This window comes from Nannobrachium achirus, assembly GCF_963921795.1.
Source record: "Nannobrachium achirus genome assembly, chromosome: 21".
NCBI classification, from domain to species: Eukaryota; Metazoa; Chordata; class Actinopteri; order Myctophiformes; family Myctophidae; genus Nannobrachium; species Nannobrachium achirus.
Window position 1 is genome coordinate 42,423,548 of NC_137828.1, and position 143,876 is coordinate 42,567,423.

Here is a 143,876-nt window from a genome sequence, read left to right on the forward strand (position 1 = left end):
ACACATTTTTGGACACTGCTCCTACAGATTTTGCCCTAAAATCACGAAAATCACAACACAGTATGTCTACACTCATGTCATCAACATGGATCAGGAACATTTTGGAAAAACACATTTTTGCCCTATTTGTGGATTAGGGAGTCTTACTGGTACTAGTTATTATTAAATACAGAACAGATTGTGTTTTAGAAACATAGTACATAGTATAATGATGGAGCTAGTGTAGGGTGACCAGACGTCCCGTTAAGTCCCGTTTTCAAGCTACGTGTCCCGGTGTCCCGACAAATATCTCTAAAACACTAATATGTCCCGGTTTTCAACATTCACTACAAAATTGTCCCGGTTTTCGCCAGAATTAAAATAATAGTAGCTGTTTTCAGTGGTTGCATAGACATTTATCATGTTCTTTTCATGAAAACAACAGCTCACCTAACCAATCAGAAAAAAGGAAGAAATTCATTGCGTGTCTGAATTCAACACTGAGCCTGTTTGTCAATCACTCACTGCCTGTTTGCAACCCTGTGGTGCGTGTGCGCGCGTGCACGAACGTTAGAGAATGGGCACGCGCGTGCGCGGTAACGTGCGCATTGCTTTTAGGGTCCCAGTTTTAGGCAACAGTGTTTTGCGTCCCGGTTTGAGTGGCTGAAAATATGGTCACCCTAAGCTAGTGTTATTCTTATTCAATAGACCTACATACTATAGGGTCTCATTTCAGTAAGAGAGACAGACATTCTGAGATGGGGCTACAAACAGTAGGTCGTTCAAGTAAGAGATCTTTGAATGTTTTGTTATTAAATAACGCAGTGTTATTAAATAACACACTTTTAGCAACTAGTGTTGCTAAAAGTGGGATTTGATCTAACTTTGTTTTATTTTAAAGATGTACAATAGTTGCAGCAGTAGGCCTAGAGTAGTTGTTACATTGAGGACCAGTATGAATATCGATTTAATAGTTCAATCTACTTGTAATAAATAAATTAATTTACTTTTAAATAAAAGGTCAGGTGATAAAATCTCATCAGGAATGGCTCAATAACAACTATAATTGTCTAAACCTAATTATTTCATTCAGCTAAATGGCTGGATCCTCATCACTGACATTTTAATAGTGGAAGATGGTAAAGTCATTACTTTGGTTAAATGTAACATTATGGGTGTGACAGTATTATTATTATTAACAATACATTACACATAAGTCTCATTAATAAGCACTTAAACACAACCAAGGTCCCACAAGGATGTATACAAGGTCTGCTACTATTTCACTCTACACCAAATCTCTTTGTATAGGCCTATATAGCAGATCTACAAACTCACAACATGTCACATTGCGTTGTGAGCTTGTAGAGCTGCTATTTTTGCCAAATGTTTGCCAAAGAATAGGTATACTATCACTATTTTTAAACTGTGGACACTGATTATAAATTCACTTATATTACGAATTTAAAATGAATTTGTTTTTCTTTGCCTATGTTGGGAATATAATGCTTATTCAATCTTAATTTTAGTTATGTTTGCTAAACATACTTACTTAGTATATAAACATACTTATAGTATTTTAGTATAATTAACAAATGTATTATATATTAGCATATAAACATACTTACCCCCCAGTTCCTGCACTTGTCTCTCAGCAGCACCCAGCCTGGTTTCTATGGTAGACAGCCGAGAAAGATGGGCTGAAATCAGAACAACATTAGCATTAAGTCACTCATACAGAAAATACATGTTGAGTAAGTAGCTTTCCATGTGGATTATATGAATCAACTATATGCAGTAATTATCAAAATCTATTTTCTGTGATCAATTAAAGTAATTAAAGGAGTAGTTCACCCAAAAAAATACTTAATTGCACACCCTCTGAAGCCTTGAATTCATGGATTTCTTTTGTTTCAGGGATGCGACAAAAATGAAAGAAATTTCCATTAATTCAAGGTTTCATGGGATGTGTAATTGATAGAAAATAAGTCACTTTGTGGGTGAACTACTCCTTTAACCCTGAAGTAAGTCCCCTTTCAACACTACTTTTGTACTTGCATTCGCTGAACTGTTCAAATTACCTTCACTTTCTTCCTTCAAGTCTTCCACCTGGGATTCACCGGTACTCATTCTGGTTTGGAAGCCTTCGACTTGACTCTCGCTAGCACTTAGTCTAGTCTGTAGAACTTCAACATGGCTCTCGCTGGTGCCGAGTCTGGCCTGGAGGTCTTTCACTTGGCTTTCACTGGTACTCAATTTGGCAGCCATTTCTGAAAGATATCACAGAGAAACATAATGTTACACTATGAAACACAAGCTCCATTGTGACCTTACTAACCTGTGATTAGCATCCCCTGCTTCTTGGCCTCTTCCTCGCTGATTGCCAGCCTGTCCTCTGTGTTGCTCAGCGTACCACTCTGCAGCACCACGGTGGCTCCCAGTTTGTGCACCATGTCTCTCAGCTTCATCAGCTCCTCCCAGAGGTCTGGTGTTAAGATGGTACCTGGTTCACCATTGCTCTGTCTCTCATTGACCAGTCCATTGTGACCCTGAGCCTCAGTCCCAGACAGACAGAACAGCAACACCAGCAAAGCCTCACAGCCCTTCATCCTGAAGCTACGCTGCAGCTGCCTTTTATCCTCTCCTTCCTCATAATCCAACACTGGATACGTCATTGTACCCTGTGGAAAGTTAGTGTACTGGACACTAAATAGTGTCAAGGACCACCTGAGAACTCAAACATGTGTTTTGATAAGAATCTGGCAAGGATGAATGTCCTGACTCTGAAAGGAGTGGGTGTGAATATATTTCATTTAATCAGCTGTTGTTTTATATTGTAATGTGCTTCACTGAGTTTAAAATGTGCCTTTAGAAGTAATATAACTGAAAAGATCAATTCAAAACAGATTATGACTTCAACAGATAATTCACATTATATATTCACACATGATGTTCATATACTGTAGGCTGCATCTTGTCTGTCTAAAGGTGTTTGTGTGGAGACCAGTGCGCCGTCCATGCGTGTGTGTGTGTGTGTGTGTGTGTGTGTGTGTGTGTGTGCGTGCGTGCGCGTGTGTGTGCGTGCGTGCGTGTGTACGTGCGTGCGTGGGTGCGAGAGAGAGAGAGAGAGAGAGAGAGAGAGAGAGAGAGAGAGAGAGAGAGAGAGAGAGAGAGAGAGAGAGAGAGAGAGAGAGAGAGAGAGAGAGAGAGAGAGAGAGAGACCATATCAGTTTATTGGAAATCATCAATGGCCTAGTTAAATGAATGCTTCAGGAAGGAAAGTCATTAGTGGTAGGCCTATGTATATTTATATTGTATTTCAAACCCACTGTAAGCTTTACTGTAAAAAGACATTGTCCCAGTATATGATCTTGCATGCATTGCCCCTACCCCTAAAGCGGGTCCTCCCCCAGAACATTTTTTAACATAGTAGATTTAATCTCCTGTGTTCTGGTGAATTTTGTGCATGTTTGATACTTTTATCAGGCTTGCTTTACTAGCATGGGTACTTGCTAAGGTAATTTCAGCCTTAAAATGCCAAATGTTGGTGTACAGATTTTATGACTGAAGCAAAAGGACATCTTTAATAGTGATTTCTCATCTTTAAGTCATTAATTAAGTGAATATCTGTATGATCTTTATTGCATGCATTGCCCCCACCCCTAAACGGGGGGTCTGGGGGTCCTCCCACAGAAACATTTTAACATAGATGTCATTTCCTGTGTTCTGGTGAATTTTGGGAGTTTGATACAAAATCCAGGAGAAATCCAGGAGATTTGCCAATCCAGGAGACTCCCAGGAGAGGGGTTCAAAATCCAGGAGACTCCTGGGAAATCCAGGAGAGTTGACAAGCCTGCTTCATTATCAGTACACTACACCACCTTAGTAAGCATGTACTCAACTACCGGTCGGTGGACTTCAAAGTAAGAGCAACTTTAAGGATAGGCCTACAGAAATATGAGTGGTTTTCCCATTTTTCATTTTTCCTGGCTCACAGAGGATTATTATACTTTAGTACCCTGAATTGACCAACTAATAATGGGGTCTTTTCAGGCCAAGGACCCCTTAGCTGAGAGAGAGATAATGGACCCCCACTATATTGTATAGAATTGTGTGGCAGTTCCATACATAGCTTCATAGACTTGTTTTGACATAGATTATGATTTCTGTTAATATGTTGGATTCATGGTAATGTGTATTTTCAGATGTTCATATTTACCGTAATTGCCGGACTATAAGCCGCTGCTTTTTTCCCATGTTTTGAACCCTGCGGCTTATAGTCTACAGTGGTGTGGCTTATATACAGATTTTTGAGCGGTGGTCACACCGTCTCCTATACGTGGCCGTGTGTGCGGGTATGTATGTATGCGTCCGTCCGTGTCTGTATGTAGCCTGCAGTACCTTTTCTGACCACACATGTTAAGGGAGGGGCGCTGTTGTTCAGACTCACATTCACACACATTAGAAGTTTGCATAGGAAAAGGTACAGTTTCATGACGGTACAGTTCACTGGTACAAGGTCTACTAAAAGGAGATCCATGAAAAGACTAAGCTTATTTCCACAGGAAACCATTTAAGTATCTCATATAACATTGAATGACAGACGAATAGAACACAGTACTATGCAGTAGATATGTAAAGAAAAGAAAATGAGAGAACAAAAAAAAGAAAACAGTAAGTCTAAACAAACAGTAAGTATATACAAAGAAGGGGCAGGGGAGGGTAGGGTTGGGCTAGGTTAGTTTTTTTTACCAGTTGCGAACGGCTGCTGCCTGTAAGTGGAAAGTGATCTGTGGTGCGGCCTCTGGTGTTGTAATTATGGACATCCTTAATGTTTATAAAGTATTTTGACAGGTACTTGGGTATCATAGTGGTGTAGTGTGTATCTTGTACACCAGGCCCATTGCAAGTTGCTGTACTCTGTCATCTATTCTGAGCCACCCCACTCTTAACTGGTGAGTATAGCGGTGAGGTGAGTTGGATAGGGAAGGTTAAGGGGGTTCCACACTAGCCGCGGTCACCGCCTCCTAGCAATTCATTTTCAATGAGAGGCGGGCGGCTTTTTCAGCCGCGCAGCGAAGTTTTGGGGCGGCGAGGAGAGCGGGCGCGGTCCCGTGAAATCCCCCGCGAGCGTGCTCGTTTGTGCATGAGTACGCGGGCGGTGAGAGATGGATTGTGTTCATCTTTGTGAAATACCGCGCGGCGTTTACTCACTGAATGAGTGTGTTTGTGTTTCACCGCGGTGCGGCCACCGCTGATCCTAGCGGCAGCCCCGACGGCAACCGCCTGTATAGTCTGGTCAGTTTGGGGCAGATATGGGGTCAAGGCTGCAAATCATGATGAACATTTGAGCCAATGTTTTTCTGTTCATTTAGGGCCTGAAAAACAAAAAAATGGAAGGAGCCCCAAAAAATACCTAGGCGAAGTGCCTGAAACGGCCACGCCCACTTTTAAGCCTGGGAATGTTGTATCTTGGCTCCTAGAGGTCGCATAGAGTCAACTTAGGACTCAAAAGATGCGGAAACACCACATTTATATTAGTGTTCTAAACAAACATATGCCCTAAACCTTTACTTTTCGAGATATTTATGAAAAACATGTTTTTTAATCACTGAGTTGATCAGTGCCCAAGCCAAATCTGCTCATTAAGGCCCTGCAGTTCCAGATCTACTCATGGGGCATACTGGTCTTTGAGTTGAGGCTTTGTTATAAGATGAGCACCTTAACAACCACCTAAGAAACAAAGCAAACCAAAGTCCAAAAAAAAAACTTTATTTGAACACATCACACGGGATTCAAACACTTGCTTAGGCACTTGCAATAAATGAGACATTTCATCCCCCTGCCAGCACAAGAACATGAGGTGCACTTATGGGGCTTTTAAGCCGTGACATCATTTTGTAGGCAGAGGAAAATCTGCCCCCAGAGCATTTTCTGTCCCTCGCTATTTTCAACAGATCCGAGACAAAAATAACGACTAAAGTATAATTCTAACACTTTCCTTTCAACAACAAAGAGAAGAAAAATGTGTAAATGGTAAAAATAGTAAAAAGATTCATGGAAACTGGGGGCAGAAATTGTCCTCTGCCTACAAAATGATGTCATACTTAACAGCCCCATTAGATCTGCAGCTACACACCCCTGTTACCTGAGACAATGTGTCTCCTGCGGAAATTGTGCTCCACCTGACGAAGAGTTCCTCCCCATCGGTGGTCCATCCCCATTCAACAACCGGGGGACAAGGGAGTTGTAGAATGCTGTTCCCCCACAGCCATCCTGCCTGGAATGCAGCTCTCAACAGATGCTGTAGAAGTGCATCCTGACTTGGGGGCAGGTCTCGCAGATCATCTTTAACTGAGTGCTTGAACAACTGGAATCTGAGTCCATCTATACTGGCACAGTCGTACAGTCCAGCCTTGTTGTACCAGCTCATTACCCAGGGCTCAATAACTTCCATGCTGTTCTTAACAGTCTCCATATTAGGGCTGCAACTAAGTCCTCTCAATGCAGCAGTGAGCTCTGCCAACTTACTGTGGTTCATCCAGGCTTTGAATTGGGCATTTTTTGAGTGGCCAAAGAAGGCACTCACAGAATCACAGCCACTGAAAGAATGGAACGCAGGCATGGCATCAGCCACATCGCCACCAAGCTTCTTGTGTGCTTCTGTGATTGAGTAGAACTTGTGTTTGTCTGGAACAGCAAAGTCGACGATAAGTTGCAAATCACAACATACTGACAGGAACTTTGTTGTGAATCCTAGCAGGATGACAACTACATCAGAGTCGACTGTTCTAACTGTAACTGACTTGATCCCCTTGTTTAGCATGTCCATCTCATGGACAACGATGCGGTTGTCAGCCTCCTCAAGCATCTCTATGCGGTCATAAAGCTGGATCTCAAAATCTTCGCCAAAGTTTGCAAGGATCTTCCTGCCGTAGGTGATGCAGAACTCCTTGCTCCAGTTCCATGCCTGTTCCTTAGCAATCCTGGCAAACATTAAGTTCAGGGCTGCTTTGTTATCTTGATTAGACAGAAAACCTTCAAAGAATTGCTTAGATTCCGGCACGGTGTCATTCTCGCTGAAGGCCATCTGTGAACTACCTGCTGACCCCCGATTCTTCCTAGTCGCAGTCTTAATGCTCATAGTCTGGTAGAGGTCAGCCACAATATCAATACGATTGGCTCCCTTCTCATGACCAATCTTGGCAATGCTGTTCAAGACCTTGATGACAAAGTCCCGGAATGTCATGCCTTTGGTGAGAGACTTCGCCAGGATTCTTACTTGAACAGATAAATCTATCACAAGTCCCTCTGAGGCTGTAGATTGAACTTGTACACCAATATCCTTCAGGATTTGAGACTTTTGGCTGTGATAAATATCTCCATCCTTTGTTGACAGGGCTTCTGGTAAACCTGTAATTGAAATGAATAGTTTAACCAAAACTAAATTACTGCTGTCAAATCAATTCACTTATAAAATGAATCATTGAACGTCACTGTATCGAGAATCTGGTAAAATGAAAGGTGCCTGAATCTAAAATATTGAATGACTTTGAATCAACTAGATTTACCTGTGAATTCACCACCAAAGAGCCTCCTTGTCTCTTCTTCTCTCGATCTGCAGGCCTCCTTCAGCTTTGCAATGGTTCCTTTAGGTGGCTTGATTGCAGGGCTAGCAAGTTGGACTTTGCCACTTGAACTTGGAAGTTTCAGGACATTTCGTGAGATGTTCGCATTGACATCCTTCTGAGCATATAATCTCTCCTGCACAAACTGGTCATGCTGTGTTTTGCCAACTGTAAAAACAAGGCTGGCATCTTTACTTATGACATCTGGGAAGGGAATGGATGAGTTCAACCTCATGAACTGAGCTTGGTTGAATGGGTTGGTAAGATGGGTCATCTAAGAGGTCAGGAACAAACTCACTGAAGGCCAGAAGAGACATGAATATCACATTTTGGCAAATGTTTGCAGGAAATTACCTTTACTGAAATACTTGCTCTGCATCTTCAATTCCTGTGGAGTCATCCAGTTGAAATACAAACAGCGCCAATCTGTCATTCATTCTGTAGTTGTGGTCAGAGGCGGAATTACATCCCTTGATAAGAACAACCACAGACAACTCAGCTTTTTCTAAGCAGACTTAAGATTAGTGTGTGTTTTTAGTACTTCATAACATAGATGTGAAATGAGATTCATGCCAAATATAACTCTTTATAACCTTCAGCAGCTGATACATGAAATGTGGCCTGCACACCATGTGAAAACTAGTTTTTCACAAATATCTAAAAAAGTAAAGGCTTTAGAGCATATGTTTGTTCATAACACTAATATAAATGTGGTGTTTCCTCATCTTTTGAGCCCAAAGTCAACTCTGTGCGACCTCTAGGAGCCGAGATACAACATTCCCAGGCTTAAAAGTAGGCGTGGCCGTTTCAGGCACTTCGCCTAGGTATTTTTTGGGGCTCCTTGCATTTTTTTGTTTTTCAGGCCCTAAATGAACAGAAAAACATTGGCTCAAATGTTCATCATTTTTTACAGCCATTTTGCCTATACTGACCAGACTAGTAGTGTGTAGGGCACCTACAGGACCCTAATTAGTTTATTTTGGGCTGTTTGGAGATTCGTTTTTAGGGCTTGTGGGGCGTCACGATACCATACGTGGACTCCGTAGTCAAAGAGGGTCTGGATTATTGCACCAGCTATGGTCTTCAGTGTGTTGAAATTGACCGTTGGGGCGATCCTCTGTAGGAAACGAGTTTGTTGGTTGATTTTATTTATTACTTTAGAAGTCATCTTTTCGCTGGAAAGATTAGCTTCAAGGATACATCCTAAGTAAGAGATTTCGTTTTTTCGTGTTATGACCTTGTCACCCACTTTGATTGTGAAGTTATCGACTTTTTTGAGGTTATGATTTGATCCGATGGACTCAGTTTTTCCCAGGTGAATTGATAATTTGTTGTCGTTAAGCCATATGTGCAGATCTTACTTAGTTCAGAGTTAAGTGTCTTTTCAACCTGCAAGTGGTCCTTGCCCGAGACTAGGAGAGCCGAGTCATCCGCGGACAGGAACAGGTTGCAGTCACAAGCAGATGCCATGTCGTTCACGTATATTAGGAACAACAGAGGTCCCAGTATGCTACACACACACACACGCACGCACGCACGCACGCACGCACGCACGCACACACATACACGCAGCCTCCACCGCTCAGTTCACACAAGTGTGATTTTTACAGCTAACGGCCAGTTAGTTAGTTTTACAATGGTCTTTAACAAGGGTTTGATATAGATTTTTACAGCTAACGGCCACCAGGGGCGCTCTATCGGGAAGCAGGAAGGACACCTGCGGCTTATATTCAGGTGTGGCTTATAGTCCAGCAATTACGGTAGTCAACTTGACCGTCGGCTCTGTACTTGGTCTGCTTTTTCCCCTCTACTACACCAACTCATCTAAGGCGTTGTGAGCTTGTAGATCTGATATTTTTGGCTAATGTTTCCTATCACACAAAGATATGGCGGACCCCTTGTAGTTACTCTGATGGCCCCCTATATGGTCCCCCCCGGACTACATAACACATACTGTAATTGCAGTTGTTATATTATGATTAAGGGCACTGTAGACTGCACTCTGTTGAAGTGCCATGTGATCGGTGCTGTTCGGTGCTGTCTGTATGTATGTGGGTGGGCAAGTTGGCACTCTGCAGAGTCTTGTTATTTATATCAGGTCGCACTTGTTGGTGATATCATCATGTTGGCACCCTGTGTCTTTTCAAGGGTTTTCCCATTTAATGGGAAAACCCTTTAAAAAACATGTGTTTACTTCAACCAATGGGAAAACCCTTAAAACACATGTGTTTCTGTATGTGGCGGTGTCCTGTATGTGTTATACGTCATCCAATGGGAAAACTCTTGAAAAAACACAAGTGTTTCTGTATGTGACAGTGTCTGTCTGTGTTTACGTAATCCAATGGGAAAACCCTTGAAAAAAACACATGTTTACGTGTATCCAATTGTGTTTTAAGGGTTTTCCCATTGGTTGAAGTAAATACATGTTTTTTCAAGGGTTATTCCCATTGGATGACAAACACAGACACCGCCACATATAGAAACACCGAACGTAGTACTTGCGCCCTCTGTTGGTGCAAGTAATTACATGGAAGAGTTAGAGTAGCACTTGTCTTTGTTAACTCAATAAGGCAGGTGTGCCAACAGCAAGGCCATGAGTCCTGTGAGGCCGGCCCAGAGTACCACCATGCAATACCTACTTGAGGGGTCATTGCCAAATTGGCTTGTAGTGGACATTTTTGGCAAAAATGTTGCCACGGACTTACAAAATGACAATACTATTAACAGAAACACATAAAGAGATAGCCCTGAATGACCCTTACAGGTCTGTAACTCTGAGAGTGTACAAATGGACCCCTATTTGGTTCCATGTTTACACTGTCAGAGTCACAGACCTGTAATGGTCATTCAGGGCTAATGTAACAAATGGAACCAAATGGAACCAAATGGACGGTTACAGATCCCATTTTGGTTCCATTTCTACACTCTCAGAGCTATAGGGGGTCCTGGCAAATAAGAAGTGGACTCATAAGTGCATAGTGTCATAGTAAATCAATGTCATACATATTCTGAAGAGAACTGGCATTCACTGGGTCTTGTGATCAAAATAAGAACATTCAAATCGTGTGTAAAACAGAAAATCTAAAATCTGCCACAGACAAGGCCAAATCTGTCAGTAGAGGGTGAGAGGTCAGACAAATAATTGTTCTTAAATGGCCAGGTTTAATAGTGCCCCATTTTAATGCTCAGAAAGCTAATGCCGTTTATGGCACAGTGAATATGTCTGACAGCTTCTGGGCCAATAGATTTAAGTCATTTAATTAATCAATCAATTCATTCATTCATTCGTAGACTTGGAGCTCAGGCTACAGTATTGTTTGCTAGCAGTGCCATCTAGTGTTCTATAGTCTCAATGTAACGTACTTACATCAATCTACTCCCCATATATAAACGCCTAATGGGAGGGGGAAATAAATACATAAACAATAATAATAAGATTCATAACCAAGATGTGTAAAGCCCATTTTCACGAGTGTGAATAATTTGCAGTAGCCTAGGGAGCTTATAATAATTTGTAATAAATAAGTTGTTGCATGTGTTTACAGGGTTTATTGCGGTTAATGGAATGATTCGTGTTGAGCACGCACAGCACAACTTGCCCGATCTCATCTTATTTTTTACAGGAAATAGTTATAATACTTGCACACGTACGCTCCCAACATTCTTTAATGACACATCCTTAATTTACAGTTATTATACCACGTGTTTACAGTAAGTGTCTTTTGTGTTTATGTTCAGGAATTATATGGACATAAGCAATGCGAAACATGATGTTGGTCGTATCTCACGACCGTCATGGATACACTTCAACCTTGTGTTGAGCAGAGCAGTTTAGCCAATTTGCCGCTGGTCTACACACAAACGTTCACATTTCAAAAATAAAATGCTTAATGAAGGCTCACGGATGTTACAATATGTTACGCTCAAGCAGAATCTTCTATCTTCTTATTGTTTAATTAATAAGAAGCATTTTAATCCGATCTACGGTCATTTTCTCGGATTGTTCTCAACGAGACCCCATCGGTCGGAAGGTGTACTGCACTCTGATACATTACCACCTTTTTATTTTAATGGCGAACAATCGGATCGAAATGCTTCTTATTAAACAATACGCGCGATACGGGAAATTCTGCTTGAACGTACCATATTGTGACATCTGTGAGCCTTCAGTAAGCACTTTATTTTTGAAACCTGAACGTTTGTGTAGACGTCCATGGCAAATTGGCTACACTGCTCAACACCAGGTTGAGGTGGTTCCATAACTGTCATGATATGACATTTATGTTTCAGGGCTGACACATTAGAGAAACAACATTTTTCATTGAAAGAAATAGGCCTAAATACGAAGCAAAGTAATAACGGAGCGGATTTTTTCCCACAGAAATGAGGGGGAGGAAGTAGACCTTCTTCAAGTTCTTCAGAAAAAATATGAATCATCATGATCGCCATCATCATCATCATCATCATCATCATCGTCGTCACGATCACGAGCGACGCAGGCGCAACAACTCAAGTGTAGGAAGAAGCGTTCGTCAGATCAGACCCACGGCGGTACAGCGGTGTGGCAGGCAGAACCTCACGGTCACCACACACAGTCATTCAGGGGGAGAACTGACCGAAGAAGCAGCCAGGTCATTCACCGAGTCCCCGCCGGGTAAGTCAAATAAATACTATTAACTTTACACAGTGTTTGGCGTTCAGAAGTGGCGTTTTGTTTCACACTCCGTTATTCCCCGACAAGTATAGTCTTAATATTATTGTTGCTGTTTTTTCTTCCCCTCAAGCGGCGCTAGAGTGTCACTGTTTCACCGGTTTGCCCCCGACAGTTACACGGCATGTGTCCATGCATGGAATATTATATTATATTACGCGTTGAGTGACAAAGCGTTAGTGTTCGTCGCCCTTGTTACCCAGGTGACAGCAACTGAATAACGACGATTATAGCCTTGGACCAAGACTATCTAAAGTTATTCTTTTTTTATACGAAAAAATCAGACTCGATTAAAAAAATACATCTTTGATAGTCTTTCTTGATCCAAGGCTGCGATGATGACACACAGACAGACATGACATTGGCAGTAAAGCTCTCGCCGGGGGTTAAAAGTAAGCTTGAAAGGCTAGTTCTATACATTTGCCATGGAGTTTGATCTGTATGATGAAACATTACTCCTCCACTGTGACAGACTGACATAGTTGAGTCTCATGCATGCGATGGTGGTCAGATAGAGCAGAACAGCCACTGGTTCAGTCTCTCAGGTGATGATCTTCTGAATCTGGTTTAATAGCCACCACTGCTTCAATCTCATGTGATCGGATTGAACAGCTACAGCTTGTCCAGTCTCATGTGCTGTGAAGTGATGATCAGACACCGGGTTCAGTCTAATTTAAGGCTAGTTGCCATATAGAGTTGAGCTGCATGATGAAACATTACTCCTGTATCCTCCACAGTGACAGAGTGTTGAGTCTCATCATGTGATGGTCAGGTTGAGGTTCAGTCTTGGGTGATGATCATCAGATTGAACAGCTACAGTGAAGAGATGGATTGATTGATTGATTGAATGAGTTTATTAGCAGTTTGCAATAGAAACAAGTACAGTTTCATGACAGCAGACAGCACACATCACTGGTACAAGGTCAACTAAAAGCCAAAAGTAAGCTTTATGGCTGTGATCAGATTGAACAGACACACTGGTACTGCATACCTACAAGGAGGCTTTGGCGCTAAGAAGCTCAGCTCTGTTTAATTTGTATGTTGAATAAATGGAAATCTTGATGTTTTTTGCGTGTCAGGCACTCATTGATTAATCTCTGGCATGAGTGCAGTGTTGTCAAATCTGTTTGAACACAAGAAAGCAAAACAAGCTTTTGTATGACACACTCTGTTTCAAACTGTTCTCAGAGGTGTTATACATAAGAGTGATAAGACTGTTTTGCTTTGTTGCGTTCAAACATATTAGACACCCGCAGGGAATTCTTATTTATTCCACTATGCATTATTAACATGGATATAGTCCTGTGCTGTTGATATCCGGACGAATTCCCAGGATTACGATGCCTCTCCTGGGGATAATGGATCTCAGGAGACGTTATGGTGGGACGAATGTAGGATGTGCCTTCTGCTGAAAACTAGCACGCACGCACACGCACGCACGCACGCACACACACACACACACACACACACACACACACACACACACACACACACACACAATCACAGGCCCCAAGCTTTGTTTAGCAAATTAATGCAATAGAGAGATGGGTTCTTAGACAGGGAAATGTACAGCAGGGAGCAGGCTATAGTATATATATATATTATGCTTATTTTTTCCATATGTAGATTATGTACAGACACAAGGGTTAAGGACTTAACACCCATTATAACAAGAATACAAACAAAGTAACGTGATGAATCTCTACAATAGCTTTTATGTTATATGAAATAAAATATTCTAGAGTTGTCAGATTCTGTGATGAATTGTGGAAACAGCGTGACGACCTTGACAAGTTATTCCCAATGGTCCAGGCCACCACCGACGACTTTGACAACCTATCTCTGGATGCCACTGTTCGCTAGCTTATGGGTTGCCAGTTATTTCCTGGGTAACCGGACGACATAAGTCGAAAAACAATGTCGGCACTCAATGTGTTGTTAAAAACATCCAAACTAAAATGTCAAACTAGCCTGGCTGCAAATGTCATTTAGTGTTTCTGTACGCACTACGCACACATCAGTAAGGCTTGGTTAGTGCCTGTCTGATCTTTTCCATCTCAGTCACCACTTGGTGTTTGTTTTCAAGTAGCTTCACTGGAGAACTCAACAGTTGTGAACTGATCTCATTCTCTATAGGGGTTTTCAACAGTGAGTCCACTACAGGGGGGCTGCCAATTCTTTGTGTGATAGAGACTTTGTTTTGTGTACTTTTACATTAACCACTTGAAACTTGGTATCCCTATTCTGGGGGAAACATTAGCCGAAAATATAGCTAATCTGTATACAGTAGCTGAAGCTCACAACATGCCACAAGCTTGTAGATCCGTTATTTTTGTGTGCTATGTAACTCTGACTGAGATGAGGTTCCTCGGCATCAGCTGCCCAAATGTGAGTTTTCCGGCGATAGTTTACATGATTCTTACCTTGCTTTTTGAAACAAATGTTTAAATCGCTGTTTTTGTCAGCCAGTGGCCAGTTTTTCCCAATGAAATCTTATGAAAGCAGTAATGCGCATGTGTGACCACTAATCTAAAACATGGAACTGGCTGACAAAACAAGCAATATAAAGCTATTGTTTCAACCTATCGCTTAGATTTTCTCCACCGCTCAAAAAGTTTACATCTGAGTGACGGGAAAGCGACCTTTACCTTTTGGATACGATGTGCGGTAAAGGTAAGAATCGTGTATCTCCGGAAAAATCTAATTTGGGCAGCTGATGCAGAGGAACCTCATCTTGGAGCTATATATATGCATTTCTTTTTTTTTTAAGATTTGTTTTTGGGCGTTTTATGCCTTTATTGATAGGACAGTAGACTGACAGGAAATGGGGAGAGAGATGGGGAATGACATGTGGCAAAGGTCGTCCGGATCGGGAATCGAACCGGCGACACCAGCAGGCATCATAGCCTAGTATGTGGTATGCGCCTTGACCACCAGGCCAGCGGGCGCCCCTATATATGCATTTCTGGTCCACATTACACTGCTAAGAACCTAGATGCGCGTGCAGGTCGGTACCAAATGAGCCAATGAAACCAGCGCTTCCCAAAACAACACATTTGGGGATTGTTGGGAATTGATTACACTAGAAGCCAGCGTCTAGTCGGCGACCTGGCCAACTCGGTAACGATGTAAATAGGGAATGAATCCCCCGCCCTTTAATGCAAACCCCATTATACCTGTTGTCATAGAACCCGTTTTGACCATCTGTTTGCCTGTGTCCATTTATGCCCATATATGGAGATATCTGTATCTGTCTGTCTGTCGGCGTCCATTTTATGTCCATATATGGAGATCACTGCAGATATAGTTCTGGGTCCATTTTATGCCCATATGCCCATATATGGAGATATCTGTCTATTTGTGTCCATTTTATGCCCATATATGGAGATCTCTGTATCTGTCCGTCTGTGTCCCTTTATGCCCGTATATGGAGATATCTGTTTATCTGCGTCCATTTTATGCCCATATATGAGATCTCTGTCGCTTTTTGTTTGTTTCTTCTTTAAGCAGAATACACAGCCTGCTTAAATCTGCATCATTCAAGTCATCCTCCCAGTCCCACGCTTTGTCGCTTGTCTTATGTTTGTTTTTGTCTCTTTTATTTTCTTTTTTGGAGCGGACCCCATGAATGCCCCATCCTTTAATGCAAACCCCAATATACCTGTTGTCATAGGACCCGTTTTGACCATCTGTTAGCCTTTGTCCCCACCCTTTAATGCAAACCCCAATATACCTGTTGTCATAGGACCCGTTTTGACCATCTGTTTGCCTTTGTCCCCTTATGCCCATATATGGAGATCTCTGCACACACAGTACCGGTTGCGGAAAACTCTGATGTCAGACATCAGCTCCGCATTCGGGGATTCATTTTATGCCTATATCTGGAGAAAGCGTGTGCCGGTGGGAAGAACGGTTCTCGAGATTCACATACATACATACACATTCACAGAGATTTTTTGTTGACTCATGTGGCGTACGTGATGTCACAGCCTTTTATGAAGTGATGTCACAATGAGTCAGCGCTTGCGCCGATTTCCTCCGGAACAGCCTGATGTCAACAATCAGCTCCGCATAAGGAGATTCCGAACGTTTTGCGCCGGTTTCGGAAAACCGCGAGTCGGGTCGGGTCGAGGCCCTGCACTGCACTCCGCGCAGCGGCGGGGAACGCGCGTGCCGAATCTGAAGCCGGTGGGACGAACGGTTCTCGAGATACGTGGATTACAAACAAACAAACAGACAGACAGAGATTTGTCGCATTTATAGATAGATGATACAGTCACCTGTGCATTTAGTCTCAATGTTTGTAAACAAGAAATGGGTCTATTGAGTGGAGGGAGAGGTTCTGAAAGGAGCTAACATTTAACATGAATCCAATAAGTAGTGCCCCCCACTCCATACTACATCCCTGCTTTATCTCTCTCTCAGCTAATAGTCGGAGACGTTAGGGAGATGACATGGTAATGTCGTGCTAATTAGTCTAAAAGCGCCAAATTTTGTACAGATGTAGCCCAGGGTATGCTCTAATGATTTAGCTAGGGCGCCCAAGTCTGCGACATTCGGGGTCGCCACAGCGGCCAAATCAAGTTGGGCTCCCATCGACTTTCAATACAGGAGGAAAATACCCAGAAAAACACTTTTTTTCTGGGTATTTAAGTAGGATGTGAGGGGTCTAACTAGGGGTTTGTCATGATGCTGAATCCATTGCAAGCATTTGTTTTGCACAAAAAACATTCCTTGGGCTAGAAATGGCCTCAGAAAATGATGCATATATGGGTGAGCATTCATGTTAGTCGGAGGCCTTAGGGTTTTTTTTCTCGTGCTAATCAGTCTAAAAGCGCCAAATTTTGCATAGATGTAGCCCAGGGCATGCTCTAATGATTTAGCTAGGGTGCCCTAGTCGGCGACCTTCGGGGTCGCCACAGCTCCAGAAAACACCTACAAAACTCTGAAAAGTGATGACTCATCACTTTTCATCACTAAACCATCGTTTTATGGGACCCCGAAGGTCGCCGACTACATCTGTGCAAAATTTGGCGCTTTTAGACTGATTAGCACGAGAAAAAAAAACCTAAGGCCTCCGACTAACATGAATGCTCACCCATATATGCATCGTTCTCTGAGGCCATTTCTAGCCCAAGGAATGTTTTTTGTGCAAAACAAATGCTTGCAGTGGATTCAGCATCATGACAAACCCCTAGCTAGACCCCTCACATCCTACTTAAATACCCAGAAAAAAAGTGTTTTTCTGGGTATTTTCCTCCTGTATTGAAAGTCGATGGGAGCCCAACTTGATTTGGCCGCTGTGGCGACCCCGAAGGTCGCCGACTCGGGCGCCCTAGCTAAATCATTAGAGCATGCCCTGAGCTACATCTGTGCAAAATTTCGCGCTTTTAGACTGATTAGCGCGAGATATCCTTAAGGTCTCCGACTATAAGGGGTTCTCCTTGCTGAACAACATTGAAGACCTGTGCTGTACGAACACCTCACTCAGCAAGGCTTAGTGCCTGTCTCATCTTTGCCATCTCAGTCACCACTTGGTGTTTGTTTTCATTCGCTTCACTGGAGGACTCAAGAGGTTGTGATCTGTGAACTAATCTCTATAAAGGTATCTTGGTATAAATAAATGCATGAATAAATAGATATGTGGATGCACTAATAAACAGCTGAATGTACTGGCTCAGGTTCTCGTCCTGAAGTGCTTATGCAGAACAAGGCAAAGGAAGGACAAGAGGAAGATAACAGCCACCCGTTAAGCTTTCTTATCGTGGCCTCTTGTAACTCTCTGTTTATTTTACCTTGCAGTTTCCCCCTGCAAATGAACAGACTCAGCATTGTATCCATCATCATGACAAATCTGAGTTTACTTTGCAAGAACGAAAAGTAAAGGTTCAAGATAAGTTTTAAGATCGGTGTTTTTTTTTGTTTTGTTTTTTGGAAAATCATTCAATTAATTGAATTTGCACACTCAGTTGCATCTTTTGTTTCCATTTTGTCAAGCATTTTGCTACCTAAGGATACCCTTTTCAATTAGACAAGGGTCTAATCTGTGTGTTAGATTTTAAGATGTATTGTCTGAACAACATTGGCATCCTCAGAGCTACACTACTTTGTGTGTTAAATGCTGATAACTGATAAATATGTTAAAGTGCCTCGCTGATAAAACTTGGTATGTGCCAGCAATTAGCATTACTACTACTACGCCTTAGCAAATGGTTGTGGAAAGATGCAACTCATTGTCCGCTTTTGCAGTGTTTGATAGCTGGCTAATGGCTATGCCTTTCTAGGGAACAGCAATCTAAGTGGTGTTTAATTACCGTCAGCACTCTTGTCAGAAGTGGAACACATTGCATGACCTACTCTTCAGGCTGCGGTTGTCACACACTAACCCCATTAAACGGCATACATGCCTTCTGATTGGTACATCTACTCGTAATTATAGTGACTGACCCACACAGTGCATTGTTGTTTGTACCAGCTGATCTCTCTCCATCTCTCCCCCCTTCTTGTATAAACCCCCCTGAGACTTCCCTCTTTTCCTTTCACATTCTGTGAATGCCGATAACTGGACTGGGTTTGGGCCTAAAATCACGTTCCACTGAGTCCAAGTCGATATCACTTCTCTCTACACCCATTGTGTTTCTTCATCTGTTTTGAAGATCAATGTTGGAACCAAATATGGAAGGTTTAGTCACATAGCATTCTTTATAGCATTCTTGTAAAAAAAATAATAATAATAATAAGCTACATTTCAACTTTGCAAATCTAAAGCTTGCACGTCTGGAAAACAGACTGCATTTTTGGCCAGTCATAGCCTGTCGGAACGTTTCCCTGCGAATTGAACTTGAAATTCATGGCAGATTTAATTCATACATTTTCTCATCATGGATGGAATGACATTGAGCTGTTCCCTAAGGTAGGGCTCAGTCTACCACGCCACAATGACAGTGCATTATTTGCAAGGAAATGGATAAATGACCCGTTTGTATCTGAGCCTGGTGTTGGATTTCAGGCCTATTGTGCAGGTTCTGAGGGACCAGGGTTTAACAGGGATGTGTTTTTTCCCACCCCTGTCTAGACTTCCTCACACTGGAACAAACCTTCGTATTTACCATATTTTGTGAGAGTTTGCTCGTACCCTTTGTGCTGCTGGTGCAACCTAAGCTGCCTGGGCTGTAGTGTTGACCAAAAGTAACACGCCTTACTTCCCACGCAGGATATCATACAGGTAAATGGACCACATGTTTTTGCCTACTCCAAGCTAGTCTTATATTCATATTATCCAGTGAGTGTTTTTTTTTTTTAAACAATATGTTTATTTTTGTTTTTCATTTTTTAAAGAGACATACAAAACAACATATACAGGACAATACTATGCTACATACAGATGAGACAAGCAAAAAAGAAAATACAACAACATACAGAGAAAAAAAAAACAACCCAAAAAACCTAACACAACACATAATAGTATTAAATAATTATTATATAAAGAGCACATATACTATTTACACTATTTACACCCAGAGTCCTATGCCATATGGCCAGACAAATGACTGCAGAGGAAATGCAGCTACCCCACATCTGGTTCCTCCATTAAATAAGATAGATCATTGCCCTTGACATACTGGATAAAGTTTCCCCATATTTTCTCAAAAATCTCTTGTTTGTTTTTGAGAGTGTATGTGATTCTCTCTAAGTTAATGGAAGGCACAAAGACAGTGTTTTTTAACAGTTTTAACACCTGGCATCCCTATTTTCGGCATGTCATTATAGGCAAAGGGCATTACAAATATATAAATAAAACATTTAGATGGGCTTTTTTATTTTATTTCTTTGTTTTTGTTTTTGTTTTTATTTATTTAAAATAATGTGTGTGTGTGTGTGTGTGTGTGTGTGTGTGTGTGTGTGTGTGTGTGTGTGTGTGTGTGTGTGTGTGTGTGTGTGTGTGTGTGTGTGTGTGTGTGTGTGTGTGTGTGTGTGTGTGTGTGTGTGTGTGTGTGTGTGTGTGTGTGTGTGTGTGCGTGCGTGCGTGCGTGCGCGCGCTTGAGAGGTGTGTTCATGCTGCCATACTGTAGTGATGATGGTTATGTGTGAACTGCACAGGCCACTAAAATCTACAGACATTTTTAAAAGTGTATTTTTTTTTACTTGGGACAAATTATTTACTGCCTTAGGCCAAAAAAGGGATAAAAGTCAGTTTTAATCATAATTAATCATCTTATGTTATATAACTGACAGTGTTCTTTTTAGAGCGGTGAAGCTGCTTCCTACATTTGACTTACTGTCTCCCGTGTCTGTTTTTGTCCCTATCAGCACCAACAGCTGCAATACCGCTGGGTGACCAGAAGTGGCACTGTTGCACAGCCTAGACACACACACACACACACACACAGGTTTTTTTTTTTTTTTTCTTTTTTAGAATAAATATGTTGGTCATTAGTTTAAGGTGACATTATGAAATGTGTGTGATGTAGGTCAGTATATTTGAATAATTGTTATTAATAGAATTATAGTAATCAAATTTCATTTTGGTCACTTTTACACATCCCTAGTGTGATGAACCCCTTCATGAAATAATAATTACTGTATGTTGTTTCACTTTTACAGCTGCCTAGACTTCTGTTTGATTGATAGATTATTGTTCCAGCCCATTTGGGAATTAACAAAAAAAGCCTTTGGACTGCCCCAGAATTGAGTTAAAAGGATTTTAATCCATTATTCTTTTAAGGCCTCTGGATTTTGGTCTTATAAGCAAACAAACCAATGGCAAGGCAGGCAAGCATTTACCTTTGTCTGCTAGAGCCTCACTGAATGCAAGGATTAAGACAGAACGCAGACAGTGAGCCAATGTTTTGAAAGCTTATTGAATTGCCTACTGTAGAGACATGTCTGTCTAGGATGACTAAATATCTTATTTATAGACTTATTTTCCTGAAGTAGAAGGGTTGAAGGTACTAGTCATTATGAAAATATAGCCTATTTTATGAATAGTGCTTAAAAGGTAGTGAAGTGATTTTCTTTGGTTAAAATAAGTGTTAATTAGCTCTATTCATAGACGATTCTATAGGGGGGGCAAAGAGTGCACTAACTGCACCTCCACATGCCAATTTGGCCCTCCAGACAAAATCATTCATTCATTCAGAATTCATAAAAATATAGAACTAAAGCACGTAGAAAGTATAGATCTAGAACACAGAATGTATAGATCTAGAACACAGATTTCATAGCTCTAGAACACATAGAACAAAAATTCACCGCTTCACTTCGAACCGAGGATTGATTTTTTTGCTCTGGTGTCGAATTAGGTGGTGAACTAAAGCCCTCTCTCTCTCTCTCTCTCTCTCTCTCAGTATCAAAGCAAGCTAACTACCCAATTTAAAGAGAGAGAGAGAACATGGTCGAGTGACGAGCCGTGTCTCCTGTGTGTGCTCTGTGCAACTGGTATTCTTGTGCACAGCTGCCTGCCTGCTGCTGCCAGTGGTGGAAAAAATACTCGAATTTCTTACCGTAAAAGTATGGTTTTATGGTTTATTTATGTTTTATAATAAATGTATATCTGCAAAGTAAGTAGTAACAGTTACAGTACAGTTTTAAAGGTGATACACCATGAAATTTCACTTTTCCTATTTTAAAACCTTTTTTTGGGGTCCCACTAGCACCTTCTATCCTCACAAAGTCCCATTTCTGACCGTTGTATCTATCTCTGGTTTTGAGAAGGCGAAGGTTAAAAGTATCCCACGGGTTCTCAAAACAGGCTATCCAGATTTGCTGCCGATTGTGACGTCATCTGCCGATTGTGACGTCATCAAAAAGTGGCGCAGTTCAGGCCAAAGGTGGTACTGCAGCTGAAATGCTCTGAGAGCCATTCAAAAATGAGAGAGGCTCTCTATTCAGGAGGGGTAATTTAGCCTCAAACCTTTTGAAAAACGTTTTTGGGACATAAACAATATGACATAAATACTTTTTAAATGCATGGTGTATCACCTTTAAAATAAATAGTTAGTGAAGTACAATATTTGGATCTGAGATGTAGTGGAGTAGATGGTAAAAGCACTGGAAATTGGACATACTCAAGTAAAGTACAAATGCCTACAAGTGCAAGTAAGTAAATGTACTTTACACACAAGTTGTTGCAAAATAAGTAAATAAGTCATATAGACATATGCTCATGCACCTTTTGATTCACTGTTGTTTACTTTGAGTTGCTATGATGCCCCCCACCCGATAAATAACTAACCCCCCCCCCCCCCCCCATAAATAGCATTTCCTTGCATACTGTATCTGCACAGCAAATAGAAATCTATCATTCAATAGTGTAGGCTGCAAACCTTTCAATAGTCTACTCTTCCGTATGTGCCTCTTTGAGGTATAGAATGCCAAAGTGGTGATTGCGTTTGCCTTTTCTGGATGAGAGTACAATGGGCAAGCATTATTTAAGCTGCCAGGACTTCATGGTCCTTGGTTGCCCTTTATATCCCTCTGGCCTCTGCACCCCAAAAAACAGGTGCTGCCTGAATAGTTGCAGCCAGAGTGGAATAACCGTCCGCTGCTGTCCAAAGCCTTCAAGGACGCGAGAGATGGATGAATACATAGAAAGAGGGAGAGGGAGGGATGGGCATATCTACGTTGACTGCAGCTGTTGGCTTTGTGACGCTGGAAGCGTTCCAGTAACCATGTGTACAAAACTTAACACAGTCATGCTGAAGTCCTGGCCGCTAGCCAACTGCCCCTTCCCCTAATAGTGAATAGCTGTGAAAAGGCGAGGAGGGGACACCCGGCCCCTCCTCGCCTCTTGCTGGCTGGACAGACGTCTCTGCACGCCGAAAGTTTCAGGTCCTGGCACCATAACTGGCACAGGGCAACTTCCAAACTACGGGGCTTATACAAAAAAAGACCTGTCGACAGAGACGGGACTACCAACACGCACTCACAGCCAGTTATCTGTAGAGATCAGCTGCTCTTAGCTGATCTACACACAGCAGGGGTGATCAGGCCTCAGGAGGAGACTGTGGGGACAACCACTGTGATCAAGGCTGTGGTGAGTTTCTGACATCTGAGTGCTTGGCAGAGTATGGAATGTTGGTATGCTAGCAATGCAGCAACAATTGTGGCTTAAATAAAAAATAATCTTTTATTTATGAATTTATTTGCCACAGTTATTTGTCTTGATTTACAAAGAATTACAACAATATATATATATCTTTTATTATTGCACTTTAGCACTGTTATCTTTTGTAACCACTATGTCAGCTGTAACTTGACATTTAATTGTTAGACATGAGAGATATAGGAGCACTGCGTCGGTCCTTATTATAGCCAACTGAGATCAGGTGCTCTTTGGAGTGTTATCAAATGGCTAACAGATTTTAAGTTCCTTTCCTCTGTGGAGACGGTGTAGGTGAGAAATTCAGATGAACTTAAAAAGAGTCAAAGAAGGGGGAACACTGTTAAAGCTGCACTATGTAACTCTCCTCTTCTATCCCAGATTTGAACCCTGTTTCTGAGCAAGTGATTATTTTTTTACCATTGAGCTAATGGAGCCCGCTTGCTCATGGGAAGAATTGAATCTTGAGCATCAGGTCAAAATTCGTGTCAGATCCTGTGTCCAGCAAGCCTAGGTGAGACATGATGACATTTGACTTTTACATGATCTAAATGTCTCATTAGAAGAGCAGGGAGACGAACATACAACCACCCCAATTGTAAAAGTTATATTGTATTTACATACTCTACCATACAGATTGGACAAAATGAAAATGTATTCATCTTTAAGTTGAAATAGTTTAAAAAGCATTTACTGCAGCATGGTTTGGTGAAAAAAACACAGGTGCAAACGTGTTTTGGCTCACAGAGGGTCCACTGAAGATTAAAGTGAATACCTTTTGGCAATATGAAAGTATGTTATCATTGCAGAACCATACTTTGTGGATGTATTATCATAATAAGATAAGATAAGAACTTTATTAATGCCGCAGGGGCATCATACAGTATGTTACCTGATGCATTTTCTACTGAGTTTGTTTGAAAAGCACTCGGTTTCTCTGTTTGCTTCAGGCATTCTCTCAAGAGTCTGATAGCTTACGCTACTGAAAAGGAAGAGGGACAAACCGAGTTGCGTTCCCTTTTCTTTGACGATGGCTAGCCAGATTGTGCTTCAGGTGACTGTATTTTCCTTGCTGTTTACTCAAGAAATTTGGTAGAAGATGTTATTGTCCCCCCCCCCACCCCCCACTGATTTCAATTATTTATTGTCTCCACCAGCCGAAGGCAAGGGGGAGAGTATGTTTTCCCCTCTGTCCGTCTGTGCGTGCGTCCGTCCGTCCGTCCGTCCCTCCAGTTTGTTACCATCTCCGGCCCGGTCGTTGCCAAAATGAGCACACACACTCCCTCTGCCCCACATTTTTCAAATGGCCCTGTTCTAGCGCCACCTAGTGGCCGATGTTTGCAAAACACATTTCTGTACACTACCCTTGTCCACAAATCCTACAAATCGGTAGACAGTATCTCTACAGTCATGTGATCAACATGGATCTGTCCGATTTTCCATATTCCATCCTGATTGGCTACAATTGGACAAAATGCCTCAAATCATGAACACAGCGTGCAATCTTGGTGAGATTGGGCGCGCACATTCCCACTAGGCCGAGGAAGAAATGCCACTTCAAATTTCTCAAATCAGCCTCATGGTGGCACTATAACAGGGCAATTTGTGTTTTTACCTTTAACTCCACCGATAAGTGGAAAACTTTGTATGCGCACTCCCTACAGGCTAAGGATAAACCTTTGCCCTGCATTTTTCACATTTGCCTTTTATACCGCCACCATGAGGACAACTTATGTAAAACACATTCTTTGCTATTACTTCATCAGATTTTCTCCAACAATCATGCAAATCAGTACACAGTATCTCTGTCATGTGATCAAGTCTGATCCGTCCGATTTCATATTCCATCCTAATAATTGGCTAATATTGGCTTCCAAAGTTTGCAGGATTGCTCCGTTTTTGAACAAAATGCCTCAAATCATCAACGCAGCTTGCGAATACTGTGAAATGCCACACATATTCCCACTACGTTAAAGTGATCCCTGATTTGTAAGCCATGTAGGCCTTAATATGTTATAATAACCCTCTTTAACCGAAATATACCTTTTAAAACACTTGGAATATATTCCTTTGAGAGAAAAAAAGTTATATGTTCAACCCCTGGGGGGAGCCATTGCACTGTTCGTCGCATGCAGTGATGACATAGGCAATGCTTTTTGGCTGGTCGGGCCCATTTAAAATGGCGGTGTAAACAGGTTTTAGATGTTGAATTAAACACTTACAGGCACGGCAAAACATCCTACTTGATATGAACAGAACAGAAAAGCACCACACTACTAACTACAGTTAATCTGAGCTTCAAGACAATGTTTTAAATATTGTAAAGAGAACGTTGTTTTGACGTTCCATATTAACCCTATGGGCCCGACCAGCTAAAATGCATTGCCTACGTCATCACTGCATGCGACGAACAGTGCAATGGCTCCCCCCAGGGGTTGAACATATAACTTTTTTTCTCTCAAAGGAATATATTCCAAGTGTTTTAAAAGGTATATTTCGGTTAAAGAGGGTTATTATAACATATTAAGGCCTACATGGCTTACAAATCAGGGATCACTTTAAGGAACAAATACTACCCTTTTCACATTGGCCTGTTATAGCGCCACCAGCAGGTAGACTTTAGCAAAACACACTTTTGGAACACAATGTCTCAAATCATGCATGCAGCATCCGACTGCCTTGAAAGGTCTAAGATTGGCGAAGAACAAATGCCACCCTTTTTACATTGGCCTATTCTAGCACCACCAGGACGCCTGGCCTGGTGGAGACCTGTGCTCGGAAGGAAGAGCACTGCTTCTAGTTCACTTTCTTTTCGCACGTATATTGTGAAATCGTATTTTGATCTGTATACTTATGTTAGTCTGGGTTGAATGCACAGGATACTTCAGTTACACCCCCAAAAAAACTGAAAAAGGAAGTCCACAATCCACATGCAAACAGGCAAGTGCTAGCCTGGAAATGGTCAGTGTTGCCATGTCTGCTTATTATACTTATCGGTATACGTAAAAATGTAATACATTTCATTTTTTTCTAAATATTCTTTGAAATTGCAGATCTACGACCTCACAACGTGTCGCGAATCCTCGCCATGTGACACGTTTTGAGCTTGTAGATTTTCAAATACCCGATGTAAAGTGGTAAAACTTAGCCTGGTTGCTTCTTTTGGGCTTGTTTTCATGGACCTGGCCGCTTGCTAAACCTGTGACCAGGCTCTGACTCTCTGACCTAATTTAATTAGAGACCATAGAGGAAAGAGAGTGGTGTAGAGTAACTTCTTCTCAAGTACTGTACTTTAAGTACAAATTTGAGGTACTTTACTTTTACTTCAACTCCACTACATCTCAGAGACAAATATACTTTTACGCCACAACAATTATTTGAAACCGTTCTTTACTAGTTACTTAGTAGATTTCGATTATTGTGACAAAACATATATTAATTACTTCAGCCCATTTCGGCCCTTTGAAAATAGCCTATCTACAAGCTCACAACGTGCAGAGATTGTAGATCTGCTGGTTTCAAAAGATTTTAATATATTTTATACATTTATTTTAAAAACTTGAAATGGGACATTCTGCCTAATGAGTAGGCCTACTTTTGGTACTTTACATTCATTTTGATACTTTTTGTACTTTTACTCATGTACATTTTTAATTCTGGATTTTAACTTGTAAGTATTTCTATATTGCAGTATTGATACTTTTACTTAAGTAAAAACATTTGAGTACTTTATCCGCCACTGGGGAAAAGATGAGCAAACGTTTCCATGTTGTGTGCGTGACGCTATAATATGCAATAGGCGTGCTGTCTGTTGGTCATAGTTCAAAAAAGAAATAACCCCCAAGATCCTCCTTCGCCCGTTAATTCTTTTTATAGTAGGTGACACTGACTGGGGCCATGGGGTATTTCTATTATCAGAGCATATTAGCTGTTAGGATAACATTGGCACAAGAGGACCCCCCCCCCCCCCCCCCTCCCCCCCAAGCTTTGTAGTGGTGGGAGTATAGTTTTAGCTCCTTGTGGCTTTGGCGATGTGTCTATTACCCCGCAAGACTTGCATGTGACTCTGTCGTGTGCACGCACACACCCCCCAGTGATAAACAACACACATGCCCCTCACTCACCACCACAGTCATTTCTTTAGCTGTAAAGAATGCTATAAGCCGATTTGGAATGCTTGATTATTTGGCCTTTAGATTGACATTTAGATCACGGGACCACTTTTTTGTTTGAGCGAAAACACAATTAATCCGAGGGCTTTGATGACTTTGTGTTGGTGCTGAACAATTCTGATCCCTGCATGACTGATAAGACTTCAAGTGTTGACACGATTCAGCCTGGTCAAAGAGACCAGGAAACCATGGCAGTTCATCTTTTTAAATGGAATATTAATAAATGTGTTATAATAAATATTAAATCCACATATCTCAAGAGACATAATTTTTACTTTAATAATAATTATTAAATTATAATAGTTAATCTTGGGCGGAGAGGGAGGAGAGAGAGAACCCGAGCAGAACCCGTGAGGGACCCTCTCGAGAGAACCCGAGCAGATACCTCACAGGTCTGAGGCCCCCACCCTGAGCAAGCAATTTGCGACAATGGTAACGAAAAAAAACCTCTTAAGGAGGAGGAAACATCAGGCAGATCCTGACTCTGGGGTGAACAGCCCTGCTGCCTCAACCGAGTCGGGGGGACAGTAAGGAACAAAGAGAGAGCAAGAGATAGACACAGAGAGATCCAGGCAGGTCCACAGGCGTGCTTCATGGAGGCCCGGTCCGGAGTCTCACTCTTGGTCTGCAGCTGAGTAGTCGAGTTTTAGTAGCAATCCCAGCAGCTGAGTTGTCGAGTTTTAGGTTTTTAGGTTGTCGAGTTTCCAGGAACTGGAACTGTGGAGTGGGAGACAGAAAAGAAACTCCGGGGATGATCCCCGGAGTTCCCCGGAAGGTTATTGTGGCCTCCTGGTGGCGTTATAATAGGCCAATGTGAAAAGGGTGCCGATCTTCTTCGGCCTTTCACGGCAATTGCATGATTTTGTTCCAAAAATGTGTTTTGCAAAAGTTGACCTGCTGGTGGCATTATAACAAGCTAATGTGAAAAGGTTGGCATTTGTTCCATGACCTAGTGGGAATGCGTGTGCAAAGTTTCACGGAAAGCCCAAGCTGTGTTCATGATTTGAGGCATTTTGTTCAAAACGGACTAATCCTGCAAACTTTGGAAGCCAGTGTTAGCCAATCAGGAATATGAAATATTGGACAGATCTGTCTTGATCACATGACTAGAGAGATACTGGGTATTGAATTTGTGATTTTTGGATAAAATCTGAAGGAGTAAAAAAAAAAAAGTCGGCCTCCTGGTGGCGCTATACAAGGCAGATGTGAAATATGCAGGGCAAAGGAGTTTCCTTGGCCTCTAGGGAGAGCACATTCAACGTTTTACACTGATCAGTGGAGTTATAGGTAAAAACACAAATCTGCCTGTTATAGCGCCACCATGAATTTTGATGTGGAATTTTGATGTGGAACAAATCCGGTGGTGCTATAACAGGCCCATGTGAAAAATTGGGAGCAGAGGTTCTGCTCTGGCACCCAGGGAGTGTGCGTGCACAGTTTCGCTGGCGTCGTGCCAACGGTGGCAGAGATTAGCTGTTCACAGACAGATAGACGGATGGACACACACGTGGATGGACGGACGGACAGGGTGCAAAACATTGTCTCCCCATGCCTTTCGGCCTGGCCGAGACAATGAATTGAAACCAATTGCCTTTAGGGTGCAACCTATTGACCGAGTTGTACATGAGTTCCATATGGACCTTTTATATAATGAGTTATATAAAACATTAAGAGGCTTAAGATGAGTGTTCTGATACACAACATCAGCATAATCTATAAAAGGAACTAAGCAACACTTGAGATTATTCTTTTCCTAACTTCAAATTAAAAACTATTAATAGCTAGAGTGAACTCAGGCAACCATATGCTTTTTAAAAAAAAATAATGAAGTCTGTATTATTCCCTTTTCTCTACTCCACACGTGATTACAGAATAGTTCATCTCTTGCAAAGGATTTAAACATGATGTGAATGTCCTGTGTGCAAATTTGTAAACTTGTACACAAAATAAATGAATGGCATTTTTCACCGTCACACACTGTAGACCAAGTAACCGCCAGTGTAGAGGAGAGGTGGTGCCGGTCAAAGTACTTTTCAGATAATATGCAAGATTAAAACTAATGTCTATGTTAATTTTGCTCTGGAGCTCAGTTAATTTGAATTTAACGTGACTAAAGTGCCATGGATCTGCAATTCTGCTGCTTATTAACCTCTTAACCTCTTTTGTGGTTCCTGTGGAAATAAGCCTTGGCTTTCTAGGATGTCCTTTTAGTTGACCTTGTACCAGTGATTTGTACTGTCATGAAACTGTACTTTTTTCTATTGCAAACTTCTAATAAATTCTTCAATCAATCAATTAAAGACTGTAGCCTATACTTCATTAACTGGGGTCCCCGAAGGGTCTATACTTGGTATCCTTTTTTTACCTCTACACCAAATCTCTTCGCTTGTGGATCTGCTATTTTTGCTGAGTGTTTCCCTGTTTTTGACATATGTTCGCCTATTATGACATGCCCAGAAAGGAATGCAAGGGTTCATGTGGTTAATTGCCTGTTAAGAGATTGACCACCATGGCAACAATACACAACCTAAAGCCTTTTCTATTCTCTGATACAACTTGGCGTGGTTTTCATAAGACGTGGACTTAAGTCTTCCATTGGACAAAAGGTGGAAAGGTGAATGCGTCATTGCATGTATTGTCTCTAGGTTGTCTTGTAAGTGTAACCATTGTTTACCATTATGAAATGAACGGTGTTATTAAGCTCAATGCTCCATTGTTTGAACATGGTGGTAAACCATTCATTTGTGGCCTGTCTCTTTCATGTTCTCCTCAACCCCTTGACAAAACATTGTACTTAGACAGCTGGTCAACTATTGTCTCTTTGACAAAACACGAGTGTCTGTCATTGTCAGTGTGACTATAAGAGTAACAGTGATTTCCTGGACATTGGACAAATCTCCCACTCATGTTATTATTCAGACTGGATATTGATTGCTGGGGTAAACACTTTTGTTGCTCTTTTTGCACTCTTCAACTATGGTGTATTTCTTGTTTCGGTTCTGGTTTGTGTTGTGTTTTTAACAAATGTTTCAGCAAGAGATGTGTCAATTTGTAGAACTTCCTGACATGCATTACTAGTACTTTTTAAAGTGTGTGTGTGAGAGAGCAGCAGTACGCTGACTCAGTGATGAGGAGGGTGTCCTGGAGAGTCACATGGCTACTTGTCACCGGCCTCTGAGAGGAAACATAATCCTGAGAAGGAAGGCTGTTGTTATCAGTCTGACTGCGCATTGGCCTGAGAAAGGGAGAGAGAAAGAGAGCCCTTATTGGCTCCAATAGAGACTCTTCGTCTACATGCAGCACTGCAGTACATATCTCTAACCCCTCTTCTTTTCTTTCTTTCTTTTTGTTTGTTGTTTGTGTTGCACTCTGACCAGGTGCTGGTCTCTCCCGACATCAGCCTTCAGAATACCCCTGCCATGTCATCGGAGCTTCCTCGGCAGTGAGCTCACAAAGGTACAGTAAACTATGTTTACATTATTTTATTTTTTATCTACATTAATTGACACCTCACTGGCCACTTTGGTCATCTTCACCCCTCGCCCTATAGCTGTTGAAATATGTGTACTGTCAATTAAATAAACACAAGCGGCTGTTTATTTAATTGATTCATTTGAATGATATTGCCTTTGGTTTTGGTAATCTGGGTTATTGTTAATACGGCCCAAATTATCCCGAACTAGTTCGGGATAGGCACTGTATGAGTTAAAGTGAAATAAATGCCTTACAAATTGGCTGAAGGCTTAGCAAACATCAGGGTGTTGTTCAGTCAGGTGTTTTTGCTATTGTAGTGTCTTGAAAAGGAAAAACGATTGAGTTCAGGTGAGAGGAGGTGACCAGGGCATGAGCTTCAATGACCTGCAAATATGTATCTCCAGTATGAGAAATTCACACAAGTTACAAGTTACACACACTAGAAAAACATTCTTGTCACAGATCTTTTATTTATGTATTATCTTTGTACATACGTATTAGTATTGATTTACAGTATTGTATGTTTGGTCTCTCTTTCATGTTTGCTTTAGCAATGTACGCATGTCTTCTCGTGCCAGTAAAGCCCCTTTGAATTGAGATTGGTTTGGTTTGCCCACTAGCATTTCAATGGCCCAGGCATCCTTCCTCAGTGTCGTATAAAATACCAATTTAGAGCCTTTACGGTCAATAGATGGTTTTAGTAAGTGCTGCGTGCAATTGAAGATGAACCATTTATAGTGACTGACTTTTCTTTTTTTACATAAACCACTCACTGTCCAGCCAAATTCTTATGCATATTTTCTTTCTTTCTTGTCAGCCCTTGATTCAAGTTTGTTATTCACATTGGACCTTGTAATTATATCACATAGTGATAGTGGTATCCACTCTTTGAATTACTGACATTGTGGAATGTTATATCACATCATTTGAAGTAAGGCCACAAAATAAGGCTGTAACGCAAATAAAACAACAAGTGTTTGAGAAAGAACAGAAAAACAAACGATCACCTTGGAAAATTCATTTAATGTGACATGCAGTACTAACTCGGCAGTGCTCGACGCGAAAGATGAATCACTCACCAATCCGTCTGCCTTTTTATAAACCTAACCAAGTTCTCTAATGAAGTTGAAACAGTCCTTCCGTCCCTTTCATTGTCCCACCGCTTGAAAAGTACAGGTCTGTGTTCTGTGTCTGCTGTGGTTTTGAAATTATATTATTCCAATGTCTATTTCTGGAGAGGAATTTTCATTTGATGACAGTTATACGTTTTATCGGCCTGTTCTTAAATTTGGACTTTCTGATAGAAGTTGTAGAATATTGCCTGCATTCCGTGGTCTCTGCTCTATGCCAAACGGACGATTTGAAATCCAGCCCGGATGCGGTGGCTCAGCCGATCCCTAGGCTGACTCTGGCCATGCCATGAAAGAAAAGAAAGAAAGAAAGTACTTTAAGTGCAGTTTTTAACTTTCTGCTTCATCTTTGTCATTCTTTTTCCCCTGTGTCATTCTTTTCCATCATATGGATCCATAATGCCATCAATTGTTCATTAATGAATGGTTCCTTCCTATAGCAGAGTAAGCAGTAGAGACAGAGGCTGTGAGAGGAAGATGTCGTAGGTTTTTGATTCTCAGCCAGCAGGGGTTTCTGTGGTTCTGTAGGCGAGTCTTTACCACCACTATGGCACTTAGTCTGATGAGCACACAACTAGTTTATATTTATTTAGACCAGGAACCCCTTTTGGGGTTTTTACCCTTCATTACGGGAACCCATTACGTGGTTGTTGTTGCTACGTACAGACGGTACAGTATATAGCAACATAACATTTCATATTTGACCTTTTTCAGAAAGCTTAGGTCAGGAATCAGGATTTACTGTAGAACAGTAGAAGGTGTTTTTAGAATGGGCCTCAGGTCTAAATGGGTTATGTACTATCAATTTGTATTGCCATGTTAAAAAAACACAAAAGTGTTTCTATTGTAGATCTTATTCTTGTTCTTACATAATCAAACATCACAACAAAGAACAGACACCGGTACATAAGATACTCTAAAACCTATAACCCCCCACCACACACACACACACACACACACACACACACACACACACACACACACACACACACACACACACACACACACACACACACAAAAGATATAAACTGATTCACAGCAGAAATAATTACAAATAATTTAATCAACCAACCGTGCTAAATGGTGTAAGACGCCTCAGGGCTTCTTGGCCATCTGGCCAGTGATGTATATCGGAGCAGTTACCCATATATGGAGACCCCTGGTACCCATATATGGAGATCCATGTACTGTATATGGAGATATGCTGTGAGAGCCCAAACATGCTTACTCAGTTATTCGTTATGTGAAAGTCCTATGACGTCTATGACATCTGACATCATACCCTTTTATGCCCATACATGGAGATCCCTGTCTGTAGAACCAGCCACACAGATATGTGCTGTCTTGGCCATATATGGATTCAGTTAGTGTGATATTTGGCCGATGTGTCCTCCATATATGGGCATTCCCATATGAAGTCCTGTTGGATATGGGCTTAATATTGATGACATCAGGGAACTCCATATATGGGCATAAAAGGGATTCTGTTCGTGTTACATCACAGTGAAGCCAGACAGAGCGGGATGTCAGAGCCGCAAACCCTTTCTGTTAAGAGTGGTTCCCCTGACATCACAGTGACATCAGAGCATGATGTCAGAGCGACAAACCCATAGAACCACAGTGTCAGGCGTTATAGACAGAGATGCACACATACGGACAAGCTGTGACCGTTCACATACTAAACATGCGACCTATGGTCGCAGTAAATTACTGGGCAGCCACAGCAATTGCTCAGACCATTGTTTGGCATGTGGTTTTTCCATTATTGTGGTGGAACATCACTTTTAGCTGACTCGACTCTGCTGCAGGTTTCCTGTGTAAAAGTTAACAGAAAATGTGCCTTAACATCTTAAACGCACAATGACACTGACTTGAAGAGGGTATGCGCATGCATAAAGTGAATGGCAAAGTGAGATTAACGTTGTTTAATGCAATCAGATAGGACTTTTCTGTTTGGATGTATGGGCTGTCAAGGCCAGAATTGTTTTTGCCACGGAAGTCAGGCGTTCCCGCATAACCCGGGTATGATGATGACGATGTGATGCGCATACCCTCTATAGTGTCGTTTTACGTTGTCTCACTTGTCTGGAGGCGAGGTGTAGCAAAGTGACCTGTCAGCAGCATTTCATTTTTATCAAAATGTTAAGCTTTTTGGAGGCCTTTGAGTCTGTTAGATGCAATCAGTTTGACAAATGTGATAGTTAAAAAAATAAATAAAAATCACACCTGTGTGTGTGTGTGTGTGTGTGTGTGTGTGTGTGTGTGTGTGTGTGTGTGTGTGTGTGTGTGTGTGTGTGTGTGTGTGTGTGTGTGTGTGTGTGTGTGTGTGTGTGTGTGTGTGTGTGTGTGTGTGTGTGTGTGTGTGTGTGTGGATCATGTGTACCGATTTTTGTGACATTTGAAGAAAATATGTAGGAAAAGGAGCAAAAAGTGTGTTTTGGAGAAAATTCAAGATGGCGGAAAATCTATCATGGCGCAAATGGGTGTGGCCTATATGGGGAGATGCGTCATGACCCAAGGAATCCAGGGAATTTTTTTTAAAATTTTCTGACCTACGGTTCAAGAGTTACAGGCCAAAACGTAAAGTGGGGTGTTATGGCGCCACCATGCGGCCAAATGACACAATTATTTTTTATTTAATCCTTGAAATCATTATGAACCTCCTCTCCAAGTCTTGAAACTCTAGCCCCTATGGTTTGCGAGAGACAAATAATTGAATGTGAGTTTTTGCGATTCCCATTATAAGTCAATGGGGAAAATTAATTCACTAATAAATTAATATCAATTAAACGATATAACTTTTCTCTTAGAAAAGTAATAGCACACGATTCCCGAGTAAGCCGGTCGATTTGACATATGGCGCGAGTGTGTGGTGGCAAAACTGTGGGACTAGTGGCGTGCCGAAGTTTAGGAAGTTCAGGCTACATACACACACACAGACAGACAGACACACAGACAGACCCACACAGCCACGTATAGGGAGCTGCACACAGCTCCAAAAAAAAAAGTATTATTACACTGACAATCAGCTTATCTGTCCCTCTTACTGTACCTTATCTCACCAGCCGTTATAAATGCTAGAATAACACAGATATCAAAACGATTACAAGTCATTTATCTACACCAGGCCAAGGACGGAGTTTGTTTTCATGTCTGTCTGTCTGTGAATCCAGACCTAATCCTGCAAACCGCTAGACCAGTGCTTCTCAAGCTTTTTCAAGTCAAGGACCAAAATGGATAGTTTTTGGCTGTGGACCACCATCTGAAACCAGTTTGTCCCCGGACCACCATCTGAAACCAGTTTGTCCCCGGAAGCAAATGTTTTGCTTTTTTTTTTAATTCACTGCGCTATATGCGCTTGTAGATCTGCTATACACTGCTATTCACGCCTGCTATTCTTAACACAGAAATCGCAAATTTAATGCAATTTCCGTATAAAATACGGCTAGCATGATCAAGAACACAAGATAGTAAAAGGCACAAAGCATTATAATTTACTTTAACGTTCGAAATAATGATTTGTTGGCTTTAAGTCCAGTGATTTCTGTGTAACTGGGGCTTTCCCCTTCAAAGCTGACGTCAGCACCGGAAGTTGCTGAGAAATTTGCTGAGTGGGCGGGGTGTGAATGGAGTCTATTTTTGAATATCCAAAGTAGAAAATATGGTTTAAGTGGTTAAAATGATTGTGATGCTATATTAAAAGAATTGTCTGGAAACCCCCAAGGACCACTTTGAGAACCAATGTGCTAGACCAATCAGCGCCAAGCTTGGTCTAGCCACAAATGTGACAAATGTCACTGTTTGTGACCGGCTGTCAGTCTGTCAGTATGTCAGTCAGTCTGTCCGTCACACGTCACGTCACACTTTTGCTCATATCTCCGCCACCGTTGCCCCAATCCATGCCAAACTTTGCACACATACTCCTTAGCTGCCAAACCACAACCTCGGCCCTCGTCTAGCGCCACCATGAGGCCGATTCTAGCAAAACACATTTTCGGACACTGCTCCTACAGATTTTGCCCTAAAATCACGCAAAGCGGTACACGGCATCTCTAAAGTCATGTCATCAACATGGATCTGTCCCATTTCCCATATTCCCTGCTGATTGGCTACCATTGCCTTCTAAAGTTTCTGTATGCGACTTTACGGTCGCTTATCTCCCGATTAGGGAGTCTTACTGGTAATAAGAATAGCCAGAAAAGGGAAACATTGTGTTATTATTTTGCTACTATAGCCGCGCAGATCTTCCTGTGAGGCTGTAAAGTGGAGGTCATACACTGCAGGCCACAGAGGAGGCAGCTGGATTATGAAATGTAATCAATTCTGACTCAAGTTATTTGCGCTTTAAATAGAGGAGTTTGTTCCTGGGGGTAGCGGATATTATGCAGTAGCAACTATTCTGCAGTTCTGGGCTTTCGGAGTCATGTATAAACTTAAATCTACATAATTAGGGACACACATGAAATGCAGGAGTGTTGGGCTTCATGGCAGTGTAATATCTTTATCAATATTGTGTCAAAAGCAGAAATAAGTCGGTTCATGGTTTGTTTGGTACTGTCTGTTTTCTGTACTCATGTTACATGATTGGATTGCATGTTCTCTTGTACGTCTCTTTACAAGGAGGAAAACAGATGAAGGTGGCTGCTACTTGTGCTGTGATTGGCTGAACAAGCCTACAGTATAGTCCCAGTGGCAGATGCTCTGACACTGGGCCATGGCTTATTGATTCACATTATGGATATAAGGAATATCACATTGAACACTGGTTCCATGTATGTATGACTGATTGTGTTGACAGGCAGTTACCGCCTTCCTGTTTTCAAGAGAGAGTTACTCCCACATGAATACAGAATAATGTAGCTGTAGCCTTGGAGGATAACTCCACCTCATGCTCTTTTGTAATGGCACCATTGGACTAATTCCTTTTGGTCTTGCCAGATATTATATAATAAGCTATTTCAAACCATTAACCACTTGAACCTTAGTATAACCTATTGTTGGGCAAACATTCAGCGAAGATGTGAGCATTGTAAGCTTGTAGATCGGATATGTTCAGCGAAGATATGTAGTATAGAACAAAAACAAGAGGGGCCCCTCGTATAGAGACCTTGGGGACTCCGGTCAACTAAGTATATAGGGCTTTAGTGGTTAAAAAGCCTTAGATGGGCAATTGCACATGATTGGCATTAGATCCGTTAGATGTTTAGAATGCAGAAAGGTCCTTTTCCACGCTCCCTAACCCATCATTTTGGCCGATGCAAGATCACTATTCCAAACGTTTTTTTTGTTCAGATCATTATTGTTATCCCCGATGCATGTTATTATTACAAATGTGCCCTGAGGTACCTAAGCCGGTTCCCATGGTTCTGCTGTCAGGATCCTAGTTGTTCTGTAACCTTATCCCATCGCCGCCTCTCTGCCTCTCCCTCCCTCTCTCATCCACAGTGGTGCGGTCTAGATTTACTGAGAAACCAATCTGTGAACACACACCCAGGCCAGTTAAAAGCACTCTCTTTTTTTGGTCAGCTTTATCAGTTGCGTGGCGGCAGCTCAAAGGTTGTAAATTAGCCTTAAGTTATTTAATTCATTGTGGTTGATGATGATGCTCACATTGGTCACGAAAGCACTCCCCTGGGAGTTGGTTCAGTGTGAGGAAATGTCACATAAATCTAATCAAAAAGGCACCTGGGGGCGTGCAAACCCTGTCTCTTGTTCCACGCCTGTCCATTCCTGAGATATGAAATTTTGTTTAATTTTGACCTCGTCCTTGGTGGCGACCTTTTGACATTTTTGACCTAAATGTTAATAATCAGTCTAATGCTAACCAAATGAAAGTCTGCCCATTCCTTCTTGAGTTTGACCTTGATGTTGAGCTAATTTAGAGTTATGAATTACTTACGATGTTGCAATAACACTTATGATTTAGTTAATGTGTTGCAATAACACTTAGATTTAGTTAATGTGTTGCTATAGCACTTGTGATTTAGTTAATGTGTGTAAGTTATGCGAGGTGGATGGTTCCTGTCAATCCTTCTCATTCTCTTCAGATTCCTTATATTATTTGATTAATAAAGAAAAACTAGTGTAATTGAAGTAATCGAGAATGACATAGGCTACTGTAGCATATAGAATGATATACCATGATATAGCATGGCAAGTTTGGCATAGATGGTACAATACAGTTACAGTAGCATCAAGTAAGGCTGGGCAATATATCAAAAATGTATCGATATCGAGGTATCAATATGCAAGGTACAGTATACATAACGACGGCTTGAAATGAGGTATTGGTGTATGTGTCAAATGAATTATTAGACACACTATGCATGGATTGCATGCACGTAGCACATGCAAAAAAGCATTCCATCTGTTATCAGGTGTGGTTATTTCAAACCATTGTTGGAAAATGGAAATAAGGCATTTAATTTCTTTGTTCTATGTGTATTGTGCAGTGTGCATGCATGGATATGTTATTCATTATTTGGGTTAGACAGGCATGGACCTAAAGCTGAAAAATATTAAAAACAATATAATGCAATTGTTTTTACTAATATCGTGAGTAATATCGATATCAAGGTATTCAACAACATTATCGAATATCGAAGGTTTTCCTAATATCGCCCAGCCTTAGCATCAAGTATATAAAAAACATAGAATTTGTTTGTACCAAGTCAAAAAGTCATGTTACTGTCTTGCTCAAATTGCTCTCACACACAATCAACTAATTTCCCAACCATCTGGCCTTCACTGTGCAGCTAGCATGTAATCTCTTGGGGCAGTTGACAGACTGTACTTTTAACTAAAAGCGGGCCTATATCTTAGCAAAATCCCACTTGTAAACAAGGTCATTGATATGATTATGCTTTGGCATCAGCGAGGCTAGTCATGACTTTGATAGCCACTGCCAAGAGAGTCAGGGTGCCTTTGACTGAACATGATTTCTTGTGGTGTCATTGCAAAAGACATTCACAGTCTATAATTGGTGGAGGCAGGGAGTCCTTTACTTTGCTTTTGGCCAATTTTTGAATGAAAACCAACCCTTGCTTAAGACACTCGCCAGTGAAGAAACACTGGCAAGCTTTTGGTGAATTGAAGCCAGGATGAAAAAGAAAGAAAGTCCCAAATAGTACCATTAGCATATCAAAGGAAAAGGCTTGTGTTTGTTCCACGATTCAGGGACATGTCTTATCAATATGTTGACCCCTATTAAACTGTTACTTTTCAAGATACAAATGCAAAAGTAGCAGATCTACTATAAGTTTTAAAAAAAAGTGTGTCATTTCTCAGTCACAAGCACTGCTTTGCCTTTTGTTTACATTGCAATGGAAATGGAAAGAACTGTAAGCTAATGAGCTTGCTTAATGCAGGGCCAGCCATAGCTGAGTGAAGAGAAGCCGTCTGGGATAGAAGGCCTCTGGTTTGACCCTTGACCTGTTTGGCCCAGTCTGAGTCCCTGAGCGAGCCGGTTAACCCCTAACATCTAATTCACCTTGTCAGGGTTTATGGCCTGCTCGTTAATGTATATAATCTACACGGATTGATTGTCCTCTCAAGACTCAGTAACGCAATCAAGATGATCAAGATACAGTAGCAGCGGCTGCATCTACTGTAATATAATCCTATTACTAGTCTACTCTTCTAGTGAAACTATTATCCTCTGCTACATTCCAGTGGTGTAAAGTAACTAAGAACATTTACTCAAGTACTGTACTTAAGTAGTATGATCAGTATGATCTCTTTAGTAAGCAGTCATTTGATACACAGGACAACAAGCCTTTCTTAATTGCCCATTAATGTCTATATTTATACACAGATGGATTGTCCTCTCATGCTACTCAGTAGCAAAATCAAGATACAGTAGCAGCGGCCGACTGTATCCACTGCAATATGATTACTTGAACTCTTGTGGTTAAACTATTATGTTCTGTTGCATTCTGATCGAGGGGGGGCAGGTGGGCACGTGCCGCCACTCGCTGCCACTTATCAAAGCGTCCACTCCAACAGCAGCACTGTGTTATCTTGCTCTTATCTGTACTACAGTAGCTAATGACCTTGGATGGCGGTGAGGAAGTGCTGCAGGCCCATTATAGTCCTACACTGATGAATGGAGACATGCTTTTTATTGTTTACACTTGTTTGTCAGAGCGGTCATAGTAGCCGCTGTATGAATCATTCTTTCGTCTTTATTCAGATCAATCCTTGATCTTCCGTAGACACAATACGACTTGCGATCTAGACCAGTGATTCAAACTTTTTCATGTTATTAAGGACCCACAAAATCTATTCTATTGTAAAAATATTTGGCCGTGGACCCGGTTTCTGAAAATGTTTTGTGGCAGGGACCCCCTGAAGAGACGATTTATGCTGGATAAATTCTAAATGATTCAACATTTTCCAAACATTTTTTATATTTTTCAAAGATTTCTAAAATATCAGATGTACAAGCTCACAGCGTGGCAATAAGTGACGCTTTGTGAGCTTGTATATCTGATATTCTTGAATAGCCAACACATAAAATATGGATAAAGGGGTTAAAAGATGCTGTATTAAGAAATTAGGCTAGCACCGCCTGGAACCCCTCAATGACTACTGAGGGTCCCCAGACCCCACTTTGAGAACCACTGATTTAGACCATATTACTCTGCAAAGAATTCTTATTAAACCACATTGGCGGGAGTCTCGGAATTCTGTGACCCACACTGACCCCCGATATTAATTAAAATTCTAAAATCTATAAAACACTGTCTTTAGGGATCTACAGTACTTAACATGTCACCCATGTTTGAGCTCACTGTTTGTTCACTTCACCCTTTTGTTTCCAAAGTCTGTGTAAACTTGTGTCCTCCCCAGGTTATGCTGTTCCCCAAAAGCTGCCTGAGTCCCAGTTGGAAGAGAAGGGCTAAAGTCACACCTCTTCCACACGTTCCAACATTCACCAACCTCTTCAGCAGCGTGAGCCATGAGCAAGCCCAACTCCCCCAACCTGGTCTCATCAGTCACACACAGTGTAAGTACACACACGCATGCGCGCACGCGCGCACACACACACACACACACACGCACACGCACACACACAGGCTCATGCTCCAACATTCCAAGTTCCAACATCACATGAACCATGTAACTGTAAGGCAATATTGACAGTTAAACAAAGTTCTAATTCGCTTTTTCTCATACTGACGTTTGTTGATTGACATTTCATAGATATATTTATCACATACAAACACAGGTGTGGTAAGCTTGCGCAGATTGGTCAGCTGCCATATCTTCCCTAGGGGTTATATGGCATCTGAATGATCTGCTCGAGCTAAAATAGTACCTGCCGTGAATGAACTGTCATCACACAAGCATCCTCCCTGCTTTAGTAAGAACCAACCATGTCAAGCATGTCAAACTAAACTTAGGCTGCCGCCAAAAAACATGCTTGCTGCAAATGGTTTAGTAGAATTCTCAGCTGAGGAGACACATGGAGTATTGATATCTTATGTTACTTTCTAGTTTTCTTTTTGAATCGATAAACCATTTACGGCAGCTAAGTGATAAAGTAAAATGCATTTGGCAATGCCCTAGTGGAATTATCCTACTGTGTGTAAACAATCTTTAGAAATAAACACACACACACACACACACACACACACACACACACACACACACACACACACACACACACACACACACACATGGATTAAAGTTCTCTGTTGCCATTACTGATTTCAGTCATTTGGATTCCATAGAAGCCAGCATGTCTTCTATGAAAGCATGTTTTGCGCCGGAAAAATCTGATCTACAAGCTCACAACACGTCACGCTGCAAAGTGTTGTGAGCTTGTAGTTTGGCTATTTTTGGTTATTTGTTATTCTGAGATTAAAAAGTATTTGTAAGTGGTCAAACTAGCACTAGAAGTTTAGAAGCATCTTCCAAAGACATCAGTGGTCTCTGAAATGTCATAGGATATGCCTCAAATCTCCAACTTCTTCATCTGGTTATGTAGAACAGCAGCAACATAGGTTTAGAACGATAATACATAAACATCATCATAAAGTTTCATTCATGAGATTTTATTTATTTATAACTAGAAGCTCGAGACGGAGCCTGGCATGCTCGGAAATTATGTAAATAGGGAATGAATGCCCCACTTTTAATGCAAACACCATTATACCTGTTGTCATAGGACCCGTTTTGACCATCTGTGTGCATTTATGCCCATATATGGAGATATATGTGTCTGTGTGCGTCCATTTTATGCCCATATATGGACATCTCTGCATCTGTCTGTGTCCCTTTATCCTCATTATCCTAAAGGAGTTCGCTATAAACAATGTTGTCAGTAATGCCCTTGTCATTATCCACAATGAAAACTTTTACAACCTCTGGAGAAGGCTGTGTAGAATTGCCCATGAGCGAACACAGGTTGAGGCAAGTAGATGCCAACTCGTTCATTCTCTTGGCCCTGACCCTTATTGATGGTAACAGAGAAAGCTAAACGGATAGGGAATCCAAAATTTTATGAAGGTGAAGGGAAGCTCACCACTGTCATAGTGAGGTATTCTTGGTAGAAAGATTGTTTCACTCCTCTTTGTGCCTACTACAATCTCACAGTCAATGACTCTGTTCATCATTTGCATTACCACCATTCTGGTGCCATTCTTGAGAGTGCGGCCAGGACCTACTTGCAGGTTTCTAAGCAGCATGAGGTCGTCCAGGTCCAAATATGGCTTGTGAGGTCAGACTTAACACTTTGTAAGCCGGGCTGTACTTGCCCGTACTTGTCCGGACCACCCAATGCGCCGCCCGTACATTCCCGGACTTTTGATATAAATGATATTTATCAAAAAAAAAACGATCGGCCATTCTTCTCTGTGTCTTTTTGGAGCCATCTGAAATGGTTAACATCCTCCTCACTCCTTTTCTGGAAGTGGGTGTGCTACTCGTAGCATCCAGCAGGCCGCGCCGTTCACTTACATTCTAGCTGCATGGTTGGCTCAGAAGCCACTCCTTCACTCCACGGAGTAGAAAATCAACAAGAAGCACAAACAACATGGCTGGATTACAAGCGTCTAGGTCTCTGTACGTGGATCGCGGACTCAATCACGCTCGGGCGCCGCTTCCCTATCGCTCCTTTCCCTGCTTCGCCGCACGGAAACGAATGGAGGAGATCTCCCCGCCGCGTCTGCTGCGGCGGGGAACGTGCGTGCCAAATTTGAAGCCGGTGGGACGAACGGTTCCCGAGATATGCGGATTACATACATACATACATACATTTCATACACACTCAGAGATATTTTTGGTTGACTCATAGCGTACGTGATGTCAGAGCCTTTTATGAAGTGATGTCACAATGATTGAGCGCTTGCTCCGGAACAGCCTGATGTCAGACATCATCTCCGCATACGGAGATTCCGAACCTTTCGCGCTGGATCCGAAAAAACCTGTATCAGGTCGGGTCGAGGCCTAGCTAAGAACGTAGGTAAAGGTCTGAGCTATCTGTGTGCGAAATTTGGAGTCTATAGCACCAACCATGTGCTGTCGGGGCTCTTTCATGCGATTCGGGCCCAAATTCCGAACCTTTCGCGTAGGCTCCGGAAAACCGCATATCGGGTCGGGTCGAGGCCTAGCTAAGAATGTAGGCAAAGATCTGAGCTATCTGCGTGCGAAATTTGGAGTCTGTAGAACCAACCATGTGCTGTCAGGGCTCTTTCGTGTGATTTGCCCAATTCGGCCTCGGCTTCAATTAATAGTCAGGAAGGATGATGTGCACTCACTTACCTGTTTTCCTAATGGCCACATATTTGTCTCACGTCACACACATATCTCTGTATGCTGCTGGGTTTCCCTGGCATCAGCTCTTCTTTGAGTCTTTCTTCCTGGCATTGAGAGTGTATGTTTTGGATTGTGCTGTTCTTTCTGCACTCAGAGGAGGAGCTGGCACATACAGATCTAGTCACTGTCTAGCCATGCAGCCAGCTAACCCTGATTACGTACACACAATGAAGCCTAAGGAATGAAATGAATACATTTTGAAACTGAGAACGGCACACAAAAAAAATCCTTTTCACATTATTTACCTCTCACACGGACGGAGCAATGGACGTGTTTCAACTAAACGGGTCTTTGTGTGCTGGCTATTTTCTCAGTTGTTTTCTCCAACCGTGCACCTTGAGACTTTTGTTTAACCTGGAGTGTTGCGGGCATTTTGCTTTGCAGTGCTTTCTCTCGGCTATACATTTTGAAACCTTCTTACTGTTACTAAGTTTGGAGGTGGGGACGTCCAAAAGTTGCTCAACTGAAAAGGCACCCTTCTCCTTTTTATTTTCTTCAGTGTGTCAATCTTGCCAGTGCTATACATACAGTACACACAAAATGATTAGACACTTGGACATGGCATTCTGAAGAAGCATGCATACTGTAATTACATGGCTGTAAACTGGCCCAGTGGCCGGCCGGCCTGCCTGCTTGCCTGTGGTACGGTCAGTGTCACTGGCCAAAGAAAGCACCGTTTCTCTCCCTCAAGGGGTCTCTCTCTCTATCAATAAGATCATATTAGTGGCGCCGTTACGTTGCTGAGGCAAACACAAGACCTTTTTATAGATCTGTTTAAATTGATACAGGTCTGGTTTTTCCACAATAAAAACATATATATTATAAACATATAGATATTTTTTTTTCTTCAAATGGCAGGAATGTATATAGGGCTGAAGTGGTTAATGTTTTGTATAAATAATAAAAATCTTCAAAGTAAGTACAATTTAGCCTCAGCTAAAAGGTCCTGCGTTCGATTCACGCCGGGGGACCCTGTGGGCGCTGGGGGCGGGTTTTCTCCTCCACGTAATCAGTGCCCAGTGCCCACACCCTAGGTGGGGTTTGCGAAAGGGCCTTTCTGTTTGGAGTTTGTATGTTCTCCCCGTGTCCCCTAGGGTAGGTACCAAAACATGCAGTAATCCTGGTCTCTATAATGCCTCCCCCTGGCCAGCCAGGGCACCTGATGGAGGGGAAAGGAACTGGTTGGAACAATGTGTTCCTTCCACACGCTACGTCCAACCGGGGAAGCTCCCCCTGTCAGGGGATAAGATGCGGCCTGCGGCCAGAAGTTCAAAATGCCGTTCAATGAAAGTCTAAAGTGATTGCTACAGTAAAGCTCAGGAAAGCGGCGTCCTTACAAAATGGGATCACCTGCTGCACAGAGTAGCAGTAGCCTACCTCACCTTTATTTAGCCCTGGCAATTATGATCCCATAAAATTTGTCATGTCATGCTTTTATTTTAGTTGCACGATCGGCATGTAATTTTCAGTTTAATTTCTTTCTCAGCTGCCATAAAGATTTATCATTTATCCACATGGATTAAAGTTCTCAGTCGCCACGAATCATTTGGATTCCATAGAAGCCAGCTAGTCTTCTATGGAAGCATGTTGCGCAGCGAAAATGGCTGATCTGCATTCTGCAAGCGAGAGGCTATTTTTGGAGCGGTGGAACAGCCCTCCCAATTGATAGCTTTGTGTGTCTCCGTCATGCCCTGTCCCCCTGTCCCGTTCAGCATAAATAGCTGCAATACCGCTGGGTGACCAGAAGTTGTGCAGCCTAGACACACCTGTACTGTACTGTACTGTACTGTACTGTACTGATAGGAACAGATTGAGAAGGGCACTGTTGCGCAGCCTAGACACACAGGGTATACAGTAGCTGCTCAATTTCACCACTCCACTTCGAACCAATGGTTTGATTTTGGTTATTATTTTAAGATTAGGGCATTTGTAGTGGTGAAACTCGCAATATGTTCAGAAGCATCTTCCATAAAATCTTAAAGATCTGGGATATTTCATATAAAAGCAAAGGTTAAAGCCTCATTCTGTGATTTAATCACCTGGTTGGCAGTATGTAGATTTTATCATTTTAAATATTGTGTTTAGGGATGTTAACAATTAATCTAAAATCGATTAGTTGCCATTAAGAAATTATTCGATTAAATTAAGATTATTTTTTTTTTAAAACCCACTTCTCTTCTTTTTTTTCCTTTTTGTTTTGCTAGTGAACTGAATGCAGAGTTGAGGTGTTAATGTTAAATACTGTACATCAAGGCAATTATGTTTTCCTTTTTGTCATAAATAAGGCTGCTTATCAATTAATCGATTCATTGATTGATAGCGTTATCAACTTTAAATGAACCCATTTAGACTTAAAGCCTGACCTAAGTTTTCATAAAAATATTTATATTTATTTATTTTTAAATTACAAAACAATTGTGTTGCTGCAGTATATACTACATAGTAGTAACAACAACATAAAAATGTGTTCCCGGCCTGAGGGGTAAAAACACAAAAAGGGGTTCCCGTCCTTAATGGGATTATTTGGGGGGGGGGGGGGGGGGGGGGCTCCTTTAATACTTTCACAAACGTTTTTACAGTTTCTTATTCAGACGGTCAGCCATATTTTTATTTCAACCAGAATATGAATTGGCCATGATGAAATGCATGATAAATACTAACGTACAGCCTGGCCATCGATACACCCACGTCAGATAAAACTGTTTGCTGTATGACAGCGCCTTAGCTGTCATCGGCTGTTCTCTTTGCTTTTCCTCTCCCAAAGTTAATCATTATCTCCATAACTATGTGTATATGTGGGTTTGTCTGTATGTGTGTATGTGGAGCGCCCGCAGGGAGAGTTCAGATAAACCCTCTGTTTTTTTGGATGAGCTGAAGTTGTGAAACCAAGTGATAGCCCCTTCCTGCCATGAAGAGATTCCCTAGTCATGTGACAAGAGTAACTTGAAGTGGAACGGGGAACCGCGTTGACTCCGTTGAGGTCTAAAAAAAAAAAGAAAAAAAGGAACTGGTCATCGTGTCTAAGTAGATATTTTTATCTTTCACCCAGGAAAAGCTAAAGTCCTCACCCTATATTTAGCCCAGGTCGAAGTAACACAACCTATATGGAACTAGATGGAGTTTCTCTTCACATCAAAGGTGAGTTTGTACTGGTTAAACACAAGAACTTAGCATAATGGGAGGATTCACCATATTGGGAGAATACTAAGTATGTTTTTTTTGGTCATTGGACCTTCTCCTTTCGTAGCAACGGTATTGAATCTTTCCCCTCTGATTGTCTAGTCAGGCTTTCAAACAATCTGCTGTATGTCACGATACAGTATGTCATAGTCTCATTAGATTATTTACAGTTGTAGGTTGTACCCACTCGTACTGAATGAATGTGGTCCTTGAGTAAACATAACGCGTAACATTAACTTAGCTGGTTGGTTAATTCCCTGTCCAGCTCTTCCTGTGCATTTGTTGATACACACGTGCTGCTGTGTGGGCTTGTGACACGCTATTGGGTTCCCATGAACTGAGGTAATAATTACTTCTCAGTGTTATCTTAAGGTGTCCTGGATTACTGATGCTAGGAGTCTGGAGCTCACAGGGTCTCTCTCCCTCTCAGCAGGAGAACACTGTGTGCCTCTGCTAAAACCTCATCCGTGGCTCGGGAGAAGGTCAGGTAGTCAGACCATTTGTAACAAATATTATAGGCTATTTATGAATAACATTGCTTCCTTTTTACAACCAGCAGTTTCACTCGTTCTGGTTTTTCAACGTGACTTCGCCACACTGAAGTTATCAATTGGATTTAACAATCTTTTTCTACAAGTGCAAATTTTGAAAAAAATTACTTTTTGGGCAAGTGGGCTTGACCTTTGGGCAAGTGGAACATGACCTATACTTGCCGATAGTCAAGTGCCTCTGAAACCTTAGTGTCAACCCCTGGTCTGTATAAATAACCACACCAAAATACAGCTTCCTTCAGCACTTACTTCCCCCAAACAGCCCCATTTCTATTTCCACTGAATTGCACGCCCTTATCAGATGCTCAGAATTGGTAAGAAATCTGATGTTCAGAATCCGATACTGATGGAAAGATTATTATATTCCATATGAATAGACAGTTTTCCCCAAAATATTAAAGTACTCGCACACAAGAAATGAGTCCACACCAGATGTAAGTCCGTGTTCTGTTAGTTGTAATGAAAGAATAGTTCAAATTGTACAGTACAGCAAGTATGTTCACCCATCGTAGCTTCTCTGACTATACAAAACATAATTTCAGAGATATATGGAGTTACAGAATAAAAAAAAGTAAAAGTGCTCCCTGTCCCTAACACTATTTTACTTGCAATTGAATCATACTACTGTGACTCATCTAAAACAGTATTTTTAACCCGACAGGGGTCTTCAACGTTTTCAGGCCAAGGACCCCTTAGCTCAGAGGGAGATACAGCAGGGACCCCCACTACATATTGTATAAAATTGTGTTGCAGATTTTCATCGATTACATAGATAGATTCATAGACTTGTTTGACAGCACTGTCATCAGTACATGGATTTGGATTTGATTTAACTACAAACAATTGTCGATACTAAGTAAACTTGACCTTTCACTCTGTACTTGGTCTGCTCTTTTTTACCTCTACACCAAACCTATTTTTGGCTTAAGTTCTCCTCAGAATAGGGATGTGAGGGTTCAAGTTGTTAATTTAAAAAAATAATCCTATCACACAAAGATTTGGCACCCCCCCTGTTATAACTATGAGGACCCCCCGTTAACTCACCCACCGCTATTTTTAAGACCCTTCTAATGGTCCACACCGCCAGGATTTTGCCTACCTTTAACGTGGGCGCGCGCGCGAATCCATTGCGCGATGGTTCACCGATTGCATTCACAATACGATCCAGGCACGGTAAGCAACAAAACACTACAGCCTTCCATCGCTCAAAGCGAAACCTACTGAGCGCCACGCTGGTGTTGCACAACATTGAACCGGATGACATTTCGGCAGACAGGATACAGGCGGCGTTGTCCCGCCCCCCCCATTTCCGTTCTGGAACATCCAGATCCGTTTTTTGTGAATAGGGCCGTTCCATAGAGCGCTATGGACGGCGAATCGGCGATCATACTTTTTTGTTTTATAGTTATTAAAGCTAATTGATAACTCGTCATATTCGTCATAAGCAGAGTGGACCCATAAATATAGCTCGTCAAACTCGTCCTATGCAGTGGGTGAGTTAATACCTGAGGCCGTTTCTACATGTCAAGGACCCCCGAAATGCTATATATTTGGCAGTGGACCTCCTGATCTGAAATTTTGTGCCAGGAAAACCCCAGAAGAGAAGATATGTGTTGAGAATTAAGCATTTATCAAACACTTTCAAGAAAAAGATAATGTTCAAAAATAGCAGCTGTACAAGCTTGCTGTGTGGTACGGAGTGCTGTGTTGTGAGCTTGTAGATTTGCTATTTTTTCGCTAAAATATAAAATGACAGATACTTTCCTGGTTTTAATGGGTTAAATAAAATGTTTCTGCATGAACTGCAAGTATGTGACGACGAGTGGGATTTCAAGCTCCCAGCGCTGTTGAGGTTTAAATATCGATGCTCTAAGTGTGTCTGTGACTAATATAGAACATCCATGTAATCACCATCTCTGGAAATGAGAAAAGAGAGATTAGTTTAAAACCAGTCAATGGTCTGCAGGGTTGACACTAACGGTTGCCTGACTGCCCATGGCAAGTAAATACAACAATCAGGCAAGTGGGGTTTGCTTTCAGGTTGCCTGATGGGCAAGTGCATTCCATCTACATTAAATATTATAGGCTATTTATGAATAACATTGCTTCCTTTTTACAACCAGCAGTTTCACTCGTTCTGGTTTTTCAACGTGACTTCGCCACACTAAAATTGGATTTAACAATCTCTTTCTACAAGTGCAAATTTTGGAAAAATTTACTTTTTGGGCAAGTGGGCTTGACCTTTGGGCAAGTGGAACATGACCTATACTTGCCGATAGTCAAGTGCCTCTGAAACCTTAGTGTCAACCCCTGGTCTGTATAAATAACCACACCAATATACAGCTTCCTTCAGCACTTACTTCCCCCAAACAGCCCCATATCTATTTTCCACTGAATTGCACGCCCTTATCAGATGCTCAGAATTGGTAAGAAATCTGATGTTCAGAATCCGATACTGATGGAAAGATTATTATATTCCATATGCATAGACAGTTTTCCCCAAAATATTAAAGTACTCGCACACAAGAAATGAGTCCACACCAGATGTAAGTCCGTTTTCTGTTAGTTGTAATGAAAGAATAGTTCAGAGTTCAAATTGTACAGTACAGCAAGTACGTTCACCCATCGTAGCTTCTCTGACTATACAAAACATAATTTCAGAGATATATGGAGTTACAGAATACATTAGTCACATTCTGATTGGACAATTAAACATAACAATGGATATCAGATGTTTTCGTGTCGTTGGGCCCAGTAGCAAGGCCAGATATCATGGCTTGGCAATATCATTTTGTTATCCTGTGTCCTGGGCATTATTTATGACCTGCAGCGGACAGATCTCACACATCCATAGACCATTTATTTAAAGGCAGGTGCTGAACTTTAACTACAAAACATAGAAGCTGATAATAAAAGTTGGCACACTGTTCTATTGTAACAATAGTTGCGAGGCCTTGTGAGCATGTCGGTCGGCCATTTTCATAATTTCTGCCTCTGATATTTCTCAATACATTTTTCACTTTAATGTATTAAAAAGGCCTTAAATTGTCACTTTATAAATGTGCAGATACCCTGAATACACTTATACTGTGTGTTAGTTTGTTTACTGTTGAGTGAGAAAACAATGTTGCACATTAAGCTAATCATCTGGGGACCCCCCCTGTCCCGTCCACGACCCACAAATGGGAAACAGCAGTTTAGACAGTTAAACTTAAGATACAAAACGCGAATGCCTTGCAGGACGATAGTGTTGGGACGAGCTGTGTGTACTAAAATAGACCCCCGGCTCACAACGCTTTGTGGACCATCATGAACATCCCTTGCATTGCAGCCCCAACAACAGCTCCTATATTATTTTCAGGAGCATTGCAACATCCGCTGCCCCGTTCTCCCCTTCCCTTTCCAAGTGCTGACTGTGTGGGATTTGATCCTCTACTGTACGACACGCGACACAGATGATAACTCTGGCCTCTCTCTCTATATATATGTAGCCTTGTACAGTGCAAGTCCTGCTGTGCCCCCTGCACATGTAGGCCTACATTTAAATGATGTAATGTTCACATCGGCTTGGCTGGCATGTTGGCTCACAAAAGATTCCTCACACACTTTGTTGAAATGGTTGAGATGAAGTTAATGTTTTGTAAGGACATGATTTCTGTTTCCTATTTCATAGAGCTCAAGCTCCATGTGCCAGATTATGTTTTTTTTCCCCCTTTCTCTTCAGGGTTGATTTCCTGAATCCATCAATATGATTCTAAATGGGGAACTAGTGCAATTTGTACCCGACATGCTCCCTCAAGGGCACAAGTGGAGAGACTCGGTAGCCTACTGTAACAGCTAACCTTGAATCACCCAACATGATGTACTACAGTAGCTTACCTTGAATCACCCAACATGATTATTGGAGCCTTATTCTTTAAGACTCCACAACCTAGCACAGTTTAGGACGGGTCACAGTGCCTTTGCTGTGGAACAAACTGAAGTTATGAAACAAACTCCCTTTGAGGATCAAAGCTATAAGGAGTTTTAAAAACATGCTTAAGACCCACATACCTTTTCACTGTAGAGGACTCCTAGGTTCACTTGTTGTTTTGTGGGTTGTGTGTGAGTTTAGTTTCTACTCCCTCCTGTTGTGACTGAGTTCTTGTTGTCCTAGTCTAGTCTTCTTTGTCTTATGTCCTATGCTTTTCTACTTCTTTCCTCTTTCTGTGGACTGCGCCCCGGGCCAGTGTAATAACTGGACGGGGGGGGGGGGGGGGTGTACTACAAATCCCGAAACTATGAAGAGAACCTATTATTGATCGCCCATTTTACCTAGGGGCTGGGTGAATGCTGTCACAAGACACAAGCCTAAACTCTCTGTTCCGCATGAAAGGTCTAGATGGCATTGAGAGGAACGCTTTGATCAGATTGTACAAAGTGGCTTCACATTGCTGCACTTTTGACATGCCACGGTAAGCTTTACTGTAATGGGACAGAGCAGACTGAATGCTGAGAATCTCTGCGCATTGCTCAACTGTCTGTCATCCACACACTCTTTCACTGCAACGTTTCCCACCTTGACGTGCCTGCCGTTTCTATTAGCGTGCTCTCCCCATATCGATGGGGTCACTGTGGTAGGCGGGGTTCCTGAACTGTCAAGCCCTCCTATGAGACACCAAGTTGACAAAAATGGTACCATTTTATCATTAGCATTACTAATGCTAATGATAGTAATACTAATGCTAATGATAAAATGGTACCATTTGTGAGGACCATTTATATGACGATTGGTTGAAAATGGGTGACGTTGTCCTTTAAAGGGATAGTTCATCCCAAAATAAAATATATTATTTTCTATCGATTACAGCAGTTCCATATGGAGACACAAAGGAGACTCTTTGTGTCTCCATAGGGAACTGCTGTCGATCATCAAAGTATTGTCTTAGGAATACAAGAAAGACAGAGGGGGTGGACTATGCCTTTAAAAGGATCCCTGGCTAATACGACAAATATGCCTTAATACATTATAATTGTCCTCTATAACTACAATGTAAAATTAAAAACACCTTAAATATTTTATTTCTTCTAGAAATAGCTAATCTTTCACTCAATAGGGGAATTGCCTGTCGCAAGCTGAATGTCATGTGTGATCTATCCCTATGGAATTTAGGGCAGAATACCACCTGATTTCAACCTGATTTCCACCAACATAGATCCTGCCCACGAAAACGGACATCCTGGATTAATTAGAGGGGGTCCAATCGAGGTCAGATAAATATAACTAGTCAGATATGTCCCGGAATATAACCTTACATGCTCATATTTCTACTAACATTACACACAATAACAATAATCCTATAGTCCATATGACGTCCTAGTAATGACGTCAAGATCATCCCTATATGGGCTGTGATCTGGCCTAGTTCTGAACGTCACCGGAGTCACCGGATGACGTTATCATAACGTCATCATGACTTCATTTGGCTTGCAGGGATCAGTGCCACAAGCAGTTTGTTGGTCCAGAACTGACAGATGTTGTTTTAACTCGCTTTTTTACGGAAAACTTTAGAATGCAACCTCCACACATTATACTGTCCTGGTGGTTACTTAACCCTGTTTCTTCACATTTGTCAATATTAACCTCTGGAAAATGTGTGTAGCACAGCACAATTCAGCTGCATTGTGAAAGTGCTCCAAGGTTGTTTGACTAACAGCACCTTGGTCAATATTTAGGCTTAACATGTGGCCAAAAGATGTTGAGATTAATGTCAATGTTGCCGTCATTGTTCCCGGCTGTTCAAACACGACATGTCCTTTCAAGCAGCCATTTGTCCTCAAAGGCTGAACGAGAGAGCCTTGTTTGTTCTGCCTCTTGCCACAATGGGCAGATTGGCGAAGGTGGCAGGCGGGCGAGATAGGGTTCTGATTAAATCATCACGAGGGGTTTGATAAGCGAGCAGGGGAAGATATCTCCTGCTTGCCGTTCTTAATCGAGGTGTGGAGCTTCCAAACTCCAGTGTTGCCATGGTGGACGCCGGCTTGGATACATTTTGCTGCCGAGTGCGATTCCATTGATTCCGTTGCCGTCACTTTGCCATGAGCGAGGTAAGACACGCGTGAAAACGCTTGCTCAAGGAGGCATGCAATTGCTGCAGGAAGTATGGGCCTGATACCAAGAATCAGTTGAAGTGTTATTCATTGTTTTTTCATCTTTTTGTAACTGCAGGCTCACCTTTGTCCGCTGTCGCAATGGGTCTGGCCAAACATTCTGCCCAGGTCTTGTTATTATTGCACATGCGGTTTCGGCTAGTGGAAAATTCTTTCGCTTGTTTGAGAATCCCTCGCATGCCTCCTCCACCTGTGGAGATTTACTGTGAAACCTGCATATGAATGAGAGCCCTCTGTAAAAATAAACCAGCAGAGAGTACAGCTAGACATCAGCTCTCCAGGGGATCCATGCCCTTGAGATGACATGTGTTTTCAGAGATTCCTAAGTAAACTTCGAATTAAAATGTGGATATACGTTTTTTTGGGGTTTCCTAAAGTAAACTTCTAATTAAACGTTTGACGTGTTAAGGGGTGAGGCATTGATTGATGATACATACTTAAAGCTTGGGTTGTCTTTGTGGAGGTGTATTTCTTTTTAAACAGGCTCTATTTTTGAGTTTTGACTTTGACAAACTGATCATTAGCTTGAACATAATTGTAATGATTTTGCATCGGAATAGCTGTACGGTTTCAGGCCACTCTGGTTGTAATAATGCAGTAAAAGTGACACTTGTCTGCATTATATGAGTAATCCCTGCAGGTTTATAGTATCGGTTGTCTAAATTGCCTAAATGGTTTAATTGCATGGTTTGATATGTGTTTTGTAGGTCAACAAGTTTAAGTGCGAGTCAGTGCAGTCAGTTGCCCTTTTTTGCAGTCTCAAATGTTGAACTGTCAAATACCGCAAATGGCTAAGATTTAACAGGGATTGGAAACTTGGGTCAATATTGAACGTGTGCCTGACAGGCAAAAATAGGATTTGTGTCACAAAGACTCTTGCTCTTCTATAACACTCTGCAGCAGTATCTTTCAAAGTCAGAGGTTCTTTTCACACCTGTGTGTGGCATGTACTGTATATACACAGTGTGGGTTACATGAGCCAGTTTGAATTGGTAGCGTAATACTGTATGTAGGTCCTCAATCGTTGTTTCAACAGTGAATGAAAAACAGTAGCTTTTGTGCATCAGTGCACTGTGGCTGGCAAAATATCTCTAGACAAGATAATAATACAGTAATTAGAACAAATCCAGCTGTGAATCTCATTCTTCATCAATTAATGTGAAGATTTGTATGTGTTTAATTAGTGTATGGAATTATCTGAAAAGAAAATACTAATCTCTTTGAAAACCAACTTGAGTAGCTACACCTTAAATCATGCCATGGACCCTCTAGCTGAGAGAGAGATGAAGCACTACATATTGTATAAAGATTTAACTTTTTCATAGATTTCCTACATAACCTCATAGACCTGTTTGACAGCAATGTCATCCGTGCATGTTGGATTCATGTTAAGGTGTATTTTCAACTAACATACTGTAAACTGTCAATATTTAATACCTTGATCTTTCACTCTGTACTCTGTGTGCTTGCTTTTCCCTCAGCACCAAACCTCTACAAACATCAATTATGCTATTTTTTTGTCTAAAGTTCTCCTCAGAATATGGATGCTAGGGTTCAAGTGGTTAATGTAAAAAAAAAAAGAATCACACAGATTCGGGTCCATATGGCACTGCATACATAAATGTATAGGTTGGACCGCTGTAGATTATAGACAACTATAAATGGTTTTAGGACACATTAAGACCACAAGTTATCTTTGAAATACACGTGGCGTTTTCCACAGCAGAGTGAATTGGCAGGCAGCTTATAGCTTGAGGTGGGAGAAGGCCTAATTGCATATCATCGTGTGTCTTTTTGGGTTCGACATCCCGTGGTGATGGAGATAAGGGATTCAACGTATAGATGACGGTATGAGAAGGATGAGAGGGAGGGGCGTCAAATTAACCTTGGCGCCTTGCGCTCCCGGCGGCGTCGGCGACCCTTCCTATGGCGGCGCCTCAGGGAGCCAAGGAAATAGTTGCGCGGTCAAGGTGACTGCAGGGTAGGCGTGTTGGCGAGTAGTGTTGACAGATTTTGCGGGAGAAATAAGCAACCAGGTCTATAATATGAAAACAAGCCCCAAAAGAAGCAACTAGGCCACATGAGCACTTACCTATATTTGTACATCTATATAATTATATTTATATCCTACAGTATATACATTGGCTATATTTGAAAATGGACAATCTACAAGCTCACAACGCACCACGATGCGACGTGTTGTGAGCTTGTAGATCTACTATTTTCAAAAAATATTGGAAATATTGAAATATTTTGAATATTTTTGAAATATTTGAACACAAATCTGGTACGGGGCTCCCTAGCACAACATCTTTTCAGATGGGTGTCTGTGAGCAAATACATATTAATTTGCTGGTCCTCCTCGATATGAAAATGTTTGAGAACCACAATAATTAGAACATTTGGAAAAAAGCCCAAATAAGTGACTACACTTTGAAAACAAGCCCTAAAAACTGCAACTAACAATATTTACGTGCCAATTTACAGAAAAACAAGCCCAACGTCGCTTCTATTAAGCAAACATGGCAACACTGTCAACAAGAGTGATTCCACCTGCACCGCGTTGTGATAAGGAAAACCTTAAGGAGCCCCTTAAGGTTATCCTTATAACAACACCTCTCAAACAGAGCGGAGCACCACATGGGCTCTCGGTGTCCTGCTGAAGTAAAATAGATCTCCTAACAAACCACACGATCGGGTGTTATATCATCCTAACCACAGAAAAAAAATTGTATATATATTAACTGACCAAAACACGTTTCCAATAAATGGATCGTTTTCAAGAAGTCACGCCATGAGAAAGACTACTTGTATATCTTGTCCTTGGACCAGTGCAGGCAAGGGCCGTACAAGATTTCCTTATGATAAGATCTCCCTCTAGTGGTCCTTTAGGTGAATGCATATTCATAGATTTGCCCCTTAGATGGACTGTTTGAATCAGTGAGCATGTTGATGAGCATCATGTGAAGTTATCATCTGCATCACAGATGTAAAACTATTATCGCTTTGGAAGTCGTTTCTCTGCAGTAGTTGTTGCCACCGTCAGGTCGCAGTTACTATCAAAACCACCACCGGCTGTCTGTCAGTCTGTCCGTCACATGTCACGTCACACTTTTGCCCCAACTCATAAATCACAACCCTGATTTCTCACATGGTCCTCTTCTAGCTCCACCATCAGGCTGATTTTTGCAAAACACATTTTTGGACACTGCTCCTACAGATTTTGGCCTAAAGTCATAAACATGGATCTGTCCCATTTCCCATATTCCCTCCTGAATGGCTACGATTGCCTTCTAAAGTTTGTGTATGTGACCTGGCGGTCACTTATCTCCCGATTAGGGAGTCTTACTGGTGTATATAAAAGCCTTTTAATTAATCTGGGCAATTAGTATAAACATTTCAAAATACACGGCGCCGTCCTGTGTATAGTGATCACATGGTAAACAGGAAATGTTTTAAGTTGACAACAAGGCTTTACAAAAAGGGAAGATATAATATCTCTGTTTTCCTCTGCTTCCTTCTCATCTATGTAATAAAAAGAATATATTGTTTCTGTCAGATCACTGGAACCCTCCTTATATCCAAAACTGTTACTTTTCAGGATTCCAATTCAAAAATGGCAAAAGTTGCACATCGACAACGAACTTGTGGATCTGCTACTTTTGATGCTTTTGTGTGACGCTGTAGGGCATCACACGCATCACAAGTAGGGCAGTGGTTCTCAACCATTTCAGGCAGTGACCCCCCCAGAAATAATCATATTTTAACTGGGGAACCTTCACCCTGACAAACACTTGTAGGAGTTCAGGTTTGACAAATGGATATTGTGAAAATTGATAATCTACAATTCTGCATGCTCACAATGACTAGTAAAATTTGACAATAAAATCCTTTGGGAAAATGAAAGACAAAAAGGTTTCTGCCCGACGACAGCACGATATTATGTTGCATTTGAACATGATTAAAAGAAAACCCTTTTTGGCAGTATTGGTATTTGGTTGTCATTGTTTCTTCCCTCGTCTGTCTTTGCAGCCAGAGGTGTCTTCTGCCTCGTCCTTGCGGGGGAATCGGCGGCCGGACTCGGAGGACGATGGGGACCTGAACAAAGCCCTGGGGGTCCAGCGCTTCCAGCAGATCCTCACCCCCTCCGCTTTGGTCCCTGACGACCGAAACTACCATGAGGAGGACATTGAGTGTAAGGCACGCACACACACACACACACACGCACGCGCTTGGTTTGAATCTATCTTAGAGAGCCAATCAATCAAACGATCAAACATAAATGCAAAATGGGCAGTAGAGTACAGAATTCCTGATGTCACTGGCTCGTTCCCCGGAGTCATAAAATTAATTTCTTTATGGAAAACAAAATAATGGGTCATCTTAGAATCGTGTCATATAGGAATTCAAAAATAAACAAATTGCCCTGGCCATTTGTACACTCTGAGTTACATTCCCATAAGGGACCATTTGGAACCCATTTCAAGGTACCTGGACCACGCTTTGAAACCCACTGGTAGACACTGTTTCCAGTAAGCCAATATCAGCACCCTGACTCTGTTTGACCAGAATGAGCCTTCATCAGTATCATTGATGAGACCTGTGAAGGAAGTAAGGAAGAGGCCCAATTTCTTTCCAATATGGCTGCTGTGCATATAGCAAGCAGACTATTGGCTAGATCTAGATTCTAGACGGATGCTTTGGGCGCAAGTGCTGCAATTCCTTTTTGGAGCGCCAAACTCTGACATCAATTTTACATAATTATCTTATGTAATCTAGGGGTATTAAATTAGGGAAAGTTAAAATGCTTGAGATAACTTTCAAATACAATAAGTCGGATCCTTATTCAATGAATAGTTCCGAAGTTATGTATGACAATGTGTTTATAATTGACCTTCCTGACATTGACCGTTTTTGGCCATGAAATTCAACCACGTCAGATAATTGAGTTAAAAGTTTCAAGGCAGAGTGTTGTGATACTGTGTGATGCTTATACAGTACATTGAGTCATTGTGACAGAGTGGCATAACTAAGCCACTTTATTTTATGAACACTGGAAAATGTCCAGGGAATCATATTGGGATATTATTCGGTGTTGGCCGTTCTAACATACATGTAACATGTAACAGATGCATTCACACATGAAGGTAAATACTCTGTTTGATAGGGTGCGAGGCGGGGTCTGGGTAGTGGACGCACACATTAGCTAATCCCACTTAAATATAACACAGGGAGATGCAAGGATCAAATGCAATATTTTTTTAGAAAACATTGGGTTCTAAATAGCCTATTTTACAGCTGACTGCACACTATAGAGGAAATCGTCAGGTGAAGGTCGTCGTCTACAATTAGGCTATTGCAGTAGTAAAGAGACGTTTATGTTCGATCTGTGAATATGTCCAACTTGAACACTAATAAAAAGCAGAATGATTAAACTGGTTTTCAGTTCACTCTCTCATCAATCACATCGGCAGGAGGGGAGGCTCCCCTAGTTGACAATAGAAGTGTCATCACACGCTAGACAGTGTCCGTTCACACATGGACGGTTTGAGCCAAATCGAGCATTACCCAGAATAAGTCAAGGGTCCTGCCCGCATTAAAATGTGTTGAATGTCCGATCCTACTGAGCCGGAATGTTGTGTTAATGTGTTCATACATAGAGCCCCCTTCGTTTAAAGGACAACTTCCATAATACAGTGCATGTCTGAAAGTGGCTATACATGCATACCGGTATTTACAAGAAAAGTAGCCACCAGCACTGAAGTAATGTTTTTTCTGCATGCTTTGTCCCCTCCAGACCATCGTCACTCCTCTCATCACATGCACCGGCCCCTATCCAAACTGCCCTCGGATGGACGTAGAAAAAAGAGTGGCAAGAAGAGGAAAAAGGACAAAGACCACAGGGCCGCCAGCCCGGGGCCCAGCGGGGCCCCCATAGAGGAGGGAGATGATGAAGAGGAGGAGGAAGAAGAGACGGAGAGCCAGGCTACTCACTCTGAGTCAGAGGGGGCCAAAGACGTGCAGGTATAACCTGATTGTCTGTCTGTGTAACAGACCCGTCTGCCCTGCAGTCCGTGAGAAATTGTGTTGTTGTCGAGTACTAATGCGATTTGGGGGCTTCTCAAAAAAAAAAGAAAAGAAAGAGAAAACAGCATTCTGTTTAATCTCATGGATTAACGTTCTCAGTCGCCATGACTGATTTCAGTCATTTAGATTCCATAGAAGCCAGCATGTCTTCTACATCTACAAGCTCTCAATGTGTTTTTATTTTAAGCATTTTTAGTGGTCATGCTAGCAATATGTTATGTTTATAAAATCGTTTAGTTGTGGGTGAGTGAGTGGTCAGAAATATACTGTTGCGTGGATGACATGGTCACCACTGTTACCTAAGCTGGTCACATACAGTAGTACTGTATGTACATTGGGTTAAAAAGCTTCTGGCCATATTTTTCCTCTTATGAATATTTCAGTGTGGCCTTAATCATTCATCACTGGGTTTTACCTTACACTGAGATTGTTGTACATCATTGTTGAACATGACAGGTTTGTTTGACCTGGCCACAATGGTGTGACCCATTGTGTTGATTCAACTGGCTTTGAAGATCACATTTGTGGGTGTGATTTCAATAGAATAAATGTTATGTCATGTTATTAAACAAGTATTAAACATGTAAAAGGACAAAGGAATTGTCTTTCTAGATCCAGATTCGACGCTAGCTGAGAGAGAGATGAAGCAGGGACCCCTCACTACATATTGTGTTGCAGATACAACTTTTCCATAGATTTCATAGACTTGTTTGACAACTCTATCGTTGTATAGTGTTGTGTTGGATGAAATTAACCACTTAACCCCCACCCCCCCCTTAAAAAATCTTTCTTGAAAATATCTGATATACTTGTACAGTAGATCTGCTATTTTCGGTTGTTGAAGAACCCAGTTCTAGAAATTTAAATCGTAAACAAAAGGGAAGTTTTCCTTGACTCTCATCTGTCAACACGTGATGCTTCACACAATGAACTATGAACACACAGCTCTTCAATAGTACTGTACTCATGTGTTTCTTTGGGTTCCTACCACAGTTCTTTGTCTCTGATGAGGATGTCCATGTGGCCAAGTCTAGCTCGGAAAGCCCCCAGGCAGCCCGTGAGCTGGACATCGTTCCGCAGTCCGCCGCGGGCACCGACACCGATGACGCCACCTCTACAGAGTGAGTCAAACTTATACTCGTCCAAATTTCAAGGCACACCTGTGTGTTCATAGTGGAAATGGCTGATCTACAAGCTCACAACACATCGTGAGCTTGTAGATCTGCTATTCTAGAACATTAAATGTGTAACAAATTTGCCTGAAGGTCACTAGTGACCGTAATGTTTCTTCTTGAAATAAATCTCCTGTGCCTTGCAGTTCATCACTGTGCGGATGGATTCTTTTTATTATCGATGATGCACTTGTTTGCCTACTCTCCTGCTGCTCTTAACATTTTTGCTCTAGGTTTTCTAAACGGTTAAAGAATATGACAAATATACTGTATATGGCACTTGATTGGCAGTGATGCTGGTTGTTTTCAGTGGGACGACAATCGGTGTTTTGCCCAGGCGGGTGGGGTTTTGAGGTTAGGTTAAGCCATAGTTTTTGTGAAGTTAAATGTCAAGGGTTGGGGCGCAACCTGGGTGACACATCAATGAAAGAGGGAGTCCCAGTACGACAGAGACTAGAAGAAACATGGAAAAATCCAGAAGCCTCTCTCTCTCCATCTCGTATTGTAATGGTTCTAACACCCCGCTGTGACTGTTGCATAACACCATGTTTTCATCACGTCCCCAGAAAAGTTCTCACGGTACTCTCTGTGAAATGGTCATGATTAGACATGAGTCTGATTTATACTTGGTTGCACCTTGGTGTTGCATGCCGTAAATAGCAGATATACAAGCTTGCAACGCGTCACTAATGTGACACGTTGCAAGCTAGCTTGTAGATCTGCTATTTACTGAGCACGACACAACTAAATATAACTACTGCGTTAGATGTACAGGCAGTTTTTCCTTACTGGCCGCTGGGGGGGCAACACACTGTACGTTACCATGTACCAGGCATCCGGAGCCCCTGCTGGGGGCCTGACCTGATGGGCCCAAATAACTGTCCCCTCACTGGGCCATACATCACCTGTCTCTGGAAAACACAAGTACACCTCACCCACTTTAAGGCTCCGCCTATGACATTTACTCTTCCACCAAACATAAATTGTGTCCGGGGAGATACACCTCTCACGTACACCCTTTTCCTTATTTCCATCATCGCAGAGCATTTGGCACAAGTTGTCCTGATATCAGGTGGAGGAGAGTTGATTAAAAAAACATTTGGATCAATACAAGGAAATCACCTCTTTGCACATGGTTTACATAGACATCAGCTTTGGCCTCATTCTTAATTTTTTGGTTTCCTTGCTTGGACAGAAAGGTGATTTCCTCTGAGTCTCCCAGCCCGGTCCTCCCCACCACCACCACAGCCCAGCCGGGCCACCCGCCACTGGCCCGGGCATCCTCCGCCAGCCGCGGCTACGACCTGCAGGAGCGCAGACGCACGGGCAACATGACGGGCGCAGAGTCGGCCAAATACCAGCGCATCCCCACCGACGAGACCGAGGCACAGACACTGGCCTCGGCCGACCTGGACGGAATAAAGAGTGAGTAACTACATAGAGAACTTTTTCATACCACCATGGGTGGTCATTAAGGCCAGGGCTCCACCAAAAAGACGGCGTCGTGCCGGCGTCGGACGGCGTCAAAAAATGAATTTGGGTGTTCCGACGTCAGCGTCAGCAGTGGAGCACCCTTCAATAATTAAAAAGGGAGCGTTCCCAGCGTTGACGCTGATACGACGATCGACGTCCCCGGTGGAGCCGGGGGGTTGGCTCTGTTTTAACTTATTGTTGTGGTCGGGCAGAAAACGTTTTTCTCCTATTTTAACTTTTTGTGGGTTTTTTTCCCTCGTAAATTAGTGCCCTACTTGATTGTACTCAGTGGTGGGAAAAAGTATCAATACTGCAATGTAGAAATACTGTAAAAGTCCGGAATTTAAGTGGGTAAAAGTACAAAAGTATTGGTATCAAAATGTACTCATAAAAAAAAAAGTTCTCTTTGTGCAGTACTATGTCCCAAATTTTCAAATGTCAAAAGATCTTTTGAAAATGGAAGATCTACAAGCTCATTGTGAGCTTGTAGATCTGCTATTTTCAAATGGCTGAAATGTATATAATGTAGGTCCTGAAGTGGTTAATGTATGTTTTGTACTAATAATCTACAAAGTAACTAGTAACTAAAGTTTTCAAATAAATGTAGTGGCGTAAAAGTAAAATATTTGCCTTGAGAGATGTAGTGTAGAAGTACAGACATTTTTAAATACTCCAGTAAAGTAAGAATACCTCAAAATTGTACATAGGTAGTAGTACTTGAATACATAGTTAGTTACTTTATATCACTGATCATACTACAGTGTCACACAAAAGCATCAAAAGTAGTAGATCTGCCAGCTCGAAGCACGGTTCATTAACAAGGGGGTACCGTGGCGTGAGTTCCTTCTGGGTAGCCCTTGGGGGGGGAGGGGCCCCCACTGACCTGTGACGTACCTGGTCCCTTTAACCCAGCATGTGGGTTGCTGGTCCAGGGCAGGGTGATTTACGTCAGAGCGGGCATTAGCAGACTCCTCTGTGAAATAGAAGCAGCTCATCCAGAGAGAGAGAGAGCGGGCAGACAGGCCGGTGTAATTAAATTACCCGCCCCCGCTGTCACCCAAGGCCCCTGGAACGGGGCCCGGGTCAATACCAGTGTCTTAACTGAGAAACCTGGCCCCTGTTCACGACCCGTGAAGTCATTAGGGGCAAAAGGGAAGGAAGCTAAGCAGTGAGGGTACAGAGAGATACAGGAGATGTGTAGCCATTATTGTTAAGCTAATGCCCGGATCGATACTTGGTCGCACGGTGTGTCCTTGCACCAAAAATAAAAGTTCAAAATACATTGGCACTGCGATGTTGTGCGACACCAGCTGGCAGTATAAATCACCCTCTACCAAACTGTGTGCCATCTAGTCATTCCTCTGTAGCTTCTTTTATTTCCTACTCGTAATAAATATACCTGGAAAAGTGTCTCTGTGTAAGTTGGCCACTGCTCAACAATAGGAATTATAACATCACAGTTCCTCCCCTTTTGTTCGACCTGTGCTAGTTAACAACTTTGCTCCTTAATGACTTCTGATGGTTTCAAAGCCATGTGGAGGTCAGGCGTCGGACAGCTTTTTCAAAACTCACCACAGGAAAACTGGAATCCGGTTTGAGCAGTGTGGGGTCACGTGCCACTATGCCAGACTTTTAGCCCAATGCACACCTCTACATTTTCTTATGTGTGCCACAAATTTTCCGACTCCAGGGCAGGAGTCTCCCACATCAGAGACGCATCATGGAGACACTTGACATTGGACTTTGGTACTTACACTACAGTTCTGTGAATAGTGAAGCAAATGAAGCAAAACGCTGAATTAAACAAAAGAGCAACATGCTCTGGTACGCAGCCAAACCTCTTGTTTTTCCTTCTCCGGGACAACATGCTAGTTCTAAGTAATGAGCTTAAATATTGTCAACAAAACCACAGAAGCTTCACTCTTTGTTACATGTTAGGACACGCAGCCACGGATGAAGGTAAGTTGTTGCACTGGATTTGATGATGGCACATTATGCATCACTGCTCAGACCTTTATGTATTAATATTGTTATTTCACAGATATTTGAGTGTTCACTCAGGTTTGTAGTACCTCGCATATTAGTGTAATGCCGAAACGGACTGAAGTTTAACCACTTTCACCCTGGTCGTCCCCTCTTTTGTGCATGTCATTATATATTTCTGAAAGATTTTGAATTGGGCTTAGGTGGTTAAGCAGTTTCAGACCAAGAATCCCACAGCGTTGATGCTGTGTACTGTACCGTACTCCCTACCATCCTGGTCTCTGTCTCTGACCCTCTCAGTGCTTTGTGTGCTGCCAGCATACAGTAACCCTATCCATCCTACTGGGCATATACAAGAACAAAAGCTAGAGCCACCCGGCCTTCACCTGGCCTTCTTTGTGACTTTGGAGGACTGAGATTTGATCCGTCAGGTCAAGGGGGTCTGCAGGTGCTAAACTGTGCCATTGTGTAAAGTCACTGCTCATCAACCGCATATTGCACGGTTTCCCTGCCCATTTTTTGGGGGGGAAAGCTTTAGCTGGAAATATCCACAATTATTCTGCTAGAGCTTTCCCCACAATTAGGAAGTTGGGTTTTAAGTGGTTTAAGTTAGTGGTTCCCAAACTTTTTAACCTGTGACACAAAATAGAAATGAGACATTCGCCCGGGACCCAAACTAGTGAAAATAGCAGATCTACAAGCTCACAACACGTTTTTCTTTTTTTTTCTTCTTTTCTTTGATTTTTCTTTCTTAATTGAATTTTGGTTTTAATTCATGAAAAAGAAAAAGTGTTTTTGAACCAGTGGTTTAAGTGGTTATCCATTGTTGTGGTTGTTTCTCTTCCAAGGCCATCGTTTTGAAGATGTTCCCGGCGTGCGGAGGCACCTGGTCAGGAAGAGCACCAAGGGCCAGGTGGTGCACACAGGCAAAGACCACAAAGAGCACAAGGAGCCCAGCGTTCGCACCCGCAAGCAGGACCGTACCCCACATGAGGTGAGACCCCCACACCACACCCGAGAAAACATCTACCACGTCAGGGGTCTTCCACAGGGGGTCCGGGACCCTAAATAGAGTACCGAAGTCCTGGCTTCACTCCCGCTACCCCTGTGTGAAAGACGTCTTTTTTCTATTGAAAATCCCCATCGAGAAATCTTGGATTGCGTCACTGGAACTGTGTTCCAAAAATAAACAAATCAGCCAGGCTATTGTCTTGTCATCTGCAGTCAGGTATGTGACTTGTTTATGTTATTGAGTTACATTTTGATAATAGTCTGTGTTTTGAGATTTTTTTGAATAAATTGTACTCTTTGGATAAATTAGTACTTTTTTACCGTCAGCTGATGCTTCCATATGAGTAAAATCGCCCGGCTGATTAGTCTATTTTTGTAACACTTTCAATCGAAAAGTTTGATGTCAGACTTAGGAACTCAACGAGGCTGAGAAGTCACATTTCCCCTCTATAAAATAATGTAACAGTTTTAAGCTATCTCAGTTTGAATTTCTTCACAGTTAGAGATGTAATATATTTATTTTAGAATCTTACGTTCTGCTTCAAAGCTGTGGTGTTTTTTAGAAAACAATCGTTTTTGTCTTGTTTTTCAGTAAAAAAAAAATCCTGGGAAAAGTTTTCCCTCTGTTTACAGTTCTCAGGTGCGGCTCAGCCAGCCCGACACCCCCCCCACCCACCCCACCCCACCCGCCCATCTCCTTTGTGAATGAGACAGCGGAGGGAGGGAAGAGGGGGGGGGGGGGGGGGTCACAATTAAAAATGAATTGAGTTCTTTCCTTTCACATGTGGAAAAGAAAGGGGGAAGAGAGGCGCTCAGGTAATCAGACACGACGGGGAGCTCTAGAGAGAGAGAGAGAGAGGGAGCCATGTTTTATTTACACGCATGCACGCACGCACGCACACACACACACACACACACACACACACACACACACACACACACACACACACACACACACACACACACGTGCTGCCAGATTTTGTGAGAGAAATAAGCAACCAGGCCTAGGAACACAAGCACAAAATAAGCGACTATTTAGGCCACATGAGCACTTTAAACCTGCAGACTGTATACATTGGCTACATCCCCAACTAAGCAACTACACTTTCGAAAAAGAAGCCCAATGTCGCTTATAATAAGCAGACATGGCAACACACACACACACACACACACACACACACACACACACACACTCAAATGGACACAGGCCCCCAGCAAGATAGATAGGTAAACAACCGGTCCCTGTCAGGTGTGTGAGTGTTTGTTCTATGTGAGTTTGGTGTTTGGTAGTGTCTTGTGTTTGAGTCCATTCCTCTCACTCCGCTCCAGTCGTTACCGGTGGTTTGGTACCGCTCAGCCTCGCGGCCAGAGGGCTTACACCTGGACTTCTGTAGTCACATGGCTCCCCGCCAGAAGGTGAGGGGGTGCTTTGGGCCACCGCCACCCGTAAAGCCAGGTTTGAAGGTCTTGCAGGCATGGAGATGCGAGGCTGTACGTTTGCACATTTAATTGCGTAGGATATTAGTAATTGATGCTGTTGTGTTTTTTAGGCCTTTGTCGTAGCGTTGTTGGTCTGGTGTGTCATTTAATGTCTGATTGATCAGCATGGGGATTCCACCGATCTGTTGCTTTTACTCAGAGAAGTCTCACTGGTCGCTCCTGGTGGACAAAGTGTGTATGGCAATTTGTTAACGCTAGCTTGTGTTGCGTTTCCCAAACTGTAACAATGACGGGGTGATGTGACTCCTAATGGCTTACTTACTGTATACATCACTCTACAGGTACAGTATGCTGGTACAGTGAGCATGTCAACTGTATTTTAACAATTATTAACGTGTAATTTGGTTTTAATGGTAAGATGTAACAAATTTAAAACATGACACAAAATGATCTGCTGTTTTTGGTTTGATGTTGCAGTTGAATAACTTATAATGTTGCGCTGGAGTGGCCCTGCATGACATTTTCTCCAAAGATGCCCACCGTTACCTCACCATCAGTCTTCACTGCATGTATGTGTGTGTGTGTCCACGCCACATTCTCTCCAGGCGGCAAGAGAGAGCTCTTAAAATTGCGGTTCCCATTAGTGGCCCAGCAGATGTCGCTATTTCCCCTCCTGCGGGCTGCAGAAGCATTTACACTGCGTTCAAGTGAATGAGGTTTTGGCCGGACTTTACACTTGATTTTATTTATTTATTATTATGATTTATTATCGTAGGAAACATTTTCATAAATACTTTGTTTAAAGTTTTTTTTTTTTTTTTTTTTTGATTATCATGATAGGTGTTTAGTGAATTGTGGTCCCCTTGATAAAGTAGGGTACAGTATGCTTCTATAGCTTCCAGTGATAAAGTAGGGTACAGTATGCTTCTATAGCTTCCATTGATAAAGTAGGGTACAGTATGCTTCTATAGCTTCCAGTGATAAAGTAGGGTACAGTATGCTTCTATAGCTTCCATTGATAAAGTAGGGTACAGTATGCTTCTATAGCTTCCATTGATAAAGTAGGGTACAGTATGCTTTTATAGCTTCCATTGATAAAGTAGGGTACAGTATGCTTCTATAGCTTCCATTGATAAAGTAGGGTACAGTATGCTTTTATAGCTTCCATTGATAAAGTAGGGTACAGTATGCTTCTATAGCTTCCATTGATAAAGTAGGGTACAGTATGCTTCTATAGCTTCCATTGATAAAGTAGGGTACAGTATGCTTCTATAGCTTCCATTGATAAAGTAGGGTACAGTATGCTTCTATAGCTTCCAGTGATAAAGTAGGGTACAGTATGCTTCTATAGCTTCCAGTGATAAAGTAGGGTACAGTATGCTTCTATAGCTTCCATTGATAAAGTAGGGTACAGTATGCTTCTATAGCTTCCATTGATAAAGTAGGGTACAGTATGCTTCTATAGCTTCCATTGATAAAGTAGGGTACAGTATGCTTCTATAGCTTCCAGTGATAAAGTAGGGTACAGTATGCTTCTATAGCTTCCATTGATAAAGTAGGGTACAGTATGCTTCTATAGCTTCCAGTGATAAAGTAGGGTACAGTATGCTTCTATAGCTTCCATTGATAAAGTAGGGTACAGTATGCTTCTATAGCTTCCAGTGAAAAAGTAGGGTACAGTATGCTTCTATAGCTTCCATTGATAAAGTAGGGTACAGTATGCTTCTATAGCTTCCATTGATAAAGTAGGGTACAGTATGCTTCTATAGCTTCCATTGATAAAGTAGGGTACAGTATGCTTCTATAGCTTCCAGTGATAAAGTAGGGTACAGTATGCTTCTATAGCTTCCATTGATAAAGTAGGGTACAGTATGCTTCTATAGCTTCCAGTGATACAGTAGGGTACAGTATGCTTCTATAGCTTCCATTGATAAAGTAGGGTACAGTATGCTTCTATAGCTTCCATTGATAAAGTAGGGTACAGTATGCTTCTATAGCTTCCATTGATAAAGTAGGGTACAGTATGCTTCTATAGCTTCCATTGATAAAGTAGGGTACAGTATGCTTCTATAGCTTCCATTGATAAAGTAGGGTACAGTATGCTTCTATAGCTTCCAGTGATAAAGTAGGGTACAGTATGCATCTATAGCTTCCATTGATAAAGTAGGGTACAGTATGCTTCTATAGCTTCCATTGATAAAGTAGGGTACAGTATGCTTCTAAAGCTTCCATTGATAAAGTAGGGTACAGTATGCTTCTATAGCTTCCAGTGATAAAGTAGGGTACAGTATGCTTCTATAGCTTCCAGTGAGTGAAGACCAGACCTAGCGTTTCGTTTCCTGTTACTTTTCGGAAGCAGAAGTTCCAAGATGGTGGATTTGAATTCAGCAAAAAAGTGGCTTCAAAGCGGATCTGTAGTAACGTAATCTCTCAAAAACAGACTAACTGAGCTCCAGTTAGTCGAATGAAAAGGACCTTTTCTTTGACGATTGGCTAGCCAGATTGGTAGTAATGTGACGGTTCCCTTCGTCTATGTTTCTTACAGTCTATGGTTCTCTACTCAGGTGTTTGTGGAGCTGAACGAGCTGATCATGGACAAGAACCAGGAGATGCAGTGGAAGGAGACGGCTCGCTGGATCAAGTTTGAGGAGGACGTGGAGGAAGAGACCGACCGCTGGGGGAAGCCCCACGTCGCCTCGCTGTCCTTCCGCAGCCTGCTGGAACTCCGCAAGACCATCTCACACGGTGAGACTGTGTGTAATATGGGATCAAAAGAGAGAGACAGACGAAAAATTCAATGGGAGTGATGAGGACAGCTAGAGACGGACAGACGGACAATGTAGGCATGGACGCAAGAGAGACAGACTGCAGGAGAGGGCACGCACTTGTATGTGCATAATATACAATATTTAGGTATTTCCCTGGCGTTTAATCCACACAATGTATTTGGACCCCCGTGTTTAAAAGGAACCAGGCAGCATTTTGAGCAGGCTTTTATTTATTTTTGCACCAGCCTACACCAGGTTACAGTTACAATTGAAATAAACTGCAAATAATAGCTCCAATGTTTATTTTTATTTTGGGTGGGGAGTAGTGCTACTATTTAGAAATCTACAGTATTGTATAGGAGTATTGTATAGGAGCTCATAGGCTAGCCCAAACGCCCCACTCTTAGCCCGGTGTGATGTTCCTCCTCAGGAGCTGTGCTGTTGGACCTGGACCAGAAGAGCCTGCCTGGCATCGCCCACCAGGTGGTGGAGCAGATGATCATCTCTGACCAGATCAAGGCTGAGGACCGTGCCAACGTCCTGAGGGCACTGCTGCTCAAACACAGGTTTCACTTTTCATAGCTTGGTTTATTGATGGAAATGATGATAAGCATGGAGCAAGACTAAAGTGCCCTATTTGAACACTATGGTGCATGGTCTAAAGCAAGTGGTTCCCCCAGGGGGGTCTCCAAATTATTTTGACGGGTCCCCTGATGGTTAGCTTAATATGCAACATTATTTTCTCACTCGGCAGTAAACAAATCTATCTGCACATTTCTAAAGTGACAATGTAATGACTGTTTTAATACCAAATTGGCCAAATTGTGAAATATTAAGAAAGAGAAAAACATTGTGAAAATAGCCGATCTACAAGCTCACAACGCCTCGCTTTGTGAGGCGTTATGAGTTTGTAGTTTGGCTGTTTTCACAATATTCATCTGTGGAACCGAGTCAAACTAAATGTAATGCCTAAACTCCTTGTGCTTGTTAGGGGTCCCCAGTTCAAGTACAATTATTTTGGGGGGTCACAGCCTGAAAGGTTTGAGAACTCTTGTACTAGGTATCGTCCTCCTCACCCCTGCCTGTCCCTCCCCTCCTCCCCTCAGTCACCCGAGCGATGAGAAGGAGCACACCAGCCCGTTCCCCAGGAACATCTCTGCGGCCAGCCTGGGCAGCCTGATCGCCCACCACCACAGCGCCAACCACACCCAGCACGCCGAGCCCTCCGTCACGGACCCCCTGATGGGCACCACCACCATCGCGGTTGAGTCGGACATCACACGCATCGACGTCGAGAAGCACGAGCTGCAGGTAAGGCCGTGTGGTCGGAACGAAAGTCAAACACAGGCAGCTGATTGCATTATAAATGCAATTATAATACATTATTATAGACCCTCAATCTTACTTTAAGATACGGTATGTCACAGATCACAGGCTGGGCAGATGTGAAGACATTTAAAGAACAAGATCCACATTTGAGCCTTGCCGTTCCCACGTGGATCCACGATTCCATTGTCTTGTTCTCTCCATGTTCTGCAGAAGGAGTCCACTCCGGCAGCAGGTTCAGGCATGCATCGCTCCAAATCCAAACACGAGCTGAAACTCCTGGAGAAGATCCCAGAGAACGCTGAGGCCACGGTTGTCCTCGTGGGTGAGTTTTGCTGCTCGTCCTTTCGACCAGCAGCCGTGGAGTTGAAATCTGGCCTGAAATCCTGTTTTTACTCCACCCCTCATTATAAATGACACTTAGGTCAGGGGTCTGACTGGTAATACTCATTATTGTTGTATGTTAACTGGTGTCTTGGGGTGTTCTCAGGCAGCGTTGACTTCCTGGAGCAGCCCACCATGGCGTTTGTGCGCCTGGAGGAGGCGGTAGAGCTGGACTCTGTCCTGGAGGTCCCGGTGCCCTGCAGGTTCATCTTCGTGCTGCTGGGACCCCCCAGCACCAGCATGGACTACCACCAGATCGGACGCTCCATCTCCACGCTCATGTCTGACAAGGTGGGTGTGAGGTGGTGCAGTGGGGAACAGAATTAACGCATATTCAACCTTTGTTTCCTTCTAACTGATTAAATACTTCATTTGTCAGAAATGTAAATGGGTACATTAAGACATTAATGCTAAAAGGATAACACCATTGTGGTCCTATGTATTAAATTCATCAACGTAAAATACGAATGTGATACTCGCAATCGCTGGTCTAGTTTGTTGATTCAATCGGCAAAGCATTTGAAAAGCCCTTTTCTCTTATACTTATTTTGCTTTGTTTCATTGTTAATTGTGACAGCAAATCTTTATTTAGTTTTAGTCATATCTTAGTCATCTGAAATGTTTTAGTTGACAAGGTTGAAAAGGCCCTTAACTGTGAACCTAACAAGATCTGCACCTGGCTCAATGACAACAGACTCTCAATTCACCTAGGCAAAACTGAATGTATCCTCTTTGGATCTAGTCAGAAACTTAGCCTAGTTGAGAACTTCACAATTAAAGTAGGTGACACTGTGATAGAAAGAAAAAACTACATCTGCTACCTGGGTTGCATCCTGGAGGCTAACCTATCCAGTGAAAAAATGACCACCAAGGTTATCAATAAAGTCAACCAATGAATTCGCTTCTTGCAAAGGGTTGCCCCGCTGATCAATACTAAATCCCGAAAGACACTAGGAGGAGCTCTTATTGGGCCCCTCATTGATTACGGAGTCCTTGTCTGGTATCGCGACGCCCCAGCCGCCTTAAAGTTAAAGCTTCAAACAGCCCAAAACAAACTAATTAGGGTTGTGCTTGGTCTCCCTCCTCTGACCCACCTTACCGATCATCACCACGAAAGCGTGGGATGGCTCAAAGTAGCTGACAGAGTACAGCATCTTGCAATGGGCCTGGTGTACAAGATACACTACACCTCCAAGATTCCCATGTACCTGACAAACTACTTCTTAAAGGTCAAGGATGTTCACGACCACAACACCAGAGGCAGCTCCACTAATCATCATCAACGTAGATTTAACACTAAACAAGGCTCTAACTCGTTCTCCTGCTACACCATCAACATGTGGAACGCCCTTCCTCAAGCCCTAAAGGAGAGCAAATCCCTAGCCTCCTTCAAAATTGGTATGAAAAGTCACCTTCAGACAGCTGCTACCTGTGACTTGTAAATAGACTAAGCCTAAGCCCCCATGCCCCCCCCCCTTTTTTATTATTCTTTTTTCTGCCTTTGTATTTGATGTTATGCTTTTGAAACTGATATTATCCTAGATAAAGTACTATGTTCTATCCGTCTGTCTTTCAATGTTATATGAGATACTTAAAGTGTGGTTCCTGTGGAAATAAGCCTCGGCTTTCTAGGATCTCCTTTTAGTTGACCTTGTACCAGTGATTTGTACTGTCATGAAACTGTACTTTTTTCTATTGCAAACTTCTAATAAATTCTTCAATCAATCAATCAATCAACTAAATAACAAGAATATATTCGACTAAATCTACAGTTGATTTCGTCGCCAAAAAAAGATTTTGGCGAGCCTCGATGGAGTCGTAATACCTGTTTTTACACTTGCATGCTGAAAATGGCCGATCTACAAGCTCTAACCGAGTACAATCAAACATAAACCCCTCCCTAACATTTTAGACATTATTTGATTGTCAATCAAGTTAGTCTTAGTTTTAGTAATCATAGCGAAGTTTTTATTCTGTTTTTTCGTCAGTGAAAAAAAGGTAGTCGACGCACATTTTTCGTCATGGTTTCAGTTGATGAAATGAACACAGCTGCCTCAATGCTATATCTGTCGATATAAATAATTCTCTCTGCTTTGTGTGGCTTCATGCAGCACTTCCACGAGGCAGCCTACATGGCGGACGAGAGACAGGACCTGCTGAACGCCATCAACAGCTTCCTGGACTGCAGCATCGTGCTGCCGCCCTCCGAGATGGGCGGGGACGAGCTGCTCCGCTCTGTGGCGCGCTTCCAGAAGGAGATGCTGCGCAAGAGGGAGGAGCAGGGGGTCAAGATGATGGCCGAGCCCAAGAGCCTGGAGGACAAAGGTATGAAGCACCTTCTACTGTACATATCATCAGGGTTATGAGTATGACACTAAGGTCTATGAGGCACATAGACTACTTCACATTCTACTTGCCCAATGGTCATGCCCACTTGTAAATGAATGCACACAGGATACATAATGAACAAGTGAAATTGGAAGTGATGACACAAAGAAATGAGCAGACAAAATTGGAACTGGAACACTAGCTAATAAATGGGTACTCCCCTCATTGGCTGAAATTTGGCAACCCACCTGAAAATGTGGTGGAGAGATGGGGAGACTCCTGTTATTGAACAAACACTCTATAGCAATCATTACTATCAGACTAGTACTTTAACCTTTTGGTTCGTTAAGAAATATTAGAAGTCCGGACAAAAGATCTCGGTCAGAAAAGTAGAAACCGGACTTATCCCGTAATAAAATGTTCTTCCCACTCACTCCTCTGCTGTCAGAAGCTCTTCTTCAGCCTTCGAAAACCTCAGACGACCCCCTGAAGAGGACCGGACGGCCCTTCGGAGGGCTGATCAGAGACGTGCGCCGCCGATACCCCAAGTATGTCAGTGACTTCAAGGACGCCCTGAACGCCCAGTGCATGGCTGCTGTCGTCTTCATCTACTTCGCCGCTCTCTCCCCGGCGATCACATTTGGAGGCCTTCTTGGTAAGTGGAACTGTTGGAAAGCTAGCGGGTCTGTCACTGTGTTAAGATCCATTACACGCGCTGCTGCGCTGCTGCACACGCATGCGCACGCACGCGCACACACACACACACACACACACACACACACACACACACACACTTTCCACTCTTTTCCAACAGTAATTCATTTTTTGGAAAATGGTTTAAAGTGTAACTGTTTGGAGACAAAAAAAAACTAAAAACGGAATGATTTTGTTTATTCTTTTTTATATACATTTTTAATTGCGTTATGTTCCATTTTAAAACAACTACAAAACAAACGTAATGTTATAAGCACAGTTAAGTGTATATGAAATTATTAAAAAATAAGGGGGTATATAAGTAGAAATAAGGCTGTTTTGAGAAAGAGGTTCAAGGAGTTTTATTGCCATTCCATACAAGTACAGAACAAACTATCATCACGATAGACTCGTTGATAGTTGATACCAACTATCATTGGTATCATCTAATGTCAGTGTGTGCTGTTGTGGTATAAAATTGGTATGAAGTAGCAGGCAGGATTGGTTTCCCTTCAACAGGCTGTGTGTGTATGTGTTAGGTGAGAAGACAGACGGGCTCATCGGTGTGTCAGAGCTGATCGTGTCCACGGCCGTGCAGGGCATCATCTTCTGTCTCCTGGGAGCCCAGCCTCTGCTCATCGTGGGCTTCTCTGGACCTCTGCTGGTCTTTGAGGAGGCCTTCTACTCAGTGAGTCACTCATCGCTCACCCAAATGGAGATCCATTCACTCACTGTGAGTGGATGGATCTCCATTCGGTTTAGCAGTAGAGATTGTGGAGAAAGACTGTATATCATTGCTGTCGGTCAGAAACCTCTTATCTCCATATTTGAACTTTTTGTGTTTTTCTGTAAATTAATGCCCCACTTGATCATCCTACAGTGTCACACAAAAACATCAAAAGTAGCACATCTGCAAGCTCACTACTGAGTGATGAAGGCCATTATAGCCATTATAAAATACCTATAGTCACTTATTACTTTAATCTACAAGCGTGTAGATCTGTCACAGCAGCACGCAAGCAAGTGTAAATGATTGCATTACCTGAACTTGCCTCAACAGTTCTGCAAAGGGAACGAGATTGAGTACCTGACGGGCCGCGTGTGGATCGGCTTCTGGCTGGTCATCATCGTGGTGGTCATGGTGGCCTTCGAGGGAAGCTTCCTGGTGCGCTTCGTCTCCCGCTTCACCCAGGAGATCTTCTCCTTCCTCATCTCCCTCATCTTCATCTGCGAGACCTTCATCAAGCTGGCCAGGGTAGGGCCGGGCTACAGACTGGAGATAAGACCTTTTGGTGTGGGGGGTTGCATACTTACTGCACAGATTCTTATTCGCTGTGCCTTAAGATTTTGTGATAACCACATATTATTATTGCCTTCTTGATATAGGCTGCAGCCAGTTGAGTGGGTTGTACATGAGGCAGTGATAAGTTCCATAGGGGCGCCTCAAGACAAACCTGCACTTGGAGTTATATAAAGTATAATATAAGATTAAGGAGTTATATAAAGCATTAAGGGGCTTAAGATAATTGCCTGCGGTAGGTCTGATACAGAATTTCAGCGTAATCTATAATAGGACGTAACACTCCAGAGATTAAAATGATTAATTCAACGGTAGAGGCAACCATATGTTTTTTGGAAGACATCATTTCAAATCCTGGGGTCAAAACAAGTGTGCACTTCCCCAAATGTCCCATTAGGTTAAGGAAAGTTGTGCTTTAAAACCATTTGGGTGGTTTTATTTTGTCTCCCTGCTTTTTTATTGAGACATTTTGATCGTGTCAAAGGTCACGCCTCACCTAGACACAGGATCTGACACGAATTCTGACCTGATGATTTCAAGATTCAATTTATCCCCCCGAACAAACAGGCCGGCTCTATTAGCTCAATGGTAAAAAAGAAAGCAGTACTTAAGCAGGAAATCAGGTTCAAATCCGGGGTAGAAAGAGGAAAGTTACATAGTGTTGCCCCTGTGTGCATATACTTTGTGTGTGCGTGTGTGCGTGCGTGCGTGTGTGAGCACACACGTTTTGTTTGAAAAATTTGTGTTTTTTTTAATGGGAGTTTCTGTGGTTGTTGTTACCGGGCAGATCTTCAAGGAGTTCCCGCTGAAGCGCTGTCCCGGTAAGAACAACGTTACTGACGGAGACGCCGTGACAGGGAACATCACTACATTACTGATGGGCAACAGCAGCAACAGCAGCAGCGTCCCCTTCATCCCTGAGAACACCGGGGAGCCCAACACCGCCCTGCTCTCTCTGGTGCTCATGGCCGGAACCTTCTTCATCGCCTTCTACCTACGCAAGTTCAAGAACAGCGCCTTCTTCCCCGGAAGGGTAAAGAAAGACTAGAGCCTTTATTTGACTTGGTAACACTTTAAGTAAAGATCCTGTGACACGGCCCGAAATTATCATGTATGATACAGTATGTCACGTGGTCTCTCTGAAAACAGTCTGAAACGGAGCGTGATGTCACGTGCTGTAGCCTGTACTGTATGTCTGTATGTCTCCTCCTCCAGCCCCGCTGAACCACAGACACACACACACGCACGCACGCATGCAACACAGTGTACGACCGATAGCGATAGTTTCAGCATTTCTCCCCGGCCAGGAAGAGGCTGTCTGTCTCCCACCTGTACCCGGTCTAGAGAGCTGCTAGCTGGGGACAGTCACGCCTGCCCTCTCGCCAGAGACCCAGAGAGCTCTTAATTTTAGCGTTTTCGCCATTTCAATAAATAAGCATAAACAAACATTCACATGAACCATGTTGATGTAACAAACTGATTTGTGTGGAAATATATTTTTTATATACACAGATTTATATATAAAAGATAATTTCGTGTAGAGTCACTTCCTCGTTTATTGCAAGGAAGTTGCTATGGGCGAGGGGAAGAGAATGTACAGAAGTACAGTAAATTAATTTGATTGGCTTATTGTGCATTCCCACAAAATATTGGCGAATAAAAGAGCTGTTTTTTCCTCCCTTTTTTTAAATGTCAGCGGCGTTTAAAGGTCTAGTCTATAATGCATGATAATCATATTTATAAGGCATTATAACCGTCTTTATAAATGCTTATAATCATGTTTGCCATGATTATCAGCCAAATGAAAAGTTTATAATGCCCCATGGGATGTGCATAAAATCCCCTGTACTGTATATTGGTACCAAGTCTTAACCCTTTTTGTGCCTATCCCGAACAAGTTCGGCTTTATTTCAATCCAATCCAATATTTTATTTGCTATTTTACTTACCCCGAGCTGCTTGGAGCAACGTGGGTGGTCCTTGCTCGTCCAGCGCTAGCCAACGAGAGACGCTAGATGGTCCGACGATTTATTCCATTGAAAATGGTTTAAAATAAAGTTTAGAGCCCCCCAAAAAAACCTCAATCTATACTGTCGGCGGCGCGACGTATTCTGGGGTGCCTATCCCGAAGTAGTCCGGGATATTTAATAAAATGAATTATATAATCGGAGGCCTCAACGAAGCCCCGGTCTAAACGTCCATCCATGGTCCGGGCCAACACTCGGCCATACACAGGCCGTAGTCGCGCTAACGGCCGCATCGCGCCGCCCACTCCAATAATAAATCACATCTTTAGACAGGATTTTCTCCGGATTGTGTTCCCAGACCCAAAGAGAAAGTTTTTTGCGACTGAAATAGCTTTAGATCGGGCTTCTAAAGGGGTTAGCATTTTGGCTACGTGTCAGCTAGCTTCCTCCTCTCGTCCCACATAGCATTGGCTGGAGTGAAATCCCAAGGCACTTGGGACAGTGTCGACGGAAGCTAGAGCGAAGGTCTATAGAGAGATTTCTGGCACTCTAGCGGCCACTTGTGGCCCGGGGCACTGTATGAGTTAAGTACATGGGTGGAGGAAAATAATCTTGTACTTCATTGTGAGCATCTGATATGACTGGCATTAACATACAGTAGCCTGCAGTTTGTGTTAAAATATCTTGTGTTGTTCAGTTCCGTAGGATCATTGGTGATTTTGGAGTACCCATCGCCATCCTCCTCATGGTGTTGGTGGACTACAGCCTAAAAGACACCTTCACACAGGTGAGACTCAGATACTGCATCTACTGTATATTGTCTCCGTCGGAATGGAAACCTTTACTTTTTAGGATTAAAATTTAAAAAAAATAACAAATGTAGCCGATCTGCTACTTTTGATACTTTTTGCGACGCTGTAGCATGATCAATAGGGCGTTCATTTACGAAAGAAATGGAGATAAGAGGTTTCTGCCTGACAGCAACGATATACTATATAACAAAGGGTCACTCACCACTGAGCCACAGCTATTAATCAGTGGTGTAAAGCACTGTTCCCCAAGCACTGGGTCAGGTCAGTTTTCATTTAATTAATAAATAAAGGAAAAATCAAAGAAATACCATAAATTAGAAAACAAATGTTTAAGAAGTATCTAACATGTAATTTATTTTGGGTCATGGGCTAAAAGGTTTGGGAACCTCTGGTGTAAAGTACTGTACCATTTTTAGGTACTTTTACTTTACTTATTTCCAATTTCCTGTTGGCCTACTTTTACTTCTACTCCACTACATCTCAAGAGACAAATATTGTACTTTTACTTCACTACAAGTATTTGAAAACTTAAGTTGCTAGTTACTTTTGTAGATTTTGAGTATTATCACAAAACATATATTATGTTAATGTATGTTTTGTAATAATAATCTAAATCTACAAAAGTAACTAGGCTAACTATCGGCTATTTTCAAATAGACAAAGTATACAGGGCTGAATTATTAACCTCTTCAGCCCTGTATTCTTTGTCTATTTGATAATAGTCGATCTACAAGCTCACAATGATGCAACACATTGTGAGCTTGTAGATGCTATTTTCAAAAGATTTGTATACATTTTGAAACTTGTGAAACGGTGTGCTTTTACTTTTGGTACAGATACCTTTCTACCTTTACTCTAGTAAATTTTGAATTCCGGACATTTACTTGTAACAGATTATTTCTACATTGCAGTATGCATTACTTTTACTCAGGTTTTTCCACCACTGTTAAGTATTCCTCATGTGTGTCTCCTCCTTGGGTCTGTCCAGAAACTAAGTGTTCCCAGTGGCTTCTCGGTGACCAGTCCAGAGAAGCGTGGCTGGGTCATCAGTCCCCTGGGGTCTGACGGAGCCTTCCCCGTCTGGATGATGTTTGGTTGTTTGCTGCCCGCCTTTCTGGTGTTCATCCTCATCTTCATGGAGACCCAGATCACCACGTCAGTTTACAACACAGATCTTGTCGTCCCAATAAAGAGATCAAATTAAAAAAAGTCTTTCAGAGCTTCCTCCTAAATTTACACTAATATAGCGTTGAAATAAGTGTTAAATAGCTCTATATTCTGATGTTCTCATTGCTATAGAGTGTTTGATGATTAATAGGAGTCTCCATGTCCCTCCAGCGCTTTATTAAAAATGCTTTTTCAGGTCGGGATATACATTTCAGGATACGGAGACCCCTGTTACTGAAGGAACACTATACTAGCAATGATTACTATCACAATCACAATATAGTGCTTTAACCTTTAACAATTTGCTTTTTCTTTTAACCAAAAAATATTACTTACCCTACCTTTAATGTTATTTTCCTGCGTTGCTTTACAACTTTACATTAGGGGTCTTCAACAGGGGGTCCGGGGCCCCTAGGGGGTCCTCAGAGTTACTACAGGGGGTCCTCCAAACCTTTATGTGATAGAAAGTTTTTGTCTCCGTTTTTGTAACCATTTGAACCCTAGCGTCCATATTCTGAGAACTTTGGCAGATCTACAAGCTCACAACACCTCGCACTGCGAGGCGTTGTGAGCTTGTTGATCTGCTATTTTCGGCAGAGGTTTGGTGTAGACGGAGAAAAAGAGCAGATTAATTACAGGGTGAAAGGTCAAGTTAATTTAAGTATTGACCGTTCAAGTGGTTAAATATCTGAAATTGACATGAATCCAAAATATACTGAGGAAGGATATAGTACTGTCAAACAATGAAACAATATGGAATCTATGAAGAGTTTGTGGGGGTCCCTGCTTCATCTCTCTCTCTCTCTCTCTCAACTAATGGGTCCTTGGCCTGAAAACATTGAAGACCCCTGCTTTACATTATGCACTGCTTTTAGATATCCCTCATGTAACCAAAATCTCTCTGTCTCTGTCTCTGTGTCTCTCTTTGTCATTGCCCAGTCTGATAGTGAGTAAGAAGGAGAGGATGCTGGTGAAGGGCTCTGGGTTCCACCTGGACCTGATGCTCATCGTGGTGCTGGGAGGAACCTGTGCCCTGTTCGGCCTGCCCTGGATGGCGGCCGCCACTGTGCGTTCCGTCACGCACGCCAACGCCCTCACCGTCATGAGCAAGGCCGTCGCCCCCGGAGACAAGCCACGCATCCAGGAAGTGAAGGAGCAGAGGGTGACGGGGCTGCTGGTTGCCATTATGGTCGGTGAGTGTTAACCATGGCTGCTGGTTGCCATTATGGTCGGTGAGTGTTAACCATGGCGGCGCTATTCAACATTTGGGCGGGAATACGTCATTGTACGGTATGATGACATGAATATGTGTTCATATGCATTATACAGGTATAATACAGTCTTAACCCATTAAAAGCTGAAAAGCATCTGTTTCATTTTAGATTTTAGATACGTTTTTCAGAAAACTTGGTTTAGAACAGTGGTTCAACCTTTTCAGGCCGCGACCCCCAAAATAATCATATTTTAACTGGGGACCCTCCACCCTGACGAGCACTAAGAGTTGAGGCATTACACGCGAGGCGTTGTGAGCATGTAGATCGGCTATTTTCACCATTTCTGTCTCTAATATTTGACAATTTGTTTAATTTTACATTTTAGAGGTATTAAAAAGCCCTTAAATTATCACTTTAGAAATGTGCAGATATACCCTCTACTTACCCTCTAATTGGTTTGTTTATTGTTGAGTGAGAAAACAACATTGCACATTAAGTTAATTATCTGGGGATCCCCCAACATAATCTGGGGGGTCCCAACCCACAGGTTGAGAACCACTGGTTTAGAACAATGATTCTCATAAAAATAGCAGATATACAAGTTCACTGTGTGTCACTTCGTGCCACTTTGCAAGCTTGTATATCTGCTATTTTGTTTTTGAAAAATCTATAAACTGCAGTTCGGATAGCTTCAAGTAAGTCATGTGGTTGTCTTCTAGGCATGTCCATAGTGATAGGTGACCTGCTGCGTCAGATCCCGCTGGCCGTGCTGTTTGGCATCTTCCTCTACATGGGTGTGATGTCACTGAACGGAATCCAGCTGACCGAGCGCATGATGCTGCTCCTCATGCCGCCCAAGTACCACCCCGACCACACCTACGTCCGCAAGGTAGGGCTGGGCAATATGGAAAAATACACTATCACGATATTCTTCCAAGCTGTATCACGATACACAATCTTATCACGGTTCTTTTTCATGTTGGGTTTTTATGGTTATTTTTCAAGTTACTTAACAGTTAAAACCACCTGCAAGGTAACAAAAACTAAAAGAAAGAGGAGTAACAGACCATTTAGACCAGTGGTCCACAAAGTGGGGTCCAGGGACTCTGGGTTCCTTTTGGGAGGTCTAAATTGATCCTTACAAGTATGTAACTCGGACAGTATACAAATGAAACCAAATGGACCCGTAACGTTAAGGGGAGACCTTGCCTTGACATTTTAAAGTTTGAGAACTACTGATTTAGACCAAAAATGGAGGTTTAAATGCATTCTGCAATGAATCTCTGTATTAACAATTCCATTTTTTATAAGTCTCCCTCATTGTATCACGATATATATACGATATCTCTGAAAAGGCATATCGTGGAGACATTGTATCGTCTCAACGATATTTATCACCATATCGCACACCCCTACTGCAAGGTGAGGATGAGCCAAACCACGTGGCAACATGGTGGGCGTTGTTGGCATTGTTGTTTGGTCCAAACTGATGTGGTCTTGTGTAGGGCCAGATTATGTGAGCGGAGCGCGAGCGGAGCGGGGAACGGAGCAGGCCGTTTTTGACGTGAGCGTGAGCGAGCGACTTTTCAAATGGGTCTGAGCGGCTTTGGAGCCGAGGATTTTCCTCCGCTCCGTTCCTCCGCTCCAAGCCGACCCTATTGGGGCCGCGCGCCGCATGTTTCCAACAAAACAGAGCTGTGCAGTACTATTGTACTGTACTGTACTTCAGTACAATTTTTAGGTATTTTTTTTTACTTTACTGGAGTATTTCCAATTTTCAATAATTGTACTTCTACTCCATTACCTCTCAAAGGCAATTATTGTACTTTTACTCCACTATAATTATTTGAAAATGTTAGTTACTAGTTACTTTGTCGATTTGGATTACCGGTATTATTACAAAACCACTTCAGACCTAAATACGCTTTGCGACATGTTGTATAATTGTGTATTTGAAAACTTGGAACCTTCTGCAGTACTTTTGGTAAAAAAAAAGTACCTTTTGATGCCAATACCTCTACTCGAGTACTTTTTGAATACCGAACTTGTACTTTTAGCAGAGTATTTCTACAATAGGTTATTGATACTTGAGTACAACATGTGAGTACTTCTTCCATCACTGATAGAAGGTTTAACCTAGATGATTGTTCCTTGTGTGTCCAGGTGCGTACGCTGCGCATGCACCTGTTCACCTGCATCCAGGTGGTGTGTCTGGCAGCGCTGTGGGCCGTCATGTCCACCCAGGCCTCCCTGGCCTTCCCCTTCGTCCTCATCCTCACCGTGCCCGTCAAGATGTGGCTGCTGCCTCGCATCTTCACCTCCAGAGAGATGGCATGTGTAAGTCTCGGCCACCAGGGGCCGCACTAAGCTCTCTTAAAATTCATGATGACCGGATCAAATGAATTGATTGATTGAGTATTTTATTAGACAAAAGTGGAGAACAGAACAAGTATAGTCAATACATTAAAATAATGTAGTACAGTACATGGACAGTTAAACACCCTGCCTAAAATGAGCATCCAAAGAAAAAAAGAAAAACATTCAAATATCATGACAGTATATGTACATGGTAGGGGAGACAAGGGGGCTGGGGCTAAGGTAAGGGGGGGTGCTCACTTCTCGCCTGTCTATGGGAGAATAATAATAATAGGCTACATCAAACTTATATAGCACTTTTCTAGGTACCCAAAGTCGCTTTACAAAACAAAATAATAAAAAGTAAACAAAACAACTTTATAAGAAGGATTTTTAAAAGGCTAAAAGGGACACACATTTAAAATAGCAGAGAGGGAGAGTAGACTTAGGTAGGGAAAGCAAGTCTAAAGAGGTGGATTTTAAGGGAAGCTTTGCACACGGCAAGGCTGGGGCTTTTATGTGAGGTGGGACTGGGCTCCAGAGGGTGGGGGCTGCAACTGAAAAAGCCCTGTGACCCCAAATGAATGAATGGAATCGGCTTACTGCTTACTGATTGATTGAATACTTCATTAGTTAGAAATGTAAATGGCTCGTGGTACAGTAAGACATCAAAGCTAAAAGGATGACACAAAAAAAGTCCTGCTGGCTTTCCATTGTGGTCCTATATTGTCTATCGCCATTTTTGCCAATAGTATTTTAAATTTTAAACCGAGAACTATTAAAAGAGTTAATTCTCTACTAACTTACATCATCATTGTAAATGATGTTCAACTTGATGTTCAACTCAATAATTACTACCACTGTAAATGTTAACGTTGTTCTTCTCCCTCTTCATCCTCAGCTGGACGCAGACGACGCAGAGCCCAAGTTTGACGAGAGGGAGGGTCACGACGAGTATTCAGAGATGCACATGCCGGTGTAACGTACAAATAAATCCCCCCTCGCGCACCTACGCTCTATAGTTTGATGATGAGAGGAAGGGACATGATGACGCACACCTACTCTTTTACTTAGTGGGACACACACACAAAGCTGTCAATCCATCACTCTCACCAACCGATGGCGTCCTCACTCCTCAGTGCAATTTGTAGCCGCATCACTGTCTGTGCCCTGTGCTCGTCCACATCGCCGAAGAGGTAACATGGACACTGGCACGAAACCACAGCGATCTAGCACTTTTTTAAAGTGGTCAATCGTTAATTCATTACGCTGAAATATAAATTTTAGATCTTAGATCACAGCGGTGTTTTCTGTCTCAGATGTGTTCTTGACCTAGCTTACCGTACTGTAGCGTCAAACTTGGACTTGTAAGGCCCTATTAATTAACCCCTTAAAACCCCATAACGCTGTTGAGCGGAGTCCCTCAGGGCTCTATACTAGTGTTTTTTCCTGTTTTCGCTCTACAGTACATGGAAATATCTTTGCGGAAAAATAGCCGATCGACGATCTCAAAACGTGTTGTGAGCTTGTCGATCCGCTATTTTCTCCCAATACAGATGCTGGGGTTTAAGTGGTTAATGTCGCAGGGCCCTGTTACCCACTTAAAAGAGCACTTTGTGGCACAAAAAGAATGAATATCAGCCGAGGTGTTACAAACCGTGATGATCAGCATTGTTTTCATATTATACTTTGGGGGGGTTTGTGTGTTGTTGTTTTTTTTAATATATATATTTCAGGGGAGGAGAAATTACAAATCAACCGATGAGTTCGCAGCGCTCAAAAAGATTGAGAGCAGTTAGAGTTAGACGGATGATAGATTTCGAGTTTCATTTTCAACCCTGAAAGGTTGCTCTGATTCACATTGAATATGTGGAGGATTATATTTGGGATGACATTCCTTCCTTTTTAACATGTTAACATGCAAGAGTTTTGTCGCTTTTTCCAAATGTCGTCGGGGCTCTTTTAATGGTCACCAAGCGCCTTATGAAGGAAATGAAAGGTATAAGGCTGAGAAACGTTTTGTTTTTGTTTTTAAACAGCTCTTCACGTAAAGCAGCAGCAGCAGCCACTTGTAGCTCCTAGCACTTTTTAACACAAACAAATCTGTACTTTCTTTCCTCCATGCTGCTGTATTTTATGCAAATTGTTTTATATGTATATCTAGTGTAGTCCTGTCGGACCTGTTGTTGTAAACTTGGCCATAAGAGTCGACGTTGCCTTAGTGTCGCTTCTTGAACAACTCCTTAATCTCTTACTGATGACTAAGCTTGTGCCTCTTGCCTTTAAAAATTATACCGTGTCTGTATTGGACCTCAGCTGTCTTAGAGTAGATCATAATCAATATATTGATTAACTGTCAGAGCTAATGGGCTCATAAAGGTGAGACGACATAAGGTGTTACCCTGTGCCTGCGTTGACTGAAGCTGACCAGTAGGGGGAGGTCATATTGTGCTGCGTTACCAAAATGAAGAAACACAATCTCATCATGTATCACTACATTACCATGACAGTGTCGTCTTTCAGTGCAGTCAGTGCCCACTTATAATAACTTTTCTTCAATAGACATTAACACAGTGTCATCATTGCAATAACCTTTTGTTTGTATTTAATGTTGTTTGTATTAATTAAGGTTGTTGGCTTCAGAAGTCGCTTTTGTCTTATTTTTTTCTTTTTTGTCTATTGCTGAATCCCCCACCACCCCTCCCACGTGTGCAGACTAACCACAAGGTTGTATAATGGTAAATGGTGTATATTATAGAGTTGAGATTTTTGGTCACCTGAGTTCTTATGTGTTTTTTAGTGATGACAATCTAGTCAGTTTATGGGTGAGAGCACTAATTTATTTTCTTACTTTGTCCGGGGTGCCAAATGTCTCGTGTAAATAAAGTAATAGTTTTGTTTCCAGAACAAACAACTACTACAGTTCAGTCATCTCTCCTATAACCATATCATGTGAGATTATTCTTTTTTACATCTGGGGATCGGGTGGAGGAGGTTCAGCGCATAGTTTGCTAACTTTTTCTGACAACATTCCACGGCGTATTGCAAGTTAAAGTTTAAAATACTAATTCTGTCACTAATTGTTGTTGACAAAAAAACTTCCATGAGTGGACAGACCCGCGCCGACCAAACTCTCCACTGAATCTGTGTCGACAATCTCGCTATACGTGTGCATCACAGACAGGAAAGGCTTCTTCTTTTAAAAAAGAAAATAATGTGTTTATGAATAGATTGAGAAGTCATGAATGTATTGCTTTATCATGAACGGATTGAAGCTTTGACTGTGCTTTGAGATGTGTGTGTGTGTGTGTGTGTGTGTGTGGGTCTATACATAAAATTGTCTGTTCTCACGTGTATGCATTGAAGACACTACTTTGAACCTCAGGGCCTTAGCTAGTGCTGCACCCTATGCCTTATCACTAATCTTAATACTTTAAAAACATTTTAAAGTGGAAAATAGCCGAGCTACAATCTCTCAATGCGTAGATATGCCTAAAAAGATTAGGGATAAGGGATAAGGCGCCGTGCGAAATAGAGCCCTCTGTGTTGAACTGCCTTTACCCATATCTTATCACCATGATATTGTCTAGCTGTTAATTATTTTGTGCCTATTTGTCACCTAAAGTCACTGCAAATCTTATTAATAAGTGCCACTGGTGGTGTATGTATCACATGAACAATTGTATCACAAAAGGTGTTTTATTATTATCAGACCATTATAAGCCTGTGGGACCATGGAATGACTGCTGACAAGTCTCAGATGAGGGACACTTAGATTGCACTCCTCCCCCCAGTTGCCACAGTGTGTCTCTCATTGCAATGAGGGACATTATTGCTGGCCCCTTTGAAGAGTATTTAATCAACCCATTAAGACCTGTGGCCGATTCTACAAATGCCTTCGACATTCAACATTTTTCAAACACTTTCAAGATTCTTCAGAACATTTTCAAAAATAGCAGATGCGAGCTTTGTATATCTGCTATTGTTGAATGGCCAATGCTAAGATGACATGACACAGACACTTTCCCGGTTTTAATGGGTTGAAGAGTATTTAATTAAAGCACCGTGCTTGAGAAGGAATATTAATGAAGGAAAAAGGAGGCTTAGTGAGGGTTGCGATGTCAGTTTTTAAGTTCACTAATGTGGATGAAGGTATTGTTTGTGTCACAGTTTTAACTCTGTATGAAAATACTGATACAGTGTAATGTTCCATTTCAAAAGCAATGCAAAATCTCTGAGCATATATATGTTGCTGGTGTACCCTGTACATAAAATGGTTCAAATATTGATGACAAATAAAAAAGATTTTTCTATTTATAAATGGTCATTGTTCTGTGGTGTATTCTGCTGTTGAGGGAACATGGTGGTGGTTTCTAATATTGTACTGTAAAGCTGCACTTACATAACTTTCCCGTTCTATTCTGGATTTGAATCCGGTTTTCTGTGCAAATGCTGACACACTTCCCATTGAGCTTTTTAGCACCGGGGATAAATCGAATCTTAACCATCGGGTCAAAATCTGTGTCAGATCCTGTGTCTAGGTGAGACATGACCTTTTATACAATCTAAATGTCTCAATAGAAGATTAGTGACAAAATACAACCACCCCAATTGTATGTTATATTGTATATTCTACCATACAGATTGGACAAAATTGCGTTTTATTCATTAAACAAAGTTACATAGTGCCGCTTTGAACTGGGTCAAGAGAGGGCACGGTGGTGCAGTCAGTGGCGCTGTTGCCTCACAGCTAGAAGGTCCTGGGTTTGATTCCCGCTGAGGGCGTGTTCTCTCCTCCGCGTCATCAGTGACCATTCCCTTGGTGGGGTTGACAAAAGGGCCTTTCTGTGTGGAGTTTGCATGTTCTCCCCGTGTTCCCCTCACAAAAACATGCAGTAATCCTGGTCTCTATAATACCTCCCCCTGGCATGCCGGGGTGTCTGATGGAGGAGAAATGAAACTGGTTGGAATAACGTGTTCCTTCCACGCGCTACGTCCAACTGGGGAAATTCCCCCCGTCAGGTGAAAAGCAGCGGCTTGGACTCCTCATGCATAAAAGGAAGCATGAAGTCAGTCCGTTGCTCTCCCCAGGTTGGCAGAGGGAGTGTAGCGCCCAGGATTACGGCACCAGGTGAAAAAGAAATGGGTTACAAAAATCATGGGATTAAAAAAAAGGAACTGAGTCAAATATGACCTAAAAAGCATGTGCAGTAGGTTAGTAGTACTCTATGTCGCAAGAGTGTAATCTACCTAGGAGAGAGGGACTGGCTCTGCCCTATTGGAGGAGAAGTTGTTTTTGTACTCTAGCATTAGTGTTTAACCTCAGGCCAGAGTGGGTGGTCCATAGAACCCAAATCCCTGCAAGCCCTCACTGTTCCAAGTTCCAACAGGCACAATGAGAAACATGTCTGCTCTGTTGCTGCTGGTGCTTAGTGCCGGAGCACTGCTGTGCTGTGTGGACGCCCAGGCCGCCTACAACCAACTCCCTGACAACTACAAGAAGGGAGTGGACCTGGCCCAGCAGCAGATCAATACCCACGCTTCAATCCAGCACCATTTTCTTTACTTCAGAGGTCTGGAGAAAAATGACATCCAGGTACAGTGCATGACAGTGCAGCATGTCTGGCGTTTGTTTTGAATCGCTGTTCAAGTTCAAAGTAGTTTTGTCCTTCAGCCATTTAAATGTAGATTAAGGATAAGGTGTGTCTCCAGGTTTAAATGTATACAACAATAATGCGTGATTAAAACTGACTTTGTGATCTTTTGGATTGTGGCAGTAACAGTAAGCAAAGCATAGGGAAAATAGGGTAGTAGTGTTATGGTTTCTGGAGCATTTCTGTCAACATAAGCAGCTCCAATGCTGTGGAAGTTAATGTTATTTTATACTTTATTAACGAGTCACTCTAGAATAGTTATTAAAAGCCAATACTCCTTTTCTCCTCAGCCTGGGTTCAGTGTGAGCTACATCTACCACCATTTCTACCTGAAAGCCACACGGTGCCCCAAGGGAACAGTTAACTCTGGGCAATGCCAGTTCAGAGAAGACCGGGTAAGTTGTAATTTTGAGTTTCTATGCAAAAAAATAAATTGACTATTTTGAACAGTGTCAACTAAACTCAATCATTGCACAATCCTTCTGTGCATTGCGCTGTGAAGTGGTATTGCTTGTTCTAACTTGTTGTGGTATTTGCTGTCGTCCCCCCTCCCTGCCCCACAGCCTTTAATTGACTGCGCAGTTTGCTACAAAACGTATGAGGGTGAAATCGAACAGGATCCCAAGCCCTACATCCACTGTAAACACAAGCCGGCCCTCACAAAGGTTAGTTTATTTAAGCAATGAGAGACACTGTCTTGTTTATCATTAGTGACCTTTTTTTCTTTATTATGAAAGAATTGAATTGAAACATTGAATAAAATAATGAATTTGTTCCACCTTATTTCTCCCTGACAGGAAATGAAGGTGGAGAGAATGAACCATTGTAACACTATGGCCTACATCAACGGGCAGCCCTCTATTTTGTTGGTGAAGAGTCCAGAGCAATGAATGCCGAGACCAAGAGCCAAGGTTCAACAGTGGCTTTGGAGCGGTCAATTGGCACAACAGGGTCGTTGTTGTCATTTCGTATGATCATGAAAGCTTTTGAAATATTCTCTCTGATATGAAACACAACCCAGATGTGTCTTGTTCTTTGTCACTACATGCTTTCTACGCGTTCACTATTTTCATGATTCTTACTTTTCTTTGATTGACTGAAAACGTGGTACAGTAAGACATTAAAACTAAAAGGATAAAACAAAAAAGTCCTGGGGACCCATGTATTCAATGTATCAACATAACATACACAATCTACAGAATCATACATGTTATCAACAAATACAAAACACTATACGAAAGAGATGGGAAATTTACAATTACCTCTCCTTGTGGTCTCCTGATAGATATTTTTCAGGCCAGTTTCAGGCCAAAGAAACCAGTGTTACACATCCTTTAACGGGTTTTGTCAGGGCATTACACATTTTGGTGGCAGAGCAGAACTTTAATTCTTTGTGTATTTTTGAGGAAATCTCCTTCATTAGTTATGTCATTTTGTGTTTGTTTCATATATAGTATTGTATTGAAGTTCAACTGATGATCAACTTTGCATGGTTTGAACACTGAACTGAATAAAGTTTTACACTGTACTGTACACTCAAAGTCTCTACCTGGTAGTCAATCTAAATAACCTGCAAATGCAAACAGAGGACGGTCAACTTTTAATCTGTCCAGCAAGGGCCATGACTGAATCAGGATGCCAGTCAGAGCAGGGTGTGTTTGCCGGTCAAGGGATTGCATCTAATCCAAGTCTCCATTATAATAAAAACAATAACCCTGGGGGATTTATTTCCAATTCTGGGAAAACCATGGCATTTCCTGTGCAATTCCCTGTTAAGAATCTGTTTTCGTTTTAAAATGAGGGGTTGGTCTGTTTGGGGACATCGGGGCCCTGAAGCGTTTGTAAGAAGGCCAAGAAAAACAAGGTACAAGTAAACAGTGCCAGTAAGCAGTGAGTACTCTTGCTTTTGCTTGTTACATGTTTGTACATGTTAATGTTTGTCACAGTGAGTGAGTGAGAGAGTGTGTGGGTGTCCTCTGTCCTGTCTGCGGAACAACCCCCTTCACCTTCATTTTGGCTGCTCTTTAGACAAGCACGGACAGGAAGATGGCTTCTGCTGTGCTGTTGTTGCTGCTCAGTGCTGCTGGAGCTCTGCTGTACTCAGCTGAGGCACAGGAGGCATATAATCAGCTCCCTGGTGACTACCAGAAAGGAGTGGATCTGGTCCTGGAAGAGCTGCGATCCTACGCTGCCGTCCGGCTCCATTTCCTCTTCTTCAAGACTGTACAGAAGTTAGAGATTGAGGTACAGTTTTTGAATATGTATTCTTCTGAGAAACAGTTTAATACTGTATTGTACTGTGGGTATCAGTGGTTTTAACTTTACTGGTGTAGTTCCACTTTTCTGTCATTTTACTTCTACTCCACTACATCTCAGAGGCAGATATTGTACTTTTTACTCCACTATAGTTATTTGAAAACTTTAGTTACGACAGTAGTTACTTTGTAGATTTTGATTATTATAAACAAGGCATACATTAACCATTAACAAAGCATACATTAACCATTTCAGCCCTATATTTAAACTTTGAAAATAGCAGATCTGCAATCTGACAATATGTCGCGATGCGGCGCGTTGATGGCTTATAGATCTGCTAATTTCAAAAGATTTGTATTGATTTTGAACTCTTGCATAATGAGTCCTCTGAGCTACTACAGGAGGGTGCGTGCATAGAATTTGTGTGCAAATATCCGGATACGGAAAACCAGGCTTTCCAAAGGTATGGGAGCAGAAAGCCTGGTGACATGAGGTTACCAGGTTGAGGAATTTTTATTATAGTTTAGGGAGGGTCCTTAACTCATTCTGTGCCAAATGCCAAAATGGCTCCAAGGTAGCTGTGCCAGGATTTTTTGATTTTTTTTTTTTTGAAATTTAAAAAAAAAAAAAAAAAAAAAAAAAATCTATACAAAAAACACAAAAAACGTCAAAACCGTCATTGGCACCCAGGGCTATTGAAAAAACCCCGTCAAAAACCGTCATTGGCACAGAATGAAGACACCAATAAGGGTCCTTTATTATTGTCGTTATTTACTCTGGAAACATGTTGTGGGATTTAAATTTGATAGATGTTGTTGGTTTAAGCTTGTTGAGCCATCTATTTTGATGTATTATGTGGCTACAAATCTTTCGAAAATAGCAGATCTACAGCTCACAACCAGCTATTTCCAAATTGCTGAAGTATAAGGCTACTGGTTAAATCGGTCCCAGAACGAGTTTAACCAAAAAAATTACACGGATCAACATTAGCACGTGCCAATCAAAAGTGTTCTGTCCATGATGTTACTGAACCTCAAACCACACATTCTGGACTTTGTCTGAACTTCAAACCAACGCCAGTCGAGAATCACAGGGGATCCGAAACAGCAACCACACTTGCACAGATTGTGGTCACTCACTGTCACAGGTCTCAGGTGGAATTCAACTAACAGAAGCTCATAACCCTGCAAGAGGGCCAAGTCTAACCAACCCATAACCTGGACACTTCGTGTTAGCCCAAAAAATAGAAGCTTCTTTTCACGCCTTTGGTCGATAGTTAAAATGATATTATTGTCCGACCACACCTCTAGTCTGACACCAGTAAGACTCCCTAATCGGGAGATAAGCGACCGTAGGTCACTTATCTCCACAAATAGAGCAAAAATGTGTTTTTCCAAAATCTTCCTGAGCATGTTGATGACATGAGTGTAGACATACTGTGTAGTGATTTTCGTGATTTTAGGGCAAAATCTGAATCGGCCTCATGGTGGCGCTAGAGGGCCATGTGAGAAATGAGGGGTGGGGTCTCCGCGCCGCCAAGGCGGACGAATAGGTACCGGCCCCGGCTCTCCCGGTCGCTCCTAGCCCGAGTTACAGCATTTTATGTGAGCTGCAGTGGCAGGGGGTCCTCCACTGGGGGCGCCACCACTTTTGCATCCGTTCTGGAGCACCAGGAGTGGGTGGTCCCCGGGAATGCCCCGTGAGCAGCCCCGTTGGGGTGGTCATTTGGTAATTTTTGCACATGTGCTCATTTTTTACACTTGGGGGTCCCCGAGGGAGCTGGGGGTCCCTGGAGCTCCGGGGGTCCTTGGAGGTTGTAGTTTGGCAGGTAAGGAGTGTGTGTGCAAAATCTGGCATGGATCGGGGCAACGGTTGCGGAGATATGAGCAGGGCAAAAGTGTGACGTACAATAAATGCGACATGTCTCTGTGAGCGTGCGTGTGTGTATGTAATCCGCGTATCTCGAGAACTGTTCGTCCCACCGCCTTCAGATTCGGCGTGTTACCCGCCGCAGCACGGAGTGCAGTGCCCGGCCTCGACCCGACCCGAGACGCGGTTTTCCGGAACCGGCACGAAAGGTTCGGAATCTCCGTATGCGGAGGTGATGTCTAACATCAGGCTGTTCTGGAGGAACCGGCGCAAGCGCTGACTCATTGTGACATCACTTCATAAAAGGCTCTGACATCTCGTACGCCACATGAGTCAACGAAAAATCTCTGTGAGTGTGTATGTATGTATATATATTCGGCACGCGCGTTCCCTGCCACAGCAGGTAGTGCAGTGCCCAGCCTCGACCCGACCCGATACGCGGTTTTCCGGAACCAGCGCGAAAGGTTTGGATTCTCCGTATGCGGAGGCGGAGCTGATGTCTGACATCAGGGTTTTCTGGTTCTGCAGAGATCTCCATATATGGGCATAAAGTGGACGCAGACAGACAGATACAGATATCTCCATATATGGGCATAAATGGACACAGGCAAACAGATGGTCAAAACGGGTCCTATGACAACAGGTATAATGGGGTTTGCATTACACAGACTTCGGCACGCGTTTTCCCCGCCGCAGCAGGGAATGCAGTGCCCAACTTCGACCCGACCCGATACGCGGTTTTCCGGAACCGGCGCGAAAGGTTTGGAATCTCTGTATGCGGAGCTCATGTCTGACATCAGTGTTTTCCGTAACCAGCACTGTGTCTACAGAGATCTCCATATATGGGCATAAATGGACACTGGCAAACAGATGGTCAAAACGGGTCCTATGACAACAGGTATAATGGGGTTTGCATTAAAGGGCGGGGAATTCATTCCCTATTTACATCGTTCCCGAGTTGTCCGCTAGGGCAGCCGAGCTTCTAGTACACAGCAAAAAGAATAATGCCATGCGTGCCTATCAAACCTGATTTGCGCAGGCGCCCTTGCAGGAATTAGTTTGCACCGCTCACTTCGCACTGATGCGAAGTGAGTGATTATAAACAAATAGCAACAGTGCACATAAATCTATGTCCATGAGGAAAATCATTGTAACATAAAGAAAAAGGGAAACACTAAAACAAAAAGCAAGAGATACTGGAGAGCATTCTCTGAATACTACGTAAATAAGAAGCAACAATCTTTATGGAACAAAACGCAAACGCGGTCAGCAATTATTTTCATTAACAAAGCGTCTTGGGCATGCTCTGCTGTACAGTATGCTGTGAGAGAAAACGGAACAATCAGGAAACCCAGGCCACTTGCGCTTCGTGTTGCACAAAACTTTGTGAGAACATTTTGTCACGGAACTGCACTAGCCTTAAGAGACAATTTTATGTCAAAAAAGAAAAATGTAAGGACATGGCAAGTCAAATTCTATACATAGATGTTCGAAGGAACACCCTCGTCTCCATAAATATCCCCCCAGTGTATTAACACCCTTCTCCAATAGGAGAACTGAATATCATACCAATCTTGATATCTGTTCGGAGTCGTACTGCACTGATATCATGGTGCCGCACTCTGTTGTATATTCACACCATGCTCTAATCCGCACCAAACTTGACACAAACAATGTTCAGAGGTCTGAAATGAGAATAGTTATACCAGGGCCCACAAGCACACCGGTACCGTTGTTTTAGCACACTGTTCAGGGGTCTGCCATGCCAATAGTCACAAGAGGAACCACAGGTGCTGAGGGGTCTGGAATGAGAAAATAAATAAATACATTGGACACACATGGGGCACTATAGCAGTGTTACAGCAGTGTTCAACACAAGCTTGGTGACCATTGCTCTGATCGCGAGTGTGCTATTCCCCCCAGAGCTGAGGAGATAAGGGGAGGAGATTGTGTAAGGACGCGCTATGATTGGGAGAAGTCCCTTTGAGCCACAGTCGGTCGCAGAAGCAGTCCCTTGGTCAATATTTACTATTCTGTCCATAATGGCACATAACTCTGTAAAGGCGCTGAGTCGGCTCATGCGACCTTTGCACCGCTCGAAACGGCGACTCGCTCGCTACCGCTCGCTTGGCAGTGTCTCACCTGGCTCAAGGTCGCTGAGACAGCGCGCCACCGTCATGGTTTTGTCAATAACTACTTTGCCAAAACAGTGAGAGAAGCACTTCTGCATTGGGCATGGCCTCAGCTCAGCTCCGGGGGGAAAAACTTTCTCGCGCTCTGATCAGCGCAATATGTAGGACTAAAATACAGCCTTCAAATCCAGAAACAGATGCAAAACACACTATGACCCACCCAACCCAATATCATGCTAAAAGGGGGAGAAGAAGGAATCCTCCATGCAGGTGGTAATGATATAGGCCTATAGATTAATTCTCCGCCCCCGGGAACAACCAGTAGACTTAGACAGTCCTTTGTGCCGTTAGCTATGAAGATGTACCTGTATAACAAAGCATGTTGGTCGCTTATCTCACTCAGCAGACTACTTGCTCAGAACAGGGGCATAGCTCGACTTTTTTTCCATGGATTTTTGTATCTAAGGGGCCCCTGATATGGATGGATCATACGCAGCAACTAAATTCGCTGGTTTAAACAACATTTACAGTATGTAACCGAGTCGGAGCACAGCACTCTGCCAGGTCAGGTAGGTTATTGTGGGCCAGCAATGTTCGGAATTCGCCAATCAGGATGGAATATAATAAAGCTGACGGTACAATCCATAAATTTGTCCAATGAGATGTATAAATGCAGTTTGTGCTCTATCAGTGGCCATTACAGCTTAACCATTTATACTTAGTTGACTGGAGTCCCCCAGGGCTATATAATTGGCTCACTTGTATTTCCTTCTGCACCAATTCTCTTTGCCGAAATTGGCTTAGTTTGAGCTAGTAGATAATGCGCATTTCTCAGAATTTTTGCCCAAAAATAGGGATACTAGCGTGTATGTGGTTAAAGACAGTTGTCTCCTTGTTCAGAGTTCTGATAGCTTGATAAAAAACTACTTCCGACTGTTCCGAGTCTCTGTATAGTGTCTTTGTGGCAGTGTAGGAGTTTGCCTGCAGCCACAGCGCCACACAGTCCATTGCTGGGGGCGGTTGGGGTCGTCCTTGATAATGCACAAAGCGCTAAACATCTGCTTTGATGTCTTCCGGTTTAGACAACAGCACATCACTGAGAGACCGCTCTTGTTAATGTCTTCAGTTATATCCTCTCAAACACAGAGAGTGTCAGATATTCTGTCTCACTGTAGCTTCTGTAGTATTACTGGATCTCAGTGCTGCTCCTGCCAGGGTCCATCACAACATTAGACTGACTGGAACACTGGATGGGGCATTCTGGCACAATAATAAATTGGTTTGAATCATACTTAAAGGACAAGGACTACTTTGTGTCTATAGGTAAGCCTAATAACTAGGGGTGCACAATCCACGTATATTTGGCGGTATCTGTAAATATTGGTATCTGCAAATAAAGTTGACATTTCCTGATGGCAGTTACTAATCTGCTGTTGGGAAGCATCAGTTATCTGCAGCCTAAAGCTGTAGATTCTGAACTTTTTTTCCCCTTTTTTTTCCAGACTGATTTATGTGTTTCCCTGGCACAAAAGGGGTAAATAATAAGAACAAAAACGAAATAAACAAATATCTGTATCGGCTAAATTGTTATTTTAAACACCGGCATCGACCAATAATTGCCATATTGGTGCATCCCTAGTAATAACATCTGAGCAGAGAAAAAGGACAAGGCTCCATTCTGGGGCCTCTCTCTCTCTCTCTCTCTCTCTCATGTCAAACACATGATTCCTCACATTTGAGTGTGCACAATACATTTCTTTGTGTCTTCAGAGTCAAGTGTAGCCTAGTCAACACCGCTGCCCTAAACGTGAAGTGTGCCCCTAGAGGCAATAACAAAGGGGCGAAAAACAATCCCATGGGATTGGGTGTAGCCTAACTTGTTGGAGCCTGTGTGTGAAAGCTCAAATGAGTATCATCAAGGTCAAGGCCACGTATAGTCTTCATTCTTCATTCTTCACTGTCATGTGATGCCAAACACACATTTCTTGACGAGATTAAACATGCTTTTAGTGGGTGCTAAACAGAGGGTTTCATTTACCTCTGAAAAATTACAATCTTTCTTTGATATATATATATAGAGAGAGAGAGAGAGATAGAGAGAGAGAGAGAGAGAAAGAAAGAGAGAGAGAGATCTTTAAAGTGTCACTCCGCAACACACATTAAAATACAAAGCAGTAGCTGCGATACTGCCTAAAATGACGATATTGGTAACTGCAAATATGCCACTCCACATACCACATAATATATCACATGATATGTCATTTACAGTAATCAATATTTTGTTTTTATTCAGTTCATGTTGCACTACTGTTTTTTTTTCCTCTAGAATCTAATCCGTGAAATTAGAAGGTTTGGAAACCAATGATCTAGAGTCTAGATCATTGGTTTCCAAACCTTCTAATTTCACGGACCCCCATAACTCTGAGAGTTATAGATAGAGTTATAAATAATGGAACCAAACAGACCCTCCCTCAAGGAACACTGAGGCCCCACTTTGAGAACCACTGTCCTAGACTTAATTATATTTTTTGATTACACACTGGTATCGGATCAGTACTCGGTATCGACCGATATGCAAGTTATATTTCAGTATGGGGAAGGAAAAGGTATGGTATTGGTGACATCTCCAATAACATCTCTGCTGTCTTTCAGTCTGGGTTCCATGTGAAGTACATCTACCACAACATCCTTCTGAAACCCACCAGATGTGCCAAAGGAACAGCTGTGTCCTCCGGCCCTCAGAGATGTCCATTCAGGGACGACAGAGTGAGTTGGTCTTTTATAGAGCAGTGGTTTCTCAACCTGTAGGTCGGGACCCCCAAATTATTTTGGGGGGTCCCCAGATGATTAACTTAATGCGCAACACTGTTTTCTCACTCAACATAAACACACCAACATAAAGTTTAAGTGTATAGCACATTTCTAAAGTGATAATTGAAGGACCTTTTTAATACCTAGGAAATGACAAATTAAACATTGGTCAAATATTAGAGGCAGAATTGCTCACCACGCCTCACAGTGCGAGGCGTTGTGAGCATGTAGATCTACTGTTTTCACAATAAAACCATGATATACAAAATGTAATGCCTCAAAACCTTACTTGATCATACAAATTACAATGACGCACAAAAGCATCAAAAGTAGCAGATCCTCAAGCGCCACTTTTCGAGCTTGTGCATCTGTTGCTTTTAATGCTTTTGGATTTGAATCCTGAAAAGTAACAGTTTTGGACATATGAGGTTTCCACCCGACAGACGATAAGTAAGATTATCAATAACACAATGCAGAAAAAGTCCTGTATCCAAAAGTATTGGCATCAATTCAAAGTTTTTCAAAAAATGTCAACATTTTTATTTTTTATTTTTTTATATATACGATCTACAAACTCACAACGTGTCACGATGCGAGCGTTGTGAATTTGTATATTGGCTATTTTGGACAATGTGAATGATAAAATAAGGCTTATTTGGTTAATAATATAATACATCTATAAAGTTACTTGTAACTGAAGTATTCAAATTTTTGTAGTGGAGTAAAAGTAGATTGTACTTAAAGGAGTAGTTCACCCAAAGAAAGACTTACACACGCCATGAAGCCATAGCTGAACTAACTACAGTACTCTTTTAAGTACAGTCCTGCAACCAGGCAAAGATATCGATTGATTTCTATCATGTTTTCCTTTCAATTTCATATAGCCTATGATGGACTGCACAGTTTGCTACAAGACTTTGGAAGATGAGATAGAGCCGAACCCGAAGCCTTATGTGCACTGCATCCAGCGACCGAAACTCACAAAGGTATTTGTCGTTCACTTGAAAGGGGCAGGGGAAAGTGGGGTATTTCTGTCGCTGTGCATTTGCACATATGTGACATTTGACCCATCCTAACTATTAGGAGCAGTGGTCGCAATGAATACAGCCCTTGTTAAACTAGCTAAATTGTAAAGTCTTTTATTTTTAATGAATACATTCAAATATTATCCAATCTGTATGGTAGAGTATGTTAATACTAGTAAGACGCCTCAGGGCAACATGCGACCCCGCACTTTTCTGGCCAGTGATTAGATATGGGCTTAATATTGATGACATCAGGGAACTCCATATATGGGCATAAAAGTGATTCTGATAGTGTGACATCACAGTGAAGCCAGAGCGTGATGTCAGAGCGGCAAACTATTTCTGTTAAGAATAGAGTGGTTCCCCTGACATCACAGTTACATCAGAGCATGATGTCAAAGCGACAAACCCATAGAACCACAGTGTCAGGCGTGACAGACAGACAGAGATACACACATACGGACAAGCTGTGACTGTTTACATACTAATCTGCGACCTATGGTCGCAACAATAGAACTTATTCAATTGGGGTGGCTGTCTGTTTTGTCTCTCTGCTCTTCTATTGAGACATTTTAGATTGTGTCAAAGGTCATGTCTCACCTAGACACAGGATCTGACATGACTTTTGACCTGAAGAGGTGTAGGTTCAATGTATCCTCTGAGCAAGAAGGCAGGCTCTCAAAGCAAAAAATCACACCCGTGTGAAGTGGAGCTGTGTGTGTGTGTGTGTGTGTGTGTGTGTGTGTGTGTGTGTGTGTGTGTGTGTGTGTGTGTGTGTGTGTGTGTGTGTGTGTGTGTGTGGATCATGTGTACCGATTTTTGTGACATTTGAAGAAAATATGTAGGAAAAGGAGCAAAAAGTGTGTTTTGGAGAAAATTCAAGATGGCGGAAAATCTATCATGGCGCAAATGGGCGTGGCCTATATGGGGAGATGCGTCATGACCCAAGGAATCCAGGGAAAAAATATTTTTAATTTTCCGACCTACGGTTCAAGAGTTACAGGCCAAAACGTAAAGTGGGGTGTTATGGCGCCACCATGCGGCCAAATGACACAATTATTTTTTATTTAATCCTTGAAATCATTATGAACCTCCTCTCCAAGTCTTGAAACTCTAGCCCCTATGGTTTGCGAGAGACAAATAATTGAATGTGAGTTTTTGCGATTCCCATTATAAGTCAATGGGGAAAATTAATTCACTAATAAATTAATATCAATTAAACTATAGAACCTTTCTCTTAGAAAAGTAATAGCCCATGATTCCCGAGTAAGCCGGTCGATTTGACATATGGCGCGAGTGTGTGGTGGCAAAACTGTGGGACTAGTGGCGTGCCGAAGTTTAGGAAGTTCAGGCTACATACACACACACACAGACACACAGACAGACACACATACAGACCCACACGGCCACGTATAGGGAGCCTGTGTTTCACACAGCTCCAAAAACGGCTTCTATTCTGGGGTAGAAAAGTAGTGCAGCTTTAAAAAATCACACCCGTGTGAAGTGGAGCTGTGTGTGTGTGTGTGTGTGTGTGTGTGTGTGTGTGTGTGTGTGTGTGTGTGTGTGTGTGTGTGTTTGTGTGTGTGTGTGTGGATCATGTGTACCGATTTTTGTGACATTTGAAGAAAATATGTAGGAGAAGGAGCAAAAAGTGTGTTTTGGAGAAAATTCAAGATGGCGGAAAATCTATCATGGCGCAAATGGGCGTGGCCTATATGGGGAGATGCGTCATGACCCAAGGAATCCAGGGAAAAAATATTTTTAATTTTCCGACCTACGGTTCAAGAGTTACAGGCCAAAACGTAAAGTGGGGTGTTATGGCGCCACCATGCGGCCAAATGACACAATTATTTTTTATTTAATCCTTGAAATCATTATGAACCTCCTCTCCAAGTCTTGAAACTCTCGCCCCTATGGTTTGCGAGAGACAAATAATTGAATGTGAGTTTTTGCAATTCCCATTATAAGTCAATGGGGAAAATTAATTCACTAATAAATTAATATCAATTAAACTATAGAACCTTTCTCTTAGAAAAGTAATAGCCCACGATTCCCGAGTAAGCCGGTCGATTTGACATATGGCGCGAGTGTGTGGTGGCAAAACTGTGGGACTAGTGGCGTGCCGAAGTTTAGGAAGTTCAGGCTACATACACACAGACACACACACAGACAGACAGACAGACAGACCCACACAGCCACGTATAGGGAGCCTGTGCTTCACACAGCTCCAACAAGTTTATTTAGTTATTTAGTTAGTTTCCCCAAATATTAACAAGATATAGTTTTGTGTTGATACATCCCTAAAATAGTTTTGACGGTCTTCTTTGCTCTTGCAGGAGATGACGGCGGCTAGGACGAATCATTGCAGCAAATTGGCCTACACCACTGGATCTCCTTCTCTTTTGGCAGCAGTGGGGGCTCAGGAGTAGAGAAACCGGCATTCGAACAAGGAGGGTTCCCGAAGGGTTCCTAGTTCGATCCCGGGCTCCCCCAGAGTTAGTGTCAAAGAGTCCTTGAGCAAGACTCTGAATACCTAGTTGCTCCCGGTGAGCAGGTTGGTGCCTTGCATGGTTTCCTCCGCCACCAGTGTATGAATGTGTGTGTGAACGGGTGAATGTAATGCACAATCTATGTAAATCTCTGGGAATGTTAATTTTAACAAATCGTAAAATGTGATACTGATATATGACACACCCAGTCCAATTTGTTTTGTGTGTGATTCACATCTGCTCCAAATTACATTAACTGAATAAACCGAGTCGCTTCCATCATCAGCCTTTGTTTGTGGAACACATTCTGCTCTCCTGTGTAAAACAACATAACAATATTCAATAACATAGAAGTCAGAACATAACGCAGGCATTACTACATTGTTTCTTTCTGCAATCGCTGCACCAAGACTGATAGCAAAATAAACCCTGCATTGTGTGAAGACTTGCCCTGAACGGGTGCATCTCTCCACTCCGACATGTCTCCTTTCCGACATGTCTCCATTCCGACACTAACCCTATCTCTACCCCTACCCTAAACCTTAGGCCCATGGGGAGTGTCGCCACTCCGACAATAAGAAGTCCATTTCGGAGTGGCGACATGTCGGAATGGAGAGAGCCTCCCGCCCTGAACAGTGAACACTCAAGAGGGGCCTTGGCTTCCGTCCCAGGCCCCTTTTATTGGCTGCATTCTTGGGTTACTCATCATAGCTACCCTTCAATTGGGTGCAGGGCAAAGCTTGGGTTTTCTGCATAGGAGTGAGTGAACGGCAGGACACTTGATATTCACATGGTCAGCCTCTAATCCCTGATAGCGCTCCTCTGTGGGAATGCATTTTGAATGCGAAGGGGAGGAAGCTTGGTTGGCTTGTTTGCACGCTCGGCCCCAGCTGCCAAACCAGACCAGACCATGGTCCATGGTCCCTGTGTGCAAGAGATTATGTAACCAATGGCTTTGTAGAAAAAAAGAGTGCACAACCCAAAAAACATTTGTTATGCACTCTGAGCTCTAATTCGATACAATATGGGGAAAATATGTGACTGTCTAGTGTCTAAAAACACCTGCTCTCAGTTATATGAAGGTTATATAACAACACTGAGGCCGACATTGGCTGCTTTTGTCTTCCAGTTCCTGTGAAGAGCTCTGAGGGGCTGTGCACTGTGACTCCATGGGAACAACAGTCCACAGAACAAGGAGATGATCATTAGCAATAATCCCCCACAGTAACACGCACATGCACACAGTGTTTATTTCGTCGACTAAAACTATGAAGAAAAATGTTCGTCGACCACCTTTTTTTCACTGACGAAAACGAAATAAAAATAAATTAAAACTAAGCTATGATGACTAAAACTATGACTAAATATATTGACAATTCCGTCAGCAAATAAAAACTAAAATGTTATAGAGAGGGACTAGTGGCGAAGAGATCGAAGTCATTTTATGTTTGGTTGCGCAACTGAAACCACAACGTGTTGCAGCACGACACGTTGCGAGCTTGTAGATCAGCTATTTTCAGCATGTAACCAAGTATAAAATCAGACATTACGACGCCATCAAGGCCTGCCAAAATATTTTTTTGTAGACAAAATCAACTGTAGATTTAGTTGACTAAAGTCTTATGAAATTTTGTTGACTAAAACTAGAATAAAACTAAAACATTCCAGATAACAAAATGTGATTAAATCTAAATTGAATATCAAGAGACTATGACTAAATCAAAATGTGTCATTATTAAACATGCACATGCACATGCGCATGCACACAACCCAAATTAATGGTCGACAGATCACACAGTGACTCTAATTACTGTGTACACCTCGCAGCCAACACTGTCCTGCCCCACTTCCATTCAAACATGGTCCATTTTTATTGTCCAAGTTGTACAGACTACAGAGTTTTGGTCTATGTCATGGGTATTCAACTGGCGGCCCGCGGGCCAAATGTGGTGGCAACTGGCAAGCACACAATGGCAGCAGCCTCAGTGGAGGAGTAAAATAAGAATAACTGTGGGTGTTTGCGGGGTAGAGACGACGACTGGGGAACAGGGTATTTTTTTTTCCAGTTTGTTTCTTCCTAGAGGCCCCTTGTCTGTAAAAAATACACAAATTGAATTTAAAAAAGTACCTAAAAAGGGCACTCCCAAATTGAGAACGCGCTGAATGTTGAATGTCATACTTGGTTGGTCTCTGTGAGAGTCAGCGATTGATGTGAATGAATGGCACAATCTTTACACGCAAGGAAGAGCATACTGCAAAAGAAAGTACATTGTGTGCAGAATAAAACAATAAAACGCCCCATTTTATTCCCCACCCCTCTCCATCCCACATGATAAAAACAGGGGTCTGTGGGTCTGCTTCTCACTTCTTTCAGTTCTGTTGCACTCCCTGCCTGCAGAAAGACATCCAAGCCTGTAAGTATTGCCAACTTCTCTGTTATCTGGTGGTGGATGTGTATTTTACTGAGGAATTGAAGCTGAAGATTCTATATTATGACACAACCCCCTTTTGCAATATTCATAATTGTGATTGATATCTTTGGGTTGAGAAACTCAGTTGACATGCCAATGCCATACAGTACAAAGTTCAGTTAATTTGGGATTTGACATGTGATTTTTGGTCAATTATGCATAAAACTCATGATGCAAATGTTGTCTTTTCATTCAGAATCATGAGCAGAAACTACCTGTCCAAAAATGATGAGCTCCGTAAGGGAGACTTCCTCATCTCCAACAACCGGGAATGGAAAGCTGTCTTTCAGGTTGGTAACTTGAGATATGTGATGGGTGTGCAGTTTTAATTTTTTTATTATTATGTAATTACTAATGAAAACATACTTTCATGTTTGGACATGGTCAGATTGGGTGTGGCAATGAACAGTTTGTTAACGGTAAAGTGCTTTGTTTTTCATGAAGTGATGATAAAGTGAACGGATATTTCTCTTTCAAACATTTTGGGGTCTTTTTAACATTTAACTAACCACCCCAGACAGGTTTTTAAGTTGCTTGATTCAGTATCTAGATATTTGATATAAATTCTATCAGCCAATCCTATACAACAAACCCATTGTGACTTCAAACTCCATTTTAACCATGTTAGATTAAACACCTGTCCTTGGTTCTAACTGATATTGTCCTTATAGTGCATGAGGCGAGGGCTGTGTTTTGTTAAATTACTTTTTTCATTTATTTGTTATCATTTTGGGTGGAAATAATGTTTTCAATGAATCACACATGGTTAAAATTGAGATTGAAGTTACAATGGGTTCGTATAGGAAGGGGGTGTGTGTCTGATAAAATGAATATCAAATGTCTAAATACTGAACCAAGCAACTTGAAAACTGTCTGGGATGTTCACAAAAGCCAGAGTTTGAAAGTGAAATATCCCTTTATTCAGTGGTTCTCAAAGTGGATACCAGGGAACTTTATGGGGGTCTAAATTGACCCATACAAGTCTATAACTCTAACAGCATACACATTTGTATACTGTCAGAGTTAAGGGGAGACCTTGAAATTTAAAAGTTTGAGAAACACTGCCTTTATTCATGCATGAATGAATAATTTAATGCAGTTTTATTTTTATGGTAAAGTGATTTAATCATGCAGTGATTTAAAGATGAAGTGATTTAATCATGCAGTGATTTTATGGTTAAGTGATTGAATCATATGCATTAAGATGAAGTGATTGTTTCTCTATTCAGGAGGATGGTAACTTTGTCATCTATGGCTGGAAGCCCATGTGGTCGTCAGACACGGCCGACTCTGACGCCCAGCGCCTGTGCATGCAGGCTGACTGCAACCTGGTCATGTACAACAAGGACGACGAACCCAAGTGGCACACCAACTGTAGCAAGGACAAGCCCAACATGTGCAGCCTGCGCTTGACAGACGACGGCACTCTGATGGTGCAGAGAGAAGGCGAGAGCATCTGGACGTCTGCCAAGTCCAAGGGCATGAAATGAAGTCATAAAAACCAGCATTCATGAAAAAGAATACGATAATCTGTGGTAATTTTGATACAACATTTTGTAAACATCTCAACCGCTCTGTGTGTGTGTGTGTGTGTGTGTGTGTGTGTGTGTGTGTGTGTGTGTGTGTGTGTGTGTGTGTGTGTGTGTGTGTGTGTGTGTGTGTGTGTGTGTGTGTGTGTGTTTGGTAATGTGTTTGTGTTTAAACCTGCCCAGAAGGCACATATAATGTCCAAATATGTTTCATCCCAAATGAAATGAAATTTTGTCACATACTGTTATAAAGTGTGTTCCTTAAACATGTTGATTCAACTGATTAAAATGTGTGTCCAAATGTGAATTAGTGTTGTTTCTGTTTTTCTTTTTGCTGATCAATCAAATAAATTATATCAATCGTAGTGTAAAATGAATTCACTAACGTAACTAAGAGAAGCATTAAAACAGTAGCCAGGAGGACCCTATGTCTTCTGTTTGGGGACGACTACATCCCTGATGAACTCTTAGCATATTATAGCAGGCTCTACACAGTATAAGCCTGATATACTGTACACTTCTTTGTACGACTGTATAAATTAAGCATAACACTGCCTGAATGTCTGAATTGTGATGAACAAAAGTAATTCATTACACATCACTTATTACTTTAAAATAAAAGCAATGAGATGCATATACAATATTACATTCTGTGCCAGATACAAATGTCACATCATATTTTGCACTGTTTGCTTTCACAAAACACCCTCAAATAAAGTGCAAACGGACTAGAGCTATGATTGAATGGAAGATGGTAGGATACATGGAATAGTGAAGTTATTGATATTAAATATGAACTGCAGTGCCCTCTGTTGTTGTTACTCTTGAAAGTTGTAATATTATCTAATGTACTATGTATGTAAATGCTGCTCCCCCGACACTGGTGATGAATGCTAAAAGCATATTTCTGCCATTATGTATCTGTCAGCCAGATGTCTTACATTGCTGTGTTATAATCAGATCCTCGTGTACTGTACTTTATGGCATTGGATTCTCAAAGAGGGGTCCACGTGGAGAGGGTTCCAGCCTTCCCGGGGGTCCCCAGAAAAATGTGTTAATACAGCATCACAATAATTTTAACCACTTTATTCTTTTATATGTTGATTTTGAACATAAATCTTCTCTTCTGGGGGTCCCTGCACAAAACATTTTCAGATGGCCGTCAATGCGGCCAAATACATATCAATGGTCCTTGGCACGAAAAGGTTTGAGAACTACTACTGTTAAAGATCAGTAGACATGTAACTACTGTATAAGTTACTGATACATACCGGTATGCCTACAAATGGACCTGTAAAAAACATTCTGGTACATTTGACACTTTAAAGTTCATCCAAGGACCCTTGGCAGTATGCCCAGCCAGACATCCTCTACCGGATGACTGTCATATCCAAACCCACATCCAAGATACATGGACTTTGACAAACATACGTTTTATTAGAGAGAAAAATATACTATACTAAGTTAGTTACTGGCTAAAAGGGCAACTCATTAGTGATTAAATGAATTAACTACCATGGTTAGTGGTTACAATAGAGAACATTGTGCATTGTGTACTGCATGAACACATTTGGCACAGCATCCTCAACGCCGCCCCCCTTTTCCCCACCTCCCTTTCCTCCCTCAGATGACAAAAACAGGGGGTTCGATGGGTTCGTTTCTCACTTCTTTCAGCTCTGCCTGGTGAAAGACTTCACAGCCCATAAATACTGGAAACTTCTCTGGTTTAACTTGTTGATTTGTATTTTACTTAAAATGAAAAATCTATTCATAAGGGACATAGAAGAGAAGGACCGGATGGATGGATGGATGGATGGATGGATGGATGGATGGAAGGGTACCCCTGGAGAAAATGTATGTGTATATAAATATAAAATATAAAATGCCATGACCCTCCCCTTGACTGCAAACAAAATTCAATGACCCTCCCCAAGAGATGCAAGAAAAAAGATTAACCCTCCTTGGGGTGTCACAATATCTTGTCCTACGATATATTGTGACAATAAGTATAAGCTTTAATATATTTTTCAATATATTTATTTTACTTTATTATTATTGTTATTATACGCCCTACTCCTCCCACAGTTTTCGCGCCACACACTCGTGCCATATGTCAAATCGACCGGCTTCATCGGGAATTTGCTATTTGCATTTTGCTAAGAGAAAAGTTGTATCGTTTAATTGATATTAATTTATTAGTGAATTAATTTTCCCCACTGACTTTAATTAAAAATGAAACTTTTCCCAAATATGGAGATGACTGACATCATAGATGTATGACATCACAGACCATTCCCCCCGAAAACGTTAATATCAAGTCCATATATGTATATGGATATTATATATTAATAAAGGATCAAATAAATAAAATGTCCATATACAGTATGGGCATTCCCAGATGATGCCCTGTTAGGCCCTGTTAGGGTTTATAGATGCCCTGTTAGGGTATGCCCTTATACTCATATATGGGGATCCCCAGGCATCTGGATAAACTTTGTTCATTGACACACTAAAAGCAGGCTAGGTCAAATCAGCCCAGTAATGCATTACAATGCACAAGATGCAGCACTTACTGGTAAACAAACATAGCCCCCAAAATAATGGAAATTCACTTCCCAAAACTCAAATATGATTTGAACCACAGGGCAACCACACTTGCAATTTCACAAATTGCACAGTTTCTAGTTAATGTATTTTATGCGAGTTCTTACTGTATGGTTTTTGACATGAAATCAACGTAAGCTTACCAAATCACAAGAATCATTAATTATGTGTCACTATCAGTTTAGAGCATAACAGTGTGTGTGTGTGTGTGTGTGTGTGTGTGTGTGTGTGTGTGTGTGTGTGTGTGTGTGTGTGTGTGTGTGTGTGTGTGTGTGTGTGTGTGTGTGTGAGTGCGTGCGTGCGTGCGTGCGTGCGTGCGTGCGTGCGTACGTGCGTGCGTGCGTGCGTGCGTCCAAACCTGCCAAACCTGTATAGAATGTCCAAATATTTTTATTCGCAAACGATGTGAGTCTTTGTCCAATAAAGCCTCCTCCATCTAGATTCAAATGATTTAAATATTCATTTTTGTGCAAATTTTAATTTGCGTATCTTCATGTGTCTGTCTATTGCAACAACAACAAAAACCTATGCAATAGTCAGTTCACAAAATATGATCACAGTTATCTTAAAACAAGGACATTTGTATTTTTGCCAGTCACATTGTCTTGTGACTTCTGAAAGAATGTCCTAAATCTGGATTAATCAGTTATTCCACAAATACTTTGGTCTTAATCAGGTTTACAATTGCAAAACACAAATTGGCCTTAGTAATTTAATCTCACCGATAACAAACTGTCTCTACACCTTGGCAAAACAGAGTCCAATCTTTTTGGGACCGACATTCTCTAAGTGAGATAAATGTAAACGATTTCAAGGTCAAAGTTGATGACACAATAATCTCTAGCAAGGAAGAGATTACCTATTTGGGCTGTATTCTTGACAAATACCTGTCTGGGGATAGCATGGCAACAATGATGATCAAAGAAGTAAATCAAATAACAAGATTCCTGGGCAGAATCTCCACTTTTGTCAACTAAAGTGCCCTCAGGACTCTCTTGCTGGGGCCCTCATTCAGTCCCACTTTGACTACGCTTGCACCTCATGGTACTCCAACATCAAAAAGCCACTAAATACTAAGCTCCAAACCTCCCAAAACAAACTGATTCGGCTACTTCTCGACCTGGGGCCCATGACCCATGTTTCTCCCACACATTTTGCTAGCCTAAGTTGGCTGCGTTTAAGACAGGGTTAAACAACTAAAAATGGGATTGACTTTCAAAATAGTCAATGCAAATCGATCTGCCCTCCATCCCCTCAGTACCCACATATCTGACCAAACATCTCCAAAAGGTTAGTGACACCCACAGCCACAACACCAGAGGGAGCGCACACAATGATCTGATAACACAAACCCAGACAAATATGGGTAAATTCTCCTTCTACAACATGGCTGGCCACCCAGGTGTGGAATTCCTTGACTACTTCCCTTAAAGCATGTAGCTCGCTGGCATCCTTCAAAACTTCCCTGAAAAATCACCTTTCAGGAGGCCAGAGAAGGAGGTAGTTATCACTTCTCAGGCGAGACAGGCGAGAAGTGAGCATCCCCCATCCCCTACCTTAGCCCCACCCCCTTGTTTCCCCTATCCTGTACATATAGTGTTTTTATAACTGCGATATTATTGAATATTTTCTTTGCTTGCTATTTGTTATGTCCATGAATTAAATACCAAGGACTTCTAACGTAAAAAAAGACGGTCTTATTTGGGATGTTCCTTTTAGGCAGGGTGTTTAACTGTACTTATTGACTATACTTGTACTCTTCTCCATTTTTGTCTAATAAAATAATCAATCAATCAACATGTTACAAACTGACAGTGTTACATACAAATAGTATGTAAATAGTCATAGCCTATATTGTTGTAAACTTTAGGGTGAGATGATCAAGAAACATATTCTTTGTTTTGGTTCTGTTTTTCCTGTTTTCTGAAAAACAAAAACAAAATGACATAATTATGCTATTATTTTAAGAAAGTGACGATAGATTGTGAGAAATTATGAAAAATAGCCTTCTGTAGGCCTATATTCAGTTCATAATACCATAATATTTATTAACTAACAATGGAAAGATAATAGCCTTTCGGCTTATCTGAATGTAAGTAAGTAAGCCATCTCCTGATTCTGTGTAGAGTGAGACAGCTTGATGTACAAGTACACGGTACACCCCCTGCCCCTGGACATGACGCTAGTATGTCACAGGAACTTACCCCAATCCAACCTTTGATGCCAAGCAGGGAGGCACTGGGTCAGTCTTTGGTATGCCCGAACCCAGACCTCCGAGTCTCAGGGCAGACACTCTAACCACAAGGCCACTGAGCTCTGAATGTGCCGTTAGTGTTTTGATCTGGTGTTTGGCATGATATCTTACAACTCTCATTGTTATAGCCAAACGCAAGTGTTTGGCTATAACAATTGGATTGGAGACAAGTACGGATTAACCCCCCCACCCTCCACCATAACTCGCTCCCAATGCGCACTACCCAGCTCGGATTTTAAGCCATGATGAACATATGTGGACCAAGAAAGCACCTATAGGCTATACAACAGAGGAGGGGCCACACATTTGATTTTTAATTAACGTATACATTTAATTTTAGTAAATTGTCAATGACCACGAGGCCCAGTTCCCCCAAGGTCCCCTGAGAGCCAAGGGCCCCTGGCAACGGCCCCACCGGCCCAATGGTTAATCCAGCCTTAATGGAGAACTCAGAACTTGCATTTAACATGTAGGCTACCCAGTCACATTCCCAGAACATTCATTAGCGGCTAATAGCCTATTTGGCACAAGGAAGACTTGATCTGGAAATGGTGCAAAACAACACGTAGCTGCCTGCAAGTGATCAAAAATATATTCAGAACTATGGACTATTGTTCTAAAGAACGTGGAAAATACGTAGTAACTGTTGAATTATTGGGGGAGGTTGAGAACAAGTATCTTAATATGTCGACTCTTTTGTCGAGGTTATAAAATAATTAAGAGGAAATGGGTGATTTATGAAGACTGATGATCAGAGGAATATCAAAACGAGGACAGTAACTGTAGGGAGGTATTGAACACTGCTTGCGTATATGCATCAATTGTGTACTAACGATTAATTAATTAATAAAGACCACGGCACAGACCAAAGAGTTTTATATCACCACAGTGAGTGAGTGATGAGTGAACGGAGTGAACATAAGGAGCATTATCTCCACCTAGTGGTTTGTCTCTTTTGCTGTTTGTTCATTACAGGAAACTGTACTTCTCTCTTTAGCAATGGTTTTAATCATTGCTGAAGCTGAACCCTCACGCCTCACCATGCGACTGTTCTACTAACACTGTGTGCATGCTCATAGTGTAGGCCAGAGGTCAACCAATATGTCCGTTCACGGACAAATGTGTCCGTGGCAAAGACTTGGCCTTGTCCGTGGCAAATTTTAGATTTTAATTTTTAGACACCTGCATGCTCTTATTTTGATCATACTTTTTTTTTGTTTTTTTGCAAGTCCAAGGAGCAAGGACCCCCATCTGAGAGGGTACATAGGCCTACTGTAGCTCTGAGAGCAGTTACTCTTGGAGTTGCAGACCAGTTATGTCTCTTTATGTGTTTCTGGTAATATTATTGTCCGGTCATTTTGTATGTCTGCTGTGGCAAAAGTTTAATTTTGACATAAATGTCCACCACAAGCCAACATCGAAAACAACTCATAGGTTGTAATAGCACTGTTACTCATGAAAATTATATTATGTGGTGTATTGTTTTGTTTGTAATGTCCCAACACTGGTGTTACATAAAATGCATATACTGGCATGATGTCTATTGCAACCATGCAATGTTGATGAATTGATATAGGGCCATACAAGTGGATACAAGTCCCCAGGACATTTTTGGGTTATGCTTTTAGCCATAATGTCTTAACCATGTGCTGTTTACATCTCTGACTAATGAAAGTATTCAGTCAATCAATCAATATTGTATGCCTTAGTTGCACTATCCATGTGTTATATTGAGGTCTTCTTGTACTTTAGAGTCAGCTGGTAGGTACTATGTAACATACGTTATGATAACATATCTCTCTCCCTCTTGATGGAAACTTTGTCATCTATGGCTGGAAGCTGCTGTGGTGCTCAGACACTGCTGGTCACTGTGATGCCTGCATGGCGCCAGGGCATGCAGGATGACTGCAACCAGCCAGGCCATGTGGCACCGTAACACCCACCAGGGGTGTCACAACGGGGGGAAAGTGGGACTGGGTTACTAGGGCCCAAGGTGGAGAGGCCTTAATTATTTTATACTTTAGCTATTGAGAAATAGCAGATATACAAGCTCACAGCGCGGCACTCGGTACCGCGCTGCGAGCTTGTAGATCTGATATTTTTGAAAAAGTCGTGAGAATGTGTGCAAATCTCTGAATATATGTATTTTCAAGCGAACTTTTGTAACTCAATTTTTTATCCTGGGGGGTCCCTGGAACTAAATATTTTGAGATGGGGGTCCGTGGCAAAATACGTATCATTTTGGGGGTCCTTCACACAACATTTTTCAAGCTTGTGAGCTTGTATATCTGCTATTTTTCAATAGTTAAAGCACAAAATAATGCGTAATAATGCGTTCCCAGTCTAAATGGGTTAAAACCCTCCCCCCATGAATCCTTGTGAATCCCGCAGTGAATCCTTGTATCCAGGGCCCAGAATTTGGTGCGACACCCCTGACACCCATATGGACAGCGGTGGCCATGCAGGCTGCTGTGTGACGATGGCATCATGCTGAAGGAGAGGGAAAGGGGAGGAAGTGCAGTCATCTACCATCTCGCCTTAACAGAGTGAAACCAGACAGCTGCTGTGGTGCTCTTGATTGTAAGTCCACACACAGACAGAGCTTTTTCAGTGGGAGGATAAGATATCTTAACGCTTACTGGGAAAGTTCTTATCCTAAATTGCTGAAATCCTTGACTCCCTAACCTTTCTAACAGTCACTCTCCCTTTGCCTCGATCCTTCATACAGTAGTATTCAAATAAAGAACCATCCAATTAACGTGATGTCACTTTTGAGTTATATTGACTAATGGTAGAGTACGCCTCAGGGCGACATGGCCAGTGATGTATATCGGACCAGTTGGAATGGAATGGAATGGATTTTATTTTGTCATTGCACACAAGTTACACAAGTGCACAACGAAATTGACTTGATGGCACCAATCCAATGTGAAAAGCAGCAACACAGGTATCAATAAAAACAGTCATATAAAAGGTCAGTGTATGAGTTCATGTGTCCTGGGGGAGTTAAGAGTTCAACAGAATGATAACAGAAGGGAAGAAGCTGTTTCTAGATCTAGCCGTAGGTATTGAGGCATCTGTAGCCCTTTCGCCTCTGTGAGCGAGAGGGGTGAAACAGTTTGTTATTGGGGTGGGAGGCATATTTGATGATGCTTAGGGCCTAAAGCTGGTTGCACACTGCTGCGTTTTTCGTTGCGAAATGCGTTTTTCAGGGCAAGGAGTGAGAGAGAGATAGAGAGAGCAAGGGACAGAGTGGTGCGCGAAACGGGTGGCAGTGTGCAAACGTGATTGACATAACGTGAGGTTGATTTTTTTATTTGCGTGCTCCGAAATTCACTCCGATATTCGGCCCGAAAAACGCAGCAGTGTGCAACCACCTTTAGACCGGCAGCGTTGTTTATAAATAGACTCGATTGTTGGTAATGGCAAGCCTATAATACGCTCAGCAGTTTTCACCACCCTCTGCAGTAATTGCCGCTCCAAAACAGTACAGTTACCATACCAGGCTGGGATGCAGTAGGTGAGAGTACTTTCAATGGTGCAGCGGTAGAAGTTTTTCAGCGTCAGGTGGGACAGGTTGACTTTCCTCAGTCTCCTCAAGAAAAAGAGCCGCTGGTGGGCCTTCTTAACCAGGGAGGATGTATTTAGGCTCCAGGAGAGATCCTCAGATATGTGGACCCCCAGGAACTTGAAGCTAGTGACACGCTCCACCTCCACCCCATCGATGAGGATAGGAGGGTGGTCCACTCTTCTGCTCCGCCGGAAGTCATTGTCTTTGATGAGGCCAATCACTGTAGTGTCGTCTGCGAACTTGATGATATGGTTTGAGCCATGTACAGGTGTGCAGTCGAAAGTTAAGAGGGAGTAGAGGAGAGGACTCAGGACACAACCCTGTGGAAGTCCAGTACTGAGGGTGATGGTAGAGGAGGTGAGGTTGCCTATCCTGACATGCTGGGGTCTATTGACTAAAAAGTCAAGGACCCAATTACAGAGGAGGGGGTCGATGTCCAGGTTGTGATATCATGGGAACCACTCTAACAGAATCCCTTTTATTTATGCCCATATATGTGTTGGGATAAATGTGTGTTCTCATCCATTGTTATTTCTGTGATATATTATAGAGTCTATATGGAGTGCTCTGTGACCAGTGCCTTGTTTGATGACGTCTAGTCTTGATGACGTATATTGTATGCGCCCACTGTTTTGCGCGCCCACTTGGTAAACAGCAGCTGAAGAGACAGCAGTGTTGTGTGACGAGAGCACGGAAGAATAAAACTATTTCAACTGATTTCATGTGTGTTACTATTCCTCATTATGGCTCATAACGCTGGAAACCTTATAATATGGAGATCCCTGATGTCATCAATATTAAGCCCATATCTAACAGGACTTCAAATGGGAATGCCCATATATGGAGGACGGTTCAGACAGGGATCTCCATGTATGGGCATAAAAGGGATGTACCATACAGTACATGGATTTCCATGTATGGGTACCAAGGTGCTCCATATATGGGTCTGCTCACAGACCATACAATCCCTTTTTATGCCCATACATGGAGATCCCTCCATGTCTTGGCCATCTGGCCAGTGATGTATATCGATGACATCAGGGATCTTCATATGGGCATAAAAGGGATTCTGGGGAATACCCATATATAAACTTTTACATAGGTGATGTCACCTGTGATCACAGTGATGTGCCAGGGGAACCACAGTGTCAGGCGTGACCTTCAGACAGAGATACACGGACATTCGGACAAGATGTGCTGGTTTTCATAGTAAACTTACAATATAACTGGGGTGGTTGTATTTTATACATAGATGGATATCCCTGCTTTTCTATTGAGACATTTAGATCGGGTCAAAGGTCATGTCTCACCTAGAGACTGGGATCTGACACATTTTGACCCGATGGTCAAGATTCAATTTATCCCCTGCGCAAGCAGCTGAATGGAAAGTTAAATAGTATGAGGTTCCCAGCAAACGGATATTATGGAAAAATATGAATTGCTGTATCTCTTGGTTAATTTAGCCAAATTGATTGGGTCACTCACAAGACCACATGGCTGAAATGCCTCCACTGTACCGTGACCTTTTCATCCAAATCTTGTTGAAAAGGGCTTATCACTCGAGGTCCAGTACCAGTAGGAACCATAGCAGAAAGCAACTGTTATCAAGTTTGAAGGAATGTTAATACAGCGTTTCTTTTTAATCCATTAAGGCCTGAGGTCAATTCTACAAATGCATTGAGGCTGAGACCAGTGTGGTGACTCCACACCAATGCAATTCCTTGCAACATAGCTCCAAATGGCACAAGTCTGCAACTGGTCAGTCCACATCGCTGCAAATGTTATGTATTCGGCCGCGGATCCCCCCCATCTGAAAACGTTTTCAAAGACCCCCAGGATATAAAGCTTTGTGTGACAAAAACAAATAAATTATTCAAAAATTGTAGAATTTTTCAAACTGTTTAAGAAACAAAACAAATATGAGACGCGCTGTGAGCTTGTATCGGCTATTTTTTAGAACCACTGTCATAAACCACTGTTATAAATCCTAAAAGCTTTCGGAAAAATGTTGCAATATGATGGTTTATAATGGTTAAATGCACACAAGGATTTGGCCTGGACAGTATTTCACAGCTGTCTTCCAACAAAAGCCATTTTGAAGAGAAGGGGATGTGCTCTTGTAAAACCAAATGTCCTACAGTAGATCAAATTGGGGTGAGGATGATAATAGAGCTCATCTATCTTGGTTTGAATCATTGATTGATTGATTGAATCATTTATTTGGCAATTTTGAAAAACAAGACAAGGTACATACAACATATTTACATGCCGAACAGCACCGGCCGGTTTACCATCCAGGCCAAAAAGGAACATCCCAAATAAGACCTTTTACGGCTTTGTTTACATTGGAAGTCATGCTGCTTGCTGCTTCTCCCAAACTGCATGGGGACCTTTATGACCTTTTTATAACCTATCCTTTACACCAGAGACCCCACATAATATAAAGGACATTTGTAAGTCCTAAAATGGTTCAGGATTGTATAATTGTCGATAAAAAAACAATAAATGTGCATACTGTAAGTGAAGAAGTTGAGGAATGTCACGACTCACGATGCAACTCATTGTGAGCTTATAGATCTGCAATTTTGAATTTTCAAAGGATTTTTATACATTTCGAACTTAACATTCTGCACTATGAGTTCTTACTTTTGATACTTTAAGTATTGTGATGCCAATACTTTTGTACTTATACTCAAGTAACAGTATTAACAGTATTTATACATTGCAGTATTGATACTACATACTTGCTTACTTACTTACTTCCTTCACTGTTCTCTTTAGGGGCATTGTTGTTGACATTGACCCAGCAATTCTGACCATGGAACTGCTATAATTTCAATCACAGATTTCACTTCAATAACTTTTCTTAATTCCTGAGCAGTTCCTTTGATCTCTAAAGCCTCTGCTGAAATCTAAGAAGTCACATTCTCCCTCTCAACGCCCTGTTTCACTCCAAAACGAAGAGAAATTTTATCAGTTGACTGTGCACTGAAATGGTATCTCAGAAATTCTGAACAGAACGGCCTTCCTTTCCTTCATCACATAACAACTCCCTGTCTCTGCTTTCTGATTTTCTGGTCCTTCTGTGAAAATGCCTGTCGGGATCGGGACTCGAACCCGTGACACGCTGTCAGGCATCAGATCCTATGTGGTATGCGCCTGGACCGAAACCAAAGAAACATATCATAAGAACCTGAAGAACCTAAGAACTTAACATAAGAACCTGAAGAAACTTAACACCTTAACACCTTAGAACCTGAACTTGTCTACCAAATTAAAAGAAGCCAAAGTACAAATCACTAACCTAACTCATGGAGAAGACTACCCACCCCTATGAAACCCAAAGCTGTTAAAATCATCAATAACTCTTAAAGGGGGCGTGACACGGCCAAAACAGCTAATTATGGCTATCAAATTAGCAATTTTTTTTAATGATGTCATGTACCCCCATGTTAAATTATCCAATCAAATGATGCAGTACAATCAACAGCCTATCACTGGGGGCTCTGTGTTGCTGCCGACAGGCCCATACAGCTACTGTTGATGGGCCTGTCGGCAGCAACAGCCGGCTCCACCCCCTTTCCAAACCGTTTCAACAAAGACCACGTGACCTACTGTACCATAATGTTACATTTCGGCCGGTGTCATCACTCCTTTAACAAACATTCTACAAAGTAACACAGGTTAGCTGGCAGTCTTGGTGAAACTGAAGAGGAGCATCCCACAGGAGGAACAGTGTAAAAACCAGCCTTTAAGTTCCCTCTCCCAAGACTGGAACCAATCAGCTCCCTGCAAAATGACTCACTCGCACGTTCAATCAGGCAGACACACCTGCAGCCTATCACTCTCACAGACACACACACACAAACCACACAGAAGCATACACACACCTATACAGAATTAAAACATACAGGCCTATAATAAATTATGACCTCATGGTCATAACAGCTATGAACTTTTTTTTGTTCAATTTTTTTATCCCAAGATTTTGCAACCTATTTTTCACCCAGAGCCAATTATCAAATGTAATCCTGGGCCCTATACTCCCTCTGCCAACCTGGGGAGAGCAACGGACTGACCTCATGTGCGTGGAAGGAACACGTTATTCCAACCAGTTTCTTTCCCCTCCATCTAGTCCATGGGCCAGACGAGATGTCGGTATCAAAAAGGTGGCAAAGGTTATCATGCATTTTATAAAAGCTCTATATCAGTAGATTATATTTTGGTATGATAACCCTTTCTTAGACCCAGCTAAATTGGTGTTATCAGCCGCTAGAGTTGTTGTCCCATTAACTTTACATTACAGGGAAAAAAAGCTAAAAATGAATCTGCTTTAATTAGCATAAGAGGGGTCCAACTAGGGGGTTTTCATGATGCTGAATCCATTGCAAGCATCTGTTTTGCACAAAAAACATTCATTGGGCTAAAAACTGTCCCACAAGACTATGGTTTAGTGATGAGTCATCACTTTTCACACTGTTGTGGGGGGCGTTTTAGCCCCATGGATGTTTTTCGTGCAAAACAGATGCTTGCAATGGATTCAGCATCATGAAAACCCCCTAGTTGGACCCCTCTTATGGGTCTTATGGATCTTAAAGCAGATTCATTTTTAGCTTTTTTTTCCTGTAATGTAAAGTTAATGGGACAACAACTCTAGCGGCTGATAACACCAATTTAGCTGGGTCTAAGAAAGGGTTATCATACCAAAATATAATCTACTGATATAGAGCTTTTATAAAATGCATGATAACCTTTGCCACCTTTTTGATACCGACATCTCGTCTGGCCCATGGACTAATCAGGCGCCCCGGCAGGTCAGGGGGAGGCAGTATAGAGACCAGGATTACTGCATGTTTTTGTGAGGGTACCTACCTACCCTAGGAGACACAGGGACTCGGGAGAACAGAAGCTATACCTGGAACAGAAGCTATATCTCCTACATCTGGCGTTGTCCGGTCAGAGCCCAATGGGAAAATGCATTAAAGATTTTAATTGCACAACTGGACATGGATGGTGACTATTCTGCACAATGGGCACCGGTCTGGGTTCTCCAACATTACTTCTGAGACTCCTGCATTCAATCCCTCATCGCACACCCCCAGGCACAGGACTGACTAGTCATCTATTATTGAGCGGTGCTCTTGGAACAGGAACTATAGCTCCAATATCTGGCTTTAAGAGAAAACAGGTTAAACTAGAAGAAGTGCTCTTCCGAGCACAGGTCTCCACCAGGCCACGCGTCCTGGTGGTGGTATAATAGGCCAATGTAAAAAGGGTGGCATGTGTTCTTCACCAATCTTAGGCCTTTCATGGCGCCACCATGAGGCTGATTTGAACATTTTGTAGTGTAATTTCTTCCTTGGCCTTTTGCGAATGTGCGTGCACAATTTCATTACAATTGCACACTGTGTTTGATTTGAGGCATTTTGTTTGAAACGGATCAATCCTGCAAAGTTTGGAGGCCAATCTTAGCCAATCAGGATGGAATATTTAATACAGGACAGATCCGTCTTGATCATATGACTGTAGAGATACTGTGTACTGATTTGTGTTCATTTTGGGTAAAATCTGAAGGAGTAATATCCAAAAATGTGTCTTACATAAGTCGGCCTCCAGGTCTGATGACAAAGTTTGAAACTGATCGGTGGAGTTATAGGTAAAACCACGAATCGGCCTGTTATAGCGCCACCATGAGGCTGATTTCAAAAATTTGAAGTGGCATTTCGTCCTCGGCCTAGTGGGAACCTGTGTGCACGATTTCATATAATTGCACTCTGCATTTGTGATTTGAGGCATTTTGTCCAAAATGGACCAATCTTACAAACTTTGAAAGCCAATATCAGCCAATCAGGATGGAATATGGACAATCAGACAGATCTGTGTCGATCACATGACTGTAGAGATGCTGTAGGAGTAGTGTACAGAAATGTGTTTTGCAAACGTCGGCCTCATGGTGGCGCTAGAAAAGGGCCATTTGAAAAATGTGGGGCAGAGGTTCTGAATTGGCATCCAGGGAGTGTGTGTGCTCATTTTGGCAGCGTCCGGGCCAACGGCGCCGGAGATTAGCTGGTAACAAACTCGGAGGACGGACGGACGGTCGCACGGACGGACGGACGGACGGACGGACGGACGGACGGACGGAGGGACGCACAGACAGGGGCGAAAACATACTCTCCCCCTGCCTTCGGCTGGTGGAGACAAAAATGTCCAGGAAGTAAACTGAAGCACAGCCTTCAATGTCCGGCCTACACCTGGCAGAAATGGCTCAAAGTTTGTTGTCACATCACGTGCTTCATCCTAAATTAGCCAAATTTAGCAGGACTCTTAATTAAATTAAGTCATAAATAGGTCCGCTCACTTCACACTAGGTGTGATTTTGTTTGAATGTCCCTTATTGTAACACTCAAGCCTAGTTTTTAGCACAAAACAGCCCAAGTCACTTGAACCCCAGCATCCCTGACCCTAGGAGGATCTGTCTAAAGTTTAAACGATTTGATTGACCCCATGACCTTTCCTTTAGTGCCACCCTTAGGCCAAAACCCCCACTTATTTTCTGGTTTAAAGGCACGTTGTAGCTTATATGGTTCTTTATTAGATTTTAGGCTATGTTAAAGCTTTTGCTGCTGTTGGGGCAGCAGTGGTTCAGGAGGTAGAGCAGCAGTGTGGCAGCTGGAATGCAGGGGTTATCGCCATACTGGCTTGTGGTGAACATTTTTGTCAAAATTCAGTTTTTGCTTTGAACATACAAAATGAGTAGACAAACACATAAAGAGCTAGCCCTAAACGACCATGACAGGTCTGTAGGCTAACTCGGAGAGTACATAACATTTGGTTCCATTTGTAAGCTCTTGCATCGTAGTGTGTATGAATTATAAAGTAAAGCACTTTGAATGTTTAGAAAGACTAAGTGCGCTAAATGCAGCCCAATTACAATGTGTGCTGATCTTTCAGTGAACATACAATATAATAATAATATTAATTGGGTTAGGTTTTCCTTCTTTTCTTTTCTTTTATTTCCTTCATTTTAAGCCTTGAAAGTGAATGCCTTGATGATGCTGATGTTATTCAAAGAAAAGCCACTTTGCTCTGGTTGGGTGGGTGTAATGAGCAGCAAGGCTGCTAGAGGGACTTTTGAATCTTATTAGGCCTAATCCAGTTGGAGATTAAGCAGAGTAACTGTTGGGTTGCAAATTTGACAGCAGCAGCGGAACCATCAAGGCTGGCACTAATGGACTAAAAAGGTTGGCCTAATGATAATGGGCAACTCACCACATCAACGCTGGCTTTTATTGCAATTTATAATGCACTTTTATTATTTTGTATCTATCCACCTTATTCAGTCCATGTCAAGAAAGCACAGCAGAGACTTTTTCTGGAATCTCAAGAGTACATTTTGTTTTGTGTTTTGTTTGTCTGTTGGGCAACTCCAAATGGGAAAAAGGGTGGAAAAGAGTGCATTGGAAACTGAATGTTCAACACTGACTGACGTTGTCATAATAATGTACAAAAAGTACCAAAGTACCAAAGAGTTCATGTGAGCCATTAGTGTTCTGTCAGGCTGTATCACAGTGTGGTTTGGCAATCTGACTGCTCATGACCAGTGATGCCAGATTTTATGATATGAGAGAAACAAGAAAGCATTTCTAGGAAAACAAGCCCAAAAGAAGCAACAAGGCCGCATGAGCACTTATGTTCAGTATATAGGCCTATACTGTATACATTCTACAAGCGCACAACGGGTCGGGTCGGGATGCGACCCGTTGTGAGCTTGCAGATCTGCTATTTTCAAAATATCTTGAAATAAAACGTGGAATATTTGGAAGAGTATTTGAAACATTCTAACAACACAATTCTGGTACGGGACTCCCTGGCAAAAAAATAAATAAAAAACATTTTCAGATGGGTTTGGGACAAATACATGTGTATATATTAATTTAGGGGTCCATGATATGAAAATATGAGAACCATGCATATTTTGATTGATTGATTGATTGATTGATTGATTGATTGATTGATTGATTGTTTCGTTGGTTGGGTTAGGGTTAGCTGTGAATGACACCTCCTTTTTATGGGAAATTTGCATTTACCTTGTGGTTTCCTGATAGATGCTTTTTCAGGCCCGTTTTGAAAGAAACCAGTCATACACATCATTTAATGATGCATTTACTCTGGATGCATTTACTCTGCATTTTCTATTGTTTACTGTATTATATATGTATTTTGTTGGCTTTAGATTATGTGTCCTTTGGCAGGGAGAGAGCCAGAGAACAAGTATTTCATTGTATTATAAAAACAAGTGTTTCGTACAAAACACCTGTTTATGTTTATTAAAGGAGCTATAGTCAACTTTTTCTTGAAAAACGGATACTAAAATAAAAATGTTTCAAAAATATTTTATAAATAAATAAGTTTCATATATGTGTTTCTATTCAAAAATGACCACAAAAAGCGTAAAATAATGATAAAATAATCAATTTGGCCATTGTCAGACCGACACTTTGTTTACATCCTAGTCTATAGACTAGGATGTAAACAAAGTGTCGGCCCTACAATGAAAAAGTTGACTATAGCTCCTTTAAGTTCTGGAAGGAAGTACTCCATCCTATGGGTGGCGCCACCGCGTCAACCAAGATCACAAAAACGTCTCACGTTAGCTCCCGAAGGACGACCTCATTGGCCGAAGGGCATGTCACTCAAGTTGGGGCGTTGCCCTCTCAAAGCCAGCGACACCCGGTCGCTCCTCCTCTTGCAGAGCTCTGCCTGCCACGAACAGAGGGCCGAGAGTCGGATGGAGTACTTATAAACAGGTGTTTCCTACGAAACACTTGTGTTTATCTTCGTTCTGTCAGTTCAGTACTCCATCCTATGGGTACCATACACTCCCATAAAGCGACGATGGCCAACATCCCTAACCCCCACAGGCCACAATCAGTAGCGTGACCCCTCTTAAGACAAACCCCGAGTCCACTGGACCCGAAGGCAGGGGTTAAAAGAAGTATAAAGGCCCTGCCAGGCTAGGCCCACCTAAACCCGCCTCAATCCTAGCCTGCCCTATGAAGGAAACTAATCCACACAAGGGGAAAGGGCCCCCTCCACTGAGACCACTAACATCTGGTCAAGGGAGGAGAAGGGAAATTAATGCTCCCTCACATAAACATTTCACCCAGGGTAAAACACCTCACCGAGAAGAAGCAGCCACTTGAAGGACCGAATGCGCCAAAGACGTAGGCGCAACGTCCAAGTGATAATGTGCTGCAAAGGTGGACGGCGACTTCCAGTTAGCCACCTCAAAGATCTCCCGAATAGAGGTCCCTTGAGCGAGACCCCATGAGGTGGAAATACCTCTAGTCGAATGGGCCTTGAGACTTGGTACTCTGGCCACATTCGCACCAATCTGGGAACCCATCGTCAAAGAAGAAAGGGCGACACCTATCGGTCGGCCTCTCTTCCTTTGACTCTGGGACCAACATAGAAAGGGGCGGGAATACATGGAATTCCCCGGTTGAGAACGAATTTTAAAACTAGTTCCGCTTTGAAGCCTGGTCCGCCCCTTGGTTTGGTTCCCTCCCGAAACTACTATAGCGGAACTGCTACTCTACACACGGAACACAAGTTACACAACAGACAACCACAACAACGACGACGCAACATGGATGCTACTGTGGACGAGGAACTGTTTTCTAGCGTGCTTACAAGTGTTTCTCAGTTACATAATATTGAACAATTAAAACCTCTTCAGCCCATTTGTTTGAAGTACTTGATAGATCGGCGACGACGGCGAGATGTTTGGCATGTTTGGCCGCCTGGATCCTGTTATCCTGCTTTCCCAGAGAGAAGGAACAAGGACCCCATCGCTTTTACCCCATATGCTGCGCTGAATGAAGTTGGATGATGTTTCTGCTGCTGACCAGTGACCAAGACACAACGAATTTACCTACAATAAGCAAACGTTTATATAGCCTCGGATGTCATGGTGTGTTGCAATACAGTGGATTGATGTTTTAAATCAATATGGGATGTTATGATAATGTATAACTGCTTTAACCTCGCCTGCCAGGCTTTCTCCCGGCTGGCTAACTGCAGTAAGCTAGCGTGTTAGCATACGGCCGTCATGTTTTCACTTTTCAGGTCGTCTTTTTAAACATTTACAGTTGCCTTATATTACTCTATAAATCTCTATAAATCTATCTGTGATGTGTGCTTTTACTAACAATGGCGTGCTTAGGCAATGTAGTGGGAAAGGTACTCGCATTCTTTACTTAAGTATCATGCAATACGGGCACAAGTCTTGTATTCAAAATGTAGCCCTTGAGTAAAAAAGTATAAAAGCATTGGTATCAAACTGTACCAAAAGCAGAAAGTAATACTCAAAGTACCCATTGTGCAGAATGTAACCAAGCCTTTACCAAGGTGTTTAAATAAGTGTAGATTGTACGCTATTTCAATATCTTGTCCTGTCTCACAAAAGATGTTATGCTATGAAACAGTTCGTTTTTATTTATACAACAATCTCTCAATAACAGACTATTTTTTCCCTTTTATTTGATGATGGTTAGCCGTATTGTTTATTAATAAACCCTAAAGTTATGTTGCATTTATGTAGGCCTACTGTATACTACGTTTACAATGTGTATGATTATCTGTATAATAAACATTTGGTTTGATTAACAAATGTATCGTTCTATGCACAGATAATGTTGCTTAATGTGTATGCCTATGGTACTGTTAATATTTAATGTTAGTATGAAGCTAATTATAAAGCTTGGACTGAAAAGCTAATGAGAAGTTGTGACTGTATTAGCATACAAGCGATCTGCATTTAAATAAGCTGTGTTGGAATGTGTCAAACTGTCAACAATGGCTTGTGAAATCAAAGAATGCCACTTTCTATATGAAACCCATTTAGATTGAAATTCTGGGTCAATGAATAATTCGCTTATTTATATGGATGATGGATCTGCTGCTGACCAGTGACCAAGACAAGACGAATTTACCCACAATAAGCAAACGTTTACATAGCCTCGGATGTCATGGTGTGTTGCAATACAGTGGATTGATGTTTTAAATCAATATGGGATGTTATGATAATGTATAACTGCTTTAACCTCGCCTACCAGGCTTTCTCCCGGCTGGCTAACTGCAGTAAGCTAGCGTGTTAGCATACGGCCGTCAGGTTTTCACTTTTCAGGTCGTCTTTTTAAACATTTACAGTTGCCTTATATTAGCCTACTCTATAAATCTATCTGTGATGTGTGATTTTACTAATATTGGCGTGCTTAGGCAATGTAGTGGGAAAAGTACTCGCATTCTTTACTTAAGTATCATGCACAAGTCTTGTATTCAAAATATAGCCCTTGAGTAAAAGTATAAAAGTATTGGTATCAAAATGTACCTAAAGCAGAAAGTAGTAGGCTACTCAAAGTACCCATTGTGCAGAATGTAACCACAATGCGACGTTGTTGTGAGCTTGTAGATCAGCTATTTTTAAATAGCCTGTCTAGGAATAAAATAGGGCTAGTTGATTAATGTATGTTTTATAATATAATAATTTAATACATGAGTCTTTTAGACTAGAAGTTGCAACGTTTACATTTACTCTATACTAATAATAATACACTAACATCTAAATTCATATAGGCATATTGCTGCACTTTACTGTGTAGACTAACAAATGTAGTTCGTTATTGTAGGCCATTCTTCCTTCCATTTAATTCTATTTTTATGCACAACGATTTCCAAAAGCATTCTTTGATTGTGCAAATAATTAAAAGTGGCAATGTGAAACCCATACATTGTGTGGAAAACCGGGTGGGTCAATGAATATTTAAATGGGGCAATTCGCTTGTCTATATAGACTACAGAGTGATTTATTTAGCTGCACAAAGAATGTGTACAAATTGAAAGATGGTTTGTTTCCACCCGTGAGGGGGAATGCATAGTCGACGCACACATTAGATACCGCCCACTATGTTTGATTGGTCAAAAGCGCTGCCTGTCACCAGACTTGGGTACCGCCCAAAATCCCTTCCGTGAGTTTGGTCTGTGACAGACTCAGTAGCGTAGCGTTCTCTGAGGCTGTTCTTGAGAGACTACATTCGCACTATCATAAGCTAAATTAATAGCTTCCACAATCCACCCGAAAGCGTTGACACTGCAACCGTTGTCTTCTTTACCATGCGGGACAAAGAGACAGCTTGACTGTCTACGATCCTTTGTCCTGTCACAGTAAATCTTCAAAGCCCTGACGGGACACAGAAGATTTAAACACCTATCCTCCTCCGAAGCGAAGGAAGGAGGATGGAAGGATAACAGTTACACAGGAACATCTTGAACCACCCCATTCTTTGGTCGAAACTGAAGATGAGGCTTCAACTGGACGCTGTGAAAACCGCCAGTGAACCTCATGCAATCCTCTGACACTGAGAGAGCATGAAGGTCACTCACCCTCTTGGCTGTAGTTAGAGCCAAGAGGAGGACTGTTTTGAGGGAGAGCATTTTCAATGAAACGCTCTCCAGTGGTTCGAAGGGAGACTGACTCAGACCCTTCAACACCACTTCCAAGTCCCAAGACGGAAAGAGAGGTCTGGAGGAGACATTGTCCCTCCTGACCGCCGCCATAAACTGGACAACCCAAGGATGCTGCAAGGGTTTTGTCCCATCAAACGACTGATGACAGGCGTTAATGGCAGCCAGGTACCCTCTAAAAGTAGAGGGCTTCTTTCCCTTTGCCAAGAGATCTTGAAGAAATTCAAGAATAACTTGAGGCGAGGCCGAGACTGGGTCAGCAGGCGGATGACCATTCCGACACCAGTCCTCAAAGGCTTCCCATTTCCCAACATACACAGCTGTCGTAGAGCTAGCTCTAGACTTCTGCATAGTGTTGATGGCCGCTGTAGAGAGACCAGCTGCACTCAGCTTTTCACTCTCACGGGCCAGACCCAAAGGTCTAGGTGTTGTGGGTCTGGATGGAAGATCTCCCGACCTGCTTGGCTCACTAAATCTTGTCTGAGAGGAAGTGGCCGAGGTTTCTTGTACAGGAGTGGGGCGATCGCTGACCTCCAAACTCCTGACTTCGGTGCCACCAGAAGCACCTCCAGACCGTACCTCCGTACTCTCTCCAGAGTTACGCGTCCAACCCTAGATGGGGGGGGGGGGGGGGGGCCCTCAGGGCAAAGAAACATGAACACTTCGCGTTTTCTCTCGACGCGAACAAGTCGGCCACCGGATGGCCAAACCTGGCCCAGATCCATTTGGCAACCATCGGATGAAGAGACCAGTCTTTTTACCGAACCGTGTCTCTGGACAGCAGATCTGCTCCGCTGTTCAGTAGGCCTGGAACGTGGGAGGCCCTGATCGACAGTAGGTGTTCTGCACACCATAGAGCCAGCTCGCGGCCCAACCTGTCCAGGCGCCGCGACCGCCCCCCAGCCCGATAGGCTGGCGTCCGTGGTAACCACCTTCCTGTGGACCACCTCCCCCATCTTGGCACCCCGGGCGAACAGAGCGGGGTCCAACCAGGGGCCAGGCTTGCTGAGGGAACCTGTACTAAGGTGCTCCCCTGAGTAGTGGGGATGCCCAGGGAGAGCATCCAGCGCTGAAAAGGTCTCATATGAAACCTTCCCAACTGCACAAGGCTCAGCTAGCACGCTGGCCTGGTAGTGTGTAGATACCGTCGGCACGCTGGCCTGGTAATGCGAAGATGCCGTGGGCACGCTGGCCTGGTAATGCGAAGATACCGTTAGCACGCTGGCTTGGTACAGTGGCTACCGTTAACACGCTGGCTAGGTAGAGATAGTAGCTTCGTGGAGGGTTAGCTTGTCGGCTAGTTAGCACGCTGGCCTAGAGCTAAGCTAACAACAACACAGCGCTGGAGCAACTCTCTGTCCAAGAAGAAGGCAAAGCGATGGAGGAAAGGTTTCGGAACTGGGTGGCGACTCCGGTGTTGCCCGAGTCGATCGTCTCCGAAACGGTTAGGGATGTCAAACATACGGCCCGCGGGCCGGAGATGATTCAATCCGGCCCCAGGCTTGTAGAGCATACATTTCTGAGCGTTTAGGGAAAAAAAGTAAGTCTCTAGCCCATTCCTGTCAAGAGTTATGATTGTTTTAAGAATTAACCTAACTAATGCCTTCTCACTGCAGGCTAGGTTTATCCCACCTGGCAGTGATTGAGTTGATTGATTGGAATGTTAAGTGACCAGCTCTCTCTCTCTTTGAAGATGACAGCATTGCTAGGAATGGGGTGGGGGGTCTGGCTATGAATAATACCTGAACATACCTACAATATTCGAACCGTACTCAAAGATTACACATATTAGACATGGAAATGTATGTTGTTAAGAAAATAACTTATTTAAAAAATATAATAATAATAAAATGTAAAAGTTTTATTATTCAGATATTTTCTGAATATGCCATTATTGTTCATTACTTTTATTCTTTTTTATTATAAAATACAATAAAAATAATTATTGTCCTGCATCAATAATATTTTTTTATTCATTTACAAATTATAGCAGAGACTATCAGGAATTGAATTATTCTATTATCAAATGGTTTATTCTTATTGTCACTTCTTAAAGGAGTAGTTCACCCCCAAAATGCCATGGAGCCAATGGAGACTCATTCCTAAAACAGAAATTTGATTACAATAAATGCATGCCTATTGATTCCGGATGGGGACCCAAATGCATTTGAGTCCCCATCCGGAATCAATGGGGGGAAGTGTACTATTATCACATTTTTGTCTTAGTAATGCGACAAATAAAATAAAAATATATTATTGAACTCAAGTCTCCATGGCGTGAGTAATCAAAGAAAAGAAAAGTCATTTTGGGGATGAACTACTCCTTTAAACAAATAGCATCTCTCGTACCTAACTGCAACTGAATTACCAATAATGAAAGTAGCTATTTTACTTAATAATGAACACAATTTGTAAAATGATATACTGCTATACTGCTAGCTACAGCAGTGAATGAGACGACAGGAAGAAAAACAGAGCGAACATGGGCATGAGTGTCCGATCCGCGACTGGTTCGGCCCTCATCAAGTCGCCTTTCATCCAATGCGGCCCTCACCCCAAAATGAGTTCGACACCACCATCCTCTTGAAGAATGTCAAAGTAGTTTTAGAAGTTGGTAAGAGCTGTGAGTTCGCGTCTGCCTTCTGGCAGGCAGAAAAGCGAAAAGAGAGGAGCGACCGGGTGTCGCTGGCTTTGAGGGGGCGACGCCCCAACTTGAGTGACATGCCCTTCGGCCAATGAGGTCGTCCTTCGGCAGCTAACGTGAGACGTTTCTGTGATCTTGGTACTGAACTGACAGAACAAAGATAAACACATGACAATGTAAGGTTGGAATTTAAGTCGAATGACAGCACACTGCTTCTGGTCTTCAGTAATGACATTTTACAAATCAGATTAAGGAATCGTGAATCTGCTATTCTGAGAGAACATGTCAGAACATTTCTAGTCTATTGAGTTGAGAAGATAAATTGCCTGAAACAGATCTGATCTTCTTGTGGCTCAAAGTGAAACGTCCACAGCTGTCGGCCTTCTGCTGTGCCATAATGTAATAACTGGAACACATTATGCTCCACACAGAGCTCTCTATATTAAACTAGAAGCAGTGCTCTTCCGAGCACAGGTCTCCACCAGGTGTGGTATGTTGGTTGTGGGTGTGCAATGGGTGGTATTGAATTAGGTGGTTATGAATGAGCGGGGTCAAACGCAATCCAAGGTGAGTGGACAAGTTAGCTTCAGAGACAGTGAAGTGTCAAAAAATTTGTTTGTCAAAAAACAGCCTCATGGTGGCGCTATAAAAGGCTGATGTGAAAAATGCAGGGAAAGGGTTTTTCCTCTAGGGAGTGCGCTTACAAAGTTTGAAACTGGTCGGTGGAGTTATAGGTAAAACGACAAATCGGCCTGTTATAGCGCCACCATGAGGCTGATTTAAAAAATGTAAGTTGCATTTCTTCCTCGGCCTAGTGGGAATGCGTGTGTGCGATTTCATGAAAATTGCACTTTGCGTTTGTGATTTGAGGCATTTTGTTCAAAACGGCTCAATCCTACAAACTTTGGAAGCCAATCTTAGCCAATCAGGATGGAATATGCAAAATCGGACAGATCCATGTCGATCACATGACTGTCGAGATACTGCCTACCGATTTGTAGGATTTTTGGACAAAATCTGTAAGAGTAGTGTACAGAAATGTGTTTTGCAAAAATCGGCCTCATGGTGGCGCTTTAAAAGGCTGATGTGAAAAAAGCAGGGAAAGGGTTTTTCCTTGGCCTCTAGGGAGTGCGCTTACAAAGTTTGAAACTGATCGGTGGAGTTATAGGTAAAACCACAAATCACCTTGTTATAGAGCCACCATGAGGCTGATTTAAAAAATGTGAAGTGGCATTTCTATCTCGGGCTAGTGGGAACGTGTGTGCCCGATTTCATGATAATTGCACTTTGCGTTTGGTAGTTGAGGCATTTTGTTCAAAACGGCTCAATCCTACAAACTTTGGAAGCCAATCTTAGCCAATCAGGATGGAATATGCAAAATCGGACAGATCCGTGTCGATCACATGACTGTCGAGATACTGCCTACCGATTTATAGGATTTTTGGACAAAATCTGTAAGAGTAGTGTACAGAAATGTGTTTTGCGAACATCGGCCACTAGGTGGCGCTAGAACAGGCCCATTTGAAAAATGTAGGGCAGAGGTTCTGAATTGGCATCCAGGGAGTGTGTGTGCAAAGTTTGACAGTGACCAAGCCAACGGCGCCGGAGATTAGCTGGTAACAGACGGACGGACACACACACACACGCACGGACGGACGGACGGACGGACGGACGGAGACGAAAACATACTCTTACCCCATGCCTTCGGCTGGTGGAGACAATAAGCAACTACTAGAAGTGCTCTTCCGAGCACAGGTCTCCACCAGCCACGTGTCCTGGTGGTGGTATAATAGGCCAATGTAAAAAGGGTGGCATGTGTTCTTCACCAATCTTAGGCCTTTCATGGCGCCACCATGAGGCTGATTTGAACATTTTGTAGTGTAATTTCTTCCTTGGCCTTTTGTGAATGTGCGTGCACAATTTAATTACAATTGCACGCTGTGTTTGATTTGAGGCATTTTGTTTGAAACGGATCAATCCTGCAAAGTTTGGAGGCCAATCTTAGCCAATCAGGATGGAATATTTAATACAGGACAGATCCGTCTTGATCATATGACTGTAGAGATACATACTGATTGTGTTCATTTTGGGTAAAATCTGAAGGAGTAATATCCAAAAATGTGTCTTACATAAGTCGGCCTCCAGGTGGCGCTATAAAAGGCTGATGTGAAAAATGCAAGGAAAGGGTTTTTCCTTGGCCTATAGGGAGTGCGCTTACAAAGTTTGAAACTGATCGGTGGAGTTATAGGTAAAACCACGAATCGGCCTGTTATAGCGCCACCATGAGGCTGATTTCAAAAATTTGAAGTGGCATTTCTTCCTCGGCCTAGTGGGAACCTGTGTGCGCGATTTCATGTTAATTGCACTCTGCATTTGTGATTTGAGGCATTTTGTCCAAAATGGACAAATCTTACAAACTTTGAAAGCCAATATCAGCCAATCAGGAAGGAATATGGACAATCAGACAGATTTGTGTCGATCACATGACTGTAGAGATGCTGTCTACCGATTTGCGTGATTTTTGGACAAAATCTGTAGGAGTAGTGTACAGAAATGTGTTTTGCAAACATCGGCCTCATGGTGGCGCTAGAACAGGGCCATTTGAAAAAAGTGGGGCAGAGGTTCTGAATTGGCATCCAGGGAGTGTGTGTGCTCATTTTGGCTGCGTCCGGGCCAACGGCGCCGGAGATTAGCTGGTAACAAACTCGGAGGACGGACGCACGGACGCACGGACGCACGCACGGACGCACGGACAGGGGCGAAAACATACTCTCCCCCTGCCTTCGGCTGGTGGAGACAACTAGTCACATTTCACCACAGTTTCATGGCCTGTATCATGCCAGGTGCTGAGTCTTGCCTTTGATGGCGCCAAAGCTAACTAGAAATACTGTTCCTTCGAAACAGTGTGGGCTCGGTTCCAACCCAACAAATAGGATACTTTAAGGTACTGTAAGGTACAGTACCTTACAGTATTGTACTGTACCTTACTATACTGTACTGCACCTTACTGTACTGTACTGTACTGTACTGTAACTTACTGTACTTTACTGTACTCTACTGTACTGTACTTTACTGTATTCTACTGTACTTTACTGTATTCTACTGTAACTTACTGTACTTTACTGTACTCTACTGTACCTTACTGTACTGTACTCTACTGTACCTTACTGTACTGTACTGTACCTTACTGTACTATACTATACTGTACTCTACTGTACCGTACTGTACCTTACTGTACTGTACTCTACTGTACCTTACTATACTGTACTTTACTGTACTCTACTGTACTTTACTGTACTCCACTGTACCTTACTGTACTTTATTCTACTTTACTGTACTTTATTGTACTTTACTGTACTCTACTGTACCTTACTGTACTGTATTGTACTTTACTGTACCTTACTGTACTGTACTCTACTGTACCTTTCTGTACTGTACCTTTCTGTACCTTACTGTACTTTACTGTACTCTACTGAACCTTACTGTACTTTTACTGTACTCTACTGAACCTTACTGTACTGTACATATTATATGTGTTCTAGATCTACATTTTTGATTCTGTGTTTGGGAACCAGCAACTGTCAAATGGACTCCAACTGTAGTGGAGTATATTGAGTGCATATACTGTAGGCTAACAATCCCAGATCACATATGTCCTCCACTATGTCTATAACCAAGGCGTTCTTCTATGTGGCCACTCCAGACTGAGGAGTGGAGCATGGCTTTTATTGTGTTTGTGGATCTGACTTGGAAATGCATTGGTTTTGATATCTCCCTGACAACCAACAACAACCACTAATATGGCTGACTGTCCCTGCGGGCTCTAGGATATATGGCTATGGGATTTACATCCCATCGCCCGGACTTGATTCTTGATCACAGCTGTGTAATCAGTAGAGTGGAGAGGGACATTTATTTATAGTTTTAACTATAACTATAGTTTTATACATCACACAGCTTAGACATTTGGATCAAATCAGAGAGCAGACCTGTGTGAACGCAATGATATAGATAGCATATCTGAAGTGTGAACACTGCAGCCACAGCGCCTTAACATAAACATGGGTCTATTATCCTTCTCTCCACTCTGGGGACCCATTGGAAATGCATTGGGTGCTTAAAGTTAAACATTTTTATTTTTTTATATTTATACTACAAAACATTTCAAAACCAAAAATACAAGCACACTTGTCCTCAGTAAGCTGAACACATAAAAATTTGAATGGTGTTGAAAGGTGTAAGCGTTTAAGAGATGAAGCGCGCCAAAGTATTGAGGAGATACTGACTAGTATATAAACTAGAAATACTGTTCCTTCGAAACAGTGTGGGCTCGGTTCCAACCCAACAAATAGGATACTTTAAGGTACTGTAAGGTACAGTACCTTACAGTATTGTACTGTACCTTACTATACTGTACTGCACCTTACTGTACTGTACTGTACTGTACTGTACTGTAACTTACTGTACTTTACTGTACTCTACTGTACTGTACTTTACTGTATTCTACTGTAACTTACTGTACTTTACTGTACTCTACTGTACCTTACTGTACTGTACTCTACTGTACCTTACTGTACTGTACTGTACCTTACTGTACTATACTATACTGTACTCTACTGTACCGTACTGTACCTTACTGTACTGTACTCTACTGTACCTTACTATACTGTACTTTACTGTACTCTACTGTACTTTACTGTACTCCACTGTACCTTACTGTACTTTATTCTACTTTACTGTACTTTATTGTACTTTACTGTACTCTACTGTACCTTACTGTACTGTATTGTACTTTACTGTACCTTACTGTACTGTACTCTACTGTACCTTTCTGTACTGTACCTTTCTGTACCTTACTGTACTTTACTGTACTCTACTGAACCTTACTGTACTTTTACTGTACTCTACTGAACCTTACTGTACTGTACATATTATATGTGTTCTAGATCTACATTTTTGATTCTGTGTTTGGGAACCAGCAACTGTCAAATGGACTCCAACTGTAGTGGAGTATATTGAGTGCATATACTGTAGGCTAACAATCCCAGATCACATCTGTCCTCCACTATGTCTATAACCAAGGCGTTCTTCTATGTGGCCACTCCAGACTGAGGAGTGGAGCATGGCTTTTATTGTGTTTGTGGATCTGACTTGGAAATGCATTGGTTTTGATATCTCCCTGACAACCAACAACAACCACTAATATGGCTGACTGTCCCTGCGGGCTCTAGGATATATGGCTATGGGATTTACATCCCATCGCCCGGACTTGATTCTTGATCACAGCTGTGTAATCAGTAGAGTGGAGAGGGACATTTATTTATAGTTTTAACTATAACTATAGTTTTATACATCACACAGCTTAGACATTTGGATCAAATCAGAGAGCAGACCTGTGTGAACGCAATGATATAGATAGCATATCTGAAGTGTGAACACTGCAGCCACAGCGCCTTAACATAAACATGGGTCTATTATCCTTCTCTCCACTCTGGGGACCCATTGGAAATGCATTGGGTGCTTAAAGTTAAACATTTTTATTTTTTTATAATTAAACTACAAAACATTTCAAAAAGAAAAATACACGCACACTTGTCCTCAGTAAGCTGAACACATAAAAATTTGAATGGTGTTGAAAGGTGTAAGCGTTTAGGAGATGAAGCGCGCCAAAGTTTTAGGATACTGACTAGTATAGAAATAAATAAATAATGAAGATAACATACGTGTGCTCGCCTTTAGGCGAGCCCACAACTAGAAATACTGTTCCTTCGAAACAGTGTGGGCTCGATTCCAACCCAACAAATAGGATACTTTAAGGTACTGTAAGGTACAGTACCCTACAGTATTGTACTGTACCTTACTATACTGTACTGCACCTTACTGTACTGTACTGTACTGTACTGTAACTTACTGTACTTTACTGTACTCTACTGTAACTTACTGTACTTTACTGTACTCTACTGTACCTTACTGTACTGTACTTTACTGTACTCTACTGTACCTTACTGTACTGTACTGTACCTTACTGTACTGTACCTTACTGTACTGTACTTAACTGTAGTCTACTGTACCTTACTGTACTATACTGTACTGTACTCTACTATGCCGTACTATAACTTACTGTACTGTACTCTACTGTACCTTACTATACTGTACTTTACTGTACTCTACTGTACCTTACTGTACTCTACTGTACTTTACTGTACTCTACTGTACCTTACTGTACTGTATTGTACTTTACTGTACTGTACTTTACTGTACACTACTGTATCTTGCTGTACCTTACTGTGCTGTACGTTACTGTACTTTACTGTACTTTACTGTACACTACTGTACTGTACTGTACCTTACAGTACTGTACTTTACTGTACTCTGCTGTACCTTACTGTACTTTACTGTACTCTACTGTAACTTATTGTACCTTACTGTACTGTACTTTACTCTACTCTACTGTACTGTACCTTACTGTACTTTACTGTACTCTACTGTACCTTACTGTACTGTACCTTACTGTACTGTACTTTACTGTACTCTACTGTACCTTACTGTACTATACTGTACTGTACTCTACTGTGCCGTACTGTACCTTACTGTACTGTACTCTACTGTACCTTACTATACTGTACTTTACTGTACTCTACTGTACCTTACTGTACTCTACTGTACTTTACTGTACTCTACTGTACCTTACTGTACTGTATTGTACTTTACTGTACCTTACTGTACTGTACTCTACTGTACCTTTCTGTACTGTACCTTTCTGTACCTTACTGTACTTTACTGTACTCTACTGAACCTTACTGTACTTTTACTGTACTCTACTGAACCTTACTGTACTGTACATATTCTATGTGTTCTAGATCTACATTTTTGATTCTGTGTTTGGGAACCAGCAACTGTCAAATGGACTCCAACTGTAGTGGAGTATATTGAGTGCATATACTGTAGGCTAACAATCCCAGATCACATCTGTCCTCCACTATGTCTATAACCAAGGCGTTCTTCTATGTGGCCACTCCAGACTGAGGAGTGGAGCATGGCTTTTATTGTGTTTGTGGATCTGACTTGGAAATGCATTGGTTTTGATATCTCCCTGACAACCAACAACAACCACTAATATGGCTGACTGTCCCTGCGGGCTCTAGGATATATGGCTATGGGATTTACATCCCATCGCCCGGACTTGATTCTTGATCACAGCTGTGTAATCAGTAGAGTGGAGAGGGACATTTATTTATAGTTTTAACTATAACTATAGTTTTATACATCACACAGCTTAGACATTTGGATCAAATCAGAGAGCAGACCTGTGTGAACGCAATGATATAGATAGCATATCTGAAGTGTGAACACTGCAGCCACAGCGCCTTAACATAAACATGGGTCTATTATCCTTCTCTCCACTCTACTAAACCCATTGGAAATGCATTGGGTGCTTAAAGTTAAACATTTTTATTTTTTTATATTTATACTACAAAACATTTCAAAACCAAAAGTACAAGCACACGTGTCCTCAGTAAGCTGAACACATAAAAATTTGAATGGTGTTGAAAGGTGTAAGCGTTTAAGAGATGAAGCGCGCCAAAGTTTTGAGGAGATACTGACTGACTGACTGACTGACTGACTGATAGATAAACTAGAAAAATATTGTTCCTTCGAAACAATTGTGGGCTCGCTTCAAGCCAGAAAACAATGGCTATTAAAGTACAAAATGTCAAGATCGCAGGCAGTGCTCTCTTTGACGTTACTGACGTCAAAGATTGGTCCATTTTGTTCCAAAAATGTGTTGTGCAAAAGTTGACCCGCTGGTGGCGCTATAACAGGCCAATGTAAGAAGGGTGGTATCTGTTCCTTGACCTATTGGGAATGTGCTTGCAAGATTTCACGCACATTGCAGGCTGTGTTCATGATTTGAGGTGTTTTTGGCTTTGGCCACTTTATCGCTGCTTGCAGCTATATTCATTATTGCGACCGTAGGTCGCACTTACTACAGAAAGCTCCACCAGGTGTCCGTGCGTCAGTCCGTCACACGTCAGACGTCACACTTTTGCCCTGCTCATATCTCCGCAACCGTTGCCCCGATCCATGCCAGATTTTGCACACACACTCCTTACCTGCCAAACTACAACCTCCAAGGACCCCCGGAGTTCCAGGGACCCCCAGGTCCCTGGGGGACCCCCAGGTGTAAAAAAAATACCAAATGTGCAAAAATGACCAAATGACCACCCCCACGGGGCTACTCACGGGGAATTCCCGGGGACCACCCACTCCTGCTACTCCAGAACGGATGCAAAAGTGGTGGCGCCCCCAGTGGAGGACCCCCTCCACTGCAGCTCACATAAAATGCCCTAACTCGGCCTAGGAGCGTCCGGGAGAGCCGGGGCCGGTACCTATTCGTCCGCCAAGGCAACGCGGAGACCCCACCCCTCATTTCTCACATGGCCCTCTTCTAGCGAGACTTACGGTCGCTTATCTCCCGATTAGGGAGTCTTACTGGTTATTATTTTTTTTGTGTGTGTGCACTTCATAGGCATATTAGATAAAGGTCCTTAGATTGTGTGTAGAATGTTTCATGCAAATTGCAAAAAAAAAATCCAAACGGGTTTAAGCGTTTCACAAACTGCTCAAAATGATATAGCGCCCCCCTTTGGCCAATTGGGGTAAGATTGGTTTTAGTGATATTTGGACTAACACTCTACATCTTTGCCAAATGCCATGAACATGTTACTTTGCATGTATGATTTAGAGGCAGAAGAATAATTTGCATAAAACTGCAATATTCATGGAATTTATTTAAAAAAGCATGTTTCAATTTTAAAGAAATCCGATCTGACAGATCTTTAGATATCGGTCCAAAGTTCACGTAAAAAAAGTTTTGTGCACGTGGAGCGAAAATTCCAGAATAAAAGCGGGTTTACGCGTTTTACAAAGTGCTCAAAATGGTGGAAAATCGAAGGGCGGAGCTTACTTAACAACGACACAGATGTCTTCCGCTCGAGTCAAAGCACGCGTGTAACAAGTTGCATGTCTTCAAACGAAACGAGTCATGACTTATGCCCGTTTGAAGTTTGAATTTTCAAACGCTTCGTATAGCGCCACCCTTTGGCCAATTGGAATAAGATTGGTTTCAGTGATATTTTGACTAACCCTCTACATCTTTGCCAAATGCCATGAACGCGTAACTTTGCATATATGATTTAGAGGCAAAAGAATAATTTGCATAAAACCGCAATATTGATTGAATTATTAAAAAATTATATTTCACTTTAAAAGAAATCCGACCAGACAGTTTGACCGTATTGGTCCAAAGTTCATGTGAAAAAAGTTTTGTGCACTTGACGCGAAAATCCCAGGAGGAGATAGATTTTTACTGTTTTTCATATAATTCCGAATTGTGGGAGACCTAAAGGTCAGAGGTCAAAAGTTAGAGGGTAAAAGTTGTTTGGCATGAGGAGACGCATAAGTGTATACAGGTTTCATGGCTGTATTTATAACACAGCATGAGCTATACCTGTTCAAAGATCGCACTTTCGAAAGCTTCCTACAGCGCCACCATTTGGCCGATTGCTGTAAAAAGTAATAGCATACTTCGCCACAGTAAGCTGAACACATTGATGTTTTTATTTTCATTTTCTCACTAAGTATGTAGGAGTAGAAAGGAACCGAAGTTTTTTGATACTTGATATGCCTGCCTAGTATAGAAATAATGACAATATCTAAAGTGTGCTCGCCTTATAGGCGAGCCCACAATAATGAAGATAACATACGTGTGCTCGCCTTCCAGGCGAGCCCACAATAATGAAGATAACATACGTGTGCTCGCCTTCCAGGCGAGCCCACAATTACCAGACACAGTTGGTTAATCACAAAATGCTGGCACTTCTGTCTCTAGAGCAGGGGTTTTCAATCTTTTTTGACTCAGGGCACCCCTGTAAATAACCTTTTCATCCACGGCACCCCTGAATTACACTGTTATTTTTTAGAATCTTATATCATATTACGCTACGTAGACATGCTTCCAAATTAGATACGGTCACTCAGAAATATCTGTTTCCATCAGAATTGACTGAAAATAACGTTATACTTGACGTTTAACCACTTGAACCCCAGCATCCCTATTCTGGGGGGAACATTCATCAAAAATAGCCAATCTATCACTTTGTGACATGTTGTGATGCGTTGTGAGCTTGTAGATCTTCTATTTTTAGTTATTTTTATTTAGATTGAAGAAGAACTCTTCAAGTACAGTGCAAATCAGGTCTGTTTTACAAAGCATAGAGGGTCTAACTGGTAAAACTGAAGTCATAGTGATGAATTCCAAATATTATCAAATTATTCTGAGGCACCCCTGGACTGGTATCACGGCACCCACTTTGGGAAATCCAGCTCTGGACAGCAAAGAGACCTGCTATAGCTACTACTTTCATGTGGATTATTGCGCTGCATGCGATTAAACCGTCAGAAGGTTTGGTGCATGCTGGTGGCTCCACAGGCTTAGTCGGTTAATGTGTCAACCACATAACTTGGGTTCAATTCCAAAACCCCTGGTTACCTTCTATAAAAAGCCCCATGGGGAAGTTGTAATAACAGTGATATGATACAATGATTGATGAAAGCATGCATCCTTTATGCTTCTGCAAAAGTGTTGTAAATTACTTACTAAAATCACATAATAAAACTTTTTTTTTTATTACTTTCACTTAAAAGTAATAAGGTAGGCTATGCATACTACGTAATGCAAGTAATGCATAGCGCCACCATGAGGCCGATTCTTGCAAAACAACTTTTTGGACACTGCTCCTACAGATTTTGCCCTAAAATCACGCAAAGCGGCACACAGTATTTCTAAAGTCATGTCATCAACATGGATATGTCCCATTTACCATATTCCTTCCTGATTGGCTACCATTGTTGCCTTCTCTCCCGATTAGGGAGTAACATTCCTGTTTTTATTTTTGACCTATAATAACCCTTTGGACATATCTGCACTTTATCCGTTTCAGAATCATGAGCAGGAACTACTTTTCTAAGTATGATGAGCTCCGCAGGGGGGACTACCTCATGTCCAACAACCACGAGTGGAAGGCTATCTTCCAGGTCAGTATAATGGGAACATAAATCATGACATTGCAGTCATTTTGACATGATCCAAAACTGTAGAGGAAACCATTTTGTGCACTCAGCATACCATCTCTGTCGGGTGGAAACCTCATATGTCCAAAAACACGTACTTTTCAGGATTCAGATTCAAAACTTGCCTGGCTCCAGCCAATAGACCCGCCCACTCTCTGAGTGGACTGCTTCTCTTGGTCTGGTTACCTGCTCTGGTCTGAGGCAAGGCCAGGCCAATGAGAGTAGGAGCCTCGGAGGAGGGGGTGGTGGGTCTAACTTTTGAAAATCAACAGAAACAGTGGAGGGAGGGAGAGCTCAGCCAAAGCTCTTAATTGCTCCCTTTGAACTTCAAAGGGGGTTTTGCACACCTCGTTAGCATCAAAGACAATGACCTGTTTGATGCCCTGTCATAGAGGCGTTATTGGAAATGACACCCGAGCTCCAGGCGGAGCGCGCTCGATTGTCCACGACACTGCAAGCGGCGCGAAGGCCAGCGGACCTTGGTCCTGCTCTTCGCCCCCGAGCGCCGCAGGCGCGAGTGGCCGCGCGAGTTACGAAGCCGTGGTGAATGCAATCGTTATATTTATGCCCAGGCCGTAAGGCCTGGGCTGGGCAAGCCCACGATAAACGCCCTGTCCAAGCGACTACAATGGAGCGCTCCCTAGCTCCGCTTCAGCCAATCAAAAGCTTCGGTGGGCGGGGTTTCCCTGGAGCTCGGGTGTCATTTCCAATAACGCGTCATAGAGGGGAGGGGGAGGGGGGAATGGTTTTGTGTACACACATTAGTCAAACACAACCCCTCCCACCAGATCTCTTGTGATTGGGAATTTCAAATTTCAAATCCCCTCCCCTTTGAAATCTCTTATTAATGTGACAATGTCAGACTCAAGCTCTGTGCAGAGTCTGAAATCAGGCTAATTCTAAACTAGTTTGTGGATCTGCTACTTTTGATGCTTTTGTGTGACGCTGTAGTACGATGTTGTTGTGCATTAATTTACGAAAAAACACGACAGCAACTATATGGAGTCATATCTTCATGCAGGCCTCTTTTGATGTCATAATAGTCTCACAAATCTTGATGAAATAGCAAAACTTTACCACAGAGTCCTGTGCTGAAATGTATAACCAACCATGTCATCTTCCAGGATGATGGCAACTTTGTCATCTACTGCTGGAAGCCCATGTGGTCCTCAGAGACGGGCGGGCCGGGGAGATGCCTGGCGCATGTGCACGCAGGATGACTCCAACTTCGTCATGTACAAGAAGGACAACAAGATGATGTGGCAAACCAAGACCCATGCCACCGGTAGCCTGGTATAACCAGCCTAGATACTAATGCTAACTAACTGCAGTATCCCTACCTTGTTTTAACATGGCTGGGATGTCTAGCTCAGCTAGGCTAGGCCACCGGGGGCTTCAAGATGTGCCACATGTACCTGAGGAACGACGGCACCATGGTGATGGAGAGGGATGGAGAGGAGGTGTGGTCCTCTGCCCAGTCCAAGGGCCTCAAGTGAACCAAAAGCTCAGACCAGCCATCCATAGATGAGGAGGAGATCATTGTTCCTCCTCCTGCATGGCTTGGATACATTAATATGTGTGATTGAATCTCTCTGATTCAAAATCACAATCTTCAATAAAAAAGCAATGGCAGCCTTAGATAGACACCTTTATTGTCCCAAGGGGGAACATCAGTTGCCCAGAGGCAGCACAGCGGTTTTAAGGTTACAAGTTACAGAGAAGTAAGAAAAGAAAAAAGTACTGTTGTGAAAAGTAAAAAAAAAGGAGAAAACAAAACAAAACAAGGAGAAAACAAAACAAAACAAGGAACAATAAAAAAAGAAAAGGAACAATACAGTGTGAAGGGATTTGGTGAAGAGGGGGAAAAAAGGATGGTACCCAAGTACAGACCCCTTTCAATTAGTTTAAGATTTAAGACTTCAAGGGGTTAACTACCCCCATCACCAAAAGAAAGCAAGTGCTGCCTCTAAGGGTTTGAACTAGCAATAACACTGTTTGATTGACATGCTGATGGCCTACTGGATAAGGCGCAGGTCCAATTCCCGAGCCCGATGCCCTTTGCTGCATGTCACTCCACGTTTCTCTCTACTTGTTTGCTGTCACTCTCCACTGTACTAGAATGAAGGCAGAAAAGCCCAAAAATATCTTAAAAAAAACAAACAAGCTGTTTGATCATTGTAGGGGGCTTCGGTTAAAAAACAAAATAAAAGCGGCGTGCCTGTTTTTCAATCATGTGTGGCAATTTGAAACACAGTGAGTAAAGTCCCCAGAAAGAGCAGCACTTAAACCTCCCTCTTGTTGGGAAACTAACAGCCGTTTCTGAAAGGCCATTCTTCAGTGTGACAAGCACATACCTTGTCTAGAGTGCTCTTCAGTGTGACAAGCACATACCTTGTCTAGAGTGCTCCATTGTGTTCAGAGCAAATCTCATTTTAGCAATGAGAGGGATTGGCAAAGCAGAGACTCACCACCAGTGAGTGTTGCATGCTAAAAATAGAAGCAATAGGGGTTGATGATCATTATGGGTCTTTCTGGTAACTTCTAATAATCTGATATCACGAACCCCCCAGAGCAAAGCATGATATACAGATTACATGCACATAACATTGAACCTTCAGTTGCACGATTTAAGATATCACATATCTCTAGTAAGACGCCTCAGGGCGACAAGCGACCTCGCCCTTTCTCACCCTAAAGGGCGAGGTTGTGGCATGTCTTGGCCATCTGGCCAGTGATGTATATCGGACCAGTTACCCTTATATGGAGACCCCTGGTACCACTACCCATATGGAGACCCATGTACTGTATATGGAGTTCTGCTGTGAGTGCCCAAACATGCTTACTACTCAGTTATTGTCTCCACCAGCCGAAGGCTGAGGGAGAGTATGTTTTCCCCTCCGTCCGTCCGTCCGTGCGTCCGTGCGTGCGTCCGTGCGTGCGTCCTCGCAGTTTGTGAACAGCTAATCTCAGTCACCGTTGGCCCGATCGCTGCCAAACTGAGCACACACACTCCCTGGATGCCAATCTAGAACCTCTGCCCCACATTTTTCAAATCAGCCTCATGGTGGCGCTATAACAGGCCGATTTGTGTGGCCTGGTTGTTACCAGCTAATCTCCGGCGCCGTTGGCCCGATCGCTGCCAAACTGAGCACACACACTCCCTGGATGCTAATTCAGAACCTCTGCCCCACATTTTTTAAATCAGCCTCATGGTGGCGCTATAACAGGCCGATTTGTGTGGCCTGGTGGAGACCTGTGCTCGGAAGAGCACTGCTTCTAGTTCATTATGTGAAAGTCCTATGACGTCTATGACATCTGATATCATACATTCCCTTTTATGCCCATACATGGAGAGATAGTACTGTGTTTTATTTGTCTGTCCTTCAATGTCATATGAGTTTAAATAGGGACCCCAATGTAAACAAGCCAATTTTTCTTTTTTGGGTGTCTATCCCTTTAGTTGACCGTGTACCAGTAAACTGAGACACTTTTTACATTTGCTCCCTTCTAGGCGAACTAAAATCTCTTCAGAAT

At 42.2% G+C, this 143,876-nt stretch overlaps 3 protein-coding genes and 1 pseudogene across 5 annotated transcripts; all 4 read left to right on the forward strand.

Annotated features, from left to right (window-relative positions):
- The first annotated feature begins 46,963 nt into the window (after positions 1 to 46,963).
- On the forward strand, positions 46,964 to 87,656 carry slc4a2b (solute carrier family 4 member 2b). Its single transcript, XM_080752274.1, has 22 exons — positions 46,964 to 47,153; positions 57,929 to 58,091; positions 59,694 to 59,920; positions 60,977 to 61,104; positions 62,351 to 62,580; positions 65,460 to 65,605; positions 69,627 to 69,807; positions 70,261 to 70,396; positions 70,937 to 71,141; positions 71,370 to 71,481; positions 71,647 to 71,831; positions 73,652 to 73,865; positions 74,317 to 74,523; positions 75,101 to 75,249; positions 75,622 to 75,816; positions 76,649 to 76,894; positions 78,525 to 78,614; positions 79,628 to 79,794; positions 80,746 to 80,999; positions 81,740 to 81,909; positions 83,184 to 83,357; positions 84,277 to 87,656. The coding sequence occupies exons 1-22, from the start codon at positions 47,130 to 47,132 to the stop codon at positions 84,355 to 84,357; spliced, it is 3,684 nt and encodes a 1,227-aa protein (XP_080608400.1). The 5' UTR covers positions 46,964 to 47,129; the 3' UTR covers positions 84,358 to 87,656.
- A 1,016-nt stretch (positions 87,657 to 88,672) lies between these two features.
- Positions 88,673 to 90,562, forward strand: LOC308307128 (uncharacterized protein). Its single transcript, XM_080752280.1, has 4 exons — positions 88,673 to 88,971; positions 89,320 to 89,424; positions 89,593 to 89,694; positions 89,827 to 90,562. The coding sequence occupies exons 1-4, from the start codon at positions 88,771 to 88,773 to the stop codon at positions 89,917 to 89,919; spliced, it is 501 nt and encodes a 166-aa protein (XP_080608406.1). The 5' UTR covers positions 88,673 to 88,770; the 3' UTR covers positions 89,920 to 90,562.
- A 131-nt stretch (positions 90,563 to 90,693) lies between these two features.
- Positions 90,694 to 106,020, forward strand: LOC308307127 (B-type lectin plumieribetin-like). Of its 2 annotated transcripts, XM_080752279.1 has the most exons (7): positions 90,694 to 91,273; positions 97,939 to 98,052; positions 98,982 to 99,083; positions 101,459 to 102,070; positions 102,248 to 104,025; positions 104,279 to 104,372; positions 105,312 to 106,020. In XM_080752279.1, the coding sequence occupies exons 6-7, from the start codon at positions 104,283 to 104,285 to the stop codon at positions 105,570 to 105,572; spliced, it is 351 nt and encodes a 116-aa protein (XP_080608405.1). In that variant the 5' UTR covers positions 90,694 to 91,273; positions 97,939 to 98,052; positions 98,982 to 99,083; positions 101,459 to 102,070; positions 102,248 to 104,025; positions 104,279 to 104,282; the 3' UTR covers positions 105,573 to 106,020. The 2 variants fall into 2 exon arrangements, with proteins under 2 accessions (XP_080608405.1, XP_080608404.1); XM_080752278.1 differs by lacking the exons at positions 102,248 to 104,025; positions 104,279 to 104,372; positions 105,312 to 106,020 and having other exon boundaries at positions 90,952 to 91,273; positions 101,459 to 101,891.
- Positions 106,021 to 140,216: 34,196 nt separating this feature from the next.
- On the forward strand, positions 140,217 to 141,838 carry LOC308307129 (B-type lectin plumieribetin-like; annotated as a pseudogene). Its single transcript has 3 exons — positions 140,217 to 140,306; positions 141,467 to 141,635; positions 141,725 to 141,838. The product of its transcript is annotated as a B-type lectin plumieribetin-like (transcript).
- Positions 141,839 to 143,876: the final 2,038 nt, after the last annotated feature.

Coding starts and splice junctions, on each gene's coding strand:
- slc4a2b (XM_080752274.1), top strand. CDS start 47,130: ATGGAGTTTCTCTTCACATCAAAG. Junction 59,921..60,976: donor AGGGGGCCAAAGACGTGCAG/GTATAACCTGAT, acceptor TTCCTACCACAG/TTCTTTGTCTCTGATGAGGA. Junction 81,910..83,183: donor ACCACACCTACGTCCGCAAG/GTAGGGCTGGGC, acceptor TTGTGTGTCCAG/GTGCGTACGCTGCGCATGCA.
- LOC308307128 (XM_080752280.1), top strand. CDS start 88,771: ATGAGAAACATGTCTGCTCTGTTGCTGCTGGTGCTTAGTGCCGGAGCA. Junction 88,972..89,319: donor TGGAGAAAAATGACATCCAG/GTACAGTGCATG, acceptor TTTTCTCCTCAG/CCTGGGTTCAGTGTGAGCTA. Junction 89,425..89,592: donor GCCAGTTCAGAGAAGACCGG/GTAAGTTGTAAT, acceptor CCTGCCCCACAG/CCTTTAATTGACTGCGCAGT.
- LOC308307127 (XM_080752278.1), top strand. CDS start 91,076: ATGGCTTCTGCTGTGCTGTTGTTGCTGCTCAGTGCTGCTGGAGCTCTG. Junction 91,274..97,938: donor TACAGAAGTTAGAGATTGAG/GTACAGTTTTTG, acceptor GCTGTCTTTCAG/TCTGGGTTCCATGTGAAGTA. Junction 99,084..101,458: donor AGCGACCGAAACTCACAAAG/GTATTTGTCGTT, acceptor TTGCTCTTGCAG/GAGATGACGGCGGCTAGGAC.